The following is a 144,179-nucleotide window of genomic DNA, read 5'->3' on the forward strand; positions in this document are numbered from 1 at the left end:
ACCGGTCAATTCTATGCTCCTTGACCTCTCAGCAGTATTTGACACAATTGGCTTTTTCCTCCTTTTTAAAACCCTTTCTTTGGCTTCTGGGACACCACTCTCGGCAGGTTTCCTTCTGTCTCCATGGCTGCCCCACCTCAGTCTCTTTCATTGGCTCCCTCTCCTCAGCTTATCCCTCACCCACCAGGCCTAGGTTATCTTCCCCGCCTATCTACTCTCCTGGGTGATGCCATTAAATTTCATGATGTCATACCATGTCGTATCTCTTCACCTACTATGCTTCAGCCATCCTGGGGGCCTGTTTCCTGAACACACTAGATGCATTTGTATAGCCTTAGAGACTTTGTATTAGCTGTTCCCCCAGCCTGGGATTCTCTTCCCCAAGATTGTCATATAGCTCCCTCCTTTCTATCATTAACCAGCAGCTTAAAGTTCATTTCCTCAGAGAGACAGTCCCTGGCACCCAACTAAAGTAGCCACCAGATACTCCCTATTACATCATCCAATTAAAAAAAATTTTTTGTTTTGAAATATTTTCAAACTTACAGGACAGTTTCGAAAATAATACAAACCCCATACAGAGAACTCCAATATACCCCTCCCCCTCCCTGATACCCAGATCCACTAATTTGAACATTTTGTCACATTTGCTGTATCATTCTATCTATCTATCTATTGATCTAATTATCAATCCATTTTCTGAACACTTGAGTGTAGGTTGTATACATCATGCTCCTTGAACACTTAAGACTTCTATACACATTTCCTAAGAACAAGGATATTCACTTATGTAACCATAAGTACAGTTAACAAGTTTAAGAAATTTTACATTGATATAAAGCTTTTACAATCTATATTTCAATTTTTTCGTATTTCCCAATAATGTCCTTTTGAGTCCTTTCTTCTCTTTTGCTAGATCACATACAGGATCATGTATTGCATTTAATCGTAGTACCCTCACCAACTTCCATTACTAAAGCTTTCCCATCTCCCCAAACAGAAACTCGACACCCATTATGCATTAACTCCCTATTCCCCCTGCTCCTGCCCAGGCAACCTGTGCTCTAATTTTTGTCTATCAGCTCATATATTCTCTGACATTTTCTTTGTGGCTACTACGGGGCTTAAAGCGATAATAATCTTGTTTGTTTAGATACCAACTTAATTTCAAATTATGTTCCAACTTTATATAGTTTTTGTCACAAATTATGAATTTATAAAAAAAATCACTGATTTCTCATTACATTTTAACATTTGCCTTTTAGATCCTGTAGGAAGTAAAAAGTGGAGTTACAAACCAAAAAAATACAATAGTATGGGCATTTATATTTACCCATGTCATTACTTTTACTGCAGGATCTTTATTTCCCTCATGTGGCTTTGATCTATCATTTATTGTCCTTTCCTTTAACCTACAAAACTTTCTTTAGTATCCCTTATATGGCTGATCTAGTGGTGACAAACTCCCTCATCTTTGAAAGACCATTTGGCCAGATATAGAATTCTCATTTGGCAATTTTTTGCTTTCAGCTCTTTATATATGCCATCTCATTGCCTTCTTGCCTCCATGGTTTCCAGTGGGAAATTGGCACTTAATTTTTTTGAGTCTCCCTTGTATTTGACACATTGCTTCTCTTGCAGCTTTCAGAATTCTCTTTACCTTAGGCATTGAACAGTTTGATTATAATATGCTGTGATGTGAGCCTATTTGTATTTATTCTGTTTTCAGTTACGTGAGGATCTTGGATCTGCATATTCATGTTTTTTGTTAAATTTGAGAAGTTTTCAGGCATTATTGCTTTGAATATTCTCTCTGCCCCTTTCTCACTTTCTTCTCTCTCTGGGACTCCCACAATGTGTATATTGGTGCACTTAATGGTGACCCATGGGTTCCCTAGTCTCTGTTCACTTTTCTTCATTTTTTTCTTTGTTTCTTCTCCGCAGACTGGATTATTTTAATTGTTCTATCTTCAAGTTACTCTTTCTTCTGCCAGCTCCAATCTGAACTCCTCTAGGGAATTTTTGATTTCTGTTACTGTGGGCTTCAGTTCTGTTTGGTTCTTTTCATAATTTCCAACTCTCTTTTGATATTCTCTTTGTGTTCATCTATCATTTTCCTGATTTCCTTTAGTTCTCCAGCCATGTTTTTCTTTAGCTCTTTGAGCATATTTAGGACCATTTTTAAATAGTGTTTGTCTAGTATATCCCAGGTCTGAACTTCTTCATTCATTACTTCTAATGCTTTAATCTTATCCTTTGCATGGACCATCAATTCCTGTTTCTTTGAATGTTTCGTAATCTTTTGTTGAAACCTGGCCATTTTGATATTTGCATGTATCGTCACTGGAATTAGACTCTGAGGCTTGTATCCATTAGTGTTATGACAGAGCTTTCCCTGTGTGCCAGGAGCTAACAAACAAACAAACAAAAAGTACTTTTCCCAGTCCTTGCAGATTAACCTACATGAGTGCTCTCATTCAGGTTTATTCATACAATGATTTTAGAGAACAGCGCCAGGCCAATGCGTAGGGGCCTCCCTGATCCTTTCTGTGCTCCCCTCTGTCTTGGGCATGTATGAGTGTCCCTAGGAATTCCCTTGCTTGTTAGTTATGTCTTCTCTTCCCTAAAAAATGGTTTCCCGCAGCCAGCAATCCCTTGGCCAAGACAGCACTTGGCTATTCTCTTGTGGCATTAAAAAGGAGAGCATGATGAGCTGCCTTCTACATGTAGAGCAAGTTCTGGGACAGCAAGTCCCTCAGGCCACCACCTGACAGATTGGGTCAGGCATACATTCTCCCAGTATGGACATGGGGGTTACTCTGCCCCTCCAGAACTCGGACTGGAGAGCTGCACTGGGAGTGTAGGCCAGCTCCAAACTGAGCTGTTTTGGGGTGAAAGAGGTGCCAGCCAGGGTGCCAAAAAACCCCTCATTTTTAAATGGCTTTTTTTTTTTTTTTTTTTTTTTTTTGATTTGGCACTTGCTCTGTTACTGTAGTCCTTTAACTATTTTCTGAAGCTTTGAGAAAGATATTTTTGCCAGTTCTTGCCGGTTGTTCAAAGCTCCTGTGGGACGACAGAGCCCTGAAGCATCTCACTCCACCATCTTGATCAAGGTGGGGCACATCATACTACTATCTCTAAACAAATCACTATCTGATTTGTGTGTTTGATATCTGTGTCCCCCACTGGAATGCAAGCTCCTCTGAAATAAGAACAGTCAAAACTCCTTGCTCTCTTGGAGCTTACAGTCTGGTGCATAAAGACAAAGTAGAAAGGGGAATTATATAGTATATTAGAATATGATAAGCACTAAGATCAAAATAAAACAAGAAAGAGTGATAGGGAATGTGCATGTGTGTATACATGAGTGTATTTCAGGAAAGTGTTTGCAATTTTAAATTCTGTAGTCTGAAGGGTCTCACTGTGTATTAGTTAGGGTTCTCTAGGGAAAAAGAATCAACAAGAGATATCTATAAATACAAGACTTATAAAAGTGTCTCATGCAACGTGGGTATGCATGAGTCCGAATTCTGTAGGGCAGGCAGCAAATTGGCAACTCCAATGAAGATGTTCAATGAACTCCTCAGGCAACGAACTGGCAACTTCAACAAACTCCTCAGGAAACACTTCGCTGTGTCAGCCGACGAAGAAGTGAAGGTCTTCTGTCTGTCTCACCTAAAAGTCTTCAACTGATTGGATTAAATTCAGCTGACTGCATTCTCTCATTGTGGAAGACAAGCCCTTCATTGACATCATCAGTCACAGTTGCAGCCAATTGACTGATGATTTAACAAACCAGGCTTCTGGTTTATCAACCAGCCACAAATGTCCTTGCAGTAACGTTAGGTCAGTGCTTGCTTGACCAGACACCTGGGTACCATCACCTGGCCGAGTTGACACATGACCCTAACCATCACACACTGAGAATTAACATTTGAGTAAAGAGTAGAAGGAGGAAAAGGAAACATCAGCTGCAAAAGTTCTGAGTGGGAGTTTAACAGTTGTGTTGTAACAATAGCAAGGCCAGTGTGGTTGTAGCAGAATAACTGAGGAGGAAAGTACAAAAAGCAATCCAAGTGCATGGAATAGGGGGAAGAGATAATGAGATAAAGAGATCTTTACTCCAAGGATGAACAAAGAAAAGATTGCAAGCAGGCAAGAGCAAAAGCAAGGAGACAAATTAGGAGGCTATTGCAATAACTCAAGTAAGAAATGTGGGATACCATATATTTAAGTCTCTTCTCTTTATTTAGAAGGACACATTGGGCAAGTACTATAAAACCGTTTGCATACTTGAATTCCTTATCACTGTGTCTTGTCGTGGCAGGCATTCAGCACCTATTTGTTGATTTTAAATGATATAAAAAACACACTGGGCTCACTGAACAACAGTGACCAATGAGGGGATATTTCCAGGAACAAGTTCTGAAGTTTATGGAAATTTTAACTCAGAATTATTTTGCTTAATACAGGATTTCCAGCCCTTTTACTCAATCCCATTTGTACCTAAACACCACTTATCAAAGAAATAGAATATTAATGGGCATATTTGAACTTATTCTCACTTTGTAAAGGAGAGGTGGAAGACCCAGGCAAAATTGTGACAATTACTTCAACTGCTCCTCACTTCATCAATAAATATTCAGTTAAATCATATGAAATTGCAGTTTGTTGAAGACCACAAATGTTGAATATCAGCAATTTTATATGGTTCAACCTAATATTTATAGTGTCTACTTCATGTAAAGTATTACACTAGGCATTGGAGAATGCATAAAATTTCTTTTTCTCAATTTAACATGGAATTGAACAGATAAAACAAGTGCAGAAAGAAACTACAAATCCAAGGCAATGTACGTCAAGGGTTAAAAGACACTACTTAAGTTGGATCTTGAAAAGTGAATCAAATTTGGAAAATGAACAGGAAAAGAAAAGTAATAGTGAATCAGAACATGACTTCATTGGTGTGGGAGTTGTAATGAATTCCGAAATTTAAATAAAAATTAAAATAAAATCCAAGGAGAAGAAAGGCCATAACAGAGTCATCAAAATATATCCTTCAAAACAAATGTAGATTAAGTTCAAACAGCTACAAGTATGATGATGAGACTTTCGTGGTCCCTAATAGCAAACAAATAGAAAGCCACCAGCCAACTCTTGAAATATAAATAAAGCCTTTCAAGGTAGCCTACATAACTATTTGTATTCTCTTTGATGTTTTTACAGCCAAATAAGTCAAACAATCCATCATATGGGCCCTTGACTGAGAGAAAAAAAATTGTCAGGTATTTACTGAGCAACCAATATGCTCGGAATTGTGCTCCATACTTCTTAAATTTTTCGTTAAGGAAGAAAACAACAATACACGCTATAACTGGCGAATAATCCACAGTGGCTCCAAGTCCAAGGAAGATTAACTAGATGCGGTGGGGGGTGGGGCGGCTTTGCACTGGGCAGAATCCAGCTGTACCGCGCCCATTTCTCCACCTTTTTATCGACACTCTAGGGTGAGTACTAGCAAAGAGGGACACCTCCAATTACCTTTTATGGCACTGACCCTGATCCAATGCAGACAGGGAACAAACACCGAGAAATAGCTGGCACTCACTCATCCACCTGGGCGGAGGCCAGAGTTAGCGCCTCTGGACACGTGGATCCCTCGCTGCTGGGTCAAGGCGGAACCGGTGTGGCGTCCTCAACCCGGGCCCTGAGGGATCCTCGACCCTAAGCGCCCACCTTCCTAGACCTGGAGTTCGAGAACAGCGGGGTGAGCAGAAATACGCTTGCTGGGGAATGAAAAAGGCTGCCATTCTCTATCCTATCCATTTTCCTCCCATCCCCAACCATACAGTAGGGCAGAGGCACCAGATTCGTGGAGGAATATTTTAACACACACTCTTTGTCCTCATTCCTTTCGGTTGGTCCCGCAGTAAGCGGCTCACAGTCCAATTCCCCAGAGGCTGTGCAAGAGGCGGGTGCTGGGTGGCGGTCAGCAACAGGGCGGGGCTAGAAGCCCTGAGCTGAGCCGGGTAGAAGGCCCAGGACACAGAGGCGAGGCCGATAGTGAAGTCCCCGGGCGCGCGAACCGGGAATGGAAGCCGACTGACTCCTTTCACTTCCCGTAGCCGCCCACAAACACCCAGTTTCCGAACCAGGACGACATCCTGCGGCTAGACAAACGTCCTTCTGCGTGGAGCACCAGGAACTCCAGTCCCGGGGTAAGTTGGAAGAGGACTGCCCTGTCCGGTGGCAGCAGTCGTCAGAGATGGTTTGGTTGGACGCTCCAGCTGAGGGGGGATTCGAACGTCACTCTCCCTAAATCCAAGTTTGATGGGTGAGACGGTATCTGGTCCGCCCGCCTGGCAAATGCTCACTTGGGCAGAGTCGGGAATGGGTGGCCGGGGAAGCTGCCTCTGCGGACGAGGCGCTCCTGGGAACGAGGGGTTATGGAGAGCCGGCTTCCTTCCTGCACAGTCCTGCCTGGCAGCAGCAGGCTGTTCGCGTTGGTGTAGCATCTCAATGCAAACCCACTTCCGCTCGTGCTTCCTTCTGACATCCCCGCAGGACTCAGTTCCCTACCTAGTCGGAATGCAGAGAGCCACCTCGATTTGAAGGAATCTAGGGAAGTTTCGTTCCCGATATTTTAATGACAGTTCCTTTAACAGTTTAATGACAGACCTCCATTTTTCTCCCTGACTTTAAACACGTACTTTAAGATGCTGCGTCATTTTACTGCCAGTTAAACATTAGAAAACGTAAGTTATCTGAACTCCTTTGATCGTCTATAAAACATAACTGATGGCTTCATTATGAAGTGAGCAAAATGATAATAACGGCAGGACCTGTCCATGTGGATACTTCGGGGAATGATTGGTTTAATGCAAAACTTTGGCTTAAGTTGAGTTGCTCTGTATCCATTCTTTTCCTCTTAGTGCTTTCTGAATTTTACGGAACAAAACAAAAGGTTTGGAGGTCTTGACTAACGTGTATAAAGTAATGGCAGATTGGGGTTACATTTAGATGGTAAACCAATAAGGGCGCAGGTTTTGTTTTTGTTTTTTTCTTAATAGAGACAAACTATAGATTTTGTCAGTTCGTGTTGCTGTACAGTTTAAGGGCAGAATTGCAGAAGTAGAATATAGAAAGCTTCCTTTAGTTCCGTTTCTCTTTTAATAAATTGCTTAGTCATCGAGTTTTCTCTGGAAGTATTAAATGTAGTTATGATGGGTAATTTTATTTTTAAAAATGTGGATGATGTCCCCCCCTCCCCTTTTTAGCAACAGAGAAATTCAAAGGTTTGGAATTTTTTCCCCTTGACTTGTTTAGTTTGGGGGAGGAACAGCTGTCACTTCAATTAACAATAATAGTGAACAGTATATAGCACTTACTATTCCATTGTTTTATTTATTTTTAATTTATCATATTTTTTATTGTAGAATGTAACATATACATACAAGTGATAACCTTTCCAAGTGCAATTTAACAAGTAGAGAGTAAATTTCAAAGAATATTATAGGTTACATTTCCACAGTTTCAGTTATTTCCTTATTATGAAATGTATATACAAAAAAGTAATATCTTTCAAAGTATATTTTAACTAGTAGATGTATAGGAAATTTCCAAAGTTATTATGAGTTATAGTACCATAGTTTCAGTCATTTCCTTATTGTGAAACCTAACATATATACAAAAATGTATTGCTTTCAAATTACTATTTAACAAGTAGCTATAGAACAAATTTCAAAGGATGCTATGAAATGGGTTACAGTTCCACCATTTCTGTTTTTCCCTTCCAACTATTCTAATACCTAGCAACTAAGGAAAAGAAAAGTAATTATATAGAGATTCAGTATTCATAATCCTTTGTTAAATTCCATCTTGCCTGTTGCTAACCCTTCCTGTAGTTTAATCACTTTCTCGATCTTCAGGGAGGTCTAGGCAGTGACCACCCTAATCTGTTCATGTTGAGGGGTGTCAACTTTATGAGCAAAGGGGACGTATCTAGTTGATGTTCTCGAAGAGGCTATTGCCTCTGGGTTTCGGGACTTAGCTGGCCTAGGGGCACTCTGAAGGATTTAAGTTTCTGATGAATACATTGTTTAATTAACTCACTTAATTCTGAGAACAAACCTATGAGGTGAATACAATTATTACTCCCATTTTACAGATGAGAAAAGAGAACTTAAATGAATACCACTGATAATTGTACGTGGCTGTTTGGTTAGTATTTGCTATTATTGTAGTTTAATATTTTTAATAATAAATCCCACGTTAGAAATTTTGCAGTTTTTTTTAAGTCAGTATTTCCTACACTCATAATCCAGATGTAAGAACACTAGTTAAGAAATGGGGTTAAGTCTTTGATTGTAATAGCATCCTGTTACTTGGTTAAGATCAGCAAAGTAATTTATAATTTAAATTAAAAAATAGTTATAAAAAAAGATGCATGGTTATTTTACTTTCTCTCTGTTTGTTATTACACAGGGCAAGTGCTTCAGTTTCAATCTGGGAAGCCTTTAAATGAAATTTACTTAAAGTCATACATCTTACAGGGAAGAGAGACTCCAGTCAACAGTAAGGTGGAAAAGAATGATGTTGGCTTTAAACAACTTACAAAATGTCATCTATAACCCGGTAACTGACTCCCATAAAATCACTTTTTACTTGTGGCAGCATTGAGAGCAGGTCTAACTGAATAGTAATTATCCATGGTTGGGAGGAGGGGGCAAGAATACAATTCAGTAAACATGTGTTAAGTGCCTGCTAGGTGATGGGGGCTATAGAGGGTGCTGACTAAAAAGCAGATTTGGCCCTTGTCCTCCAGGATCCCAGTCTAGTGGAGAAAAAGGACACAGTTAAAGTGAAAGATGATGAGAATAACGTTATGAATAGAGTACATGGGAGTACAATTGAAGGAATGCCAACTTTGGCGGGCTGGCAGGGGAGCGGGGATGGGGAGGAGCAGAAAGGAAGTTCATGTTATCTTCAGATAATCATAGAACATAATTTTTGAAGGAAATGGATTTCTTACTCTGCAGATTTTTCTTTTTCTTTTTTGAAATAGAACTGTTTATGATACATTAATGTTTCAGTTTTTCCCTCTGCCTTTCACTTACTGCTTGGTACCTGAGCAGGGAGAATGTCAAAAGCTAATGGTGGGAAGGAGGATGAGAAGAACTAAGGGTCTTGTTCAGGCTTCAGGTTGGTTCAAGAACCCCTGAATAACTATAATTCCCACAAATTTCAGTATATGCTTTATAGGTGAGAAAGAAATTGTTTTAGTTTTATCTGGTGATGAGAATCTTTAGAAATGTCTAGTTTCCACTTATCAGAAGCTGAATCCTGAATTTAAATCTCAGATTAGGGCAGCTACTTATTTTGTAACCCTCAATAGAGACTCTTGGAAGGGTGAGAGTCTTTGAAATAAGGCTCTAAGCCAGTCTAGATTGTATGGGTAGGTTCATTTTTGTTGATGTTGTTATTTACTTTGTAGCTTTAATCCTTTTTCCCCAAGTTCTAATGCCATTGTACAAGGATGAGGTACATACACCATATGAAGCAAAATCAATTTTAGAAGACATGCCCTTCAATGGTAATAGGTTAAAAAAGGAAGAGTTATTGTCTTTGAAGTCAGTGAGACATTTAAAATGGATTTTGGGCATCTTGGAGTTAAAAACATCTCAAGGTTGTAGACTGATATTCTGAAAAGATTAAAGAAGAAAAAAAATAGGCCTGCCTGCCTAGGGTGACTGATATGTAACCTTGGCTCAAGCCAGGAGGATGGAATGGATAGTCAAGTTACACTGTTCAGCTCTGCCCTGCGTGTACAAAGATGCCGTATTTGAATGCTATTTAGAAAATAATTTGATAGATTAAAATCCTTCTATACTTGATATTAATATACCAATGATTCCCATAATTTCTGGGGTTGGCAACCTCTCCACTCTCCACCCCACTACCTCCATAGAGTTAAAACAAAAATAGACTTTCATTTCCTGGTGAATGGAATCTGGGTAAATATTGCTGCTTTAGAGCAGTAATTATATTTAGGACTCTGAAAGGGACTCATTGCTGTTCTGAGGATACATCATTATAACACATTTCTAAGATTAATATTTTGGGCAAGTAACTTTTTTTTGTTTTTTTTCTTTCAGTTACTGTTTTATAGTCAGTTCTCACAAGCAGAAAAGGTTGGAGGTAGAAAGACTGAGCTGAGTGGCAAAAACAAAGCCACATATTGATCTGGTTTTAACTTTCACTTACTGTTAAATATTTATAGCATTGCACTGAAGTTGTTTGGTTCTCCCATTTGCAGCTGGTTTGCTCTTCCAATGTTCAAAAGACAAAAATCAGGTTGTAAATAACTTAGTTAAGTTAATCAATTAGGACATTTTACAAATAGACCTTGAAAAACTGTTCTCTTGCATCTGGGTTATTTTGTTAGTGATCATTTCATACAATGAGGAGGTATTTATTGAGTTTCTACTATATTCCTTAATAAACATCATGAAGATGCCTGCCACCTTTTAATTTTTATTTCATTTTGGACTACATGTGTGGTAGACAAACTTTGTCTGTAATAACACATTTTGGAAAGGATAAATTGTGTGACTGGCCTGAATATAATTTTTCTTATTTAGTACTTTTTTTTTTTTGACTACTTCAATTGATAGAATTCTGAGCCTTAGAAAAGTCAAGCTCACCTCTCTTTCCATTCAAATTCAGTGAATAATTTGGAAGAGAGTGTCTTAACTTCATACTGGAAATGTCATCGGTGAAATCTGTTGTTTGGCAGCTCAGTATCTACTCATATGTTTTATTATTATTGCTGTTTATGGTGTTCTTAAAATGTGATTAAGTGCTGGCTGGTTAAGAAGTTATTTAGAAATTAAACAGATTGGCAGGTTTTTACTCTAAGGGAATAAACAAATTAACATTAGTTCCACCTGGTACTGAAAATCTCCACATTCCAGTCTCCTTAGGAACCTGCTTCCACCTTTATCCCTTTCTCCTTAGCATCCTGAATACCTCTTTCTTCCTTACAATTTAATCTTAAAACACAAAACAAGAAAACCTTGAGGTCCCTACCAGCTTTTGTTCCATTGTTCATCTTTTTCGAGTGAGAGTTTATTTCTGCTGCCTTAATTTCCTCACTAAAGCTCTGCCTTCTGATTTTACTCTCCCGATTTCTTTCTTAACTTTAATTTCTCTCTTTATTTCTTTCATGTCAGTAATGATAGACCTTTGACTTTTGAAAATGTATACAGTTTCTGGCCTTTCACCTAATGTGAATCTCCAACTCCCATAGATGCCCTTTCAACCCTTCAAGACTATGAGTTCAAAACTAACCATTCCGTCTTTGGTCCCAGACCACCTTCCCTTTTGTGTTTTTCTCATTTCTGTCACTGTTTTGCAGTTCGACTTTTATCTACTTTGATATCTTTACTAATCAACTCTACTCTCACTTTTAAATATGATTTCTGGCCATTCACCTAAGTGGTCCTGAATTTCTGACTCCTTAAAGTGTATTTGCTCTTAGATGTTCAAAATTAAACTCATCTTCCTTTGGAAACCTAGTTTCCTTCCCAGTTATATCATTTTATTTGGTGACCCTATGTAGACAGTTTCCTTGGAAATATCTCTTGTATCTCACCCCTCTTGCCCTCTCATGCACCCAGCCACCAACGTGGATCATGTCCTTATCACCTCACACCAGGCTTCCTGGAAGTAGTCAAGCCCCAGCTGACCCCCTGCCATCCAGTGTATTTTACCTCCACTGGACAATTGTTCCTAAATACTACTTTCATTGTCATTCCAGAATTGACTCTGGCCTTTTCTTTACTCCCTTATTACTTATGCCTCCCAGATATGTCCACCACCCCCAACTCCCACTTTGCTGCCCTTGTAAACTGATGTTTCCACCTGAAATGGCTCCCCCCTCTCCTTTGCCTAACTGTATTTTACTCAACTAAAATCATACCTCTTCATAAACTTTCTTTGCATACCTCAGAATTCTTTATCACATTTTCCTGAAGCATTTGACACTTATTTATGCCCAATTTTGTCAGATAATTAGTCAAAGATCTTAGTTGTAAGCAACAGAAATCAACTCTACTTTAGCAGAAAAGCAGTTTATTAACTGCTAGAGTAGTTCTCAGAATCTCTAGGAGGACTGAAAAAACAGTCTTGGAGTCTCTGCTGCCAGACAAAAATCATATACTGGGACTATTCCTAAAAAGAGGCATCTTATCTGTTTCCACTGCTGGACACAGGTAATACTTTTTGTACTGCTGGTGCCACTAATGCCACTGCTGCCTCTGAGTCCAGATTTAGCTGCTACCAGCTTGCCAGAATGAATACTGCAGCCTGCTGTCATCTTCTTGTCACTAGTTCTCATTTAATGTCTGACTTGGGTTCTGATTGACAGTTATATGCCCTTGCTCTAGCAGCAATTTAGATGAGATCTAATCTTCATAAGGTAGGGGCTTTTCCACATCTGGAAGGGGATTTAGATTTTGGACTGCCAAACAGGACATAACATTTCCATTCTAATTATCTTTTCATAGTATCTGACTTCTCCTCAGTATTATTATAAGCTCCTCAGGGACAGAAGTCTCATACTGATTTCTAGCTACAGTCTATCTAATATAGGGCTGTGCACATAACAGGTGTTTAATAGGTGATCATAAAATAGGAAAAGCATTACAAATCAACTAGGATGTTTTGCCAGCAAGTAACATCAATCCTAATTAAGGTTCAAACTTATGGTATTGTCTCCAATGGGATCATATCTGTATTTCAACTTTTTACATAAATTAATAATCATTTATGAAGCATCAAAGAGTCTAGTTTGGTGTTGCCTAGAAAACTAGCAAAACTGTTTGCTCCTGTATTTGCTTTTATAGGAGCAGATATGGGCTGCAGGGCATTTTGTGTCATTAACATGGTCCCAAAAAAAGTTTGGTATTCCTGATGTAATTTAGGGTATTATCCTAAGTAAAAATCACCAATCCAGTCAACTAAAACAGCAAATGGCCAAAATTCTCTGGAGGGCTGTTTCTTAGACTGGAACAACTTGTTAGTGGTTATGAACAACTTAACTAGCAATGATGGGAATACATTGGTGTCAAAAAGCTCTTTCCAACTCTAAAATTAAATATATACTTTTAAAAATGTTTGTGATTATAAAATATGTTTATTATAGAAATTTATTGTTAACTCAGTTGAAATCGTGCAATATATAGTTTTGTAGGTTACTTTTTCACTGATACTGATATCGCTAACATTTTTATATGTTGTTAAACATTCTACATAAACATAATTTTAATATATATAAATGTTGAAGTTGCAAAAACTATTCTCACTTTATTAAGAGGTTTACACTATGGAAAATGCCACTATATAGTCTCAGAATCAGGTGTGACCCAAAAACCAGCATGTGTCACTCTTTCCACATTCCCTATACACAAAAACCAACCACTGTGGTGGACAGCTGTAGCCACAGTCTATGAAGTCAGTTATGTTTTTTGCTTTCTGGTCTGATTCTGCCTCTCTTCATCGCCACCCTACCCACCCTATATGACATCAAATGGATAGATAATGGACTTCCATAACTTCTCATCTTACTGCTTAAGACCACAGCAAACTGTCACCTCAGCTCTCTGAACAGAGATGCCATTCCTTCATCATGTGTTTATGGATCAGCTGTCCTAAGGATGTAAAGATGATGACCCAGTTCTGCCCCATATAACTCATAGTTTAAGCAGAGATTTATGCAAATGAACAAAAGTGCTACCATGGGTCCTCAGGGAGGGGCTAACGCAGTCTGCCCAGGGAGTTTGAAAAGGCTCCACAGAGGAGATTGTGCTCAAGCTAAGATTTTCAGCTTATGAATCACTAGCTTACAGCTACTTTTCTATGGGTTCTCTTGATTTATCTCTTACTTTTTAACAATCAGAGTTCCTTTGGATATATGTATATGTCAGCATATATGTCATAATTAGGTATAATGATGCTTGGCCTGCATGGGCTGGCCAGGAGTTCCAAAGTGGAGGAGGGAGTTGGTTGTGATGTGAAAGATGCAACCAAATAGCACAGGTCCCCAGCCAGTGGACAGGAGGATGGTGTAGTCATCTCTGTGGAGGTGGGTGACAGCATATCAGGCCCCAGACAAAAGAACTGGGTTCAGGGTGATGAGTGAGCAGGCTGAGATTTGAGTACTGGGTGGGGCAACTTATCAGAGCCCAAGCCTGCAAAATGGACCAGCCCAGGGCAGGTGGAGCCTGTATCTTCAAAGAGCCACAAGCACCCAGAGCTCATCCTTAAGGTCACGCAGTTATCTGATAAGTAATAACACAGACCAAATTCAGTGTCAGAACTCAGCAGATAAGACTGGGCCTCCTACTCCTAGGTGCGGGGGCATGGCTTAATTTGGGGCCCCGTCAGTGGCAGTGAATATGGTTATCTCTTGTCAGCATTGGCTTAGGGACTATGGTGCCCTTGAACCTGCTTTTTTTTTTTTTTTAATTCAGTTTTATTGACACATATTCACATACCCTACAGCCATCTACAGTGTTCAGTCATTTGTTCACAGTAGCATCATATAGTTGTACATTCATCACCAAAATCAATTTTTGAACATTTTCATTACTCCTAAATAAATAAATAAATAAATAAAAGAATAAAAATACAATTAAAGAACACCCAAAACATCCCATCCCCATCCCCTCTATTATTCATTTACTTTTTGTTCCCATTTTTCTACTCATCTGTCCATACACTGGATAAAGGGAGTGTGAGCCACAGTGTTTTCACAATCTCACAGTCACACCGTGTAAGGTACATGCTATACAATTGTCTTCAAAAATTAAGGCTGCTGGGTTGCAGTTCAACAGTTTCAGGTATTTCCTTCTAGCTATTCCAATACACTGAAAACTAAAAAGGGATATCTATATAACACATAAGAATGCCCTCCAGAATGACCTCTCAACTCCATTTGAAATCTCTCAGCCGCTGAAACTTTATTTTGTTTCATTTCTGTTCCCCATTTTGGTCAAGAAGTCTTTCTCAATCTCACGATGCTGGGTCCAGATTGATCCCTGTGAGTCATATCCCACATTGCCAGGGAGATTTACACTCCTGGGGGTCATGTCCCACATATGGGGGAGGGCAGTGAGTTTACCTGCCGAGTTGTATAGAGAGAGACAGGACACATCTGAGTAACAAAAGAGGTTGAACCTGCTTTTTTTTTTTTTTTTTTAATTTTTAAACAGTTTATTCACATACCGTACTTTGCCTCCTAAGTCAACAATCAAAGGTTCCCAGTCTAATCACATAGTTATGCATTCGCCACCATATCTATATGAGGACATTTCCATTTCTTCTACAAAGAAACAGGGGGAGGAGAAAAAAGAAAAAGAGAGAGAGAGAGAGAGAGAGAGAGAGAGAGAGAGAGAGAGAGAGAGAGAGAGAGAGAGAGAGAAATGGCACTTACAAAGCAACAAAAGAAAAAACTAAAAATAAAATACAATAAAAAAGTCAGACAACAACACCAATGCCAAGAATCCCATACCAAGAATTCCATACCTCTCCCTTATATCCCCCTCTTATAGACATTTAGCTTTGGCATATTGTCTTTGTTACAATTAATGGACACCTATTACAATGTTACTCTTAACTTTAGACTCTAGGTTGCATTGATTGTATTTTTTTCCCAATACTGTCCCATTTTCAACACCTCACAAAGTTGACCTGCATCTGTTCTCTCTCATGTAAAAATATTCTTATGTTTGTACTTTTAATCACAATCATTGACCACTCTAGGTTTCACTAAGTTATACTCTTCCAGTATTTATCTTCTATCTTTCCTTCTGGTGTCCTACATGCCCCTAACCTCCCTCTTTCAACAATATTCACAGTCATCTTTGTTGAGTGTACTTAAAATATTGGGCCACGATCACCCAATATTGGGCCATCCATTTCTGGATCTATACAGTCAATCCTGTTGAACATTCTGTACTCCTTCAGCATCAAATGCCTGATCTTTGCCCTCTTTCTATCTCCCAGTATCTTCATTTCTACACTCTTCTCCAAACTTCTCTCTCCTGTCTTTTCCTATCTGTCTGTAGCACTCCTTTTAGTATTTCTTGTAGAGGAGGTCTCCTGTTCACGAACTCTCCCAGTGTCTGTTTATCTATAAATATTTTAAACTTTCCCTCATTTTTGAAGGACAGTTTTGCCAGATGTAGGATTCTCGATTGGCAGTTTTTATCTTTCAGTATCTTGAATATATCATACCACTGCTGTCTTGCCTCCATGGTTTCTATTGAGAAATCCATACTTAGTCTTATTGAGCTTCCTTGTATGTGATGGATTGCTTTCTCTTGCTGCTTTCAGAATTCTCTCTTTGTCTTTGACATTTGACAATCTTATTAGTAAGTATCTTAGAGTAGGTCTATTTGGATCAATTCTGTTTGGGGTATGCTGTACTTCTTAGACCTGCAATTTTATTTCTTTCATAAGAGTTGGGAAATTTTCATTGATTATTTCCTCTATTATTCTTTCTTCCCTCTTTCCCTTCTCTTCTTCTTCTGGACACCTATAACATGTATATTCTTGCGCTTCATGTTGTCCTTCAGTTCCCTGAGCCCCTGCTCATATTTTCCCACTGTTTTCCCTATCTATTCTTTTGTGTGTAGGATTTCAGATGTCCTGTCCTTTCAGATTGCTAATTCAGAAATCCTTTCTTCTGCCTCTCCAAGTCTGCTGTTGTATATCTCCATTGTGTTTTTCATCTCTTCTGTTGTGCTGTTCATTCCCATAAGTTCTGCCATTTGTTTTTTCAGGCTTACAAATTCTTCTTTATGATCACTCAGTGTCTTCTTATATCCTTCATCTCTTTTGTCACATTTTCTTTCAACTGTTTGATTTGACTTAGAAGATTTGTTTGAATATCTTTAGTTAGTTGTTTCACCTCTTGAATCTCAGTTGAGGTGTTAGTTTATTCCTTTGACTGGGCCATATCTTTGTGTTTCCTGATGTGGCTCGTGATTTTTTGCTGTCTAGGCATCTGATTTTCTTGATTAGTTTATTCTGGAGGTTGTTTTTTCTCTTTTGCCTTGGGTTTTCTTGTTGGTTTTCTTTGATCTCTTTATTTCTTTGTTTCCTTTACTGGCCATTTGTCAGATTGGCTCTGCCACTCCAGTCTTCCCCCCAAATCAGGCACCCTCTGTAGGGATGAGAGCTAGGCACTGGGCACCCCAGCAAGTTCACTGTGTGTGGTAATATAGATCTGCTGGCTTCTAGTGGTGCTCTGTTTCCTTTGTACTTTCCAAACTGTCCAGCAGACAGCTGTTCAGTAACTTAATCATCCTCAGAGGCTGCTTTGCCTCTGAGCACAGGGTGCATACAGGTGAGTTGAAAATGCAGGATTCCTATGCCCTCACTTTATTGGCCACAATCTGTGGCAGAGTACTCCTTCAGCTGACCCAGCACTCCATTCATCCCCAAGTCAAGGAAACAGCTGCCAGCTGCTGCTTCCCTCAAGGGTGGGGGAAGGATTTTCAGACCCAAGATTGGAAACGCAGACTCTGTCCACATTTCCTCAGTCTTTGTCCCTCACTGACCTGGGCCTTGAAATGTCCTCCTCTGTCCCCTGGGTCTTTAGATAGTGGGGTATGTCTCACTGCTGTGAGAGATTTTAAAATCAGTGTCCTTGATGGGAGGGTTCCTGTCTGCTGATTCTGTGTCTTTCCCACACTGAGTGTGAGGGGGAAAGGAGAGGACCGAGTGGTCTGGGACGGAAGATTCCTCCCTAATATTTCTTCTTTTTCTTCAGTTCAGCATATGCAGGGCCCTTTTCCAGTCTATCCTCCTCCAGAGTTTCAAACAATTCAGAATTGTCCTTTTTTTCACTGAATCTCTGGATAGGAATTTTCAGTAGCCATGTTGATGACATCACTCCCTGAACCTGCTTTTGAGGATCATCAATGGCATGGGAGTAAAAAGGGATGGGACATATGGTGTTGCAAAAAGTTGTTTTTTTTATTACCAGAATTATCAGATTAGGTGGAAGTTTTATTTCATAAAACTCTCAACCAAATAAAAAGTACTGTGAGTAGTATTTATTTTGTGTCTTTTTCCAAAGAATTCAGAGTGGTTTATAGATACGGTAAATATCCATGTTGTTCTCTTGTAGCTGTTTGAATTGTGTGGACTGCTTAGAAAATGCTGGTCATAAGCAGATTTACATGCAGCCTTAAAAATTTAATCTCTTCTGATTACTAAGTTTTGGTTATAATTGCTTAGTAAGTAATTTTGTTTATATAAACATATACTTAACTTTTTTTTTTCCCTAGGTAATCCCCTATGTTGGCACCATTCCTGAGCAGTTGAAGCCTGGAACTTTGATTGTAATACGTGGGCATGTTCCTGGTGATGTGGACAGGTAACATCATTGTGAAAAAAGAACACAAACTGTCTCTTTTTGTGACCATTTTGATACTTTAAGGCCTGATTTTGCTTTCATTAGCAGTTCTGACCAAGATGCTGAGGAGATTGAAAGGAATGAAATAATGAATTGAGATTTTTTATTTTATTGATTTCAATTTAAAGAATATTATATATAGTTAAAAGAATTGTGGTCAGAGGACAGGGATGGGTATAGTTATAGACTAATGTTACCACAACATCTCTTAAGATCTATTTTGGTTGTTTTTGAATGTTTGTTTTGGGTGTAAACTCTGGACTAGGTTATATCAATTAGAGTTTGTTTCAGCTCCATGTGACTGACACCCAAATAACAGTGTTTATTTTAAATAAGAGAGATGTATTTTTCTCTTGTGAAAAGTAAGTCTAAAAGAGACAGCCCAGACTTAAGGCAATTCCATAAAGTCGTTAGAGAAGTAGGCCTCTTTCTGCTCACCACTCTACTATCCTTAGGGTGAAGTTCTCTTTTTCGTAATCCTTGGAAGCTACAACTCCAGCCCATCACATGCATGTTTTGGATGGCTGGCTTGGTGTGGAGAGGAGGGTATGGGAGGGCGTGAGGTGGACAAAAGGCAGATGCCAGTGACTTTTAAGGTGGTTTCCAGTAGTTTTCCCTGAACACTTCCACTTACATCTCATTGATAGAGCTTTAACCACATGAACATGCCTAGTTGCAAGGGAGGCTGGAAAATATAGTTTCTTGTTCTGGGCAGTTATGGTCCAGTTAAAACTTGGGTTCTGTTACTAAGGAAGAAGGAAAAGAAGATTAGGCAACCAGCTTATGTAGGCTACACAGGTGAATGAACAAGTGATCAGTCCATATGTCACTCAGCCTAGCTTTTTTTTTTTTAATTTTTATGAGTTAATTTTTAAATGCACAAGTAATATATGCATACATTCATTGATTCTTGTGGTAAAAAAATTCTAATGTACAATTAAGTGAAGGTCTCTTTGTCTCATCCACTGCCACCTGGTTTTTGCTTTTACAAAAGATAACATAGTGAATCCTTCTATGTGCTTCCTTGTGTGTGGATGTTAGTCTTTTTCCAGAATAGGTCTAGAAAGCAGTTTGTATATTTGTTTTCTTGTTTATATTTTCAGGCTGTAATTCTTGCAAACATAGGTGCTACCCTAGGAAATGGTTGCTCTCACCCCCACCCCCTCCCACAACTTGTCCAGGAAAGGACCATAGTTATTCCTTCATGGTCTAGCAAACAAGGAAGAGGTAGTAAAATCCAGGCTGTGGATGGGATTTTGGACAGAGCTAAAAATGGGGAACCTATGGTATTGGTTGCCTCTCACATTAATAGCAGAAGAAGTAATATGACATCAAGGACACCAAAGAAGCAGGTACAGCAACCAATTACTGGTTCCCTGTTGGCTGCATTCATCAAAAAAATCCATTTGGCAAAGGGCGATGTCTAAAATTATATTCATAAGGAGCCTGGTGGAGTCTAGAAATACGAAGTTCTTGCTGTTTATCCTTGAAAAGGGCGTCCTGACTCTCTGGCACATCAATAAAATTCTGAAAGTCATTCTGTTCCATGTTTGAGGATGGAAATGACAGGTATTGTCTTGCCCAAATCAGGTAGCAGCCCCTTTGGATGCCCCTGTGGGTGGCCAAGCCACCCATGGGCTCTAGGCCCAGGTTTCTTAAACCCAGTGAGGCTGGGAGACACGGAGGCTCAGGGGCTAATTTGTTTTTGTAGTTCAGCTATCTGGGCAGGCTTGCTGCTACTTTGAATATCCCAGTCAGCCTAGCTTTTAGTGCTTGCTGGGACCTTTACCTGCAGGAGTTCCTCTAGTTACTTCAACTGATTCCTAATTGATGGGAATCTAAAAGCTGCTCTAGATGGCTTCATCAGAAAATATCCAGTTGCCAGTTTTGTGACTTTTGGGAAGTATCAGCCCTTAATTTGCAATTTAGTAGGAGAAAACCTGGGATTTTGTACTTACTGAAGGTTCTCTGTGATTCAATTATAAGCTCAGGAAGACAAAGAGAGGACTTTATAGGGAAGTAGGAGAGCCTAAAGGCAGACTTCTTTTGCATATCAGTTTTGTCTCAGAGTGACCTTGCTGGTTGACAGCCTTGCTATGGCCACACACCCCTTGTTTATCTTGTGCTGCTCCTCATCAAACACAAAATATGCATATCAGCTGACCTGTGATTCATGCTGAATGTTTCATATGCTGAAGTCCTATTCAACTGGATTTGGAAGTTACTTTTTATTTTGTTATTTGCTGCTTAGATCAGTTTTAAGAAGGACAGCTAATTCCATTACTCATAGAAGGGGCATGAACAAGTACAAAATACTCATTAGATGAGCAGTTACTTGGAAAGGCAAGAATATGACCCAACCAACTTTTCCTCCTTTTAAGCAGAGTGTTCTGTTTATTCTCTAGTACTATACATGTTATGGGGCTTGAAGAAGATCTGCAGGTAGCAACTCATTAATATTTGACAAAACATGTTTTATTGGCCTGCATAAAATTATTAGCTAAGTGTTTTCTGTTTGAGGTGGGTACTAAGAAGGTCAGGGTATTGTAGCCAGTTAGGGTTGTTGTGATCCACAGACCCTCACCTTGGTCCATCTACCTCAGAAATGCACACAACAGGCTGTAGAAATAAGTGTGGGTGGACCAGTGCAAATACCCTCCCACACCTAGAGAAGCAAGAGAAGACACTTACCCTGCTGATGACATTTCAGGGCACAAAAGGAAGCTTTGCAAGAGGCATCTGGCAGCATCTGCAGTTCCAGAAGAGCCAAGTCTTGTCTTGCTTACCATGGTGACCCTTGTGTATGGCATATAATAATAGTTCATTTCAGTCTCCTAACAGCCTCTTGAGAGTATTTACATGGGGAAAGATCAGACAAAAGATTTGAAATGACCAAGGTTTCCTTTCTGAGTACTCCTGTGACCCATATTTCTTCCCTCCTACAGATTCCAGGTAGACTTACAGTGTGGCAGCAGCGTGAAACCTCGAGCTGATGTCGCCTTTCATTTCAACCCACGTTTCAAAAGGACCAACTGCATTGTTTGCAATACTCTGAAAAATGAAAAATGGGGAAGGGAAGAGAACACCTATGACATGCCTTTTGAAAAAGAAAAATCTTTTGAAATAGTGACTATGGTGCTGAAGGACAAATTCCAGGTTAGTTTTGGACACTGACAGGTTGGATCCTCCTTAGTGAGAATAAGCTCATGGGCAAGCTCTTCACATTAGTGAACTCACCCTTACACTTATTAAATCCAGATGAATAGTGTGGCTATGTAATTTTCCTCTAAGTTCAGGGTTAGGTACCTAAATGTATGAAGGGGCACAGCTAGTTTCTCCTACCAGTTGTTGCCATGAGTGAATACAGGTCCAGTGTGGCCTGATCTTTTTGTTATATCGTTTTTCTCCTAGCATGGCTGAGTTTGGTTCTGAAATTCCAGGCACTGCGTTATATTAATTATGTGATAGTAGATTATAACCACCACTACCAAAATTGTGTGTGGGGAATCTGGAACTAACAAGAGGATGGGGAATCCCATTGAACAAGTCAGGAGGGTTTAGTAAAGTTAAGTCCTGCCACAAGATAATTCTTTAGAATCCTGAGATTTTAGACTCAGAGAGGATCTTAGAAATCCTTTCTTTGTAAATTCTACTACTGGCTTCATCGAGCATTTTATACCTAGAATGTATGTGTAGGGTAGAAGTGGTTCTAGAGTCTCTTTAACCATTGGCCCTGAAGCCTGTAGAACTTTCCCAGAACTGGAGAGAGTGAAAACTCTACCATGTATGGCTGCAGATCTTTTCTTTCCTTCGGGATACAGCCCCCCACCCCGACCCCCCATACACACAAAATCTCCCCTAAATCCCCTAACCTCCATTGACCTCTCCCTCCTCAGGCCTTTTGAATGCTTTTATGTTCCTGTACTGCTGGTATTGTACTTTGATTTTTTTCCTGGGTTAATTTTACCTCCCCAATAGATTTTAAGTTCCTTGAGGTCAGAGACCATATTTATGTTGCTTCTGTATTCCTCATATTGCCAGTGGGTGCCTGGCTTTTGGGAGGAAGGGAAAAGGAACTACATGCATTGGATGTAGCTACTCTGTCTCAGGCACTGAGCAAGGGGACTCATGTAAGTTATCTTATTGTCTCCTTACAATAGTAGCCCTTAGAGTGAGAGATTTTTTTCTAATTAAAAATAAGAAAATGGAAATGAATTGGGTAACTTACCCACATTCATTCATTCAGCAAACTAAACAAATACTTACTGAGCACCTTCCATGCGCTAGATGGTCTCTTTTTTATTGCTTAGGGTGTGGTCCTCAAGGACAGTATGGCGGCCAGTTTGCAGGGCCTATCTTTAACATGGATTCATAAGCCTCCAGCACATTTGTGCAGGGGTTTCACGGGGACCTTTGAACCCTGGGATGTCTCAGATAAATGTGTTTGTACATACATGCATACTTGCATACATTCATGAATGCATATAACTGTCTGGAGAGGGAATCCATGATGTTTAATCAGATCAAGAACTCAAAAAAAAAGAGACAACTGCTAGTGTTGTGGTTACTTTCAATCACATTTTGATTAGACATGTAATGTAGAGAACTGTGGGGAAAAGGTAAGTAGTTAAACCCAAGGAAGCATTTAAATTTGGATAAGTTAATTTATTAACTGTTTTTTTTTGTTATTTTTCTGGGGGGTGTGTCTTCTGTGTCTGTCTAGGTGGCGGTAAATGGAAAACATATACTGCTCTATGCCCACAGGATTAGCCCAGAGAAAATAGACACTCTGGGTATTTATGGCAAAGTGAACATTCACTCAGTTGGTTTTAGCTTCAGCTTGGTAAGTGCCTTTTCTACAGCTTGAGGTCTTTGATGATGTTTACTGATCAAATGGTGTAGAAAACATTAAAGTAATGTAAGATTAAAGTAATGTAAATTTCATCCTCATTAAATATTAATCTTCTTGGAATTAAGTCTTTCAGATTAGAATAGAATGATACCATTTATCAGTGAGGGCTTTGTTTTATGTAGGAACTCAAATCTAGTATGGGTTTAACCAAACAAACAAACACACAAACAAACAAAAAAACAAACAAAAAACCCCAAAAAACCCACCAAAACCCTTTTTAGCTACATGGAGATACTTACTTTACATAGGAGAAAAATGGAATATTTTTCTAAGATAATTTCCTATAAATGGATTGTCTAAGGGTATTTGCATTATTTGCATTTTAAGTTTTGATAGGCTCTGCTAACTTGTCCTCCAAAAAGATTGAAACAATTTGCACTCTCAACATGAATCATATGTTCATTGTCATTAGATCTTATTCTTCTTAATGTCTGCCAATTTCACAGGGGGAAAAGGACCCAATTGTTAAGCACATTTTTGGATGATATTTTTCAAGTTGATTTTCATGTTTGTATCATTTATAATTCTTTTTTATATGTTCAGTAGGTTATATTTAGAAAAAATGTCCTGATGGATGTTAAAAATTAATTATCTTTTTCTTCAGGATTTACAAGGTACACAAGGATCTTCTCTAGAACCAACAGAGATAAGTAGAGAAAATGTAAATATTAAGTCTTTTTATAAACGGTCAATTAAAAAAATGTTCTTTTAGTTGTCATGTAAGTCAGGTGGTAGGCTGAAGTTTTAAAAATTATGTTTTTAATCTGAGACTAGGCTGGAAGTAATTGTTTGAAAATTGAGGCATTTACTTCTATGGTGCCAGGAACTACATTTTTGCTGATACTCAAACTATCAGTTTATATGACTACTATCAATCATTCTTATGTGGAAAGGGACTCTTGTTCTTAACTGTTGAATAGTACTGTCATGAGGTATTTTATAACTACTGAATACTAATCAGTATTCATTGGCAAATGAACTTTCATTGGCAAATGAACTTTCATCTGTGGTAACAAGTACAATTTAAAAATTGAGTCTTTGCTATTATTAATGGAGAGAGTAAGGTCTTATTGATCTCAGCATATTCATACCTCATAGGTAGAATATAATCTCAGCATTTTAGGGTTATCCTGAAAAGGACAAGTAAGACATTTTTAAAGCCCATGTATAGTGCTATGAAAATTCAATTTAGGATGAGGATAAAGGATTCAGACTAACAGGATTATTGGACTATATTCCCAATCTGAATACCACCCCATCACATAGCACTGGCTGTCTGTACATTTACACCCAGGTCAGGGCGACCAACAAGATCAGACTGCTCATGTTATAAAATTTAATTCTTCCTTCTGGGTTTCATTTTTCTTTCTCTTCCAATAGGTGCAAAGGTCTGGCACCTCACAGCTTGTAAGTATTTTGATTAGATTATAACGTGAAACATTTTGTAAAATTGCCAAGGAAATGAACAGTTTAAACTTTGGAAGACAGGTTCATTCATTCATTCCTTACCTTATTATAGAACTGTTTCCCTACAGCCTAGTAATAGAGGAGACATTTCTAAAATCGTACCCAGAACTGTCTACACCAAGAACAAAGATTCGACTGTCAATCACACTTTGACTTGCACCAAAATACTACCTACCAACTGTCTTTCAAAGGTTTGAAGAACCAAAAAATTTTTTAACTCTGCATAACAAATTAGCTGTTACGTGTAACCTCTACCCCCAGTAGAAGCCCACAGCAGCCATTTCACACTTATATGTTGCCCCTGAACAGATGATACTGTCAACCGGGCATGTTGTTTCTAAGTCTTTAGTGTGTATTTTCTTAAGTTCTCCCAGCTTGGCTGCTTCCACTTTGGGCAGAATACAGAGCACTGCTTTCAGACCCTAAGCACAGGTGGCTTTCTCAGAGAGTTTCATTCAAAGTATGTCAGGTCCCACTCTATGTCCATTCATTTCATTGTCTAAAACATATTCATTGTGGGCTTGCTATGGGCCAGGCACAGTGCTGGCTGCTGGGGATACATCTGGGATCAGGACAGATTGAATCTGTACCCTCATGAAGTTTACAGTGTAATGATCTTTAAACATCCCCCACTGTCCTTGGACAGTTTTCCCATAAGACGCCTTCCTGCAGGCTTCCTAGTACTGAATATGGTTTCTTTTCAGACTCTACCATTTGTTGCAAGGCTGAACTCCTCAATGGGTCCTGGACGAACTGTTGTCATTAAAGGAGAAGTGAATACAAATGCCAAAGGGTCAGTATGGCTAAATTATCGATAATAGCGCTAATACTCTCCATGTGTGTCTAAGACCCCTGCAACAGTCTTGTGAGATATAAGTAGGGCTAGTGTCATTATCCTCACTTGACAGATGAGAATATTAAACCAAAATGTTAGACTATTAACAACTAGTTGTTGGCAGAGCCAGCACTAAATTCTGGTGTTCTGACCTAGGCCTTTGCTGATCAGACAAGGTGGCATCATTTTTATGGCTCTTTTGCTGCTAATAGCCTTCCAGTCCTTCCGCAAGGCCAGCCCTTACTTTAGTGTTGAACTCCAGAGCAGCCCCATAAAATCAGACATCTGTTGTTAGGGCCTCTGTTGCCATGTGACTTACAAAATTTCTGCTTTCAGAGTCTTTCCCAGAAATTTCCCCCTTCTGAAGGCCTGAAATTAGAACTCTTCCCTTTTAAAGTTAGTAGCACACTTTCAAGGAGAAAAGAACATATGTAAATGATTAAAATAGAATACCTGCTTGAAAGGATCCCAGAGTTCTATAGTCTGCATTAATCTGGCTCTAAGCCTCTCTTTCTTCCCAACCAGTTCTCTGGCCTCAACACTGATTTAAAAGTTTTTTAAAAAATATTTTTACTTTGCAAATTTCATAGTTTTATCAATGCAATGCTAACTCAAATGTTAACGTTTCACTTCCCTCTGTGTCCCTTGTGACCATGGGCATACATATGTTTTATGTAGTTATAGTCATGGCTCAGGTATGATTTTTTGAATTGAAGAAACTGCCACTTACCCTCTCCTACTTGGTTAATTAAGGTCTTTTCCTTTTATTCTATCAAAAGGTTTAATGTTGATCTAATAGCAGGAACATCAAAGGATATTGCTCTGCACTTGAACCCACGCCTGAATATTAAAGCATTTGTAAGAAATTCTTTTCTTCAGGATTCCTGGGGAGAAGAAGAGAAAAATATTACCTGTTTCCCATTTAGTCCTGGGATGTACTTTGAGGTGAGATTATATTTTTTTGAAAATGGGATAGGAAAAACAATCCTGGCTGCAGGACATAGGATAAATCAATTTCCAATTTATATTAATATGTGGTAATTGTCTGTGGGTTTTTTTGTATGTTTGTGTGTTTGGAGATTGTATTTTGAATGCTCCCTTTTACAACAGACAACTCATAAGAATGACAAAACCACTGAGTACTACATTATTTGTGTTGGAATCATTCAACATTTGTTGTCCTATTGAAAATTACTGCATAGCCCCATATTGATTAATAGGAATTTTGAGAGGTACCTTGTCTCAGTGCTGGAGTAATATGTTTATTCATGAGTGAGCATGAGAACACAGAAACCATAAAACTGCCTGCACTATCCATTGTCTACCATCTTGGTTACACACAGTTTTAGGTGGCAGTCCTTTCTCCTTAGGAGTTAGTCCTGTTTTTATAATTCAAGAAAAATACACTGCGACCCTTGGAACTGAAAGTCATATATAGTCCTGAGTCCCCAAGTGTGTGACTGTCATGATAACACATATATTTCTGACATTATGTTTCTGGGATGCTGAGTAGAGAGTGAGATATGGATGCTGAGTGGTTGGCTATGTTCAATCACTAGCTTAGGTGACCCACTGCCTCACTTGGTCATTTAGGGTTATTGATTTAAGTCCTTCTTCTATAACGTTTTAAGCTAGCACATTCTTGACCATTTGAGTTCTTGAGGACTCATCAGAACTAATTGTTAGAAGCGTGAATACCAAGGCCAAAGAGAAGTTGTTGAAATGTAGTTTGGTCTTTTTGCTGATTTGACATTGATATTTATTGATAGGTTCCAGTGTAATGACGAATCTAGTGCCCTGGTATGTGGACTAGACAGATGTCGCCTAATCGTGGAAGGTTTCCTGGAAGTTGTGGATTTTTGATTTGGAAACCAGAAGGCTGGGGAGAATGTGGGAGGTTGCAGAAGATAAAGTTGGGTTTTCCAGATTTAGGAGATGATCTGAACAAATCCTTGCAGGTGGGAAGGGATGGTTGATTTGGCCGGAGTAGGGATTTCAAGGGGTGACTTGGGTTCCACTGAAGGGAGACAGAGACAACTGCTCCAGAATGAAGTTGATCCTTGTGGTTGATGAAGAAACCAATGATGTAACTTGTTTTTTGACCTATCTGAGCCTCAAGTTTGGATCTCCTGTAATAAAAACAAGAGGACAACAATAATTCGTATTACTAACACTGAGAATTAACCACTATTAATATCTTAACATATTTTCTTCCTTTCTTTTTTCTAGGTCTCTTAGTTTTAGAAAAAAAAAGTGCTCATTTAAAAAATTCAAATAATGCACAAAAATATCAAGATGAAAATTAAAATTTATCATTAATCCCTTAATTCAGATAATACCATTAAGTTTAGGTGAACCACATTCCAAAAATCTTCATGTGGATATATATATAGTTAAAAGGCTGGCTAACCAGTACATGGACAGATATATCTTGTATATCTTTAAATGTATCTGTTCCTTTCATTAGTTTTTGACTTCAGGAACAGTAATTATCTTCACCTTGGAACATTGCTGTCAGTTTCCCATAGTGATAGTTTCTTTCCAATTGCTTCAAACTCCTCCCTTTTTTTTTTTTTTTTTTTTACTTTAAACTTTTTATTTTGGAATAATTTGAAACTTACAGGACAGTTGCAAACATAATACAAACCCCATGCAGGGAACTCCATAATATACCCCACCCCTCATTCCTCTAGATACCCAGATCCACCAATTTTCTGTGGGGCTTAAATTTAACATCATAAATCTAAAACAATCTCATTTGCTTTGATATCAACTTAACTTCAATGGTATACACAAACTATGTTCTTATACCCCTCTGCACCCCACCTTTATGTAGTTCTTGTCATAAAGTACATATTTATACATTATGAATCCAAAACCAGTGATTTCTCTTTACATTTTATGCATTTGCTATTTAGATCTTGTAGGAAGTAAAAAGTGAAGTTACAAATACAATAGTAAACTGGTATTTATATTTATCCAAGTCATTACCTTTACCAGAGATCTTCATTTCTTCTTCATTCTGTTCTCCAGTGTCCTTTCTTTTCAAACTGCAGGACTTCCTTTAGCAGTTCTTGTAGGGCTAGTCTAGTGGCGACACAGTCTCTCAGCTTTTGTTAATCTGGCAATGTCTTGATTGCTCATTTTTGAAAGACAGTTTTGCCAGGATTAGAATTCTTGGTTGGCAGTTTTTGCTTTTAGTACCTTACATATGTCATCCTACCGCCTTAGTTAGTACTTAGCTTTATTGAGGCTCCCTTGTATATGAAACATTCCTTCTCTCGGAGCTTTCAGAATTCTTTTTATCTTTGACATTTGATTGTTTGATTATAATATGCTGTGGTGTTTCTCTATTTGGGCTTATCCTGTTCGGTGTTCATTGAGCATCTTGGATGTGCATATTCCTATCTTTTGCTAAATTTGAGAAGTTTTCAATCATTATTTTTTTTCAAATATTCTTTCTGCCCCTTTCTCTCTTTCTTCTCCTGGACTCCCACAATGCCTACACTGGTATGCTTGATGGTTTCCCATGGGTTCCTCAGGCTCTGTTCACTTCTCTTCATTCCCCTTTCTGCTCTTTAGACTGAGTAATTTCAATTGTCTTATCTTCAATTCACTAATTCTTTCTTCTGCTAGCTCCAATCAGCTATTGACCCCCCCTAGGGAATTTTTAATTTCTCTGTGGGCTTCAGCTCTGTTTGGTTCCTTTTCATAAATTCTCTTTTTTTAATATTCGTTGTGTACATCTGTCATTTTCTTAAAGTTCTTTAGTTTTTGCTCATGTTTCTCTTTAGCTGTTTGAGCATATTTAGGACCATTTTTTAAAAGTCTTTGTCTCATATGTCCCACATATGGTCCTTTTTGTTGATGGTTTTAATGCTTTAATCTTCTCTTTTGCCTGGTCCATGGCTTCCTATTTTTATGTACATTTTGTAATCTTTTGGTGAAACTTGGACATCTTGATATTTTAATGTATTACCACTGGAATTTACTCTGAAGTGTCTGTTCTTTAAGCTTGTATCCAGTTAATGTTGTGACACAGCTTCCTTGAATGCCAGGAACTAACAAAAATTTTAAAGAGAGATATGGAAAAAATGACATAACGTTCCCAATCTTTGCAGATTGACCTGTGCAAGTGCTGTCCTTCAGAGCTTAGCCATACAATGAGTTTAGAATAGCTTGAGTCAAAAGTGTACGGTCCTTCCCAGTCCTTTTTGCACGTGTATTGTCCTGGACATGTGAATATGGCCCTAGGAATTCTCTCATTTACATGGATTCAAATGTTTCCCTTCCTTGGAAACAGTGTTTACTCAGTCCCGGGCAGTGCAGTGTTATGTCCTACAGCCAGCAAACTATTGCTCCAGGCAGCTGAGATTTGACTGTTGTGGTTTTATGTAGGAGAGCTCTGTGAGCTGCCTCTACATGCAGGACAAGTTCTTGGATGGCGAGCCTGCAACCAATGTCCTGGATCGATCCCTCAGGCAGACTGGTCCGGACATACATGCTCCCGTTATGTGCTGAGGGTTACAATGCTCTCTCCAGAACCAGTACCAGGGACCCATGCTGGGAGCATGGGGATGGGGAGGAAAGCCAGGGCACTATGAGATCCTACAATTTTAAGTTGCTTTTGTCTTGATTTAGTGCTGCCCTGTTACTGTAGTCCTTTGGCTATTTTCTGGAGTTTTGAGAAAGATGTTTCTGGCAGTTCTTGCTGGTTGTTCAAAGCTTTTGCAGGGAGACATATCCCTAGAGTGTATCACTTCGCCATCTTGAGAGGAGCATGGCCTCTTGCCTTTTAAATATGCTTTCATCATTATTATGTCATTTTCCTATTATGCTGTTCTGATAGAATATAGGTAATTAATTGACTCTTTTCCCATTGCGTCCTTATGATGCCAATTTATTTTTCCTTTTGAGCTATAGAATAAAGCTGAGCATTTTGTGTTCTCTTGAGATATTAAATGTACGTTCCTTAAGTTTCCTTCCACCTGGTTGAAAGTGGTATTTCCATCATTCTTGTGGGGTTATGGATATTTTCCCCAACTCTCTGTTTAGTTCTAGAGCCTTCACTTCTGTCAGCTCTATTCACAGAATCCCCCCTCATCCTAATTTCCAGCAGCCATTTGCAGTACTATCAAAAGAATAAAGGTATTCAATTTACTCCTTTCACATTCAGATTTTGTATCTCAGTCTGGCCTCTAGGGATGGGGTCAGGTTAGCAGCTAGGCCATGCTGCCCCTCTCTGCTCTGTTTTATACTCTTGATGGTGGCAAGGAACACAAGGTAGAACACATTGCAGATTTGCCAAACTGGCTTTTTCAGTTCAGAAAACAAGTGGTAGAATCAGTGGTTAGGTTACGGTGTTGGGAATATGGCATCAGAAGAATGAAGTTCAGGCATGCAAGTGACTTAAAAGGATAGTTGGTTTTATTTTTAAATGTTTTGAATTATAGGCAAATAACTCTGAAGAGCTAGCAATGCAGTGACCAATCTGAACCGAATTACTACACAGAGTTACAGCATTCTGAATTTTGAAGAGGTTTTGAGAGACAGACTGAGGCCAAGATGTGCCATTCTGGTATATAATCAGGATCACCAAGCAGCTGTGCAGTCCTTAGCAAGTGCCATAAACTGAGATTTCATACAAATTGTATGCTTGTCAAAGACCCTCAAGTTAAGTTTGAGGAAAACAAAACCAGGATCCAACTCCCTTGGTTCCTTATCTTTTAGTTGGAATAAGATCCTGGGTAAATGAGAAAATGAGGATCAAGATATCAGCAGTTTTTCTACTTCATTGGAGTTCCCAAACAATTGTTGAGGAGGAGCAATTTTTCATTTCCCCGGGAACAAGGGGCAGGAAAAGGCTGTGGGATGAAGGGGGTGTGGGATGGCCAGCAAGGCCTGGGGGATGGTGTAAAGTTCTAAGCATGTTAAGAGTAATTCCCTGAGCAGGACAAGGCAGAAGGTGCCACTAGGTGAATTAGATTAGGGTCTTAAAAATCATGAAATGAAGTTAACAGCAGCAAGCTGGGAGAACTTTATGTAAAGGAAACCAAGTGGTTTTACTTCTTGACACTCTATTAGTGGGCAAGTCAAAAACTTAAACCAAGGGAAACCACTGATGATATGTTTACTTTCCTTTCAGATGATAATTTATTGTGATGTTAAAGAATTCATGGTTGCAGTGAATGGTGTCCACAGCCTGGAGTACAAACATAGATTTAAAAGGCTTAGCAATATCGACACACTGGAAATTGATGGAGATATCAACTTACTGGAAGTGAGGAGCTGGTAGTCAACATAACTGCTACAGAAACTGAAATACAAAACAGCTTCTATAATACTGGCCTTGTTAAAATTCATCTCACTGTCATTGTATTGTTTATATTGTTAAAATGAGCGTGCATGGTATTAAGTCCTGCTGGGTGTTCTCAGTCCTCGCCAAGCAGTGTGGCTGTCTAGCAAAGAATGAGGACATCTGGGGTCACAGCAACATAAAGCCATTAAGGCCACTCTGCTCTTTCCCACCTTGGGCTCCTTTTTTTTAAACCTCCACTTTACATTCAACATTTATTAGGTGCCTACGATAATATAGGAGCTAACACGCATTGAGCACTTATTGTCTGTCTGTCAGCTCTGTGCTAGAAGCTGAGGATCTATATACACACATAATGATGGAGGAGACCAGTATATTCCCTGTTCCCTTGAGCTTAGAATCTTCTGTGTTCTACCAATGTGCAACTTTTTCTACAGGAGTTGTTTAAACTCACCAGGGGTCCTTTAGAGATAAAATATAGTTACTCACCTATTAAATAACCTAGACACTATTTAAAGAAGACATTATACCTTCCCCATTGAGCACTTTCATCATTTATAATCAAAAGAGTTGATGATGACTTACATCTGGCATTTAATTTTCTTTAGTATAGTAAAAATCTAGCCTTCCTGGTCATAAACTTTACCAAATACTTAGCATAATGAAATCTGAACACAGCACAAAGATTAAGGCAAAACACAAACAAAAAAGTGATTTTGAAATTACATTGATGTTTAACTCAAGGCAGCTGATTTCTGTACCAATAAATTCTTATTTCAGAAGATTTGAACTTAGGAGTGAGTCAAAGGTCTGAACACATTCAGACAGAAATTTTAAGGTAGAGGTCGTAAGAATTCAGATTTTAAAATGTTTATAGGTAACAAAAAAGCAATGTCAAGAGTAGACTTAAAGAATGTTTATAAAATAGGCACTCAGAAAGTAAAATATACCACCTGAGAAACCAAATGAAGTAGGTGGAGAAAGGTGATATAAAAGTCTGTTGCCTGCTCGCATGCAAACCAACACTTGCCTCTTTAGCTCTTCTAAAGATCAGGCCATCCATCATCATTAGCAACTGAGATCAAAACACTGTTCTACTCTAAATGATTAAAATGCAACCTGTATCAGCAAGTTAAATTACATTTCTGCAATTTTTTTTATTATTCTTTGAAGTGAGTTGGCAGAAATTCTACATAGAATCCTTACAGGTCAGATCTTGTTACAAGAAATTTCAAAGGTTTGTGAGTGGGGAGCAACAAGAAGCTAGATCAGTCAAATCATTTTATCATTAAATTGCTGGGCTGAATTCTGCCAGGATTTAGGAATATTTTATAACAGATTTGGTTTAGATATTATTTGCATCCATATATTTAAAAGTATTTTAATCAACCTACTTATTTTTAAAAACACTCAAAGTGTTTTTAAAGTAGACTATCATGTTAAAAGACATTTTTTTGGGGTGGGTGGGTGGGTGGGTAGTGGTGCAGGGAAAGCTGTAGATGGCAAGAAGTCTTTAGAATCCACCTGGGTTAAAAGTCTGTTTATATTGAGACATCCCTTAAAGAGAAATAGGCATTCCTAGAAAGCTACACCTCTAAATTGCAAATGAGCCTTTTGCTTTTTGTCACAATTCTGCATTAAAATTTGGTATTACATTAGATCAAAGGCTTTCAAACTGAATGTGAACATTCTATGAGACAGTTTTTAGATTCCTTAAAAAATAAAAGCAGATTTCATTTTGAATCCTTACCTCCCAGCTTCTAGACACTAAGGACTTCAAAGCATTCTAAAGAATTTACTGAAATTTAATAATTTTCTTTCTCATACAAGTAATTCTTGGTTAACCACCTATAGAAATACAATAATTTTTAATCCTCCATGCCACCTAGTATTTCTGGGCTCCTTATTCTTGTGTGATCAGCCAAGTGTGGGTTGTTTTATAAGCATTATATTGCCCTCATTCACCCCCAAAAGGACTGAACTGTATAAGATGTAATCATACTCTAAGTGAAATATGCATTCAAGAACTACTTCCCACTATGGGCACACATAAAAAAATTAAGGCTTAAATATCATCTACCCAAAATGAAATGTAAAAATCCTAATGGCTTTAAAATTAGAAATTATTTTTGTTGTGTGTTGAATAACTTGATCTTTTTTTTTTAAATTAGAGAACTACTTTGAGTGAAATCTAACATGGATACTGTGTACATAATACATTCCTTTACAGAATTAATAAAGCTTTACAGTGTATATGAGGTGCCATTAGCTTTGGGTGCTAAAATTAAACGTCTGTAATAATTTCAATGAAAAAAGACTTTAATAAATATTTAAACAAACACAGCAAGTTGTATAAAAACACCATGTATCATTTACTTTTTGCAACGCTGTACAACTTGCAGGAAGGGCTTATGTGGTAGCACAAACCAAGTAGGAATTTTGTAAAGAAGTGACTGAATATTTATAAGAAGTCCATGTAGGTGTTAAGGCACCAACAGTAACATGGCGCCAAATATCCAAAAGTAAAAACATGAAAAATTATGAACTCTGAACAGAGTATGAAACACCAAAAAACAAGGTTTTAGAAGTAGCTCTGGAGTGGCTCTCCCAATATAACTTCCAGTTGCTGAATAGTCTTCTGACACTGATGTTCTACTTCTTCACATTCATCTAAAAAAAAGAAGAAAAAAAAATCAAAATTAAAATCTGTCATTCTTTTCACCTCAATTATCATTAGCCTGACTTAATGTCTTACATTCCTGCTTTCTCTGGCAATCATTCAATCAAAAGAGTGAAATGAAGCACATTAACAAACATTAAGTATCATGGAATACATCTTCTGTACTCCTCTATTCTGCCTACATTCTGTGCTTAGAAACAAGCTCTATCTGGAAGCTAAGATAGAACCCTGAAAATAGCTGTACACACTAATCAAAATTTAAAATTCCTAGCAAAGCCACTCCTTTCATAGCTCACATGTCCCCTCTCTTCAGGACATAAGAAACCAAGGAAAATGAAATTATTCTTTTAGATAAGCCATGACTCACTAGTATAAAGGTATTTATGCTATGCCTACTTAACAATATTTACTATTTCTTGGGCTGTATAGTAAGTAGAATAGTGCTTAAGACCATATGTTCTAGAACTACAGACATAGGTTTAAACCTCAGCTCTACCATCACATTCAATAGCTTTGTTACATTTATCAAATTAATTTTTTTTAGTATCCAGTTTCATCCTCTGTAAAATAGGGATACTGGTATATACCTTATTGTGAGGATTAAATGATAATCTGTGTAAAGCACCTAAAATAGAGCATCAAATAAATACCGATCATTATCAAATACTGCATCCATTATGGCACTAGACATTCAATAAAATGACCCCAGAACCCGGGGCCACAATATTCAATTTTTTAAATGTATAACATTAATGAAAAACAATACTGTGGTCTGTTTTTACTATCACAACACAAAACTAAAGAGTGAAGCTTATACTGTAAACACAGTCCCAAATGATCATGAAGCCGTTACTTTCTATAACGCCTCCTTTATCCCACTCAAAGTATGGTCTTGAGCCTGTCATATCTGAGAGCAGGAACACGGCAGAGGACTGAGGCCAACTGCCAAACACATTATATCCAAATTTGCATCATGATTGGGCACACTTTCACAGAATTTTATTGTAATTATTTCTTTTTTTTTTTTTTTTTTTTTAAATCATCATTTTATTGAGATATATTCACATACCACGCAGTCATACAAAACAAATTGTACTTTCGATTGTTTACAGTACCATTACATAGTTGTACATTCATCACCTAAATCAATCCCTGACACCTTCATTAGCACACACACAAAAATAACAAGAATAATAATTAGAGTGAAAAAGAGCAATTGAAGTAAAAAAGAACACTGGGTACCTTTGTCTGTCTGTTTCCCTCCCCTACTTTTCTACACATCCATCCATAAACTAGACAAAGTGGTGTTTGGTCCTTATGGCTTTCCCAATCCCATTGTCACCCCTCATAAGCTACATTTTTATACAACTGTCTTCGAGATTCATGGGTTCTGGGTTGTAGTTTGATAGTTTCAGGTATCCACCACCAGCTACCCCAATTCTTTAGAACCTAAAAAGGGTTGTCTAAAGTGTGCATAAGAGTGCCCACCAGAGTGACCTCTCGGCTCCTTTTGGAATCTCTCTACCACTGAAGCTTATTTCATTTCCTTTCACATCCCCCTTTTGGTCAAGAAGATGTTCTCCGTCCCACGGTGCCAGGTCTACATTCCTCCCTGGGAGTCATATTCCACGTTGCCAGGGAGATTCACTTCCCTGGGTGTCTGATCCCACGTAGGGGGGAGGGCAGTGATTTCACCTTTCAAGTTGGCTTAGCCAGAGAGAGAGGGCCACATCTGAGCAACAAAGAGGCATTCAGGAGGAGACTCTTAGGCACAAATACAGGGAGGCCTAGCCTCTCCTTTGCAGCAACCGTCTTCCCAAGGGTAAAACTTATGGTAGAGGGCTCGACCCATCAAACCACCAGTCCCCTATGTCTGTGGTCATGTTAGCAACCATGGAGGTGGGGTAGGCGAATACCCCTGCATTCTCCACAGGCTCCTCAAGGGGGCACTACAACCTTTTTTTTTTTTTTTTTTTTTTAACTTTCCCTTCTTTTTTCAAATCACCTGTATGAAAAAAAAAGTTAAAAAGAAAACAAACATACAATAAAAGAGCATTTCAAAGAGACCATAGCAAGGGAGTAAGAAAAAGACAACTAACCTAAGATAACTGCTTAACTTCCAACATGTTCCTACTTTACTCCAAGAAAGTTACATAATATAGCAACATTTCAGTGAACTTGTTTCTACTACAACCATCAGAAATTAACAGACCATAGTCATTTCTGGGCTTCCCCAGAACGTTAAATAGCTTATCTGTTCTTCCTGGATTATTGTTCCCCCTTCCTTAATTACTCTCTACTGCTAGTTCCCCTACATTCTACATTATAAACCATTTGTTTTACATTTTTCAAAGTTCACATTAGTGGTAGCATATAATATTTCTCTTTTTGTGCCTGGCTTATTTCGCTCAGCATTATGTCTTCAAGGTTCATCCATGTTGTCATATGTTTCACCAGATCGTTCCTTCTTACTGCCGCGTAGTATTCCATCGTGTGTATATACCACATTTTATTTATCCACTCATCTGTTGAAGGACATTTGGGTTGTTTCCATCTCTTGGCAATTGTGAATAATGCTGCTATGAACATTGGCGTGCAGATATCTGTTCGTGTCACTGCTTTCCGATCTTCCGGGTATATACCGAGGAGTGCAATCGCTGGATCGAATGGTAGCTCTATATCTAGTTTTCTAAGGAACTGCCAGACTGACTTCCAGAGTGGCTGAACCATTATACAGTCCCACCAACAATGAATAAGAGTTCCAATTTCTCCACATCCCCTCCAGCATTTGTAGTTTCCTGTTTGTTTAATGGCAGCCATTCTAACCGGTGTTAGATGGTATCTCATTGTGGTCTTAATTTGCATCTCTCTAATAGCTAGTGAAGCTGAACATTTTTTCATGTGTTTCTTGGTCATTTGTATTTCCTCTTCAGAGAACTGTCTTTTCATATCTTTTGCCCATTTTATAATTGGGCTGTCTGTACTATTGTCATTGAGTTGTAGGATTTCTTTGTATATGCAAGATATCAGTCTTTTGTCAGATACATGGTTTCCAAAAATTTTTTCCCATTGAGTTGGCTGCCTCTTTACCTTTTTGAGAAATTCCTTTGAGGTGCAGAAACTTCTAAGCTTGAGGAGTTCCCATTTATCTATTTTCTCTTTTGTTGCTTGTGCTTTGGGTGTAAAGTCTAGGAAGTGGCCTCCTAATACAAGGTCTTGAAGATGTTTTCCTACATTATCTTCTAGGAGTTTTATGGTACTTTCTTTTATATTGAGATCTTTGGTCCATTTTGAGTTAATTTTTGTGTAGGGGGTGAGGTAGGGGTCCTCTTTCATTCTTTTGGATATGGATATCCAACTCTCCCAGCCCCATTTGTTGAAAAGACCATTATGGCTCAGTTCGGTGACTTTGGGGGCCTTATCAAAGATCAGTCGGCCATAGATCTGAGGGTCTATCTCTGAATTCTCAATTCGATTCCATTGATCTATATGTCTATCTTTGTGCCAGTACCATGCTGTCTTGGCAACTGTGGCTTTATAATTGTAATTATTTCTTAATAATTTGGGAATTACCTTCCATCAGTTCTGCTAAGAAAGGAATGGACTCTGGTAGCAAGACAATGTAATTCTCCCTTAGTTTCTCAGCCAGTGCTAACACAGTAATCAAAGCAGCAAATCGAACCTGAAAGGGAAAAAAGGGTAAAGAATGATTTAAAAAAAAAAAAAAAAAGTAGTATTGCAGTACTTACCTTAAAATTTATGCTAACTTGAGAAAAGCTCTGTTTAAACTAAATGTTATTTCATATGAGTTTATTTTACTTTATTATGTCTATTCAACTTTCTTCTTAGAATGCCAGTTTATTTAACAATTCGAGATGTTTGTAATATGTAAAACCTCATAAATCAGTTGTTTCAAACTGTATTCCAGTACTGCAGATGTTGAATGTAAATGTCTTTTTATATTTTCTCTAAAAAAAAAAAATTTAATAAAATGCCACAAGCAAACTCAAAGCCGTGCCATTAGATTTGCAAATAAGCTTGCAAGTGAACCTGGCTACTGAGATGATGCTGACTTTGCTGCAAAGTGTCTCCTGCCATCTCTGGGAGGATTCCCGCATGTCCGTCCCTGCCTACGGTCCCCACTGGAGTGGTGGTGGTTCAGGGCACCCACTCCAGTCATGCTTTCATCTCAACATTGAATAGAAAACACATTCACTGTGGCATGATGTCCTAATCAAGATAGTTTTGGAACTTTAAAAAAATGTTTTAGATATTTCTCACATGACATGTCTATGACAAGGAATGAGAGTAGTTTTTTGGTAATGTTAGCAATTCACTTGGAAACAAAAGTCCTACTAGTCCTCTTTTCAAGTTCTGGGATAATTTAAAGAGTATCTGGACACTGCAAGGTGAGTTGTTTAAAAACCATTTGTTACTACCTATGTTCAGTTAGGATTTTCTTGATATTGTGCAACCAAAATATTAAATTCAATTGATGCTACAACTTGTGTAAGAAACTATGATTTAAAATTTGAGGAGTCATCAAAACAGCCTCATTGTTCTCATTATTTGAAAATAAGTAAATGGTATAAATTTGAACTTATAAATCCTATTAATAAAATTCTGCTCTGGTCTGTTTTGTCCTCTGAGGTTCTAACATGATAATTAGTTTGAAAACTTTGACAGTCAGGTGAGGAATTTCAACTTTCATTCTATCTAACCATTACAGTATTTCTACCACCACCACTTCAGTTTTGTTATTCAACAAAACTGTAAGCCTACATACAATGAAGATATATATTGCCCTAATCAAAGGATTGTTGTCTGGACAAACTGAAAGCATTTCTCTCTGGTAGCACACTGAAACTTGAACTGCACTTAGAAAACATAAGGACTTATACTTCAAGTCTCTGCTATTCAAGACAAAGTATTTTAGCACTTCCAAGTGTCAAACACGCTATCTGGGTGGGAGGATTCTATTATTTATAAATACCCTGGTAAGTAAAAACTAAAAAGTTATCAGGTTCAAATTTTTGCATAACACAGCTAGCTCTCTAGTACTAGATGAAGTAGCAATTTTTCTCCTGCTAGTTTACCACAATTCTATGTCCTTGACCATGTAAACTTTATGCAATACAGTGAAACGCACAGCATCTGTGGTTGTCAACTACAGTTCCTAACCTTGGGTGAGGAGTCTCTTGTCTTGAGCAAAATCTGGTAGTTCAGGGGTTTCCAAAGAGAGTCATCTGCCATGGCCACGGAAAACTGTGCAATACATGGTACCAGGTGCTTCACCACCCTTTCCTGGAACTTCTCTTCTCCTCCAAGCCGGTTTTCCAGCTGTTAAGAGTAAGGTAAGGATTTTGAGCAATAGTATCTCCTTTTTCTCTCTGCTTGAAAAAAATACCCAATATATAAATACTGTTTTATTGGTCTTCATGATATTAGCAAGATTGAAAAAGAGGTACTATTCTAATACTCTCTCTAGAGCAAAGTTGCCACCTTCTGGAACTTCCGTGAGCTTGAAATCTATGGGGAATTCAAATGGAATCTCACAGCATTTAATAGCCTCCCTTTCCTTCTAGCAGAGCATCCTGGATGAATTTTTCAGAGGGAAGACAAGCCCTGAAGCATTCTCAAATAAAACTATTTTAAAAATAATGTAACCAAGAGACCTTATATGTCTGTCTTTTGAAAAATTTAAAATAAAACAAATTCCATGATGGAGTTACATTGAAGAAACATGTGAAATCAAATTTGAAACACAAATTTCATTAATACTTAAAAACACACATACATACGCACAAAATAATGCCTAATAAGCTGTCATCTGGTATCAGTAAAGATTTAACAGGGATGGCTCTCTCAGATGATTCTTAGTTACCTGATCCACCAGTGGCATCATCAAGGCTTCTGCTCTCTCTTTACTTACAAAATGCTGGGTATCAAAAAGGAAGATTTTAAATAAACAGTTCAAAATAAACTGCAACAGCAAGCAGCACTTTTCAGGGTCATTTTCAGAGTCAAAAAATGCTTCATCTGTAGATAGGGGAGAGTAAAAATGAAAAACAAAAACAAACAAACTGAAGATTTCACAATTTAAACTCCAAGGTTTAAATCTGAATCACTATTAAAGTACTTACAATAAGAGGAATATTCCTAAAATGATCCAGAAATTATAACTATCAAAGTTAGAATGCACATAAGATTGATGGTCTCTAGTGATTCCTTCTTTTGGAACTGTTAAAGATTCTAATGCCTAGTTTGGAAATTTAAATTACCTTAACTGTCAAGCAGGCTGGTTCTTAGCATTAGAGAATAAACCAATCTAATTCTAATGTTTTCAAGTTACTTCCAATAACTTCCTTTATTAATGCTCATTTACTTCTCCCAAATGAGTCAATTTATTAATCATGTGTTCATTATGCTAAAACAAATGCTCCAAATGGCTGACAACCGACAAAGTAAAAATTCACACTTCTTAACCTTAGAATTCAAAAAACTTCTAAAATCTTGTCTTTAATTATTAGGTCATGTCTTACACGTACCGTACCTTGTGTAAGGTGCATAGAGCAAGGTATGTAAACTGAATTGAAAGGGAGCTACCAACCTGTTTTGGAGATGTTCACTTGGTTCAAGGTGTCAGCAAAAGGCTTCACCAAATGGCCAGCAAACAGAGTAAAAAGCCCTTTCAGTTTTTCAGCAATGCAATCTGCTAAGTTGAAAAATGTCAGCAACCTGTCCTTTGAGGCATCTTCTGTTTTAGCCCAATCAAACAGCTAAAGAGATAAATAATATTAGTTTCCTCTACATACCTTGTAACTTATACAGTAGAAAGGAAATATGGGAGGAAATACTTACCTTGAAGAACAGGGGCCTGAATGTGATTTCAGAAAGTTTTACAACCATTGCTACTAAACAGTCAATGATAAAATTTTCAGTTTTTCCAATTTCCTCCAGATCATTCTGAGAACAGAAACACAGATTTATTAGCTAGAGTACTGAGATCTAGCTTTAAATTATTTTGGCTTGTATAGCAGTTACACAGCAGGATTTTTTTCCTGGCTCTTAAACAGGTAAATAACAACTTTAGGATTTGGGGGAGTGGAAATAAGCTCACCTCGGAGTGCTGTGCTCTGAAATCCAGGGCCTCAAGGAAGAATGTAGTGAGCTGAGATTGATGGGAAATGAGCTCTTCCTTCTTCATTACCCCAATATGCTCTTGCAGGATGTTCATAAATGGACCCATATGATTCTACCAATAACACAATAAAGAGTAAAGAGATGACATTTTTTATTATTCTCAGATTCAGGAATGCATTTATATAAAGGAATTAACCATATTCTTCAAGTGAAAATTTTAAAATTCAAGTACCACCTCTCCCTTCTCCATACTGATCTCACCTTCCACTTCTTCTCAATTTGCTTGTAAGTTTTATTGATGGCTGGAAGTAAGACCCGGGGTGAAAGCGTGGTAGCCAGTGTCTTTTTAAGAGATGTGAGGCGGATATTGGCCTGTGAGGCAGCACCCATTTCACTAGTGATTTTCTCTAAATGAATCACCTATAGGAATACAAAAATAGTTATAAAGGCCATTACGGGTACTCACCGAGAATCTACACACACAAAAAACTTGGTGATGATGCAAGAAATCAATTCAAATGCCAGTACCTGCAAAAAGCTCAGCTGGCTTTTTAGCTATGTAAAGAATTGCTTTTAAAGCTGAACTTGAACCTGTGTAAATTAAGCTGGGTAGATGCCTGTTTCCCAACTGGGAGTCAGGGATATAGGTAAAATGGTGGAAAGCAGGAGTAAACCACCACAGATCACAGAGCACTCAGACTGATGATGTTCTTAAAGGACAGGAATCCAGGGACCATGAGAAGAATCAAGCTTTCTAACTATCAAATCTAGAGTGCCTCCCCTCCCCAGCAGTATATGCCCCTTTCTAAAGAAATCTACTTTCAAGTCCTAGCTGGAGAGTATGAGAGTCAGTTAAATTGTTTGTATCATCGTAGTTAAGGCTCTGACCTCAAAAATGGCAAATGAGCAATACAATGGAACAGTAATTTGAGGCATGGGGGGTGGAATATGTGTTAACATTCTTGGGCACATTCCATTAGAAATGCCACTTGTTAATTTTTCGGTTCACAGGCAACCTCTATACTGCAATATAATAATTTGCTTTGAAAGACACTTTAAGACTAAGAAGCCTTTCATGTTAGAGAACCATGGCTCATCAGTTTCCACAAAAAAGCAATAAAAGGCAGCTCTTACCAGACTAACTTCCAAGATTTCTCAGGGAAAAAAAAAAAACACAATAAAATACATTCTTCAAAATAAAAGAAGATAAGCTCCACAGTACAAAGTGATCCCCATCAACCTCAAGATTTAGTAGAGACAATGGAAGAGAGAGAGGCACACATTTAATAAAAAACAAACATATCTTCTCAGAAATAAGAATATTTCCTGTCAAACAAAATACAAAAACTTAAAGAACAAATTGAATCATTAAATTTGTAGTTTTTCCCTTTCCTATTCCATCCCAAATAGCATGTTGTGGTCACCATGACTCACCTGTAACAGCACACCTTCTAGGTAAGGGCTGATAAAGTGTGGGAGTGTTTCAACAACTTTCTGCAGGGCTGCCAAGGCACTGAGGAAATAGACCTCGCTAGAGACCAACTCACTGGTGTTTTTCATTGTTGTTAACAATGATGGCATCAGGCTGAAAATAAAGAACAAGAGGTTAGAGTAAACACTGTATGGCTTATAGCCTACAAAACACTGTCCACACATTTTACATGCCAAAGAGCAAGAATGGTAATTTTTAAAAGTAACATCGGTGTTCAATTATTGAATACCTGCTACATGCCAGGCACTATGCTAAAAGCCTTATATGCACAGCCCCCAAGAATCCCACAAATAAATACTTTCTCCTTTTATAGATGGTAAAGTTTTAATCCATTAGGTAACCTGCCCAAGGTAGCACAGCTAGTACACGTAAGAGCCAAAGACAGAGCAGGACCATCCAACTTCCAGATGTTGCCTTGCCTAACTGGATGGGCTTCTCTATCAACCTTCACCTACTGCTTCTTAATTACAGCTAGTCAGAGGAGAGAAAAAAGCAGGGGTCAACAAATGTAAAAGAGTGTTTCTGAAAATAAATGGAATGTTATATTTTTCAGTTTGAAGAAAAGATCAACTCTTAACAAACCTACTGCTATGTAACTTCGGAGGTTTTAAAAAAAAAACAAAACACAACTGCTCCTGTTCCAAATCTCAAGGAGAATACCTGGGAAGCTGAGGTATGGCCAGTGCTTCCAGAGTGGAGGTCACTTCTGCTATGCACAGCAGTGCGCTTCCCAATACATTCCTTTCTTCCTTTGTTTCTGGAGCAATCAGTTTCACTGCAGTGGTCAGCACAGGGACAAAACGCTCTGGATTTTCTGCACCAAAATTCTTACATAAAAGCTTTAGGGTATATAAAGCTGTCTGTCTGTTTATTGCTTGTTCTTCTTCCACTTCTTTTTTATTACGCTGCACGATGGCCACAAGGTCTGGAACCAGTTTTAGGAATTGCTGAACCTGAAAAGGACAGACAAAATCCCCAAATAATTAAAGCTGAACAAAAATGCTAGTCCATTTCCCCATTTTTTACTGCTTGAGATTGTCTAAATAGAAATTGGACCGATGGGTCCCTAAATCACATGACATACAGGACAAACAATACAATTGTTTCTTCAATGCTAAGAGAACACATGTGCTTGCTGACCGCATTTTATTTACATAAAACAATCCTTATGGTTTGGAGTAAAAGAGGATTAGAACTAGCAAGAAGAAAGGAAATAATTAAATTAGTGCAGCGATAAATAGAATAAAGAATAGAAAAACTACTGAGAGAATAAACAAAATGAAAAGTTGGTTCTTTGGAAAACAATTAATAAAAATGACAAGGCTTGAGCCAGACTGACAAAGAAAAAAAGAGAAAAGATGCAAATAACTAAGTATCAGAAAGGCAAATGGTGATATCACTACTGCCCTTACAGAAATAAAAAGGGTAAGAGGATATTATGAACAATTTTACACCAACACATTAGGTAATCTAGAAGAAATGGAAAAATTCCTAGAAATACATTAACCAACCGTACTCAAGGAGAAATAGAAAAATATCAACAAATTTGTAACAAGTACAGAGACTGAATCAATAATCAAAAACCTTCCAGCAAACAAAAGTCCAGGACCAGGTTTCATTAGTGAATGCTACCAAACATTTAAAGAAACAACACCAATCCCTCTCAAAGTCTTTCAAAGAATTAAAAAGGAGGGAACACTTCCTAACTCATCCTATGCGGCCAGCATTATTCTGACACTAAAGCCTGGTAAACACATCACAAGAAAAGAAAATTACAGAACAATTTCCCTTATGAATATAGATGCAAAAATCCTTACAAAATACCCACAAACTGAATCCAATGGCATATTAAAAAGATTACACAACATGATCGAATGGGTTTAATCCCGGAATTGCAAGGGTGGTGCAACATACGAAAATCAATGTAATGCACTGCATTAATAGAATGAAGAAAAAAAACCCACATAATTATGTCAACAGATGCTGAAAAGGCATTCAATACAATCCAGCATCGTTGCTTGATAAAATCACTCAGAGAAATAGGAACAGTACGGAACGTTCTCAACATGATAGAGGCCATTTATGAAAAACTCACAGCTAATATCATAATCAGTGATGAAAGACTTCAAAGCTTTCCCCCTAAGATCAGGAACAAAACACTTTCACCACTGCTATTCAGTATTGTACTAGAAGTTCTTGCTAGAGCAATTAGGTAGGAAAAATAAAAGTATACAAACTGTAAAGGCAGAAGTAAAACGACTTCTGTTTGCAGATACAGAAGACTTTTATACTGAAATCTACAAAATGCTACGGAATGAAAGAGACCTAAATAATTGGCAAGACATCCCATGTTCATAGATTAGAAGAGTTAACATTGTTAATATGTCAGTATTACCCAAGCAATATACAAATTTAATGTGATCCCTATTAAAATTTCAGCAGCCTGTTTTGCTGAAATGGAAAAACTGATACTAAAATTTAAATGGAAATGCAAGGAAGGGGTCCCCGATAGCCAAGACAATATTGAAAAAGAAAAACAGGGTTGGAGGACTTACATGTCTCGATTTTAAATTATATTACAAAGCAGCAGTAATCAAAACAGTGTGGTACTGGCACAAAGACAGACAAATAGATCAGTGGAACAGAAATGAAAGTCAGAAATAGATCCCTAAATCTTTGGCCAATAGATTTTGACAAGGGTGCTAAATACACCCAGTGTGGAAAGAATAGTCTCTGTGAAAAATGGTGTTGGGAAAACTGGATATCCAAGTGCAGAAGAATGTAGTTAAAACACTATCTCACACCATATGCAAAAAAATCAACTCAAAATAGATCAAGGAACTAAAAATAAGAGTTAAAACTATAAAGTTGTCTTAGAAGACAACATAGGAGTAAACCTTCATGACTTGGGATTTGTCAGTGATTCTTAGATACGACATCCAAAGCACAAGCAACTAAAGAAACAAAAGATAAATTTGATCTTATGGAAATTTAAAACTTTCATGCATCAAAGCAAACTTTCAAGAAAATAAAGACAACCTGTAGAACAGGAAAAAAAGTTAAAAACCAAATATCGGGGGAGGCGGGGCAAGATGGCAGACTGGTGAGCCGTATGTTTTAGTTACTCCTCCAGGAAAGTAGGTAAAAAGCCAGGAACTGCGTGGACTGGACACCACAGAGCAATCTGTCTTTGGGCATACTTCATACAACACTCATGAAAACGTGGAACTGCTGAGATCAGCGAAATCTGTAAGTTTTTGCGGCCAGGGGACCCGCGCCCCTCCCTGCCAGGCTCAGTCCCGGGGGAGGAGGGGCTGTCAGCTCCGGGAAGGAGAAGGGAGAACTGCAGTGGCTGCTCTTATCGGAAACTCATTCTACTGATTCAAACTCCAACCATAGATAGACTGAGACCAGACACCAGAGACTCTGAGAGCAGCCAGCCCAGCAGAGAGGAGACAGGCATAGAAAAAAAACAACACGAAAAACTCCAAAATAAAAGCAGAGGATTTTTGGAGTTCTGGTGAACACAGAAAGGGGAAGGGCGGAGATCAGGCCTTGAGGCACATATGCAAATCCCGAAGCAAAGCTGATCTCTCTGCCCTGTGCACCTTTCCTTAATGGCCCTGGTTGCTTTGTCTATTAGCATTTCAATAACCCATTAGATCTCTGAGGAGGGCCGTTTTTTTTTTTTTTTAAATCCTTTTTGCTTTTTCTAAAACAATTACTCTAAGAAGCTCAATACAGAAAGCTTCAAAGAATTGAAATTTGGGCACGTCAAGTCAAGAGCAGAACTAAGAGAGCTCTAAGACAAAAGGCAATAATCCAGTGGCTGAGAAAATTCACTAAACAACACAACTTCCCAAGAAAAGGGGGGTGTCCGCTCACAGCCATCATCCTGGTGGACAGGAAACACTCCTGCCCATCGCCAGCCCCATAGGCCAGAGCTGCCCCAGACAACCCAGTGTGACGGAAGTGCTTCAAATAACAGGCACACACCACAAAACTGGGCGTGGACATTAGCCTTCCCTGCAACCTCAGCTGAATGTCCCAGAGCTGGGAAGGGGGAGCAGTGTGAATTAACAGAGCCCCATTCAGCCATCATTTGAGCAGACTGGGAGCCTCCCAACACAGCCCAGCAGCCCAGAACTGCCCTGGGGGGACGGCACTCACCTGTGACATAGCACAGTCATCCCTCAACAGAGGACCCAGGGTGCACAGCCTGGAAGAGGGGCCCACTTGCAAGTCTCAGGAGCCATACGCCAATACCAAAGACTTGTGGGTCAGTGGCAGAGACAAACTGTGGCAGGACTGAACTGAAGGATTAGACTATTGCAGCAGCTTTAAAACTCTAGGATCACCAGGGAGATTTGATTGTTAGGGCCACCCCCCCTCCCCGACTGCCCACAAACACGCCCCACATACAGGGCAGGCAACACCAACTACACACGCAAGCTTGGTACACCAATTGGGCCCCACAAGACTCACTCCCCCACTCACCAAAAAGGCTAAGCAGGGGAGATCTGGCTTGTGGAGAACAGGTGGCTCGTGGACGCCACCTGCTGGTTAGTTAGAGAAAGTGTACTCCACGAAGCTGTAGATCTGATAAATTAGAGATAAGGACTTCAACTGGTCTACAAACCCTAAAAGAACCCTATCAAGTTCAGCAAATGCCACGAGGCCAAAAACAACAGAAAATTATAAAGCATATGAAAAAACCAGATGATATGGATAACCCAAGCCCAAGCACCCAAATCAAAATACCAGAAGAGACACAGCACCTAGAGCAGCTACTCAAAGAACTAAAGATGAACAATGAGACCATAGTACGGGATATGAAGGAAATCAAGAAGACCCTAGAAGAGCATAAAGAAGACATTGCAAGACTAAATAAAAAAATGGATGATCTTATGGAAATTAAAGAAACTGTTGACCAAATTAAAAAGATTCTGGACACTCATAGTACAAGACTAGAGGAAGTTGAACAACGAATCAGTGACCTGGAAGATGACAGAATGGAAAATGAAAGCATAAAAGAAAGAATGGGGAAAAAAATTGAAAAACTCGAAATGGACCTCAGGGATATGATAGATAATATGAAACGTCCGAATATAAGACTCATTGGTGTCCCAGAAGGGGAAGAAAAGGGTAAAGGTCTAGGAAGAGTATTCAAAGAAATTGTTGGGGAAAACTTCCCAAATCTTCTAAACAACATAAATACACAAATCATAAATGCTCAGCGAACTCCAAATAGAATAAATCCAAAAAAACCCACTCCGAGACATATACTGATCACACTGTCAAACATAGAAGAGAAGGAGCAAGTTCTGAAAGCAGCAAGAGAAAAGCAATTCACCACATACAAAGGAAACAACATAAGACTAAGTAGTGACTACTCAGCAGCCACCCTGGAGGAGAGAAGGCAGTGGCACGATATATTTAAAATTCTGAGTGAGAGGAATTTCCAGCCAAGAATACTTTATCCAGCAAAGCTCTCCTTCAAATTTGAGGGAGAGCTTAAATTTTTCACAGACAAAGAAATGCTGAGAGAATTTGCTAACAAGAGACCTGCCCTACTGGAGATACTAAAGGGAGCCCTACAGACAGAGAAACAAAGACAGGACAGAGAGACTTGGAGAAAGGTTCAGTACTAAAGAGATTCGGTATGGGTACAATAAAGGATATTAATAGAGAGAGGGAAAAATATGGCAAACATAATCCAAAGGATAAGATGGCCGATTCAAGAAATGCCTTCACGGTTTTAACGTTGAATGTAAATGGATTAAACTCCCCAATTAAAAGATATAGATTCGCAGAATGGATCAAAAAAAATGAACCATCAATATGTTGCATACAAGAGACTCATCTTAGACACAGGGACACAAAGAAACTGAAAGTGAAAGGATGGAAAAAACTATTTCATGCAAGCTACAGCCAAAAGAAAGCAGGTGTAGCAATATTAATCTCAGATAAATTAGACTTCAAATGCAGGGATGTTTTGAGAGACAAAGAAGGCCACTACATACTAATAAAAGGGGCAATTCAGCAAGAAGAAATAACAATCGTAAATGTCTATGCACCCAATCAAGGTGCCACAAAATACATGAGAGAAACATTGGCAAAACTAAAGGAAGCAATTGATGTTTCCACAATAATTGTGGGAGACTTCAACACATCACTCTCTCCTATAGATAGATCAACCAGACAGAAGACCAATAAGGAAACTGAAAACCTAAACAATCTGATAAATGAATTAGATTTAACAGACATCTACAGGACATTACATCCCAAATCACCAGGATACACATACTTTTCTAGTGCTCACGGAACTTTCTCCAGAATAGATCATATGCTGGGACATAAAACAAGCCTCAATAAATTTAAAAAGATTGAAATTATTCAAAGCACATTCTCTGACCACAATGGAATACAATTAGAAGTCAATAACCATCAGAGACTTAGAAAATTCACAAATACCTGGAGGTTAAACAACACACTCCTAAACAATCAGTGGGTTAAAGAAGAAATAGCAAGAGAAATTGCTAAATATATAGAGACGAATGAAAATGAGAACACAACATACCAAAACCTATGGGATGCAGCAAAAGCAGTGCTAAGGGGGAAATTTATAGCACTAAACGCATATATTAAAAAGGAAGAAAGAGCCAAAATCAAAGAACTAATGGATCAACTGAAGAAGCTAGAAAATGAACAGCAAACCAATCCTAAACCAAGTACAAGAAAAGAAATAACAAGGATTAAAGCAGAAATAAATGACATAGAGAACAAAAAAACAATAGAAAGGATAAATATCACCAAAAGTTGGTTCTTTGAGAAGATCAACAAGATTGACAAGCCCCTAGCTAGACTGACAAAATCAAAAAGAGAGAAGACCCATATAAACAAAATAATGAATGAAAAAGGTGACATAACTGCAGATCCTGAAGAAATTAAAAAAATTATAAGAGGATATTATGAACAACTGTATGGCAACAAACTGGATAATGTAGAAGAAATGGACAATTTCCTGGAAACATATGAACAACCTAGACTGACCAGAGAAGAAACAGAAGACCTCAACCAACCCATCACAAGCAAAGAGATCCAATCAGTCATCAAAAATCTTCCCACAAATAAATGCCCAGGGCCAGATGGCTTCACAGGGGAATTCTACCAAACTTTCCAGAAAGAACTGACACCAATCTTACTCAAACTCTTTCAAAACATTGAAAAAAATGGAACACTACCTAACTCATTTTATGAAGCTAACATCAATCTAATACCAAAACCAGGCAAAGATGCTACAAAAAAGGAAAACTACCGGCCAATCTCCCTAATGAATATAGATGCAAAAATCCTCAACAAAATACTTGCAAATCGAATCCAAAGACACATTAAAAAAATCATACACCATGACCAAGTGGGGTTCATTCCAGGCATGCAAGGATGGTTCAACATCAGAAAAACAATCAATGTATTACAACACATTAAAAACTCGAAAGGGAAAAATCAATTGATCATCTCAATAGATGCTGAAAAAGCATTTGACAAAATCCAACATCCCTTTTTGATAAAAACACTTCAAAAGGTAGGAATTGAAGGAAACTTCCTCAACATGATAAAGAGCATATATGAAAAACCCACAGCCAGCATAGTACTCAATGGTGAGAGACTGAAAGCCTTCCCTCTAAGATCAGGAACAAGACAAGGATGCCCGCTGTCACCACTGTTATTCAACATTGTGCTGGAAGTGCTAGCCAGGGCAATCCGGCAAGACAAAGAAATAAAAGGCATCCAAATTGGAAAAGAAGAAGTAAAACTGTCATTGTTTGCAGATGATATGATCTTATATCTAGAAAACCCTGAGAAATCAACGATACACCTACTAGAGCTAATAAACAAATTTAGCAAAGTAGCGGGATACAAGATTAATGCACATAAGTCAGTAATGTTTCTATATGCTAGAAATGAACAAACTGAAGAGACACTCAAGAAAAAGATACCATTTTCAATAGCAACTAAAAAAATCAAGTACCTAGGAATCAACTTAACCAAAGATGTAAAAGACCTATACAAAGAAAACTACATAACTCTACTAAAAGAAATAGAAGGGGACCTTAAAAGATGGAAAAATATTCCATGTTCATGGATAGGAAGGCTAAATGTCATTAAGATGTCAATTCTACCCAAACTCATCTACAGATTCAATGCAATCCCAATCAAAATTCCAACAACCTACTTTGCAGACTTGGAAAAGCTAGTTATCAAACTTATTTGGAAAGGGAAGATGCCTCGAATTGCTAAAGACACTCTAAAAAAGAAAAACGAAGTGGGAGGACTTACACTCCCTGACTTTGAAGCTTATTATAAAGCCACAGTTGCCAAAACAGCATGGTACTGGCACAAAGATAGACATATAGATCAATGGAATCGAATTGAGAATTCAGAGATAGACCCTCCGATCTATGGCCGACTGATCTTTGATAAGGCCCCCAAAGTCACCGAACTGAGCCATAATGGTCTTTTCAACAAATGGGGCTGGGAGAGTTGGATATCCATATCCAAAAGAATGAAAGAGGACCCCTACCTCACACCCTACACAAAAATTAACTCAAAATGGACCAAAGATCTCAATATAAAAGAAAGTACCATAAAACTCCTAGAAGATAATGTAGGAAAACATCTTCAAGACCTTGTATTAGGAGGCCACTTCCTAGACTTTACACCCAAAGCACAAGCAACAAAAGAGAAAATAGATAAATGGGAACTCCTCAAGCTTCGAAGTTTCTGCACCTCAAAGGAATTTCTCAAAAAGGTAAAGAGGCAGCCAACTCAATGGGAAAAAATTTTTGGAAACCATGTATCTGACAAAAGACTGATATCTTGCATATACAAAGAAATCCTACAACTCAATGACAATAGTACAGACAGCCCAATTATAAAATGGGCAAAAGATATGAAAAGACAGTTCTCTGAAGAGGAAATACAAATGGCCAAGAAACACATGAAAAAATGTTCAGCTTCACTAGCTATTCGAGAGATGCAAATTAAGACCACAATGAGATACCATCTAACACCGGTTAGAATGGCTGCCATTAAACAAACAGGAAACTACAAATGCTGGAGGGGATGTGGAGAAATTGGAACTCTTATTCATTGTTGGTGGGACTGTATAATGGTTCAGCCACTCTGGAAGTCAGTCTGGCAGTTCCTTAGAAAACTAGATATAGAGCTACCATTCGATCCAGCGATTGCACTTCTCGGTATATACCCGGAAGATCGGAAAGCAGTGACACGAACAGATATCTGCACGCCAATGTTCATAGCAGCATTATTCACAATTGCCAAGAGATGGAAACAACCCAAATGTCCTTCAACAGATGAGTGGATAAATAAAATGTGGTATATACACACGATGGAATACTACGTGGCAGTAAGAAGGAACGATCTGGTGAAACATATGACAACATGGATGAACCTTGAAGACATAATGCTGAGCGAAATAAGCCAGGCACAAAAAGAGAAATATTATATGCTACCACTAATGTGAACTTTGAAAAATGTAAAACAAATGGTTTATAATGTAGAATGTAGGGGAACTAGCAGTAGAGAGCAATTAAGGAAGGGGGAACAATAATCCAAGAAGAACAGATAAGCTATTTAACGTTCTGGGGATGCCCAGAAATGACTATGGTCTGTTAATTTCTGATGGATGTAGTAGGAACAAGTTCACTGAAATGTTGCTATATTATGTAACTTTCTTGGGGTAAAGTAGGAACATGCTGGAAGTTAAGCAGTTATCTTAGGTTAGTTGTCTTTTTCTTACTCCCTTGTTATGGTCTCTTTGAAATGTTCTTTTATTGTATGTTTGTTTTCTTTTTAACTTTTTTTTTCATACAGTTGATTTAAAAAAGAAGGGAAAGTTAAAAAAAAGAAAAAAAAGGAAAAAGACAAACAAGGAAAAAAAAAAAAAAAAAAAGATGTAGTGCCCCCTTGAGGAGCCTGTGGAGAATGCAGGGGTATTCGCCTACCCCACCTCCATGGTTGCTAACATGACCACAGACATAGGGGACTGGTGGTTTGATGGGTTGAGCCCTCTACCATAAGTTTTACCCTTGGGAAGACGGTTGCGGCAAAGGAGAGGCTAGGCCTCCCTGTATTTGTGCCTAAGAGTCTCCTCCTGAATGCCTCTTTGTTGCTCAGATGTGGCCCTCTCTCTCTGGCTAAGCCAACTTGAAAGGTGAAATCACTGCCCTCCCCCCTACGTGGGATCAGACACCCAGGGGAGTGAATCTCCCTGGCAACGTGGAATATGACTCCCGGGGAGGAATGTAGACCCGGCATCGTGGGATGGAGAACATCTTCTTGACCAAAAGGGGGATGTGAAAGGAAATGAAATAAGCTTCAGTGGCAGAGAGATTCCAAAACGAGCCGAGAGATCACTCTGGTGGGCACTCTTACGCACACTTTAGACAACCCTTTTTAGGTTCTAAAGAATTGGGGTAGCTGGTGGTGGATACCTGAAACTATTAAACTACAACCCAGAACCCATGAATCTCGAAGACAGTTGTATAAAAATGTAGCTTATGAGGGGTGACAGTGGGATTGGGAATGCCATAAAGACCAAACTCCACTTTGTCTAGTTTATGGATGGATGTGTAGAAAAGTAGGGGAAGCAAACAAACAGACAAAGGTACCCAGTGTTCTTTTTTACTTCAATTGCTCTTTTTCACTCTAATTATTATTCTTGTTATTTTTGTGTGTGTGCTAATGAAGGTGTCAGGGATTGATTTAGGTGATGAATGTACAACTATGTAATGGTACTGTAAACAATCGAAAGTACAATTTGTTTTGTATGACTGCGTGGTATGTGAATATATCTCAATAAAATGATGATTAAAAAAAAAAAAAAAAAAAACCAAATATCAAGGGTTTCATATCTAGAATATATAAAGAACTTTTAAAATGGTGCAGCCACTGGGAAAAGCAATATGGCAGTTCCCCAAAAGTTTAAAATACAGAATTACCATTTGACCCAGCAATTCCACTTCTAGGAATATACCCAAAAAGAGTGAAAACAGGGTTGCAAACAGATACTTTATACCAGTGTTGATAGCAGCATTACTTGTGACAGCCAAAAGCTGGAAACAACCCAAGTGTCCATCAACAAATGAACAGATAAACAAAATAAGGTACACATACACAATGTAACATTATTTGAGCATAAGAGGAAAATGAGGTTATGAGATATGGTACAATGTGGAAGGATCTTGAAATCACTATGCACAATGAAACAGCAAGACACATAAGGACAAAAATTGCATGATATCAATTATAAGAGATAATGAGAAATGGTAAATTTGCAGAGATAGAAAGGAGATTGGAGGTTGTGGGGCAGATGGAGATAAATGAAAGGGGCATGTTTGTAAAAATTTTTAAAAAAATAAAATAAAACTATGCTCAAGTTGAGGCTGTATTAAGTAATTATAATATTCAGTAATTAAGAATTATACTAAGCTGTAATTCCATTCTAAGGACTTTTACAACATACATACATACACACACACTCATTAGAATTAACTTTTTAGAAAGTACACACATCACAGCATTATATTCAGATAATATTATTCTTCAATTTTAAACTGTACCACTGGAGAAATTTAAGGGTGTTAAATGCAGTTCTTTGATAAAGCAAAGAACAGTAAATGGGTCTTTACTTACTATTTTCTTCTTCCAGGAAGTATTCTGCTGTAGCTTGTTATTCAAAAGATCCAAAGCTTTACGGCGAACTGATGGCAGTGGATTATCCACTAGCCCTCTAATCACAGGAATGAATGTTTCTGTAGGCAACAAGGCGTTGACCTATAGGGTGATTTTCATTTAAAAAAAAGGAAGAAGTTTAACTCTGCCTAAGGTAGACTTCTATTTATTGCACACCTAGGTGCCTGGCTTTTTCATACACATACACGTTAACAACTTTTCAGGTAGGCATTAGTAACAATTTATTTAAAAAAAGAAGAAAAAAGAAACTGATGCTAAAAGTAAGTGAATTGCTCAATGCCATGCAGCTAAATAATTTAGCTAATAGCTATCTTAATTTCAAGACAAGTGACATTTCTAATATACCATATACTCTATCTAAGAAATACTTTTACTTTATTCCATTGAATAAAGTGGAACACTATCTAGGATTAGGTAACAATATTTAAAACATCATGCTCATTGAGGCCACTGAGGCATACATTCTTGTAATTTTTAGGGAAACAATTTTTTTAAGACAAGTTTATTTCTAGTTATCAAGAAGCTCAGAAAAATCTAAGCTTCATTATATCAAGAAGTTATTCCTAAGTTTATCTTTAAATAAAAATTTCCATAAAAAATCTCACAATGACGAGAAACCAGTAACATAATGGTAAGTATGTAGAGAAACAAAAAACCTACCTTATCTAACATGTCATAAGCCTTACTAAGGAGTGCACGCCAAAACTTCACAGTTGGTTTATCTGTGTTTTTCTCCACCGACTGTGCTACAGCATTAATATAGCCAAGAACTGTTTCTAGTAATCTAAAACAAAGCAGATTCATTTAGCAAACAGTAGTTAAAGGCATTTAAAGAACTCACTTATCTGTATTTCATGCAGAATGTTTCAAATAGAAAAAGCAATTAAATAATTTTCTACTAAATTATTTCAAAGCAATGTGCAAAGAAAGGAAAGGAGGAATTATCATCACAGAAAAATGTCCATTAGAAGTAAAGGAGAAGAAATGTCAGGCTTTGTGAGTCACTACATCAGCAACAAGAAGAGTCTGACTGTGCTGTCCAAGTGTGTGTGTTCTGGGAGTTACAGCTGTAGGTTAACGGCAGCTATCGGAATCAAAATTTCATATACATACACACATGCCTGTACCCCATACACCATTCAGGTCAAAACCAAGTGCAAATAAACACACATAACCCATGCTTTACTAGGATTAAGAGAAGACTAAAAACTTCAAATACTCTGTAATTAGAGAAGTATACACCAAATTACAACACACCCATAACTGGAACTCCCAACACTGCCAGCCTGCAAGCCTACAATGTGAGTGTGTGTTGGGGTGGGGGGGTGGGGGGTATAATGGGGAGGAAAGAGAGAGAACTTGAGATTGTAAAGAAGAGGGGAGCAAAGGGCACAACATAATCACCCCCAGAAATGGCATATCCTACATTAAGTGCTGCAATCCTCAACGCAGGACTGGAACTTGGTAGTTCACAATACTGGCTGCAGGGAAGGCAAAGAGAAGTCTATGGAACCCAGTGGTAGCTTTGGGAAGGTAATGCTTCTGGGAAGGAGGTATATAGAAAAGGTCAGAGGGCACTCTTTGAGGAAGTGATAGTGAAGATTAAGAATTTCTGCATCAAAATACATAGTGACAGAGGAGAACCTAAGATGGCGACTAGGTGAGACAGAGCAAAAGAACACCTCCGTGAAAAACACTGGATAGAAACCAGAGGTTGACCCAGAACACCACTTCCAGAGTAGCACCAGCCAGACAAGGTCTGCTAAAGCCACAGGGAACGTGCGTTTGGTGAAACCAGGAGTCTGCATTCCGAAACGAGTGAGTGAGTCGGCTGAGTTCCTCGGCCATGCTGTGGTGTGGGGAAATGGTGGGTTGGTGTTTGGAGACAGAATAGTTCTTTAAAAAAAAAAAAAAAGAAGCCTGGGAGCAGCTGCAGATAAAACAGGAGCAGTCTGGACTAACACCCTGGTGTCTGGTGTGGAGGATACCCCTTCCCACACCCACTGCTGATTGTCTCGGGTCCAGGGGAGCAAAGGGGAGCCAAAAGGAGAGAGAAAAAAAAATGCACGACTTGCAGCCATCTCCCCAGCGGGCAGGGCTACTCATGCCCAGGGCCAAACACACAGCACAGAGCCGAGCCAAGAAACCCAGCCTGACAAGGAGTCTTTCCCACAGCACCACTCACATAACACAATATCGGCCGTGGACAGTGGCCTTGAATACACCCACGGCTGATCATCCCGGAGCTGGGAAGGTGGAGCTATGCAGAAAGGGGGAAGTTAACGTGTCCCATTTAACCATCTTTGAAGCGGGCTGGGAACGCCACTGCACAGCCTGGCGGCCCAGGGCTTCCCTGGAGGTCGGCACTCACTTGTGACGTGGTATGGCCCTCCCCCCCCTCAGCAGAGGTCCTGGAAAAGCACAGCAGGGAGGGGGGAACCGCTCAGATGTCCCAGGGAACCTACACCAATACCAAGGACTTTTGGGTAAGTGGCAGAGAACAGCCTTGGATCTCCGGGAACACCTGGGAGGTTTGATTCTTGAGCTGCCCTTCCTCCCTAACTGCTCAGGCACACGCCCCTCATTCAGGGCACTGATAACACACCCAAATTAAGTGCACCGATTGGACCCCACAAGAATCAGATCCCCACACACCACAAAGTTGGGAAGAACTGACTTGAGGGGAATAAGTGACTCACGGCTGCCATCTGCTGGTTAATTAGAGAAAGTGTATGTCACCAAGCTGCAATTCTGACAAATTAAAGACCAAGTAAAGCAAATGCCAAGAGGCCAAAAACAACAGAAAATCTTAAAGCATATGATAAAACCAGACGACATGGAGAACCCGAACCCAAACACTCAAATCAAAAGATCAGAAGACATACAGTACTTGGCGGAATTAATCAAAGAACTACAGACAGGCAATGAGAGCATGGCATGGGATATAAAGGACTTGAAGAAGAGCATGGCACAGAAAATAAAAGACATAAAAAAGACCCTAGAAGAGCATAAAGAAGATATTGCAAGAGTAAATAAAAAAACAGAAGATCTTATGGAAATAAAAGAAACTGTAGGCCAAATTAAAAAGACTCTGGATACCAATAATACAAGATTAGAGGAAGCTGAACAACAACTCAGCCTACTCGAGGAGCACAGAACAGAAAATGAAAGAACAAAAGAAAGAATGGAGAAAAAAATTGAAAAAATCGAAATGGAATCAGGGATATGATAGATAAAATAAAACGTCCAAATTTAAGACTCATTGGTGTCCCAGAAGGGGAAGAGAAGGGTAAAGGTCTAGAAAGAGTATTCAGAGAAATTGTTGGGGAAAAATTCCCAAACCTTCTACACGATATAAATACACAAAGCATAAACGCCCAGCGAACTCCAAATAGAATAAATCCAAATAAACCCACTCCAAGACATATTCTGATCAGACTGTCAAATACTGAAGAGAAGGAGCAAGTTCTGAAAGCAGCAAGAGAAAAGCAATTCACCACATACAAAGGAAACAACATAAGACTACTCAGCGGCCACCATGGAGGTGAGAAGGAAGTGGCATGACATATTTAAAATTCTGAGAGAGAAAAATTTCCAACCAAGAATACTTCATACAGCAAAACTCTCCTTCAAATTTGAGGGAGAACTTAAATTTTTCACAGACAAACACATGCTGAGAGTGTCTGCAGATAAAAGACCTGCCCTACTTCAGATACTAAAGGGAGCCCTACCGACACAGAAACAAAGAAATGAGAGAGCGATATAGAGAATTTTAACAGACATATACAGAATATTACATCCCAGGTCACTGGGACACATGTTTTTCACTAGTGATCACGGATCTTTCTCCAGAATGGACTGTATGCGGGGACATAAAAACAAGCCTCAATAAAATTAAAAGTAAAAAAATGAAATTGTTCAAAGCACATTCTCTGACCACAATGGAATACAAACAGAAGTCAATAACCATCAGAGACTTGGATAATTCACAAATACCTGAAGGATAAAAATGAGGGGGAGATGAAAACATTCCTGGATAATCAAAAGCTGAGGGACTTCATCACCAGTAGATCAGTCCTAAGCAGGCTGAAAGGAAGGGACACTAAACAATTGACTGAAACCACGAAGAAATAAAGATTTCCAGTAAAGATCACGTGGTAAATATAAATACCAATACTACTGTATTGTTGATTTATAACTCCACTATTTACTTCCTATAGGATCTAAAATACATAAACTGTAAGGATAAATCAGTGGTTTTGGACTCAATGTAAAATACGTAATTTTTGACAAGAACTACATAAAGGTGGGGGGATGGAGGAGTATAGGAACACAGTTTACATGTCCTATTGAAGTTAAGTTGGTATCAAAGAAAAACAGGATTGTTATAGATTTAAGATGTTAAATTTAAGCCCCAAGGTAAACACAAAGAAAGTATCAGAGAATATGACCAAAGAGATGAAAAGTAGAGTAGGAGTTCCAAGAAGTGGGGGAAGGGGCAATGGGGAGTTAAGAAATGAGTGTAGGGCTTTTGTTTGGGGTGAAGGGAAACTTCTAGAAATGGATGGTCGGAAAGTGATAGCATTGCAACATTCTAAATGTGATTAATCCCACTAATGGAATGCTAGAGAGGGGTGGAATAGGAACATTTAGGCTATATATATCTTTCCACAATTGAAAAAAAAAAAAAATAAGACAGTCTAAATAGATGACAATTAAATGCCAAGGATGATCCTGGATGGGATCTGAGGTTGGAGGAGAGGAGGCTCAAAGGGACACAGATGGGACACAAGAAAAAAAAAAAAGGAAATATAGAATGTAAGCTTTATATCAATGTTGAATTTCTTGAACTTCTTAGCTGCGCTTGATGAGATTGCATAAAATAATGTTCTTGTCCATGGGAAAGGTATACGTGAATTATATTGTTTGTTCAAAGATATGTGCAGCTTGCTCTCATATGTTCAGAGGACAGAGCAATAGATGATGGATGTTAGGGAGGGAGAGAGGGAGGGAAAGAAAGAGACGGTGGTGTGACAGGATCTTAAAGGTGATGGATTGGGGTATTGGGGGAGGGGGTCAGGGTATGATGGAGTTCTATGTATGGGGTTTGTACTGTTTTTGCAACTGTTCCTGTAAGAGTGAACTTATTTCAAAATAAAATTTATTATTAAAAAAACATACATAGTGACAGCCTATGGATTATAATCCACTGAAAGAAACAAGAATTCAAGAGTCCACACAAAACTGTTCAAATTAAACCATACTAAAGAGGTATAATTATATTCAATATATAACATATCCTGGAATGGTTCCTGACCAAAAAAAAAAAAAAAAAAGTGATATAAAGGACATTGTTGGGATAATATAGATTAGGTTAAGAGTATCAGTGCTACATTTTCTAAATTTAATAAGTATGCTATGGTTTTATAATAAAAGAGTCTTATTCTTAGAAACTATACACTAAAATATTTAGGGGTGAAAGGGCATAACGTATGCAACTTGCTTTCAAATGATGTAGGGAAAAATATGTGTAGGGAGAATAATAAAGCAAATGTGGCATAAAATGTTAAACACCTGGTGAACCTGGGTAAGGAGTATATAAGAATTTTGTCTACTATTCTTTTAGCTATTCCAAGTTTGAAATTTTTCCCAAATTAAAATTAAAAACAAAATAAAACATACCTCTGTTCAAGGCCTTTTAAAACTTGAGGACCACCGCTTTCAACTACCTAATTTTTAAAAGAGGTACCATGAGAACAGAATAGGCATTTCAAGGAGGTAAAAGGAAACAAAGACTGTTCACTTAAATTTCCATGGTAACTGTTTTCTGACATTACCTATTTAATCAGGTTCAGATCATCCTCATTATACTTTAATAAACTATTTCTATTAATTTATTTTAATTATTCTATTTTAAATAAAGTACAACAAAGATTCAGAAAAATATAGAATATAATAAATATTCATTTACCCATTACTTAATTTTATGAAATGCTAATCTTCTGACAACTCAGGTAAAATTTTAGAATTTAAACATTACAAATACGACTACAATCCCCTATATATCACTCCTGATTCCATTCTCCCACTACACTTCAGGTCCCACAAAGACAACCACCATCCTGAATCTGCTGTTTAATGTTATTAAAGAGTACATATCATTCAGCAACATGTTTTTTTCTGGTAATATTAGGTTTTTGAGACTATCCACGATGACTCACGTTGCTCTAGTTCATTCATTTTAAATTCATACAGTATTCCTTTGCATACAACACAAGTTATTTATTTACCTCTGCTGCTAGACATTTAGCTTGTGCCCACTGTTTTCTTAACAGTGCTAGAAGAGGATAGTATTTGTCTCCTTCACCATCTAGGAAAGTGTCTGTCAGGTACATACTTAAGGGAATTGCTCAACTACAGGGTATGAGCATTTTCAATTTGACTAGATACTACCAAGTGCTTTCTGAAGTGGCTGTACCAATTTATACTACCCATAACCATGTAAAAAAAATTACCAAATCTCTACATCTTAGGTATTAACCCTTAAATTCTTGACAATTTGATGGGCATCATAATGGCATCTCTTTTAATCTGCATTTTCCTGCTTATTAGGTAGGCTGAGATTTCTATTAACTGGCCTTTTGTGATTCTTCTTCAGTGAATTAATATTCTTTGCCAGTTGTACTACTGGAAAAGGATACTTTTTTAATTATGTGCACAGCAATAATCTTCTCAGTCTGTAGTCTTTCCTTTGTTTATGTGGAAGTTTTTGCTGTTGTTGCTATTGAATCAGTTTTTAAGAAATTCTTTTCTATACTCTGATTACAATGATGGTCTCCTTGATTTCTTCTAAAAATTCTAAGTGTTGCTTTTCCATTTGAAGTTTCTAATCTATCCAAAATTGTTTTTTGTATATGGTATGAGATCAGAGACTTTTTTTCCCCAAGTGGAAAACAAATTATACCAGCTGTAAAGTTTCTTTTTCTCTAGTGCTTTATATTGCCACCTGTATAGTTGTCTTTCATATGCATAACTGTGTTTCTGGGCTTACTCTTCAGTCACATTGACCTATCTGAATACTCTTTCATCCATGAACACAGGGTGTTTTTCCATTTCTTCAAGTTTTCTTTTGGGTCCTTTAAGATCTTAGAAATTCCTCCATAATATTCTTAAGTATTTTCGGGGGGTGTATTCCCAGTACTTTATATGCTTTCATTTTTATTGTATATAAGATCTTTTTTCTATTATATTTTCAATTATACTGGGTATTAATTGCATATAAGACTAATGGTACCATTATACAATGGTGTGCAAGGCTAATGAGTTCAGCAAGCTTGCTTGGTAAAGATCCGTATCTATACTGATCTCTAGACAGTGTCTACACTAACCTCTATCAAGTAAGCTTGCTGAACTAATTATCAGTCCTAAGATTTTGTGGATTCTCTTTTTTTCTGATTGTTAAAGCTCATTTCTTTTCCTCAACAGAAATGATGACAGAAGGAATCCTTGTTCCTGACTTTAACAGGCACATCAATGTTTCTTCATTAAGTATGATACAAACTGTAAGTTTCTGATAGACAGCTTTTATCAGGTCAATGAAGTTCTCATCAATCCCACACTGTTAAGAGGATATTTTTTTCCTTAAATCATGAATGAGTGTTGAATTTTGTTGAATTTTTTCTCTGTAAATATTATATGTTTTGCCCTCTTGATCTGTTAATGTATTAGAGTATTTTACCAGATATTTTAATGTTAAACAATTATTGCCTACCTTGGTCATACTATATCTTTCTTCCTTCTTTCTCTAATTGTTTAAATTAAGAATATGTACACCAGTGTTCATAGCAGCATTACTTGCATTAGGCAAAGGGTAGATGTAAGCCAAGTGTTCATTAATGGATGAATGGATAGACAAAATGGGGGATATACATAAATGATATTAGCTGTAAAAAATAATGAAGTTCTGATACATGCAATAACATGGGTGATCCTTGAAGATATTATGTTGAGTAAGTCAAACACAAAAGGACATATATTGCATGACTCCATTTATATGAAAAGAAAACTAGAATATGCAAATTCACAGAAAGAAAATAGAGTACAGGCTACCAAGGGCACGGGGAAGGCAAATGGGGGAATTAATGTATAATGGGGACAGGGTTTCTATTTAGGGTGACGGAAAAGTCTTAAATTTTATGCTTGAGAGGGCTGAGATGGGAAATTTCATACTGTTTATGTTACCACAGTTAAAAGAAAGAGAGATTGAAGAGACAATGACAAATGCAAACGTGATGATTCTGGAAAAATCCAATAATGGGGAGAAAAATGTCCCATTACTGGGACAACAGGGAAAAAAAGGAAAACACAATCTATGCTTTATATCACTGTTAAATTTTTTTGAGATTGGTAATTATATTCAATGAGATTTATAAGTGAATATCCTGATCTTGGAAAATATACATGGAAGAGTAAATGTTCAAGGAACATGATGTATCCAACCTACCTTAAATGTTTAGTAAACAGAAAAACAGAAAGAATGATATAACAAATGAGGCAAAATGTTAAATATTGGTAAATCTGGAAATCTGGGTACGGAGCATGTTGGAGTTCTCTGTATTATTTTTGCAACTTTGCCTAAGTATGAAATTAGTTAAAAATAAAAAGTTAAAAAAAAAGAGTACATCACACAAACAGAAAAGTGCACAAGGCTACATGGAGAGCTCACTAATTTTCATAAAGTGGTGTAACCATTATCCAGGTAAAGGCAAAGAGTATTATCAGCACCCTGGAAGCCCTCCCCCACCTCTGCCCCTTCATTACCCTTTCCCACTTCCCCAAAGATAAACATTAAACTGATTTCTAAAACCACAGGTTTGTTTTGCTGGTTTCTGACTTTACATAACTGGAATTACAGCACATATTCATTTTTATCTGGCTTCTTTCTTTCAATATTATGTTTGTGAGATTCATTAGGCTGTTGTGTCAGTAAGGTTCATCCATTTTCACTTATAACTACAAGACAATTTATTCATCCATTCTATTGTTGATAGGCACTTCGGTTATTACCAGTCTGGGGTCACTATTAATAACACTCATATAAACATTCTTGCAGATGTTTTTCAGGGCCTATGTCCATGTTTTTCTGATCGGTATATACCATTTAAGAATAGAATTACTGAGTCATAGGGATTATATATGTTCAATCTTAGTAGATAATCCCAAATAATGTCATACTATTTTGTCCTATTATTTTTACAGGCATGTCTTGGCTAAACATTTTCATGAGACATTTGTTAAGCTATTTTCACTAGTTTAACACAGTTCCTTTAGAAAGCAGAAAAGCATCTTATCACAAATATATTTAAAAAAACACATCACCTTCCTGATAAAATTATTGGAGGCCAGGAGCTGAGACATGAAAGACACTGACAAAAATTTAAAATGCCGCAATTGCTTGCTAGAATGAGTGTCTATATTAAATATCTGTAGCATTTCTTCTTCTGACTCATTCTTATTAGATCCTGCTTTGGGAGTGGTTTCTGAAAAAGAGCAACAAAACAAGTGAACTCACTCACTTTCAACCTAAATCCTTAAAACAGATATAATAAGCTTTAACTCAGAAAGGTAATGGGATAAAATTTTCAGAGAGAAATATGTTTATACATATGATTGTACCCACAGTTTTTCCTCCTCTAAATCAGAGGAAAATAATCTGATTGTTTTTAGTGTATTTACCAAGTACCCAATAACTCCAAGAAGAGGTGTGTAAAACAACAGCAACCAAAACAAACAAACAAACAAAAAAACCCAGAAACAAAACAAAACCAACAAACCAGGACAACTAAGACAAGCAAATAGAAAGCAAAGATACTTACAGAAGAACTCATCATATGTTGGCTCCTTAACTAATTTCTGAAACTTCAGAGGCATTTACTTGGTGGGCTACAACAGCCTGAAGGGGGGACATTTTCTAACCTGCAAAGTTCAGTTCTAAAAGTTTGAAGATGACATTTCCTAGAGCTTCAAACTTTAAGATGTAGAATCTCTTATTTGAATGTATCTAATATAAAAGGTGTTTGGAGTCCAGTGGTTAGAAGCCCGTGGTGGGCCATTTGAAAAACAGTCTTAGACAATGACTTGATACGAAGACTTCTTCCTTAAATGTGTGACCATGTACAGCTTTCTAGGCACTTTCTTGGGTATATACCTACCAAACTGTTAAAGTGCAGGATGAGATAAGTTACTGCCTAGCCAAGCAGGGATGATGGGACAATGACTGGCCACAATGGAAAACAGCTCCTGTGTAGTCCAACACTCTTATTACCTTCTTTCTAATACACTTTGCTGTTCTGCTTCACAGGGTAGGAAATGGACTAAGAACATTCAACGTAGCAATCCTTTCTTAATCCATTCTCATTGGTGCTGCAATTAGTGGAATTTCCTTTAAGACTATGCTATATGGTAAATTTTTATTTAGTTACCACTGCTGCATGCATTTTTTTTTTCCTTTTCTTATAAATGTCTTCATAGATATTTTTATGGGAAACTAAAAGGTAGTTAATAAGCTTCTGCTAATTTACTGCCATTTTAACATAATTCATCCTGGATACTTCTAATATTCCACAGCCAAGACATCAGCATAGGCACAAAAGTATAAAAGAGAATGTGTGAGGAATGGCAAGAAGAAATCCAACTTAGTATTTTCCATAGGGATTTGAAAAGGTACATGATCATATACGCAAATGAAAAATTAATTTAAAAAATATCCATTTAAGTATGTACCATAAGTTTTAACAATTACTTGCATTGCTTCTCTTGAGGTTTCATGTTAAATGATAAATAAAACCTGATTTCTGTTTACCTTCTTTTTCCTCTGGCAGCTTTGTTAAGTACTGGAGAATATTCATCAAGCTTTGAATCTGATGTTCAATACTAAATTCACAACTGACTAATATCCAAAATTCAGTGTCTGCCTCTAAAATAGCATCCTATATGGAGAGAAGAAAAAAAGTGATGAAGTATATCTATCAAATTCATATTAATTAATAAGTACGTATCAGGGAAAATGGTTAAAAAATACTCCTTTGCATGACAAGTCACTACATTATTCCTTATGGTAATATGTGTCAATTAATGAACAACAGTTCATAAGCTCCTTACATAAAATAAAGCCAGTTAATGAGAATTATGAGGGCATCATTTAGTATAATTTGCATTATGATTTCTAGGAGAATTGAATATACTACTTTACTTTGAGTAGATCTAGATCTACTATCAGATCTCAGGTCAAAGAAGTAATATAAAAACAGTTATTGGCCTATAATATACCCAAATAGGGCTCTTCAAAATAATCACTTTATGTCTTACTGATTTCAATGGTGCCAAAAATGTTGAAAACACATTTATACCTCCTCCCTCCCTTTTTCTACAAAGTGCCTTCAAAACGACTTTTAAGGGACAAGGTTTAATTACTTTACAATTTCCTGTGGGTTTAAAAATAGAATCACCCAACATGGCACCAGACCTGTTTCTTAGAAAAACCAAATTTCCTTCAGAGGATATTTTGCTGCTATCAAGGATATTCAGAGTGCCACAGACTCTGAAAGCAATTTTAAAGAATGCAAACAAAACATAAATAAGGTTCTAAGCAAAAACTGCTAAATAATGCACACTAAGCATAACCAGCTCCACGTTTAAACTGGAAAATATCACAAAATCTGTGTGAAAACAACATTTTCCTTTTTATCCACCCCACCCTTTAAACTGACCTTTTCTCCACAGGCAGCCACCAGCACTGTTTTAGTGACGTACTGTTCAAAAAGCAATATGAGGAGAACCCAGAGAAATTTTTCTGCACCTAGAGTAACAATAAGTTGAACAAGAATAGGCAGGCGCCTGTGTTCTGGAACATGTGGTAGTGCATCCACAAATACATTAATGATTTTTACCACAATTTCTTCAATGTTTCTTGTGACTTCTGCAGAGTTTCCACCATCAGACTGCAAAAGAGCAAGCAGGGACAATGAAGGACCCTCCACAAAAGAAGCTTTAAGCAGACAAGAAAAGGCCAAAAAAGTTATCAAAAGAATTTTAATAAAGACTTATCAATAAGTATTCAATGAGCACCTATTATGTCACAGGCACTGTATGGCCCTGAGGGGAATATGAAGTGAAAATGTGATCCCAAAAGGGATTTATAGTCTTTACGAAACAAGACATACATGTGAAAAGATATCAACAGGAGGCAGTAAATGGTAGATGCCAAATATGTAGCACTGATAGAAATTCTACTCTTAGGCAGTGTGGGAGCTACATAATCAAGCAGAACTCAGGTTACGCAATGAGAAGAAAGGGTTTAATCTCAAACAGAGAACAGAAAATTTCAGTAACTCCATGCTGCTTAGAGAATAAAGTGCAAATCCTTTTACTCTGGTACTGGTGTTCAAAATACAATGCTGAATAAATACCTCAATGTATCAATGAATGAGTACCCTCTACTTCTCCCTTTGCTCTCCACCAAACTGATCCACATTACATTCTTCACACAAACTGCACATATATCATCTGCAAGCAGGGAAAGTTTTACTTCTTCCCTTCCAATTTGGATGTCTTTTGTTTTTCTTTTGTGACAGTGGGCAACCTTGTAATCTTCCTAATCTTAGAGGGAAAGCTTTCAGTCTTTTACAACTTAGTATGATGTTAGTTCTGGGTTTTTCATACATACCCTTTATCATGTTGAGGAAGTTTCCTTCTATTCCTTGTTTTCTAAGTGTTTTTATCAAGAGGTACAGGACTTTGTCAAATGCCTCTTCTATACTGAGATGACCATGTGTGTTTTTTTCTTTTGTTCTACTAATGTGGCATATTACATTCGTTGATTTTATGTATTCGTTGACTTGCATGTATGGGGTAAATCCCAATTGATCATGGTAATTCTTTTAATGTGCTGTTGGATTTAGTTTGCCAGTATTTTGTTAAGGATTCCTGCTTCTATATTCATAAGGGGTATTAGTCTGTAATTTTCTTTTCTTGCAGTATCTTTATCCAGGATTGTACTACAGTGATGTTAGACTTACAGAATAAGCTAGGAACTGTTCACCCCATTCAGTTTTTGGAAAAGTAAGAGCAGGATTGGTGTTAATTCTTCTTGGAATGTTTGGTAAAATTCACCAGGGAAGCCATCTGACCCTGGACTTTTCTTCTGCTGGGAGGTTTCTGATTAATGATCAATCTCTTTACTATTATTGGTCTGTTCAGATCTTTTTCTTCTTGAATCAGTGTAGTTAGTTTCTAGGAATTTGTCCTTTCATCTAATTTGTTGGCATACATTCGTTCACAGTGTTCTCTTATAATCCTAATTTCTGAGGAGGGGGTAGAAAGGTCCCCCCTTTGATTTCTGGTTTTAGTTATCTGCATCCTCTTTTTTTCTGTCAGTCTAGCTAAAGGCTTGTGGATTTTATGGATCTTTTTAATAAACCAAATTTTGGCTTTTGTTCTTTTATTTTCTTTTTCATTTATCTCTTCTTATCTTTGTTCTTTCCTTTATTCTACTTGCTTTGGGTTTAGTTTGTGCTTCTTTTTCTAGACCATCCAGTGTGGTCAGAGAAGATACATTGTATTATTACAACATTTTTAAATTTATTGATACTTGGTTGTGACCTAACATATATTCCATCCTGGATAATGTATTCTGTTGCTCTTGGGTGAAGTGTTCCATATCTGTCAGTTAGGTCTAGTTGGTTTATAGCACTGTTCAAGTCTTTTATTTCCTCATTGATTTTCTATCTAGATATCTGATCCATTATTGAGAGAGATATATTAAAGTCTCCTACTTTCAATGTAGAACCATCTATTTTTCCCTTCAAATCTGTCAATATTTGCTTCACATATTTTGGGGCTCTTCTGTTAGGTGCATATATATTCATAAATGTTATGTCTCCTTGTTGACTTAACTCCTTTATCAGTATATAGAAACCTTCTGTGTACCCTGTAACAGTTTTTAAAGTCTGTTTTATGTAATATTAATATTGCTACCCCACTTCTCTTTTGGTTACTAATTGTATAGTATTTTTTCCCTTCTTTCACCTTCTACCCACTTGTGTCTTTTAATTCACGGTGAGTCTCTTGTAGACAGCATACAGTTGGGTCACCCTTTTTTATCCATTCTGCCAGGCTCTGTCTTTTACCAAAGAGTTTAATCCATTTATGTTTAATAGACATAAAATTATTGGTTGGCAAGTGGTTTCCTTTCATCACTTTAAATATTCTTTCCCACTGCCTTCTTGTCTCCATGGTTTCTGATGAAAAATCAGCATTCAATCTTATTGGAACTCACTTGTACATAAGATGCTGCTTTTCTCCTGCAGCTTTCAGAATTCTCTCCTTATTCCTGGCATTCAACTGTGTGACTACTTTGTATCTAAACATGGTCCTCTTCGGTGTATCCATTTGGGGCTCTTTGGGCTTCTTGAAAGAGCATATTCATATCTTTAAATTTGAGAAGTTCTCTGCCATTATTTCTTTGAATATACTTTCTGCCTCTTTCTCTCTTTCTACTCCTTCGGAGATCCCATAATGTGTATGTTGATGTACCAGCTGGTGTCCAACGAGTCTCAAAGGCTCTGTTCATGCCCTTCATTCTTTTTCTTTCTGCTTCTTGGCCTGAATCATTTCAATTGTCTTCTCTTTCGAGTTCCCTGACTCTTCTGCCAGCTCCAGTCTGCTGTTAAAACCCTCAAGCCTCAGGGGAATTTTTTATTTCAGTCATTGCAGTCTTCAAGTACTTCTCTGTGGTATCTTTTTTAAAAATTTCTGTCTCTTTCTGGAGATTCTTATATTGTCCATTATTGTTTTCCTGATATCCTTTAGTTCTTTCTCTGTGTTTCCCTTTATCTCTTTGAGTATACTAAGGATCATTTTTTAAACGTCTTCATCTGGTTTGTCCAAAATCTGGTCTTCATTGATGGTTTCGGTTGTCTTGTTCCTCTGGATGGGCCATCATTTCCTGTTTCTTTGTTTGTCATGTAATCTTTTGATGCACATTGTACATTTTAATATTTTAAAATGTTAACTCTGGGATTTAGTCCCTGACCTGTCTGTTCCTCAAGGTGGTATCCAGCTACTGATATGACAGTGATTTCCCTGGGTACCAGGAACTAACAAAAACAAACCAATACAAAAGGCACCTTTTTCAGTCTTTGCAAACTGGCTCTGTGTTGGCTGGTGCTCTCCTTCAGGCTGTAGCCCTCCTGTCAAGAACAGCCTGTGGCAAACGTGAAGTGGAGGGTCCTCTCTATCTTTTTTGAGCCTGTGTCTAGTCCTGGGCTTGCACCTGCTTGTGGCCTTAAGAATTCTGCCATTACATGAATTCAAATGCCTTCTCTACTACCCATGAAATAAACTTTATTCTCCTCCTAAAGGCTGCAGTGTATGACTTAAAGCAGTTAATCTTTTATCCTAGGCTGCTTTTACTAAATTTTTTCATTCACTGCTTTAGTTCAGTCAGCTAGGTGCTTCTGCCTGCAGGACAAGTTCTACGAGAACAAACCAGAGACAAGTTTCCTGATTCAGTACTTCAGGCTACTAGTTGATTGACTGGCATCAATATACAGACACCCCAGTATGTGCATGGGGTTACTCTGCTCTTGACTGAACAGGGTCCTGGATCCACAATGGCAGTGGAGGCTGGCTCCACATCTCATCAGGGAGGGGGTGGGAGTAGGGTCTGCAAGGGTGCCATGAGCTTCTCCTACTGTTTTTTAAATCTGCATTTTCTTGATTGAGTCCTGGCCCAGTTATTGCAATACTTTAACTGTTTTCTGGGGTTCTGAGGAAGACGGCTCTGCCAGTTTTTGCTAGTTATTCAAAGATTCTGATGGGGAAGAGTACCCTGAATCATCTTATGCCACCATCTTGGTCGACCAGAAGCTTCCCTATCCTTCTTTCATACCAGTTCAAATTCTATTTCTTATGGAAATTTCTGGAGACCCTAGCCCATATGGGTTTTTCCCTGCTCAACTCTTCAGCATTTATTTATGCTATTTGAACATACAAATGGGTATAGTTATTTTTCCTTTTATGTATGGCCTGAACTTGCCAGGTTGTTAGACAAAGAGAATCCTAATAGCAACATTAAAAGGAAAAGGTTCTCAATTAGATTACTTGCTAAATAATGTCATGCCAAGAATGGTCAATGCCAAGAGGAAAAATTTCAACAACATAAGTAGATGTAAACAGAAAACTCAAACTGACAACCAAGACCTTTCATCTTGGAGGCAACTTTTTAGTTTCAAACTGATTATTCCTTACTAGCCAAGACTATACCTCACTTATCTATTGACATACTTAGCTCGTATGGAATGCTTTTTAAATGTATGTTGAACTAATATTAACAAATATACCATTTTAGCTCTAAAACTTCCTATCTTCAATGGCCTATAAAAAAGATATTACTACTCAATTGATGCAATGTTCTGATATACACAGTAAATGTAAATTCACTTTGTCAGACTGTAAAGACTTTTATATTTACACCCTTGCAGGACAGTAGAATCAGCTTATGTATTTTTATTTATATTATCAGAGAAGACATTGTTTCCAAGATGGTTTCTTAGCTTCACCATTCTAAAATTTAAGAAGCCTTTCAGAAATGCTTTTTAAGTCATTTATTTACCATTACCTGAATTTCATACTACATAAAATTTTTTTAATTAGAAAAATGTGAAAAATTGTATGAAGACAGCCTACCTGAATAAGTGCTGGAATAACCATTTTCACTGTCTTGTTAATAACTTGAAAACTGTAAGTATCATCTAGGCGCATGACATTGGCTCCCATAAATGTAAAAATAGACATGATATTGTGTAGAACTTTATCCTAAAATAAAACATGAACATTTTCTATTTTAAACACTTCAAATATCAATGATTCATTACATCTCAACAACAAATAGACAAATAAGCCAAATAAATGAGCAAAGGATTTGAAAAGACTTTCCTTCAAAAAAGATACAAAAATGGCTAATAAGCACATGAAAAGATGTTCAACATCATTAGGCATTAAGGAAATGCAAATCAAAGTTGTAAGATACCACTTCATACTCATTAGATGGCTATAATCAAAATGATAGACAATAACAAGTGTTGGGGAAGATATGGAGAAATTGGAACCTTCATACAGTGTTACTGGGAAATTTAAATGGTACAGCCACTTTGGAAAACAGTCTGGCAGTTCCTCAAAATATTAAACAGAGTTACAATCGACCTAGCAATTCCTCTAACGATATATCCAATAGAATGGAAAACATGTCCACACAAAAACTTGTATATGGATAAACAAACTATGGTATAATATGGTAAATATCCATACAATGGAATATTTGTCACAAAAAGGAATGAAGTATTGATAAATGATACAACATGGATGAACTTAGAAAACTTTATGCATACAAAAGAAGCCATCCACAAAGAACCACATCTTGAAACATCCATGATAGGCAAATCCAGAAAAGGAAAGTAGAATGGTCGTTGCCTAGGGCTGGGGGATTTGGGGAGAAATGGGGAGTGACTGCTTTTGCAGGTGCTGAAAATATACTAAAATTAGATAGTGGTGATGGTTGCATGACTTTGTGAATATACTAAAACCAGTAAATTGTACACTTTGAAAGAGTGAACTTTATGGTATATGAAGCATATTACAATTTTTACAAAAAAAGATAGCTTATCAATGATTCTTAATCATCTCTGGATTATCAACTCCTTTGAGAGCTGTGAACTTTCTTGGAAGAAAAAAACTCCCATCACATAAATCTTACACATAATTTCAGTAGATTAAAAAGATCCCTAAAAAACTATGAACTGTTTGAAAGCAGTTTATAATGATCAGCTACAAATAGCCTATAATCTGTCTTATTTTTTTTATCTGAGGATTAAGGGATATTAATTTTTTCCAAATACCACATCATACTACTAAATAGTATTAGAAAGTTAAGCAAGCCAGGTATTGTGCCAAGTGCCAAATTATCTATTATCTAATCAAATCTTCATAACAAACCTAAGAAGAAGGTTTCCATTATTCCCACTTTACCAAAAGGGGAGCTGGAACTTAGCAAGAACAATCTGCTCATATGGGCCTAGCTATGAAGAGGCAGGACTGAGATTTGCACTTAGGGCTGTATGATTCCAAAGCAGAATGAATTAAAACCAGTAAGTTTAAACTTAGTGGCTTAAACCTGTGCATTTCCATGGAAGAAAGAAAGTATATCTGAACTATTTGCCAAAGGCTTCAATTATTAATACTTACAGGAAATATTCCAGCAACTGTACCCAAAAGTAAAAGAGCATGGTGATGGGTTTGAGGCATCTCTGAAACACGGATGCACTGAACTATCAATTCCACATTGAACTTTTCCTCATCTAGAACATCTACAGTGGTGAGAAATAAAATTCCTTAAGTGGCAGGTACATTCATATGCAAAGCAGACAAATTTCTGCACTCTCCTTCCAAAAAATCACATACCTTTTGGTATTTTACCTCCATCTGGAGAGAGTTTTTGGCAGATATTGAGCAGACAACTCAGAATTAACTGTTTGGTGTATTCCATATTTCCCTGCTCCGATGACAAAGGTTCCAAACACCTTCAGGACCCCCAGTAAAGAGATGATGGGAAACGAAAAAGTTGTACAATTTCAGTGGCACATTAAAAGCCATTGTCCAAGGGGAAATTTTAGGTTGCATATATAGTACTAAAATAAAAAATTAAAAGATAAAACATAGGACTGTATAACACAGTGAACCCTATTGTAAATGATTAACTATAGTTAATGGTACAATTATAAAAATGTTCTTTCATGAGTTATAACAAATGTACCACACTGATGCAAGGGGTTAATAATAGGCTGGTTTAAGGGAAAAAAAAATACACCCTAATGTAAACTATGGACTATAGGTGATAGGGAACGCTGTATTTTCTACATGACTTTTCTGTAAACCTACAACTTCTCTAATTAAAAAAATTAAGGAAAAAAAAAAAGCCATTGTCCAGAACTCATATCAAATAAAGAATCACTAAAATACTAACATTAAACATGCTATACAGAGTCTTCAAAAATAGAGCCCCATATTTTCTCACATAGGCAAGTGCTTATGTTAAATTACCTCTCTGTTGTACTTTCTATCAACCTCTATAAAATCTTAGATGAAAACCTTGAGAGTTGTTTTTCAGATGAAAACATCCACAATACAATGGCATACCCTATAGATATCTAGTTAAGATTTTATACCTAAAAAATACAGCAAGTGTCATTTTACATCGTTAAATATAAGTAAAGATGTCCCAAAAGATTACACCACATTCTTTCTCAGGGACATAGTATTGAAATTTAAGAGGAAAGCAAGATGGAAATTGAGTGGTTATTTACTACGTAACATAGGATGAAGGTCAATTTGGGGCAATGACAACAGGTACCTAAAACCATTCTTTTAATCTTTCTTCTATAGTGTTTAACTTGCTTTATTTTACAGACTAGTAGTATGAGAAAAAGAGAATGTCCAAGAAAATAAGATGGACAAGTATAAGAATCCTATTTTCTCACAGACTGAAGTCCAGTGTCATTACCTTGAAAGCAGGTTAAAAAGAGTTGGTATCAATATCTGAGGACTTTTGAGTTTCTTTTTGTGCTGCAGTAATTCTAGGATGAGGGTTACTCTTTGCCAGTAAGAACCTCCAACTTCCTGAACAGCTTCTAGATCTTGTGATTTTCTGAGAAACAGATAAGACAAAAAGTTGGAAAAGCGAATGCTATCAATGCTAAATCAAATCTAATTAAGCCAAACTAACAGGTATAAAAAAGTTATAACAGTGTCATAACATTCGAGGCACCATGTCCCTATTGCATTCATAGCGCTTACTTCTGTTGCATTTTTTGCCTTCTTGTTTGCTGAATTGTACCCAAGGATTTAGCTTTATCTGGTGGCTCCAGTTCTATTCTGACTTGTTCAGCATTAACAGAAATCTGAAATATTAAAGAATGGTTGATGATATAATTCCTGGGATAAGGTTAGAGCAATGAACACTGATTAAGAGATACAATGAAAAATTTTATGTTCACTTTTATATCTTGCTATTCCTCTAGAGTCCAGCCCATTCCCCAATGGCAAATTTCTAATGCATCCTTTGAAATTCTCCATATACCAATAGCCAGAGAGAGATTTTTTTAACACAAAGAGGAGCCTATTACACACATTGTTCTAACTTAATTTGTTTTACTTTATGTATCCTTGAAATCAGCACATACTTATTTCACCACACGGTATATGTTTATTATCATAAAACACAAGAAATAATTTCATATAGAAGAGTATATTTTCATAATCAAAATAAGCTTTATAGCAAACAGTACAACTGCTTTACATTTAAGGTTTACCTTACCTTTGGTAATGTCTAACAATTATCTCTTATACTCTATAGTCTGCTATGTTATTTTTGTGATCCTAATTTTTTTTCCATACTCCCTTAAAAATATGAAGATAAAATCAGACATTATTCCATAATAAGGGTTTACTCAATTAGGGGGAAGAATAAAACTTTCTGGTTGTGCATCTGCCTCACTTTCTACTATTTGATTCTACTAGCTGTTATAAGTCTCTTTAAAAATTAAAATGAGATAAATACAGAATTATCCACAACAATTTCCCAAGTGCCAAACCAGATACATCCTAATCAATGGGGAAGGAATTAAAAAAAAAAATAATACAGATTCATTCACCTCCAGAGATTCTTTAGATATGGGGTGGGATAGAGAAATCTCTTTCTTTAAAAAGGTTCTGACATCACAACTAAATGTATGGATTGTGATTCAAAGAAAATAACCCTAAAAAGGTATTTTTGGGACAACTAGGAAATATGATTATGGTCTGGGTATTTTTGTTTATTATTATTGTTAATCATTGTTAATGCTTTTTCAGTGTGATAATGGCATTGTTGTCATGTAAGAAAATGTCCACTTTCTAAAATATGCATACTGAAGAATATAGGAAAGAACATGATGTTTTGAGATTTACTTTAAATTACGTTGGTAAAGAAAAGGGGATAGATTAAACAAGTTAAAATTCTGAAAATAGAGAGTCTTGATAATAGGGCTTCACCATTCTACTCTTGTTTTGTGAACGTATTGTCCTAAAAACAAAACAAAACAAAACACATTCCTAGGTAGTTATTCTGATGTATAACTAGGTTTCAATGGATTCTTAAAGCCAACATATCATAAATTAAAGTACAATAATCTGTTACCCAGTTAAACATCAAGCCACTCATTCCTAATCCTTGCATAAAGCAGGTAGATCCCTGACTCCAGGGGTGTAAATCTCCCTGGCCACACGGGATATGACTCCAGGGGATGAATTTGGACCTGACATCATGGGATTGAGAAGATCTTCTTGACCAAAAGGGAGATGTGAAATGAAACAAAATAAACTTTCAGCAGCTGAGAGATTCCAAATGGAGTTGAGAGGTCACTCCAGTGGGCATTCTTATGCACTATACAGATAACCCTTTTTAGATTTTAATGCATTGGAATAGCTAGAAGTAAATACCTGAAACTATCAAACTGCGACCCAGTAGCCCTGACAATTGTTTAACAATGCAGCTTAAGAGGGGTGACAGTATGATTGTGAAAGCCTTATGAATCATACTCCCTTTATCCAGTGTATGGATGGATGAGTAGAAAAACAGGGACACAAACTAAACAAGAAATAGGGTGGGATGGGGGGGATGATTTGGGTGTTCTTTTTTACTTTTCCTTTTTATTCTTATTCTAATTCTTTTTGGGTAAGGAAAATGTTAAAAATAGACTGGGTGATAAATGCACAACTATATGATGGTACTATGAACAGCTGATTGTACGCTTTGGATGACTGTATGGTATGTGAATATATCTCAATGAAATTGAAAAACAAAACAAAACAAAACAGGTAGATCCCACCTAATACAAGTAAGATCAAACACACACATGTACACTGCCCTACCTGGTTAACTTTAAATATTCCATTCAATAAAATAACAGTGAAGACTTCCAATTTTGATTTTGTACTTCTCTATGACCTACTTTGCCATGATTCTTGTTAATGGCAACATTTGGCTTTTTAAAAAGGACTGTAAAATGGAGGATACTTAAAACATGTGATGTTACTTGGACGAGTCAACTTATTAATGAACAAATTACAGAAAGCTTGCAACTTACCCCTTTAAAAACACTGCTAGCAGTCTGAGCACACTGTGAATTTTTACAGTTTATCAACAAATCAAACAACATTCCCAAAAGCTTCTGCTGAACTTTTTCATCTGATATAGCTGCAAAAAATGGCTTTGTAATCTAGAGAAGGTAGGACAAAGTGCAAAATAAGTTTAATTAACAAACTTTGAACCCCAAAAATGATCTCTAGAAAGCACCCTTATCAAATTCTCTCACAACATAAAATTGTTCCCCATTTTGTTAGTCAAAATCCAATTCTTTTTAATGGCCCATATACAACATTCACTTTTGCAAAATGAGTCAAATATAACACGTTCCTTTAAAACATGTTCAGCCCACCAATAATTTTACCTTCTCCAAATAAAATACTACAAACTTTAAAATGTTTTAGTTTCTGAAAGAAATTACTGACCTTTTCAAGGGCTGTGATTTGAATGGGTGGCATTCCTGTGTAAATTTCCTTTGTTGTATGCATGGCTTTTATAAATATATCCAGACTCTTTGGGTCCTTATGTAAAAGGGAAACTGAATATTCGTTATATTTTCCCAGAGCAAGGTGCAAACCAATGGCCTCATCTTTCAGGACAGCAGTGGGCTCCTTCTGGATCTTTTCGAGTAGTTGTTCCATAATAGGCAATAGCTGAGAAAGCACCATCTAAAGTTTGGAAAACTTAGTAAATACCTATATGGATAAATGTTTTTGCTCACTTTATAAAGACATCCAAAAATACCATGTTGGAGGAATGACAGGTTAGCCTGGAGGGAATAAAAACAACACTACTACATCTTAGACATGCAGATGGCTATTAATCCATATTAAGATAGTTGGGTCTTCTCTGATAGTTCACTCTGTAATATTCACAAGCTCTCAATCCTTTAGAGATAAGCAGAGAAATAATTCCCTGAGTGTCCCTCAAGACTTTTTATGAATAGGAAATAGAAACTAAACTTTTAGTCTGTAGGCCACATCTAACCTGTCACTTGTTTTTGTAAATAAAATTTTATTGAAACACAACCATGGTTATTTGTTTACATACTGTCCACGGCTATAACAGCAGAACTGAGTAGTTACAACAGAGACCATATGGCCTACAGAACCTAAAATATTTACTATCTGGCCCTTTATAGAGAACGTTTGTTGACTCCTAGTCTAAACTATACTGGGGCGACAAAGATTAGGTAAATTGTTTTTGTTCTCCAAATTTGCAATCAGTCCAATATTGGTGAAGATTATTTTTGGATCAGTAGGATGATGAAATTAACCTGTTTTTTTGTTTGTTTGTTTGTTTTAATATCATAGGCTTCCTTGAGAATGTAATGAAACCTACGATTTTCCTGCCAGAAAAATGTACAACTATATACATTTAAAAAAACAGCAAACTATTTTGGAATGTCCACAGACTTGAAGTTCATCCACAGGCCCTTAGGTCTAAATATATATTACCCTGTGGAGAATTTTCACTTAAAAAAGTCACAAACCAACAGTTCTTTCAGCAGTACATCCTCAGTATTTTTCCCTATGTGATTTCTAAATCCGTTTAAAATTGAGCTAATGATTAGATAGGAAAAACAATTTTAAAAATGAAACTCACCAATATGTGCTTTTTCCTTTTTATACTTTTTCCCTACCTCTTCTATCTCCCAAATTAACAAGAAAATTATCACTTCTGAGAGCATGTACTATATAACTCTTGCAAATATCTTCCTCATGAATGAGCAGTTATAATTCTTTAGTAATATCACATGGAACGTACAATTCATTTAAATTACACATACCTCACTATTGACTTCTTGAAGTACTTTCATCAAATCTTTTGCAACATAAGATGGGCAACTATATACACAATAAAGTAGGTGCTTCAAGGTTTCAGACAACTTCTGATGAGATTTCAGTTTCTTCTCTCTATGTAGTTCCTCAAATAAAGCAGCCAAATCCTAGGATACAAACAAACAAAAAAACTGGATAAAAAGGGTTAAGGAACTACAAAGGCTAATGTACTAATTACGGAAGTCTTTCCCAAATGTTGTTATATTGCTTGTAATTTTTTATTTCCTCTTAAAAACCTTAATAGGAAAGGGTATCAATGCCCCACAAGTTAGCTTAATATCAAAAGCCAAACACTGGTCTAACATCCAATGAAAGGACAGCAGAATTGAAACGTATAGGCAATATTTTTACTTTCTTATTATTTCTTCTTAGGACATCTTTTGTCTTTTAAAACACGTCATTGTTCTTTCTAACTTCAGTCCCAATGGTATTACTGCCTTTTAAAAATGAGAAGAAAAAAGATGTACAGATATTTACACCTCGGTTTCACTCAGTCACTCAAAATCTCAACTTAATAAAAATGTCAAAGAGGAGCAAATTGTTCATATGTACACATAGGCATGCACAAACTCAATCTCCTTTGCTAATCAGGTTTACCTGAACAACATAGGCGGCATCTGAGGTGATCTCCTCTGCTTTAGGAACCAAATGATCTATTACCAGATGAAACTGGGACTCCACTCTGCTGAGGGCCTGGAGACACTGAATGGCAGACCTACGTACTTCTTTTATGGGGCTTCTCAGATTAACGAGTAGAGATGTCACCACTAAAACCAAAGGAAAATAATTCAAGTAAAATTTTAAAAAATTAAGCAGTATAAAATGTAAATTGCTCCAAAGGGTACATAACGAAAAGCTTTTCTCCCAACCTGAACTCCCTGAAGGACATTCATTGTTTAAATATTTGTTTACTCAGAAAACTGTTAGGCGCATGCTAGAGCTGGGTATATTCTTTATGCAAAGGAAATAAGCCATTTGTTCATAATGTTTGGCATATTTTTTGCAGCCTGACATTTGTTTTGACTTTATTTTTCTGTGCAGAAATATTATAGTAAAACTTTCCTTCTGGTTTTGTATGTTCTTAGAAAGGCTCTCCCCAGTTGAAGTGCACTTAAAGAAAATCTCCTATAATTTAAAGAGAGATCATATGTACTCCCATGTTTTCTCCTAATATTAGAGGTAAGTGTAAGTTAAATCTTTAATTCATATGGAATTTCTGTATAAGGAATGAGGTTGGGGTCAAACATTTTAATGTTTCCAAATGCAATGTCCTATATAATAATCCACATAATAATCCCACAGATCTGGGATATCAGCTTTATCACATTCTTACATTCCATAAGTTTTTGAAATCTATTTCTAAGAGCCAGTATTTTCTAGAACTATATTCAATAATAGTGATAACAATCTTATTTCTGAATTTAATGAAAATGCTTTTGTTTCCCCAATTGAGCAGTAAAAATGCTAGTTTTTTTATTTGAAAAATATTTTTATCACATTCCTCATTTGCTGTCATTTAATTAACATTTTAATCTAATGCCTTTTCAGACCTCTGGATGTAAGCATGTAGTTTTCTCTCTTATCACTGAACCAACTTTGTTCTCTTGGAATGAGCTATATCTGGGCAAATGTTTTTTTTTTTTTTAAAGTATGCTGCTGGATTCTATGCGCAAATATTTTACAGGATGGCTTAAAACCTTGCTTTTGTCTGCAGTGTTTGCGTCAATTCTGATGTCAACGTTACGCTGGTTTTAAACAAAGAATTCTGAACCCTTCTTGCCTCTCTTTATGTCCTGCCCAATTATAAACAGCATTGGAATAACCTGCTTCAAAGACTGGGCACAATGCATCTGTGAGATGAACTGAACTGGGGTTTTTTTGAGGAGGTTATCTCTGGGACAAAGAGATATCTAAATTCGTTTCATGGTAATTACTTAGGTTTTATTTCATTTTATCTACTGGAAAAAATTTGGTAATTTATATTTTGCTCAAAATGATCCATTTCACAAAACTTAGAGTATTCAGGAAGTAAGATACTTCTTGAATCCTAAGAAGCAACCCAATAAACTTTCAAACCTGCCTGAGAGGTTCATTTCAACCTATAAAAGCTGGAAATCCTTTTTGGCCTCTATAAGGTTGATTTATAAAACAAAGTAAAAAATGGACATCTAGAAAGTTGAAGTCACACAGCAGGCAGCTTCAGGCCAAGATATCTATTCACTAATATTCCCTTTATAGTGGATCAGAGCTTCCAAACAAATACAAATTCAAAGTACTATTTACTATGACTATCATGTTCAAGTAAGGTAGTGGAACCCCATATAAGTCAGTTACATTATTTAAACAACCAGCTTTTAGAAACTTTCTTCAATCAAATAATCTATGTGAGAAAATAACTCCCAGGAATGTAAGGCTCTCTGACAATGTAGGACATGACTCCCAGGAGCATAAATCTCCCTGACAATGTGGGACATGACTCCCAGGGATGAGCCTGGACCTGGCTTCATGGGATTGAGAATACATTCTTGACCAAAAGGGGAGAAAGAAATGAAACAAAACAAAGTTTCAGTGGCTAAGAAATTTCAAATAGAGTCAAGAAGTCTCTCTAGAGGTTATTCTTATGTATTATATAGATATTCCTTTTTAGCTTCTAGTGTATTAGAATAGCTAGAAGGAAATACCTGAATTTGTTGAACTGTAATCCAGTAGACTTGATTCTTAATGATGATTATGTAACTATATAGCTTTTATCTGTGACCATGTGATTGAGAAAACCTAAGGACTCACACTCCCTTCATCCACTGTATGGGGAGATGAGTAATAAAGATAAAATAAATAAATAAGTAATGGGGGGATAAGGGGTATAGAATGTTTTGGGTGATTTTTTTTTTTGGAGTAATGGAAATGTTCTAAAATTGATTGTGGTGATGAAAAGACAACTATATCATGATACTGTGAGCTACTGATTGTATATTTTGGATGGATTATATGGTATATGACTATACTTCAGTAAATTTGCATTTAAAAAAATCTATGTGAGAAAAGAGTTACTAAGTGCAAGACTCGGAGCTAGAATACTTATCTGCACAGAGATTTGTAAATGGTGGTTACATTTCTGAGCAATCGACAAAAACTTGATCCATTTAATACCATACACTTGCCATTGATTGAAAAGAAAGAAACGTCAGTACATTTTGACACCATAACATTTTTGTAAATATATCAAAATAGACAACTATCAACATCTGCTTATACTCCTCACAGACAAGGTCTGGTTAGAAGCTCATTATGGACTCGAAGTAGAGTGTTGAAGGCAGGGGCAAAGACTAAACGGCCTTCAGCTTGAGGCTCTCTAGAACTCGTGTCCTTCAGCTTCCAAGTAGAACAAGGTGCAGCTCAACTGTTTTCAAAGAAGTACCGTAGCATGTCTACACAGCATAAATGTAAAATTACTTAGGAAGTTAGGGAGGGGGAGACAAATGACAAGGCAGCAGGGGTAGGTAGGGAATCTGTCTTGCAACAATACCAGTGGAAAAGTTAAATCCTTTGGTTCTGCTATTAATAGGCAGACATGCAGAAATCTTAGCAGCCACTGCCTTTGATGTCAAATCACAGTGGCTAATTCATACCTAATTAGAAAATTGGAATAGTTACTATTTTAAATAATATACATACACCTTTTAGAAAACTCACAAGTTTAATAGTAGATAACTATTTTAATAAATTATGTTTTATTTAGTGAATTTCTGCAATTACCATTTAAAACTTTAACGTAACCAGAAAAAACTTGACATGAGCTATTTCAAAGAAAGTAATGATTCTCCGAACTATAAACCACATAAAGAAAATATTAACAGTTGGTCATAACAGACCATAACAAATGCAACTTTCAGTACCTGGAGAAGATATGGATGCCAGTTGTTTTTTAATCTGTGCATTCTGAGAAGAGAGCATCGCACAACCAATATAAAGAGCTTGTGTCTGCAGCATTGTTTTCACATTGCAGTTGAGTGGATTTGAAAGGCTAGAACCATAGGTCCATAAAACAGAAAAGAATCTGAATAACTGAAAAATATCTTCTAGATGTACCTAGTTAAAGAAAAAAAAAACAGTGAAATTTTGTCCTTATTCAAATCCTCTCTTCATTATTGTACAATTATAGAAAATTTATTGCAAAGTTTTGCTTTGCCTAATCAAACACTTAAAATCATTCCATATACTTGGTTTTCCTAACCAATTAAGAAGGATAAAAATGAACAGTAGTGATACTTGGAAGCCTCACTGTAATTTTGCACTTGAACACATTTAACAAAAAAGATGAGGACACAAAGTAGAAAACCAAGGCAAGGGTACTGTCTGGGAGCCTCATTAAGAAAATGCTTCAAAGACGGAATGATCAACTTCAACTGTGCCAAATGCTGCTGACAGAGCACTTGTACATCTGGCAACATGGAGGTCACTGGTACCTGTGACACAATTTCTTAATTAAGTGACTTTGCATATGTTAAATAATCTTTCTGAACATCAGTTTTCTCATTTGTAAAATGGCAATGAATCAATCACATTTTCTGGGCTATTGTGATTATGAAATAAAACAATGGGACTAATATTAGTAGGCATGCAGCAATGTTAAGTCTCTGTCCAACCTACTGATTGGTGTGAAGATTACAGTACTACTTTACAGGGTCTGTTTGTTATCACATACTCTTCACTGTTGCAAAGTCTACTTTCATTTTCCAAGGTATAAACTGTCATATCTAAAATAATCCATAGTATCTTCTTAACACATCAGGCTGCCTGAAAGGGATGAGCCTAGTACCTTTATGAAAAGTTTCATTAGAACCCGGAAATGAATGGCATCAGCACCACTGAGTAAAATCTCAAAGAGCCCAATGAGCAAGCACAGATAGTCTCTGCTGTCTTCTTTCAGTTGTTCAGGATTCCACCAAATATCACCTACATGGACATGAAGAGAAAGAAAGATAAACGCTGCATAAACCTATGTGAACATGCTGCTGGCAACTTTTCAAGCAAGACAAAGAATAGTCATGGTGTCACTACATTCAGTTACCTAGAGTTTTAGATCCAAAAGATTAACAGCTGTGTCTTACCCTTAGGAAAAGATTTAGGAGCCTTCAATACATGAATAAAATTTTTCAACGAAAGTACAAGTAAAACCGAGTCCTCTACAGCAATCATACGGGCAGTGTTAAGCTGTTCTATGTAATGTGCCCATAATTCCACTGGTATCCCTCTGTCTGACATTAGTTCAAAATGCCATTCTGCAGGGATTTCCTGAAATGTTAAAGGAAACAAAAACCAGTACAAACTTTAACATGGGATATAGGACTGGACTGCAAAGTATGTTTGAGCACCCCTCTGGGTAATGTGTATAATTTTGTCTATATATGCATTTTGGTGGCAAAAGGATTAACAACTTACAGAGTTTTTAAAGAGACCTAACCAACACTATTCACAAGAAAGACAACACCGATAAATCAATTTTGGCTCATCTTGTCCATTTGGTCTTAAAACACCATACCTAAAAACAAAGTTTATTCATATAAATTTTATTTATCAAATAAAGCATAGGAACCAATAGGCATTTTTATTAAGAGATAGACTAGAAGGTAGATATCCAAAAGATCCTTAAAGGGATTACTTTCATTTCACATTTTTACTGCTATTCTGAGTAAGGTACACGGTAAAATCTCCAAACTTGCAGATGATTCTAAATGAGTAGGAAATATTAAGGTGTCTGGAGATTACACTGCAAATGCCAAAAGGGGACATAAGTAAAGATGCAGGAAAGTGACAAATCAGACTCTATATAGGCAAGTGCAGAATAGTAAATTAGAAGAAAATGATCCAATATCAGACTCATAACGTCTTTAATGAGGGATTTGATTGGCTTAATTTGCTAATACCAAAAAGATGCTTTCAGATAAGGTATTTAAAAATAAAACAAAATGAGACATCCTGTTATCTACTTATAAATGAAACTTTCGTGAACACTTGAAACACTGGAAAGAAGTGCAATGCAGGTTATCATATATCACAAAATATATGAAGTTAGAGGTTAAGAAGGTCCCATATGGACTACTTTTAAAATGATTCACTCTTTTAAAGCTTACATAACTTTAGCTAAAAATGGCAATAACTAGATCTTATAAAATCCTGAGGGTAAATATAAATGTGAAGAAGATACTATTCATTTAGCAAATCCTATGAGGAGCCCTCTGAAGTTTGGAGGACAAATAAAAACAAATTATTATCATATAAGGCAGTTATTAAAACTAACAATCTTGTTAACTCAAGAGGTAGTAATAGGTAAAAATATAAACAGCTAAAACATGTTCCTCAGTAATTCTGTCAAAGGAAATAAACAGCAGCTACGGAGATCCAAGTCTAATACAGTGTTAAAAGTAATATTTTTATTAATACCAATTAACTTAATATTAATACTTAATAAAAGGTTTATTTTTAGTGTACAATAACAATAGTAATGTTTGTTCAATCACTAATATACGAAGTGGATTCTTCAATACTTTAATTATTTAAGCATAGCTTAAACATCCAGAAAAGAAAATAAAGGGGAGATTCAAATATCAGATACAAAATTTTCAACCTTAAATTAATAAAAGTCAAGTAAAGTTCTGCAAAATCAAGATAGCCACCTAAAGCACTATTCTAGCTAGCATCAATAGACTCAACATCTCAGCCTCCAATTTTCATGGGTTTGCTGTTTTTAACAGGCCAGGTTGTCACTTTACTCAACATTCAACTTTCCAGAAACTTTGTACTCCTTACCACTGTAGTAATGACACTTTCAAGCTTTTTAATTTTATTCTGCAACAAACTGAAGACTCTCATCGCAAATGGAAAGTGAGTTTCTTTCAAAGATGAACAGCAAGAGACAAGCACAGATACGATCACATGAAAAGTAACTTTCTGCTTCAGGGTAAGAGACTCCTTTTCGCCAACACTTATTAAATCCTCCACCTTAAAAAAATAAACATGTTCCATTACTGCAGCTCTTGGTTTTCATAAAACAATTTTTCCTATCTCAGGCCTAAATAGGTATCATGTATTTTAAGTTTAAAATAAGATGACAAACATAAAGTCTTTAAAAAGTTGCAATTACTGACTTCCTTTAATTATACAAATACATAATTTCAGAAATTGTAATGAACATAATTGAATGTAACTACTAAATAAATGTTTTAAAATCACAAATCTATCTAATTCTTTAACAAAGGTTTATCTATTATTCAGGCAAAAGTAATTTTCTCCTCCTTTGCTATTTAAAAAAAATAAAAAAATATATAATTAAGATTTAACATGAGGAGATAAAAAAAGAAGAGGAAAAGGACACATTGAAAAACAAAGATTTGAAATGTTAAGGAGTTCAAGCATTTCACACAATATACTAAACAAAACTGTGTATGTTTAAAGTAAAACAAGCAAAGCAAAGAAAAAGAAGAAGCAGGCAGGAGGAAGAGGGGAGAAGTAGAAATGAGGTGGCAGGAGGATGGAGGAGGAGGAGGAAGGAGAAGGAGGAGAAGAATCTAGTAAAGCAACAGCTGAGAATCTAATAAAGGCATGAGAAGGAAATCAGGGGATGGACTTTGGCAGCATACCTACCATTTTTAACATTGAAGAAGGATCCCCTGAATTTATATTGTCAGCCAACAACTGAATCATCTTCTGGTTTGCTATACCAATTACTTTTCCTGACTTTGTGCTTTTAATCACATTTGCAAGAGCTGTTAGAAAAAAAAATTATATACAGAAAGTTCTCATGTTGCACTACCTAAAATATCTTACAAAGTAAGAAATTTAGGCAAAAATGTTACTATTTTTCTATGAAGGTTGGCTTTTAATTTTTTCCTTTTATCCAATTCTGAAGTTGTCTTCCTGTCTACTTCTTTTTCACTGTGTATTTTTTATCTTAGCAAAAATGTTTTTAAAATCTTGCTATGGTATAACATAAACATGACTTCAAAGTAACAACTATGGCCAATTTTAAATAGTAGTTATCTTCTTTAAAAGCGTATTTGTTTACTTTTTCCAAACAACTGAATTTCTTACCTTCTTTCCAGCCTCTTAACAAAGGATGTAGAGAACAAATTCCTGATTTTGATAAGTATACAGCAATTTTCATCTCAGCAGATTCCCTATCATCACTGCTGATGACCATAAATGGCAGCAATTGTATCACCACCTGATTTGACAACTGATCATTTTCATTCATTATTTCTTCTTTAATTAGTAAGTCTGTTGCTATCTCAAGCACCTTGTACCTAAAAGATAGATGCATATTTGGTTAAGAGGCACATTAAAGACTTTCATTCAGTAAAAATTCAATATATTGTTCTAGCTCAACTGACAATATCTAACCTTCTTATCAAAAAATATTCAAATCAGCAGTGGCCCCACCCTATTCAAGATGGCAAGATGCTTTACAGCCTACCTAACCACAGAAGCTTTGAACAACTACCAAGAACTGGAAGAAACATTTTTCTCAAGGCTCCAGAAAACCAAGGATGTCTCTACTGTAGCAGAGTGAGCGCCAAATCAAGAAAAAAGCTACTTAAAAAGGGGTAGGATCTTATGGCACCTGGCTGGGATGGAGCCTGCCCTCACTCCCAGTGTGGATCCCTGGTCCTGGTCCCAGAGGGAACAAAATAACCCTCATGCACAAAACAGGAGCTTGTATGTCCGGCCAAAATCTGTCCGGTGGTGGCCTGAGGGACCTGCTGTGCTAGAACTTGTCCTGCATGTAGAAGGCGGTTCACAGAACTCTCACTGAACACTGTAGTGTGAAAGCAGTCAAGTGGCTGCCCGGGGTAAGGAACTGCTGGCTGTTAAGATATACAGTGAGTGCAGTGCCTTAACCATGAAGAAACATATTTCCTAGGGAAGAGGGGACATTCAGAACCCTACAAACAGGGAAATTCCTAGGGCCACACAAGCATGCCTAAGACAAGAGCATGTACAGAAAGGATCATAGTGGTCTCTACACTTTGTATGGATAAGCCCTAAAGGAAAAACTTGCACAAGTCAATTTGCAAAGGCCATGAGAGATGTTTTCCTTTTATCCTACTTTTTTTTTCCTAGCTTTTTCATTCATGAAAAGCTATGTCATAACATTAGCTGGATACAAGCTTAAGGAACAAATGCCTCAGAGTCTAAATTCCAGTGATAACATGTTAAAATATCGAAGTGTCCAGATTTCAAAAAGGATATCAGAACAAACAAATAAACAAAGTGATGGCCCAGGCAAAGGAGAAAATTAAAGCATTAGAAACCATGAATGAGGAGGATCAGACCTGGGAAAATCAAAAGACTTAAAAAAAAAACGGTCCTAATTATGCTCAAATAGTTAAAGGAAAACATGAAGAAGGAACTCAAGGAAATCAGGAAAAAATGATAGATGAACACAAACAGAATATCAAAAGAGAGATGGAAATTATGGAAAGGAACCAAACAGAACTGAAGACTGGACAACAGCAGACTGAATTCAATAGCAGACTGGAGCTGGCAGAATAAACAACCAGTGACTTGAAGACAAGACAACTGAAATCATCCAGTTTGAGAAGAAAGAAAGAATGAAGAAAAGTGAACAGAGCCCGAGGAACCTGTGGAACAGCATCAAGCACACCAATTATGCATTGTGGGAGTCACAGAAAGAGAAGAGAGAAAGAAGCAAAAAGAATATTCAAAGAAACAATAGCAGACAGCTTCCCAAATTTAACAAAAGGTATGAATATACACATCCAAGATGCTCAACGAACTCCAAACAGGATAAATCGAAATACACCCATACTGAGGCACACATAGTATTATCAAACTGTCAAACGCAAAATATGAAGAGAGAATTCTGGAAGATGCAAGAGAGGAGCAATGTTTTATGTACAAGGGAGACGCAATAAGATTAAGTCCCAATTTCTTACTGGAAACCATGAAGACAAGAAGGCAGTGGGATGATATATTTGAAGTGCTGAAAGCAAAAAAAAAAAAAAAAAAAAAACAACAACAACAAGATTCCATATCTGTCAAAACTGTTTTTCAAAAATGAGGGAGAGATTAAGACATTCCCAGATAAACAAATGCTGAGGGAGTACATCACCTCCAGCACAGCCTTATAGGATATGCTAAAGAGAGTTCTGCAGGTTGAAAGTTAAGGACAGTAGATCAAAGCTGCTTGAAGAAATAAACATCTCTGATAAGGGTAACAACATGGGTAAATATAAATACCATTACTGTTACATTTTTGGCTTGTAACTCCACTTTTTACTTCCTAAATGTTATGAGAAATCAGTGGTTTTGGACTCACATTGTATAAACACATAATTTGTGGGGGACAGAGGAGTATAGGAATATAGTTTGTATATGCTATTGATGTTAAGTTAGTATCAAAGCCAACAAGATTGTTAAATTTAGGATGTTAAATTTAAGCACTATGGTAACCACACACAAAAAATTAGAGAATATGAATGCTCAAAGAAACAGAAATTAGAGTACATGTTGCCAGGGTGGGTGGCAGGGAGAATGGAGAGTTAACACATAATGAGTGTAGGGTATCTGTTGGGGAATAAGAGAAAGTTTTAGTACTGGAAGGTGGTGAGGGTACACAACATAATCAATGTGATTCATGCCACTGAATGGTATGTGAGTGTTTGAGACTGGCAAGTTCATGTTGTATATATGTTCTTACAATTTAAAAAAAAAAAAAAGAATGAGCAATTAAAGACACAATGATAATGAAAGGCAATACATTATCTTGGACTGGATCTAACAGAACATTATTAGGATGTATGAAAAAACTGGAATATAGGCTATATGCTTTATATCCATGTTAAATTTCTTGAACTTGATAAGTGCACTTAAGGTGGTTACATAAGAAGTACCGTTGTTCTTATAAGAAATGTACATGTAAGTATTAAGGGTTCAAAGAGCATGACATATACAACCTATACTCATATATTTAGAAAATGGACTGATGGACAGACAGATGGATAGATATACAAATAGAGAGTCAGATACCTAGAATGATACAGCAAATGTGGCAAAATGTTAAAATTGGTGGATCTAGGTATCTGAGGAGTAAGGGTCAAGTTAGAGTTCTCTATATGGGGTTTGTATGATTTCTCTAGCTGTCCTACAAATATGAAACTATTTCAAAGTGAAAAGTCTAAATTAAATATTTATATAAATAATTATTCAGAGACACCAAGACTTAATTAACATCCTAATAAATGAGTGTCTGGGACAATAATTTTAACCTTGTCCAATCATTTATTTTGAGAAATCATTATATTAACTATAACAAAACATATAAACATACTAGATGTCCCAACTCTAATAGAAATGAGAGCTTCACTCATGCATTCAAAGAACATTAACTGAGGATATCCTATGTTCTAAGTACTAGATATGACAGGTACAAAAATATGTAAGACCTGCTCTCATATTCTAGGGAGTTTAGTCATGTTTCCATGCAAAAAGCTGAGATGCCAAAAATGAAATAATAGAGCTTATCAAATATGTACCACAGAAGATATGAGTGCCTCTGAACTTGTGTTAAAAATAGGTGTTTTTAACTACACAGTAATTATCCTTGCAAGAAAAATCAAATAGGTAGAATTAGATTAAGTAGAAATTAATCTTATTCTTCAGAGTTCAATACTATATTATATATACTTCTTTAAGCATTTTACTATGAAAAATTTCAAGAATAGAATAATATAATGAACCCCTACAAACTTAATTCTTTTTATAATGCAAGAGAGTATTACAATAAAATCCATTCTACTACCATGACCAAAGAATTACTTAACTAAATTATAAGTTGTTAAAAAAAATTTATAAATAAGAAAACCAATGTGAACTTGATACAAAAACTGTGTCAATTCAAAACAGTATAAAAAATGAATACAATACCATTTCTTATTCTTGGAAAGTTCTGCTCTTCGAAAGAGATTGAGGAGATTTGAAACAGTCACTTCAGAACTAAAATGTTGCTTGAAAATCTAGAGGGAAAAAAATATATCAATGAATAAATTTTCACGTGCATCAAATACATGTAGGTGCTTTGCAAATGAACTTTATCTCCCAAGAATCCTAGCATAACTAAATTTTGAGAGCAATTTCTCAAAAGTGGTATTTATTAACCAATTTTCCATAGTTCCAAGGCATTTATTATTGACAAAAATATATTAAAGCAACAAAAATATATTAAAATTTACAAAGCAGTTTTCAAATTGTGTAATCTAATTATCCCCATAAGCTTTCTATAGCCAGGCTTAGCTTGCGCTCTCAAGAGTACAAATTTTCAATGCAGAATAATTTCCAAATATATTCCTGCCTAGAGCACAGAATCATGTGACAAGGACAGGAAAATATTCACAAACAAAAATTACCTTTCAACAAACAGTAAATTCACTCACCTCAAAAGCACTTATAGCCGACAGAACAACATCTATATTATCATCACCTAGTCGGGCTAAAATAGCTTCTTTTATGAAAGACTCATCAATACTTTCCTGAGAAACAGAAAAACTAAATTAATTTTTCTGTTGCAAAAAACCTTGAAGGCTTTACACTAGAAAGAAAGGATGGTTTCATGAAAAGCACTCCAAAACACTAAACAAGGGACATAGGCTCTGTCCTGGATGACACATTCAAACACTCTAAACACAGCTTACATTGAACTAAATCATCTTTAAAGTTGCTTTGTGGGTCAATAATTATTTGGTACAAACTTTTTCCAGTTTCCACTAAAAATACAATAAAATATGTATAAACAAATAATTTTTGCTTTAAGGAATTCATCTGGATAAAATATAAAGTCCAGATTTTGATATTCTATAGACAAAGGAATCAAAATTCCTAGGTTTAAATGTGAGCTCTCCCACTTACTATCCATGGGTGACCTTGTACAGTCACTTAACATTTTTGAGCCTCACTATTCTCATCTGAGAAACAAGGCTAATAGCACCTACTTCAAAGGATTGTTAGAAGATTAAATAATACACGTCAGTGCTTATAACAAAGTGTATCTTACACATAGTTGTACTGTTAAGCAGCAATTATTAAGTATTTTATAAAGACATTGCAAAGCTAGTCTGCAAAATAGGATCCTATTTTTTTAAAGTAACAAAAGAAAATTAAAATATACTCATTCACAGTAACAGAAAACAAGACTGACAACCTGAATACATCCGTACCTGTAGGTTGTGGGGGAAGAAAAAACAAACTAGAGAATCCTATGAAAAATACAAGCAACTCTGTTGAAAGATAAACAAAAATCTCTAGAATTCACAAAACTTAAGTCAAGGTTTCATGTCTCAAACTCTACGAGTTACCTGAAGAGCTAACAAGCAGTCAAAATTCCAATCTGGAATTCCAAAACCTATGGCCTGTCATTGATGGAGAATGGAAAATAAAATTTTAATGCAAAGAAAGACATTGACAGCAATTATGATATTCAAGCCTGTAACTTGAAAGTATTAAGTGCTCATTATGCATGAACTAACCAAATCCAGAGGAGAACAGGGGAGAAAGGAATTAAAAGAAGGAAAGAAGAGAACAGCTTCAAAACATCAAGAGGTTTCAGGAATCCCTAAATATATCATACAACAAAGATCAGTATTCAATGAGCTCAATCATTCAACAAACCAATAAGCCAAAATTGTCAACAAAATTTGTGAAATAAACATAATTCGTGCCAGACCAGGAATTTTCCAAACTTGACTGCTTTAACACCTTTAAAAGAAACATGGTCACAGATTCTTATTTTGCTTTATATTACTTTACTATTAATTTAAAGCTAACTATAAACACCTAAAAAAAAAAAAAAGCTGTATGTCAAATATTTAAATACTACAAAACCAGTAAAATCCAAATGAGATTAATTTAATGCGCTATGTTCAGCTGAAAATAAATTCTACTTCTGATACATACTTGGTTCTAACTGCTATGACTCAAGTTCTTAAGCTCAACATGTAAACTAATATGGCAAAAGTGTGAAAGTACTGCCTTGAATGACTAAAGTTTAGGAAATACTATTCTACATGAATCACTGCAAAGTCTTTGTGAAATATTACTTTTATGATAATGTGTGGAATATCGGTTACTTGCAAATTAAGTCTGCCTTTGTACTTTTTATTTGGAGCCACCATTTTAATCATGAATGCAACTGCAGGCACTGAAACCATGGAAGTGTTCAGTTAACAAAGTTATCATTCAGATAAACCAAAATATGCTTATGTTAAACTTCAGACTTGGAAAATCAAATTTCAAAATTAAAAGATTCTAAGAGAATTTGCAAACCTCTGTGAATCAATGTGTAAATTCCAGTTTGAAAAACACTTGAACTAAAGCTAAATTATTTGCAATGTGGAAACATATGAAAATGATTGCTACTAGGACATGTACAGGTTAAAATGTTGGCCACTGGCACGTACAGCCCTAAATCTTTGTCCAAAATATGCACTTCTGCTTTTTATTCAGCTCATCTGTGAGTATCAGTTACACAATATCAATTATACAATACCACACAATCACATATTATCAATTTTAGGTCATAACTTCAATTTCTCATTCTAGAATTACACTGCTTACCACAGGAGAAAAACAATCATACATGAATGCTATTTTACACAAACCTTTGATGTTTTCATGATATTTTTCAGATGATTAACAGCCAGTAGTCTCACAGGACCAAGTGGATGATTCAGACTGAGCATCAAGGAGGTATCAGAATCAGCTAAAAACTATAGGATTCAGGACAATTACCAAAATGATTTCACTGTAAAATCTGAGCAGCATATGATCAAGAATAAAAACCAGAGAAAAACCACTCCAAACTGCTCAGCATATTCTAAAGCAATCATCTAACTTCAAAAGCCAACAAGCAAAGCAAAACCTTTGTTTCCAGAATATGATATGAGTTACAAGAGATCAAAGATGAACATTAAGGGTATGATTTCACCTATACTTTTGTTTATGTGTAGGTTTAATTTAGTGAAGTAATTCTAAGAAATAATTATATATTCTTTATGTATTTCTGATTCCAAAGCAACAAGCCCAATAAATAAATACCATCTGAGCACCTAAATAGAAATATAAATAAAAAAGTAGATCACTGAAGACAGAATGCAACTCACCTAAATGATACAACAGTAATAATCAAATTAACGACTACAGTTCACTTACATATTTAGACTGAAGAAGAAGTCTATCAATCTGAGATTTGGAAATAAAACATCACTAAAGATAAAAGTCTAATTATGGAAGAGGAAACTAACAAATATTTCCCTTCATAGCTTCTACTTTCGAGCCTAAATACAATAACTCTCCCTAAAAAATTTATAGTTGAACCACTAAAAAATTTCTGAAATTCTAACAAGGTCAAAAAAGACAAACCCACCCCCCTTTTACTAACCAATAATTTAAAGAGCCATCTGTGGCAGTGGATAATGTACTGGACAGTCCAGATCTAAAAAAAGATAAGGAACACTAGAAACTTATGTGAAGCCATCTTTAGCAGCTGCTAAATGGACATATTTAAAATTCCCACACAATATTTTTCCTGAAATAAGTATGATGTTCAGTTACTTAAAAATCACTATACCTTTCTCCAATTACTCAATTCCTGCCTTACAGCCTTACTTCAGGTAACCACGCAAATTGTATAAAATCTAATTTCTCCATGAAACTTTTCCAAGAGTAGAGGAAAGTCACAAAGTTCCTTTTCTGCTCTCCATACAATCCCAAAAATGTACTCCTGACTGAAATAATTCCTCTGGAGAAAAAAAGCTTACCTGATATTTTCCTCCACTTGTAGAAAGAGAAATAAATTGATGAAAAATCTCTTGTTTTTTTAGATCTGTAATTTCCTTTAGGCGTTCCTCTAATACAACATCTAATGTTCGGGGGTATCTGGGAAGAATTAAAGTGTTAATTTATTAATAATGTTATTAACCACACATATCATGTATAAAGGGAAGACACAAAATCAAATTTCAAAAAATTACTGATATTGTCTTATTTACAATGTCTAAATTTTAATGAAACTGTGTCTTTAAACCAAACAGTAATGATCAAGTTTGTTTCTCTGACTATTCCAATGACAAAAATACTTTCTATTTAAAAAATTATATTCTACACAGTCCATCCCTAGCCCTTATTTCCTCTTAAATTTCAAAAATATGTAATTCCATACTCATCCTTTGCTGAAGAGTTTAAAAAAAAAGGACAGTGTCATATAATTCACTATTAAGAAATGACTTGTGAATCTTATCTATATATAATAGAAAGCACAAATTAAACAGGAAATACACACACAACTTACTTGCTTTCTAAAAGCCTGATAAGTGGAAGAAACTGTTCATTAAGCAAAGATACTTTATTGGGATCAATTTCTTCCTGTGAGCTGTATGAAATATATTCTTCAAAAAGAATGCTGCAAAACAAAACAAAAATATTAACAGACAAATTAAGTTACTATTTACTAAGTACCTACTATGATTTAGGTGCTTTTAGAAATATTATCTGTTATTGCCATACCTCTACAAGGTAGAAAGTCTAACACTTATTTTACAAATAGGGCACTAGGGCTAAGACAGAATTTGCTTGAAGTCACATGGCAAAAGCAACAACAGCCAATACTCAGTAAGCCCTTATGTGACATAAAACAATACAGCAGGGATCTAAAACATAGCCTGATTCCAGAGCCCAAGTTCTCAACAGTACTTCACCTGATAATATGCTCATTTAATTCACAAATCAACCCTCTGACCAAGGGGCACAAATGATACAGACCAGAGTTAGATACCTGACCAACGATACACAATGGCAGAACCAAATTTAGGCAGTTCTGCTCCAGAATTTAACTATCTGTAGTGAAGATCTACTCTACTGCAAATCACAGAGCCAGTATTCATATCTAAGTATGATTTCAATGACTACATTCCTTTCACTGTATTGAGCTGTCTTTTAATGAAGAAAATGAAAAAGGGAGGTTGAACCATCTTTATAGGGAAGGAAGAAATAATCTTTACACAATGTCTACCTTCAATATTAAGTTTCTAATTGGTATTTACTGAATACCAAATGCTATTTTGTTTTAGGCATTTTGGTCCGTTTATTAATAGAAAGCTTTAAAAAGCCACAAACTTGCACTTAGATATAACCAAAATTTAGCTTATAACTATTAACCTTCTCTTATCACATATAAGCACCAAAATCGAGAAAGAAAAATTATTTTGCTTTTATTGCCTCCACAATTAAAGGATTAAGTACCTATAATGAATGAAATGATCTGGACAAAGCAAGAAATGCATTAAAAAGAGATACTGGAAAAATGCTAACTATTCCTGAAAACAGTGTATTGAGCTACAGGTCTGAACAAAAACGTAAATCAAAAGCATGTCAAAAGTAATAGCTTACCTAGCCAACAAATGGTCTAAGTTGTTCTTCAGTGATATATTTGTAATTATACCTTCTAAATGTCTCCTGTAGATTTCACCACCATCCATTCCTTCCGTTTCTTCTCCTTGGTAGGCAATAATTTAGAATTGAGTTGTGGGAAAACTTTCTGCATGTTTACAGTATTAAATTTATTAACAGCCAAAAGTCTTTCTATAAGAATAATTTTAAGTGACATCCACCTTTTAAAGTATATTCAAAAGCATATTCCAGGTCTAACAAGAAAGGAGTGTTAGGACGCTCCAAAGTGCTATTCCTCATAGAATCTTTAAAAAACTAGCAAAAACTGGGAGAGCCATCTTCCTCAAAATTCCAGAAAAGTTATAGTGTACAGTAACTGGGCAAGTGCTGAATCAAGATAACACAGCTTAAAAACAGTAGGAGATGCTCATGGTGGCCTTCCTGGCCCCTACCATGCACCCTCCCCAGCATGCTGTGGAGCCAGCCTGTGAGCCCATGTGCGTCCCTGGCCCTGTTCCAGAAGGAGCAGAATAACTACCATGCATATAATGGGGTGCCTGTATGCCAGTACCAATCTATCAGGGCAGCCTAAAAGACTGAACCAAGGTCTTGGGCTCATGCTCCCAAAATCTGCCCTTCAGGTGGAAAAGTTTGCTGACTGCACAAAAGCAATACAAGAAACAATTAAGTCAAAGTAGCCGGAGGCAAAGGACTACCTGCTTTAAGTCATAAAATAAAGCACTGTGAGGGGGAGAATGTCTATTCCATAAGGAATAGAGGGGACATTCAAATTCCTATAATAGGCATTCCTAAGACCACAAGCAGACACAAGCCCAGGAGAGGTTACAGGCTCCAAAAAGATGGAGAGCATCCTGAACTTAATGTTCATTTTGGCCAGATCTTGATAGGAAGACTAAATCTGAAGGAATGTATCAGTCAAGTCAGAGACAATTTTCAAAGACTGTGAAAGGTGTTTCTGCATTTGTTTTTGTCAGCTCCTGGCACTCAAGGAAATCTCTATTATATCACTAAGTAGATACAAACATAAGGAACAGATAACAAAGGGACTAAAGTTAACACTTGAATATACTAAAATATACAGTATGCCAATAAAAAATTACAAGATAAACAAACAGGAAATGATGGCCCATCCAAAGGAACAAGATAAAAATTCAGAAACCATCAATGAAGAAAACCAGACAATAGACATACGGGACAAACATTTGCAAAAATGATCTGCACACCAAGATATGCAGTATGGGAGTCCAAGAAAGAGAAGAAAGGGCCAGAAGGAATATTCAAAGAAATAATGACAGAAAACTTCTCAGATTTAACTAAAGACATAAATATGTACATTAAAGAAATCCACAAACCCCAAATAGGATAAATTCAAAGAGAATCACACCCAGGCACAAAGCAGTCAAATTGTCAAATGCCAAGGACAAGGAGAGAGTTCTGAAAGCTGCTTAGAAAAGGAACGTGTCATTTACAAGGGAGTCGCAATAAAACTAAGTGGTGATTTCTCATAAAAACCATGAAGGTAGGCAGAAACTGAAGGATGGGAAAAAATATACCATGCAATTAATAACCAAAAGAAAGCTGGGATACCTATACTAACATCAGATAAAATGGACTAACATCAGATAAAAGTCAAAAAACTTTATGAGGGACAAATAAAGTCACTATAAACTGATAAAGGGGTCAATTCAACAAGAAGTTGGAGGCCTCACACTTCCTTATTTTAAAACTTATTTCAAACTTATAAAATCAAAACAGCATGGTACTGGCACAAGAACAGATATATGGATCAATGGAATCAAATTCAAATTCCACTGGTCTGATTAATTTTTGCCAAGTTCATTTAAATGGGAAAGAATAGTCTCTTCAACAAATGGTGATGGGAAAACCAGATATCCATATGCAAAAGAATGAAGATGCATCCCTACCTCACTCCATTTCAAAAGTTAATTCAAAAATAGATCAAAGACCTAGATACAAGAACTCAAACTATAAAACTCCTATAAGAAAACATGGGGAAGTATCTTCAGGACCATGTGTTAGGCAATGATTCCTTAGACTGTAAACCAAAAGCACAAACAATAAAAGAAAAATTGATAAAGGGGATTTCATCAAAATTAAAAACTTGTGCGCAAAGGACTTCATCTTGAAAATAAGAGAACCTACAGAATGGGAGAAAATATTCGGAAGACACATGTGATAAGAATCTAATATCCAGAATATACAAAGAAATCCTACAACACAATAACAAAAAGAAAAAGTCAATTAAAAAACGGTCAAAAGACTTGAATAGATATTTCTCTAAAGATATACAAATGACCAAAAAGCACATGAAAAGATGCTCAACATCATTAGCCACCAGGGAGATAAAATGAAAATCACAGTGAGCTATCATGTCACAGCCATTAGAATGGCTATTTTCAAAAAAATGCAAAACAACAAGTATTAGAGAGGTTATGGAAAAATTGGTACACTTGTTCATTGTTGGAGGGAATGTAAAATGGTGCAGTTGTTGTGGAACACAGTTTGGTGGTTCCTCAGAATGTTAAGTATATAATTACCATATGACTGTTCACCCCACTTCCAGGTATATACCCAAAGAATTGAGATCAGGTACTTGAACAGGTATTTGCACGCTGATGTTCCTAGCAGCATTATTCACACTTACCAAAAGATGGAAGCAACCCCAAGTGTCCATCAACAGATGAATGGATAAACTAAATATGGTATATACATATAATGGGATATTATTCAGCCATGAGAAGGAATGAAGTTTTGATACATGGGACAATATACATGAACCTTGAAAACATCGTGTGAAATAAGCCAGATACAAATGTACTAACACATATGGTTTCACTGATATGAAATAATTAGAATAAACAAACTCATAGTCAGAAACATACAGGTTACCAGGGACTGAAGCAGGAGTAGGGAATGGGAAGTTAATGCTTACTTGGTACAAAATTTCTGTTTTGGGTGAAGGAAAAGTTTTGGTAATGGATAGTGATGATGGAAGCACAACATTGTGAATGTAATTAATAACACAAAATTAAATATTTGCATATGATATTAAAGGGGAAACCTTAGGTTGTTTATAAGTTAGTAGAATGAAATTTAAAAAAACAAAAAACAAAAAGCCATAGGACTATACAACACAAATACTGAACACTATTGTAAATGATGGACTATAATTAATAGTATAATTATAATAATATTCTTTCTTCAATTACAACAAAGGTACCACACTAATACAAAGTGTTAATAATGGGCAGGAGAGCTAATGGGAATGCTATTTTCTGCATGACTTTTCTGTAAACCTGTAACTTTTCTAATTAAAAAAAAAAAAGTGTATTCCACCTGTTTAATGGTTACTATTTTTCAAGGCATTTTTGTATGTAATACCCTCATTTATTCGTTATCTGAAACTCTCCAGATTTGTAAAACCAAGTAGTATCATAGCTATTTCACTAATAAAACAGATATCCAAAGAATATACAGATTTACCCAAGTAACATTACAAGGTAATGGTCAAGTTAGAAAATAAACCTAGATCTCAATAAAGTTTCCCTGAAAACAGGCTAACCTTCCATCTTAATACCAAGTGTGTGGATCTAATATTAGTGCCTGCCTTCACATTACTCGTCACCATTAGAACAGGAACACACTTTTATTTACGTGGTCATGTTTCTGAAACACATGTTTAAACCAAGATTTGGTTAAGCAAATCTATTTTCCAACAGACATATATATATTTTAGAGATGCCTTTCTTAGTGTTCCCCATTTAGTAGGACCAAGTGTTTCTTCCTTAAGTCCCTATTAAAGACTTTATTATTCATTTATTATTTATTATTTATTAAAGGGTAAAACAAGTAATGTAAATAATCACTTCCTAATTAATACTGTGGCTTTTTCTTTTAATTTGGGTTTTTTTTTTTTTTTCCCATGAGATTTTCTTGGTCTTATATTTTTAATGGCTCTAGGTAGAAAAACTTTTTTGGCAAATGGATGAGACAGTTACTGTAAATGAACCAGTAAAGTTCATTAAATAGCTAAATGGGAGAAAAGGCTTACTCAGTAATATATTTTAATTTTTTAAAGATAATTCTCTAGTCTTTTTTATGTAGAAACTGTTTAAAAACAGAGTTTTAAAGAATGGAAATGCAGTCTATCACTCAATTAACAAGAATATTCCTTCAATCAACATGCTCCTCACCCAAATTCTGCACTTAAGAAAAATGGACAAGTTTTACAAAAATAATTGGATAGCATAAATTTAAAGTACCTTCAAGATATTGTAAAAGGCATGGTTCCCATGTTAAGAGAATCATATCACAGAAACTAGGTTTCTAGACATAAAATGTAAAACCACATACCTGTGACATGATTAATGACGGAGACAACCAGATGGGGAAGCATGTAACGCAAAAGAGGACTGATGTCATATATTTCAGAAATTCCATGAAGTATTGTAATAAGATCAGGAACATTACATAAGTGAGGAAATGGCCTTCAAAGAAGCAAATACATATGATGTTAACTTTACAAGTTATACAATGAATGGCAATTTAAAAAAAAGCTTATCCCACCTGCCAAGAAAATTATTCAAAATAATTTCTTCTCTAATTATCATTATTCCTCAATTATACATACTTTTTCCCAAGGCTCTCTGGCTTCTGTCTCTGCAGGAGCACTATCAAGCAACCTAATCCATCCTTGATCAAAGAGGGAATTTTGGCCAATGTTTTGATGACCTGTGATGCCAATGAATTAACAACCGTATCTTCCATCACTACTTTCACAGAAAGCTGACATATAATCATGTAGGTTGCAGCTCTGTAATCTGGTAAAGATGATTTTAATCCCTAAATATTTTGTAAAACATAAGGAAAAATGATAAAATATATTATTTTATCCTACTTAAAAATGTTACTTTATTGTGACAAATTAAAAATGTCGTAAGCTACAGGTTAATACAATATAATGTACACTCTTCATAAATGAAATATCAAGATATTGACCCATGTTCCTGAATGCACATGGAGATGCAACGAGTCTCCTGGATTAGAGATGATCTCAGGTCTCCCAACTCAAAACATCTCCCATACACATCCTAACAGGAGTCAGCAAGCTCTTCTTTTATATGTAAATCCCTATTCTTGTAAGTAAGGATTCAGTCAGATCACTCACAGATCTAAAAAAGTGTCCAATCAAAGAAGACAATAATTTTGGGACACTTGGGATGCAAAAAGCAGTACCTCAATGGGAACTCTGGGAAGGAAACAGACAAAAAGGCACTTGGCAAGAAGAAATATTAAGAAGCAGAAGCCAATGCAAAAATAATGGTAAAAAGATTGCCAATGCCTTGAATAAATTTTCTAATCCTTTCTCTTAACAGTCAGGTAACATGACTGTTAAGATAGATCTGGGAAGACAGCGCAAGAGCATAGGCAATATTTATTCTTGAGGAGTTCTAATTAAGGTCCTATTCTGGTGATTTTTTTTTTTTTTAATTAGAGAAACTGTAGATTTACAGAATAATCATGCATAAAATACAGGATTCCCATATACCACCCCACCACCAACAGCTTGGTGTGAAACATTTATTACAATTGATGATAGAACATTTTTATATTTGTACTATTAAGTAAAGTCCATGATTTAACTTACGGTTCAATGTTTGTGTAGTGTAGTTCCACGGATTATCTTTTAAATTTCTGTGTTACCATGCATATATATATAACCTAACAGTTTCCCTTTAAATCACATTCAGATATATATTTCAGTACTTTTATAATTGCATTCACAATGTTGTGCTACCATCATCACCACTGATTGGTGACTTTTTTAAGACAAAAAAAGGAATTTTTTTACCTAAAAATTAAATCCCACCAACCATCTGAAATAAATTGTCAATTTTAGAACACTTATGTCTAATTGAAAATTTCAAAAGCAAGAAACTTCCTTTAAATACAAAATAATCTACTTTATAGATTAGCAGGACACACCTTTTGGATATATGGAAATAGCTTGGCAACTATATTGTCTGATATGTCCTCAGCAGTCACTAGAGCAGACACTATGGTAGAAGCATAAAAAGTCAATAGCACTCTCAACTGAGCTGAGCTCCCAGGATACTCAGCAAAAACCTGGAATAAGAAACACAAACAAAAGACATTTATGAGTGAAAGACCAACTAAATAAAAATACAAAAACATTTACAGCTCTCCTGAACTACGTCAGGTTTTGACATTTAATTTTACCATATGCAACACTGAATAAATACAGCAATTCAATGGTTCAATTAAATATGACAAGGATGAACTGCCTAAGAATCTTCCTGGCATTTTTAAGATTGTCCCTTAATTTGAACAGTTACTGTAAGCAGAATTCAGCAAAGAGAAAATAACTTATTTTTGTAGAAAACCATTTTTGAATATGAAAGACCGATGCTTATGCTCCAAAATCCCAGATCATTTAATAAAAGGTACTTCTTCAAAGCACCACTATTATTTGGGGGGGCCTTAATATATTTTCTTCCTTCAGGGCAGGCAATATTTTAAGGAATTAAATATTCATGAAACAATATTATATTACTCACCTTCACAGATTTTGTCACCAGACTACAAATGAAATCCATGAATCCAAGATCTTTATAGCAGTGGGTAATCAAAGTTCCTTTAGCTAATGGCACTCCAGATTTCTGTTATTGACATGAAGAACAATTAGGGATATTCATCAACTGATCATTAGTTTTAAAATATCTACCTTAGTAACAGCTTCATATAGTTACAGTTCACAAAGAAATACAAAATATACCCTCCATATAGTTGGCGTTGATGAGATTATCAAATAGAATTGTGCAAACTTTAAAAATTCAAAAGAAGGTCAGCAGTTAGGGCAGAGGTATACAATGGAAAATACCTAATGACTTATGTGTTGCATTCTAAAATATATTTATATAAATTTGGATTCTCAAGACCCTTAATAATTCTACTAGTTGGATATGGATTTTGAAGTCAGTGTGATATGATTTTGTCACTGCTTTACAATAATGCTAATACTGATGTGATTAGACTAGACACTCTGCCAATTTATACCTCTATTCCACCACCTAGCACTATAAGTGGCATGTATCAGGCACTCAATCAACAATGAACAAATTAAAAGAGAATCTGAGTTAATGTTAACAGGTGAGTGGAATTTGGACACCTGGAACCAACACACAACAAAGTCTATATGTAGACCAGGGAAGAAAACAACTTAACACTATCAGTAGCATCATAGGTAGGTCTTGTTGAACATTCTTAAAAGTGTTTTATATCCAAAGCCTTAAATTCTAAAGTTCTCCTAGTTAAAACTTTCCCAATTCTTCCACTGACCTTAACACCATCACCAAAAAGGTTAACTCTTTACAGTCTCACAGCCTATCAGCCTTCTACTGTCCCCATTTGCCCTCCTACCTAGCCTGGATCACTATGCTCAACATTTAGTAAAGTTCCTGCTAACAGTGTACATACATTTCCTCTACTATATGTTGCAGAATATAGTGATAATAGCAAATCAGCTGGTTTTACTATAAAATCGTGCTATCTGATCTTACCCAGGCCCTTGCTATTATGCAACCATCTTTTTATTGATCTGTACATTACTTTATAGTATCTTCTTCAATTTCCTCAAATCCTCCAACTTATCCTTATCCTTCTATTTTTGCAGGTGTTTTCTGCTGTTTTCACCTCCAGTTTTTTTTTAAGCTCTTCACTTCCAAAATACTAAACAACATGGTGTAGTGGAGAGAATAGGGTTTTGAATCAGATCTGGATTCAAATCTCAACTCTGCCACTTTATAGTTATGTGAAATCTGGCAAGTAACAATTCTCTGAGCTTGTCCTCATCTGTAAAAATGGAGGAATTTTGTGATAATGCAAGATAATATAATGTTAATTGCCTAAATCAGGTACTAAATAAAAGCTAGCCATTAATAATAATAGTTTCAACTGGAAGAAATGAAAGTGATGGAAGTAAACCCCCAGTAGCACTAGCAACTTTATTTTTTCCAAATTTTTCACATTCCTTAATCAAAATGTGTAAAGATTATAGATATGTGTCATTCAGCAATCATACCTTAACTGGCAATAACCAGAACCATTTATGCTTTGGATTATTAATTTTTAGAAGCTGTATAACGCGTACAAATATCCTTGTCTCATGGTATGGCAGAACACAAGCAATGAGGCTATCTTGATTATAAAGATGGATGTGGAACCTGGGAAAAAGCAAACAATTGTAATTAACACAAAACTTACAAGTTTTCTTACATGCCCAAATCTTAGGTCAATCACCTCCAACAACTCAGACATAAAAACAACTACTACATAACATTAGGCAAGATAAGCCTTCTATTTTGCATTAGAGTACAGTTCAACACGGTTCTACCGATTCTCATGCAGTAGTATTTTTCAATATTTAATGCCAAAATTTCCATCTCATTAACTTTCTCTCAACTTTTCTCACTTACTATCACATTAGCATAGGATCTTTGTGGTCAAACTAACAGAAAAGCAACTGCTCAAATAGCAGCAACATCCAGCTTCTCTCCATGCTCTGAAGTTCACCTTTCACAACTTCCTCAGTTTTTCTAACTACTGTACTTCCAAAATCAAAAGACTAATTTAAAAAAAACTCACAATAATTTTGGATGAAAACAATATATAAAAATATTTATCTAATTACTACCATAATTTGTCCATGAACTTCACAAAACTTTCTATCAGTGCCTCAATCCTAATAATGTAAGACAGGTTTATTACTTCTATCAGATATATTAAATCCTTCCAGCCTTCAACCTGGCAAATGTCTCCTTTTTCAAGATGCTTTTCCTAATTCTCTCAGCCAAGTGATCCCTACTATGTCTGTCTGAACTTTCCTATCCTTTATCTGTACCTTTCTTGTAATACTATACTGTTTTGCCTTTCATTCGTTTTATGTATGGCTTCTCTCTCCTAGATTATAATCATATGTCACACTTCCATAGCAACTCAGGACACACAGTAACTCATCAATGCATTGAGTGAATGAATACCAAAGAATATATAAAGCCAAATGGAAATACAAATTAGTGGGGACTTCATGTTTCTATGCCTACCTCCCTATCTACAGCTAGTAAGCAACTTAAGCACTGATGCTTTGTGCTGCCTTATATCCTGCTCAAATGTTTAGCACAGTGCACTGCACATAGTTTGTGCTTATTTAATAATTGTTGATACACATTTGATAAATAAGAGTCAGATACTGAGACTACAATGGAACCACTGAATCTATCCAACTAATGTCTTCCATTTGAATACTATCATTTTCTTATACTGTCACTCACCAAACACACAGAACTTCTTATTCCTCAAATTCATCATGTCTTTCACACTACAATGACATTACACATGCTGATTCTGCATGTAAAATGACTTTCATTAGCAATCCTTTAAGTTTTAGCTCAAATGTTCCTTTCTCCACAAAGCTGTCCTTAACTACTCCAGAGTTGGCAATCCCCAAATTTCACATAAACTTTATTACGGCATTTATTTCAAAAGGCAGCCTACTCTTTCTTGTATTTTCAGTGCCTAACATAAAATGTTACATGAATAAATAAATGAAAAATCAAATGCAAAAGGTACTCCTTACATTAATGATGTATTTGGGGGAAATTAAATGCTAGAAGACTTTTGGACATTCTTTTTTGTCTGCTGTGTCCAATGTTCTATAATTAGAAGGCCCAAGTTAAAATTATGTTTTCTCATTGATTTACTTGCTTCCTGAAGGGAAGTCACTTTACCCCCATGTCTCCAATTAACGATATAGAAATTGTGCTACTTTTAGAACAAATGCATTGGGAGAATAAATAAAAATGTGTATATCAGATGTCAATAAGTGAGAAAGTAAACTGAATAAAACTTACCAAAACAACTGTCAAAGTGGATGAAAGGTCAGACCTTGGAAACAAATTTTAATTGTATCCCAGCTCTGACACTTTTGAGTTGTATGACTTAAGCAAAATGGGGATAATACAAGTATCTCCCTATAGGAATTTTGGGAGGTTTGATGAGATAATGTATGCAAAGTGCTTACCACAGGGCCTTGTATATAAATGCTCAACACATGTTAGTTATTAATGTTTTTTCTTAAGTTACGGTTTTTAGAGGATACCATTATCTCCTTCCCAAACCACTGTTGTTACTTTGGGAAGAAAGAAGTATAATACTCATTGCCCCAAGTGTGCAGGAACAATCCATAATGGCAAAGGGACATGAAAGCCTTAGACTACTTACTCAAGCTCCTCAGTAATTCAAGATCTTAGTAATTCCAATTTCTACTATTAACAAAAATGAGTTTTAATAGTAGAAAAGCATGTTTACCTCACCCATTAAGCACTGTATTAATTGCTTCATATATATAATTTTTCAACTTTGAATTGATAAATGATCTCAACTACTTTTTTAAAAAAGTCAGAACAGTTCATAATTATTTTGGTAATCCCATTAGATACCTGTGTATTAACCATTCCAGACACTTCTGTGCTGGCTTAAGCAGGAAGTAAGGAGACAAGTGAATAAGGAATAATGAAATGTTTTCATCCAACTGTTTGTTCACTGCTTTGGTCTGAACACTGCGCTCCAAGGTTTTTGCCAGCTGGCTGAACAATGATGCTTCAAACTGTTCAAAAGACGGATCGATTCCAAGCAGTTCTTCCAGGCCAGTGCATCCTAGGAAAAGGCTATTTTATTTCATAATTCTTTGCAAGAAAACTATCCCATTCCTCTTAGTTTTACTTACCCTAAAAGTCTCTGAATTTTTTTTAGCATATATAATCTGTAATTGAGCTCCTATCTAACATAGATTTCTAGTTTTCAACTTATAGAACATGTCTTATCTCACCAACTATGAGAACGGAAAGCACTTCATGGCAGGGGTCGTTCTTTTTTTTCTTTTTAAAATTTATATTCCCTATAATAGCTACGTCAGTCCTCTGGGAAGACTCCTCCACTCCAGCCACTGTCTCCCACCCCTTAAGATGTAGAATCCTCTCTACAAATTAGGTGACCTGCCCCCCCAACATTGTATCTTCACCCATATACATTTATATATAGATAGATATCCATAGATAGATAGATAGATACCCATATACATTTCAAGCAGCACAGGGTTATTTGCTCAGTTAACACTAATTCTCTTTCCATTAACAACATGTCAACAAGTTAGAGAAGAGGGTGGGACAGGAGAGAAAAAATACAGCAACAACCAGAAAACAAACGCTTCAAAGAGTTTTTCTAAAAGAGTAGCTTACCAATGGCAAAGGCGGTGTCTCTGTCGATGGTGGCCGCTTCCTTGGGGTCAAACAATAAAGAGGCAACTTCATCTCTAGATAAGAGACTGGGGTCACTTTGAGGGAGGGCGAGACGTTGGAGCTGCTGGGCTAAGGACGTCATCATTCACCGCGGCAGGAGAAGCGGATTTCTAAAAACACAGCCTAAGAAACATAACCACTATCAGAAGGCGCCACGAACCTATAAGGTGACTTAACTGGAAAGCACCAAATGTCTCTCATATAAACATTTTTCTGCACTCTGCGCCGTCGCGGACACATAACTGGTTGTCCCAGAACTCTTGACCCCGAGATACAAACAAGACTGCCAACTGCGTTAACGACTCTACAGCCACTGGGGGCTGCACCCAGGCTTTCTTCAGCCCGGACCCGGTACGTACCCAGAAAACCCACAGACGCTTCAACCTCCATCTATATACCACCCCTATCCACAGCCTCACCAAACGACCCTGTGCTCCTCCTCTCCCAAAGCTCGGACTTCAAGTAGGTCTCGGAAACTAACAACTTTTCACAGCAGCTCCCACATGGCATCAAGGTACCCACCTCTTGCCCGGAAATCTAAAGCATGTTTTAAGGGAGCTTCCGGTTTCAAGCACTACGGCAAGAGAAGAGGTACAAACTTGTGGGAAACACGACAAGACGACTCCGCCTGTCTGAGGCGAATTCTCGTCGCTCTACCCCGCCCTCGAGTTCACCGTGCCCTTCTCCGCTCAGGTTCATCTGTCTGTGCCTGGTCTTGCGGTCTTCTAGGTGGGTCTTGTGTGAACTTGAAGGAGCTGTAGTCGGAAGCATTCGTTCAACATATATTCATCTTTTATTATGCATCGCGTAGTGGTTAAAAGTATGGGCTGTTTTAACTGGGTTCAAAACCCGACGCTAGCGCTTCTGGTCGTGTCAACTCCACTGACTTTTTTGGTTTCTGAACTTTTCACCTTTTCTGTAAAGTGGAAATAGGCTGAGCATTTACTCAGATGAGCTGCTCATCCTCAGTGCCAGACGAGGATAAATATTGGACATCACCACCCTGGTACTTGGGGGTTTCTTGTCGCTTCGCTTTGTTTGCATCCTGGAGGGCGTTTTTTTTCCTTTTAAACTAACTTTATTGAGAAATACTTTAAAAGCAATAAATTCACCCATTTTAGTTAAGCAGTTTGATAATATTAATAAATGAATATATAGGTGAGCTGTAACTCTCTCTAATCAAGACAGAGTTTCCATCACCCCATAAAGTTCCTTCAAGAGCCCCTTCTTGGTGAATACCCTACCTGACTCCTGGCCCCAGTCAACCACTGGCATTCTTCACATCACTATAGATAAGTATTGCTGAATAATATTCCAACGCATGGCAGTACTACAGTCTGTTTCCAAAGCAGTGTGATGTCTGCTACAATAGAGGTAAACTGTCCTTTCTCAGAAATTCTGTACAGAAAGAAGCAATGAGAGTGGATGTCCTACCTATCTTTTCTGTATGCATTCATTTCTCTCAAGAGATACAGTTCTCCAGTGCCAGAGTGTCAGTCTTTCTGTAATCCTCTTCCCTCCAGCGTGTTGGAAATGTAGTTACAAATTTGGGGGCTCCCTTTTTCTATAGTCCATGTAGACTCTTTCTTTTATAGAACAGTTTTTGTTGTTGTTTTGTTTTAATATTAAAACAAAAACAGAGATCTCTAATTTCTACAGATAGTTAATACTTTTCATTTTCATGTGGTGTTGATGGCCTTACACAGAATAAGATGATTTTTAAGTTCTGGGTTGTCTGTTTCACCCTTAAATTCACCTCTCTTAAAGGAATTTCTTTGTCCTTCCAGAGCATCACAGGGATTTTACCTTTACAAAAGCAATCATTGTTAGGTATTTAGTAAGAAATGAGAACCAAGTTTACTCACAAGGATTATTTGCTCTTTTGATTAAAAAAAAAAATCCTCAATATATAATTTTAAAAGTGTAGTCAAAATGAAACGAAAAAGAAAAATATTACAGTTACTTGGTTCAACCCTTTCTCTATCAACTCCAATGTTACACGGTGCCATGCCGAATTTTGCTTTGGATGTAGGCTATGAGAGTGTATTGGTCTTTTTCCAGAGAAACAGAACCAACATTTAAATAATAAGAGATTTATTATAGGAGTTGGCTCACATGTCTGTGGAGATTGGCAAGTCCGAATTCCATAGGGCATGCCGCAAGTTGGGAACTCCACGGTGATGTTGAATTCCCCTGGAGAAGCTGCAAGTTGGGAACTTTGATGAAGGCGATGATGCATTCCCCAGGAGAAGCTGGCTTGCTGAAGTGAGAGAGAAATGTTTTTGGTACTGGAAAGTGGGATGCTGCTATCACAAATACCTAAAAATGTGGAAGTGGCTTTGGAATTGGGTGTTGGATAGAGGTTAGGAGAATTGTGAGACTCTTGATAGAAAAAAATCTGGATTGCTTTGAAGAGACTGTTGGTAGAAATATGGACATTAAAGGTACCTCTGATGAGGCCTTAGAAGAAATGATGAATGTGTTTTAGGAAACTTCTGGAAAGGCAATCCTTGTTATTAAGTGGCAGAGAACTTGGAAAATTTGTGTTCTGAGGTTAGATGGAAAGCAGAACTTGAAAGCAATGATCTTGGATATTTAGCTGAGGAGATTTCCAAGCTTAATATAGGAGGTACAGCCTGCTGTTTCCTTGCAACTTACAGTAAAATGCAAGAGGAAAGGGGTAGACGCTTAAGTACAAAGGGACCAGAAATTGATAATTTTGAAAATTCCCAGTCTTTCCTAATAGTGTGCTCTGAGACCAGATGTGGCTTTATCAGGGACTTCAAAGCTTTTGGGAAGTGAGTCCCCAGAGAACAGGGCTCTACATGAGGTTTTAACTGAACAACCCTTTGCTAACGAGGATGTGACTGAATGTCGATCCAATCAACCATTTCAGCAAAAGTCAAGATTGTAATTATAAATGAGTTATCTAGAAAGAATATATGGAAAGTCCTTCTGTCTGATGGTTTGGACTTTTTTTCCCCCACATTATTCATCACTATTATTCTTTTTTTTTCTCCGGTTTTAATTCAGTTTTTTTAATTAAATTCAGTTTTATTGAGATATATTCACATACCATACAATCATCCACAGTGTACAATCAGTTGTCCACAGTATCATTGTATTGTTGTTCTTCATACCACAATTAATTTTTGAACATTTTGATTACTCCAAAAAAAAAAAAGAATAAAAGTAAAAAGGAACACCTAAAACATCCCATCCCCCCATCCCACCCTATTTTTAAATTAATTTTTATTCCCCATTTTTTCTACTCATCTGTCATACCCTGGATAAAGAGAATGTGAGCTACTAGGTTTTCGCAATCTCGCAGTTATACCATGTAAGATATTACACAATCGTCTGGTTTGGACATTTTGAAGATATTATTTTAGTTAAGGTGTGGCCCACCTGAATGAGGTTGGGTCTTAATCCATTTACTGGAAACTTTATGAAGAGAAAGCCACATGGAAAAGAAGCTAGCTGGGAGTCAATGGAACCCAGAAGAGAAAGGAGAAGATGCTGCCATGTGCATTGACATGTGATGGAAAAGCCAAGGATCCAAGGATGGTTGGCAGCCAGCCCCAGAATGCAGTCTTCAGAAAGAAAGCATTGCCTTGATGATGCCTTAATTTTGGACTTTTCCTAGCCTCAAAACCATGGGCCAATAAATTCCCATTGTTTAAGCCACATCCGTTGTATGGTATTTGTCTTAGCAGCTGGGAAACTAAGAGAGTAAATAGTAAAACAGGTCGGAGGTTTATAAATGTTTTTTAAGCTTTGGTTTAAAAAAATATACAACAATCTCTATTTATGTATTTTCCTCAGGTTTAAAAGATTTCTTTGAATTTATTCCTGATTATTTTCAGATTATTGCCGTATCAGTTTTTGTGATTACATGCTCATCTCACAGTTTGATTATTCAATTTAGGACCAGAGCAAACTTACTTTTTCAGTTGTTATTTTAATATAAAATACAAGTTATAGATAAAATGCTGCTTTACTATTAATTGTCCTATCTAATAATCCCTTTCATGGCTTTTGCTATTTTTCAATCATTAAATCCATAATTTTGGCTATAATTGATTCATATTTGTTGATACAAATATAAACATTGTTTTCAGAGAAGATATTTTAACCATACATTCTTTCATTCTGATGGAGGGTAGGGGAGTGTTCATATTTCAATCAATTTCATGGCCAGAGCTCTACCACCCCTCCCCAAAAAAGCAAAAATTTAAGCGGACCCTATCTCCTCTTGTCCCCGCTGCACCTCCCAAAAAACCCATAAAATTTTAAAAGAGATTTGAATGAATGTGATTTTTTTTTTCTTTAGTAATATTCTACCTCCCTCATCCCATCTTTTTTAATCCAGAGTAAAAACACTTTGCTTCATTCCATGTGTACTTTATGCCAGGCTGGGGATATGGTGGTGAATAAGACAGGTGAAATTTCTACTTTTGTGGAATTTTCATTCTACCTGGAAGAAACAGGCAATATGCAAATAAATAAACCATCAGTAAACCATCAGATAGTGTGATAAGCACTCCAATGACAATAAATACAAAGCCATAAGATAGGGACAATTGGAGGGCTTCATCAGTTTGAGTGCTTGGAGGACTGAAGAAGGGACATTTAAGCTGAGATCTGAAAAACAAGAAGTTGTGAAAAAATGGAGGGAAGATCATCCCAGGCAGAATTGATTTTGCCATTTACTCCAATCACAACAGGGATCGATTCTGTCTCTCAAACATACCAAGCTTAGTTTGTTTTCTTAGCACTTATTTCTACCTGAAATAATTAATTTGTTTGTTTTCCTGTTTGTTTCTTATATCTTCTCACTGGAATAGTGGTTTCATGCAGGCTGGTAGGCCCACTGCTGAGATCTGTCGAGTCTGGGCAAGAGTGCAGATGGAGACTCAACTACTGTAAGTCTAAATATTTAATAGTTATAGATCAACCTAATACACTGTTAGTTAGAATATCTTATAAACTCCAACTTTGACAAACATTTATAATGACAAATTAAAAATGTTTTTCTATGACTGAAAGCAAAATATAAAAGATGATTAAAATTAATTATTTAATTAAGTTATTATCTGGATGTTCTGTTGATTGATGATTTTGGATAAGTAATAAAGACAAAGATAGTACATTTCCTATATATTTAGCCCATAAAACTTTGCCTTCATTTCGGCAAAATCACCGATTATGCTGGTTTATCAAGATTTTCACATAATTATGTTTTATTGACAATAATCAAAAGGATTAAAAATAAAAGTTGATTTATTCAAACTATATACAATTTGAATATATTTTCACAAAATATAAGTAAAAAATCAATACATTTAATATGTTTTTTATTTGTTTTCAATATTTCCAAAAAAGTTATCTTTCTTCTAAAAGGCAAAATATAAATGATTATAAAATTTTGCATAAAATCACTTATGTAAAGCTAAAGTTTTGTTTATTTTTTAGTAAATATTATTACCTTCTTAATTATTTTTATAAAAAATAAATGATGTGCAATTTTACCATTCCATGTCCATCTCATTGCCAGTGTAAATAATTGGCATCATCCTTCTTTCATGTTACTTCTATATCTACTTATTTCAAATTTAAGAGTAATATGAATTATTGTTTATATTGCTTAATGTTCCTCAGTTGCCACATCCAGTTGTTGAGACTACTTTACTAATTCTTTAATATTTCCAGAACCACAAATTGGAAAACAAAAGGAAACAAGATATTTGGTACTACTTGGAAATAATGTTCCTTTATGCAAAAATCTAACATTACGTTCATGCTGTTTGAGAGGAATGGTTTGACAAATTAATTTCTCTCTTCTCTATGTAAGCACTCTGCATTCAAATTCTCCCTGCCCTCTGAAACAGTGTCCAGAAACAGTAAAATCCACAAACCTTCAGAGTATTTGGACATGGTTGTCTTTTATTTAGGGAACACAGCAGGGAAAGAGACAGGTTTCCCTGATTGTAAACAGCATACATTATGAGCTCAGATGTGTAGGTTTATTGGATTATGCTATGGCAGTGCTAAACGACAGATTTTGAGGGACAGAATGTCCTGCATTTTTTAACAAATTTGTTTTTTGTTTGTTTGTCATATGCAGGATGCAGGGTCTTACCAGGAGCAAGGGTGGTATTGAAGACAAGAACTTTCTCATGATTATACAAAGTTGAATCCCTGCTACCAAGTAAAGTACGTTTTGCATTGTTGACATTACTATGAATTTGAATACATGGTCTTATCAAAAATTGCAATTATTTTTCTCATTATTTTGAAATGCACTGGTAGGGAGCTGGAAGTTAAAAAAAAAATGATTTGGAAATCAACAGAACAAGTACTGCTGTATCTCTAGAAACCACCAGATGGTGGCAAAGCGTTTTCCTGATCCTCAGCGATCATTCAGCAAAGTTTCTCTGGGTGGCTTATTAGGAGCAGCAGTTTTCAAACTTTTTAAAGGCAATCTGTGTTCAAACTAAAATTGAAACATATATAGTTATTTAAAGGTTGTTTCATTAAAGCTTCACCATGTTATAAAATGAAAAAAAAATGCTTTTAAACGCTGTATAGAGAAACCACAGGATTTTAAAAATCTTTAGATTTTCTTAACTAATGGACATCATTTAGAGTCGTCTGTTTAATAAATACTTTTAATTGTAGATATGTGTAGTCTGATTCCCTTTCTCCCCACAACTCATTCTAAATTAGTTTCCATTGCGTATTTGCCACTGGAGATATTGTTTTGCTGATGAGGGTAGTGGGTAAAGTAGAGAACTGGGAAAACCAGCAAGGTGAAATTCATGTAAATATAATGGCGAAGACTTATCAGAAGGTTCAGGAAGGTGGGATGGCCGGAAGGGTGAAAATGACTTGTGGAGCCAACTGAAGGAGAATTTGGGGTAGAGAGATGGTTTGGGGGGAGAAATTGGGGATATTAGAAATTGGGGATATGTGAGATATTAAATATTAAGTAGATTGGAAGTAGATGGAGAGGGAGAAAATTAGATTTTTTTTTTTTTTTTTTTTTTTTTTTTTGCTTTGTGCTGTGCTTTGGTTCTCCCTTTAGTATTCTTAAAAAATTTCTATAAATATGTGTTTTTACAGCTCTGATATTTCTTCTAATGTAACTCTATGCTGTGACTGGTTTCAAGACTCAGTAAGCAAGTCTAGTTTTATGTCAATTATTTAAATATTGCAAAGAAAGAGACAAAAATATATTTATTTACTATTAACATGATTATGTACCCTGAAAAGTCAAAGACTTAAAATTCTACAAACAGCTGGATATATTATGGAAGATAGGAAACTAGATAGGTACAAATATACACATGTACATATGGTGTGGACAACATTTTATCTTTAACTGTAGAAAATAAATTGAAAAAAATAATCCCATTACCTGAAGCAAAAACAATAACAAAAAACTCACAAAATACTTGGGAGAAAGTACAACTTAAACATATAAGAAGATCTATATGAAGAAAACTATAAAACCTTATGGGGAACTCAAACAAAAGATTTGAATGAATGGAGAAGATAGCTATCTATATTATATTCCTGAATAGAAAGACAGATATTATATAAAAAGTCTGTTTATCATTACTCAATTTAATTTACATATTTAATTCAGTCTTAAGAAAAATCCCAGAATGACTTTTTTTAATTTGACAAAATGCTTCCAAAGTTTATGTAAAAGAATAAGTACACTAGAATAAATTTGTTTTATCCTTTCATCAGCCGATGGACAGTTGGATTGCTTCCATCTTTTGTTCAAGTCACTGCTTTGTTTTCTGGGTAATGTCTAGTAGTGCAATTTCTAGGTCATATGGTACTTCTATACTTAGCTCCCTGAGGAACTGCCAAACTGTGTTACACAGTGACTGCACCATTTTACATTCCCATTGGCAATGAACGAGTGTTCCTATTTCTCCATATCCTCTCCAACACTTGTAGTTTACTGTTTTCTTAATAGTAGCCATTCTTGTGGGTATGAAATGATAACTCATTGCGATTTTGATTTGCATTTCCCTAATAGCTACTGATGTTGAGCATCTTTTCATTTGTCTTTTAGCCATTTGTGTATCCTGTTTGGAGAAATGTCTATTCAACTCTTTTGCCCATTTTTAATTGGTTTGTTTGTCTTTTTATTGTTGAGTTATAGGATTTCTTTATATATTCTGGATATTAAACCCTTAACTGGTATGGGATATCCAAATATTTTCTCCCATTGAGTAGGTTGTCTGTTCACTTTCTTGACAAAGTCCTTTGAAGCACTAAATTTTTTTTAATTTTTAGGAGGTTCCATTTATCTGTTTTTTCTTTCATGGCTTATGCTTTGGGTGTAAAATCTAAGACACCATTGCCTAACACAAGATCCTAAAGATGCTTCCCTATATTTTTCTCTAGGAGTTTTATAGTCCTGGTGCTTATATATAGATCTTTGATCCATTTCAAGTTAGTATTTGTATATGGTGTGAGATAGGGATTCTCCTTCATTCTTTTGCATATAGGTATCCAGTTCTTCCAGCATCATTTATTGAAGAGACAGTTCTTTCCCAGTTGAGTGGACTTGGAAGCCTTGTCAAAAATCAATTGGCCAGAGGAGGAGGGGCAAGATGGCGGCATAGAGAGGAGTGGAAGCTAAGTAGTCCCCCTGGAACAACTACAAAAAACCAGAAACAACTAGTAAATAATCCAGAATAACTGTGGGGGGACAAACGAGACCATCCATTCATCATACACCAACCTGAATTGGGAGGAATGCCCGAGAACACAGCATAAAATCTGTAAGTAAAACCTGCGGATCCAAATCGGGAGACCCCCTCCCCCATAGTGCGAGCTGCAAAGCCTCGTGGTGCCAGAGAGAAGCTCTCTCCCAGCAAGCGAATATAGCTCAGCTGAGCTCCAACTGGGGTTTTAAGTAGCGAGTGTAAACTGCTCACTACAGGTACGCATCCCCAAAAAACAGACAGAGGCTTTGGGTGACGACTGACCTGGGAGAGCCTGAGGGTCGCCTTGGACTGGGTCTGAAGGGGACTATCTGTTTCTTTTTTGGCTCAGTGGAGAAAGCCCCAGTCATTTTCAGTTTCCAGCGCTGTGAAGTGGAGAAGGATGGAGACAGCACAAGCAGAGAGAGAGACCATTGAAATGCTAATGACCTCCACCTGGGGGCTCTGTCTTCTCTAGGAGGAAAGGGGTGGGGCCCTTTCCATTCAGAACCAGACCTCAGAGCCTGGGGGAACACGGCCATACCTCCTCACACTAGTCAAGAGTTAGAGGCTGACAGGCATCACCTGCTGGGCAGAAAAGCACAGTGACCTGAGGCATCACAGGGTGGAGAAATTTTCTAAGACACACCCTCAGGGAAACCAGATACTGAATATTTCTTCCCTCTGGGACCTGAGCCTGTTCTGGTCTGGGAAAACCTGATTTGGATAACCAAGGAAACCATGCCTAGACAACAGATAATTACAACCTACACTAAGCAAAACAAAGTTATGGCCCAGTCAAAGGAACAAACGTACACTTCAACTGAGATACAGGAATTTAAACAACTAATGCTAAATCAATTCAAAAAGTTTAGAGAAGATATTGCAAAAGAGATAGAGGCTGTAAAGGAAGCCCTGGACATGTATACAGCAGAAATCAAAAGTTCAAAAAACCTACTAGTAGAATCTATGGAAATGAAAGGCACAACACAAGAGATGAAAGACACAATGGAAACATACAACAGCAGATCTCAAGAGGCAGAAGAAAACACTCAGGAACTGGAGAACAAAATACCTGAAAGCCTACATGCAAAGGAGCAGATGGAGAAAAGAATGAAAAAATATGAGCAACATCTCCGGAAACTCAAGGATGAAACAAAGTACAATAATGTATGTATCGTTGGTGTCCCAGAAGGAGAAGAGAAGGGAAAGGGGGCAGAAGCAATAATAGAGGAAATAATTAATGAAAATTTCCCATCTCTTATGAAAGACATAAAATTACAGATCCAAGAAGCGCAGCGTACTCCAAACAGAAGAGATATGAATAGGCCTACACCAAGACACTTAATAATCAGATTATCAAATGTCAAAGATGAAGAGAGAATCCTGAAAGCAGCAAGAAAAAAGCGATCCATTACATACAAAGGAAACTTAATAAGACTATGTGCGGATCTCTCAGCAGAAACCATGGAGGCAAGAAGGAAGTGGTGTGATATATTTAAGATACTGAAAGAGAAAAACCGCCAACCAAGAATCCTGTATCCAGCAAAGCTGTCCTTCAGATATGAGGGAGAGCTCAAAATATTTTCTGACAAACAGACAATGAGAGACTTTGTGAACAAGACACCTGTCCTACAGGAAATACTAAAGGGAGCACTACAGGGTGATAGTAGACAGGAGTGCGTGGTTTGGAACACAATTTGGGGAGACGGTAGCACAACAATGTAAGTACACTGAGGAAAGGTAACTATGAATACAGTTGAGAGAGGAAGGTGGGGAGCATGTGAGACACCACAAGAAAGGAGGAAAGATAAAGGCTGGGACTGTGTAACTTCGTGAAATCAAGAGTATTCAACAATTGTGATAAAATGTACAAATATGTTCTTTTATGAGGGAGAACAAGCAAATGTCAACCTTGCAAGGTGTTAAAAATGGGGAGGCATTGGGGGAGGGATGCAATCAGCCTAAACTAGAGACTGTAACTAATAGAATCATTGTATTATGCTTCCTTTAATGTAACAAAGGTGATATACCAAAGGTGAATGCAGATAAGAGGGGGAGATAGGGGAGGCATGTTAGACACTTGACATTGGTGGTATTGTCTGATTCTTTATTTTCCTTGGATTTAAGGTTATTTTTCCTTTTGCTGCTTCCTAGCTGTCTTTTTTTTTCCTCCTTCTTTTTCCTCTCTACCTTCTTTGACTCTCCCTCCTGCCTTGTGGAAGAAATGTAGATGCTCTTATATAGATAATGGTGAAGGTGGTGAACACATAAATGTATGACCATGCAGAGAACCATCGATTATTTACTTGGGATGGAATGTATGGTGAGTGAACAAAACCATATTAAAAAAAATGGGTTGATGACAAAACCTCGAGGGCAATATACTGAGTGAAATAAGCCAGACACATTAGGACAATTATTGCAGGGTCTCACTGATAGGAACTAATTATAATATGTAAACTCATAGACATGAAATATAAGGTACCAAGATATAGGACGAGGCTTAAGAATGGGGAGTGGTTGCTTAGTATGAGCAGAATGTTCAATTAGGATGAACTTAAATGTTTGGAAATGAACAGGGGTGTTGGTAGAAAGATGTGAGAATAACTAACAGCGCCAAATGGTGTGTGAATGAGGTGGAAAGGAGAAGCTCAGAGTCATATATGTCACCAGAAGGAAAGTTGGAGGTCAAAAGATGGGAATGTATAAAACTGAATCCTATGGTGGGCAATGTCCATGATCAACTGTACAAATACTAGAAATCACTTCCATGAACCAGAACAAATGTATGACAATACAATTAGCAGTTAATAATAGAGGGACATATAGGGAAGAACTATATACCTATTACAAACTATATACTACAGTTAGTAGTATTTCAACATTTTTTCATAAACAGTAACAAATGTACTATATCAATACTATGAGTCAACAATTGAGGGGGGTTGGTTAGGGATAGGGGAGGATTAGAGTTTCATTTTCTTTTTTTTTTTTTTTTTTTTTCATCTTTCACTTTATTTCTTGTCTGGAGTAATGAAAAGTTTCTAAAAATTGAACAAAAATTAAGTGTGATGGATGCACAGCTGTATGAGGGTACCCAGGGGCAAGTGATTGTACACTTTTGATCTTTGGATAATTGTATGGTATCTGAACAATCTCAATAAAAATGAAAAAAAAAATCAGTTGGCCATAGGTGTGAGGGTCTTTTTCTGAACTCTGAATTCTATTCCATTGATTGATATATCTGTCTTTGTGCCAGTACCATGCTTTTTTGATAACTGTAGCTTTGTAATATGCTTTAAAGTTAGGAAGTGTGAGTCCTCCAACTTCATTCTTCTTTTTCAAGATGTTTTTGGCTATTTGGGGCCCCTTACCCTTCCAAATAAATTTGATAATTGGCTTTTCCATTTCTGCAAAATAGGCTGTTGGATTTTTTATTGGAATTGTTTTGAATCTGTAATTCAATTCATTATGCAACCTACATTCACAACCTACTAATTTGAAGAGATACCAACTTAGCTTCAGTAGCATCCAGGTTCTCTGCTCCGATATCCTTGTTTCCCCCTCTTATGTCGTTTTTGTCCCACTTAACCAATTTATATTTTGCATGTCCGTTATCAGGAAATATGCTCTTTCTTCGTTCAATTGTATTCTGATTCTTGTATGAATTAATCAATAGCATTGTATATTGAGGATACAGTACTACTGATTTTGCATTTACCCTTTTAGTTACCCTTACTGATGATCTTCTTTTCTTCACACTACTCCAAACCACTCTTGCCTGTCTTTCCTTTCAACCTGCAGAAAACTCCCTTTAATATTTCTTATAGGGCAGGTCCCTTGTTGACCAACTCTCTTAGTTTCTGTTTATCTGTGAATATCTTAAATGCTACCTTATTTTTTGAAGGACAGTTTTCCAGATAAAGAATTTGGGGCTGGCAGTTTTTCTCTTTCATTACCTTAAATATGTCATACCACTGGTTTCTCACCTCCATGGTTTCTGATGACAAATCGGCACAGAGTCTTATTGAGGATCCCTTGTATATGACAAATTGTTTTTCTCTTGCTACTTTCAGGAGTCTCTCTTTAAATCTTTGGCAATTGACATTCTGATTAGTATGTGTCTTGGAGTAGGTCTCTTAGGATTTATTCTGTTTGAGTAAGTTGTACTTCATGGGCATGTATATTTATATCTTTCATAAGAATTGGGAATTTTCAGCCATTGTTTCCTCAAAAAGTCTTTCTGCCCCTTTTCCCTTCTCTTCTCCTTCTGGGACACCAATGATGTGCACTTCCTGCTGTCCCTCAAATCTCTGAGACACTGCTCAATGTTTTCTATTCTTTATCTCTTCTTCTGTCTATATGATTTTGATTGTCCTGTCGTCTAGTTCTCTGATTCTTCCTTCTGCCTGTTCAAATGTACTGTTGTATGCCTCTAGTGTATTTTTTTTATTTTTAATTCACATTTATTGAGATACATTCACATGCCATGGAGTCATACAAAACAAAGCATACGTACATTCAATTATTTACAGTACCATTATATAGTTGTGCATTCAACAAAATTAATTTTTGACATTTTCATTACCACACACACAAAAGTAAGAATAAAAATTAAAGTGAAAAAGAGCAATTAAAGTAAGAAAGAACACTGGGTGCCTTTTTTTTTTTTCTTCCCCCATTTTTCTGCTCATCCATCCATAAATGAGACAGTGGGGAGTGTGGTCCATATAGCTTTCCCAATCACATTGTCACCCCTCATAAGCTACATTTTTATACAATCGTCTTCAAGATTCATGGGTTCTGGGTTGTAGTTTGATAGTTTCAGGTATTTACTGCTAGCTATTCCAATTCATTGGAACCTAGAAAGGGCTGTGTATATTGTGCATAAAAGGGACCACCAGAGTGAGCCCTCGGCTGCTTTTGGTATCTCTCTGCCACTGAAGCTTATTTCATTTCCTTTCACATCCCCCTTTTGGTCAAGAGGATGTTCTCCATCCCACGATGCCTGATCTAGATTCCTCCCCAGGAGTCATATTCCACATTGCCAGGGGGATTCACTCCCCTGGGTGTCAGATCCTATGTAGAGGGGAGGGCAGTGATTTCACCTGCCAAGTAAGCTTAGCTAGAGAGAGAGAGCCACATCTGAGCAACAAAGAGGCATTCGGGAGGAGGCTCTTAGGCACAATTATAGGGAGGCCTAGCCTCTACTTTGCAGCAACAGTCTTCCCAAGGGCAAGTCCTGTGGTAGAGGGCTCAGCCCATTAAACCACCAGTCCCCTATGTCTGTGAGCACATCAGCAACCATCGAGGTGGGGAAGCCCAATACCCCTGTATTCTCCACCAGCAACTCAAGGGGGCTCTGCATGTTTTTTCATTGTTGTTTTTTTTTTTAATTAACTCTTTTTTTTAATCAACTATATGAAAAAAAAAACTTAAAAACAAAACGTACAATTAAAAAAACATTTCAGACAATCCATAACAAGGGAGTCTGACATGTTCCTACTCAACCCAAGAAAATAACCTAATACAGCAACATTTCTGTAAACTTATTCCTACCATACCCATCAGAAATTAACAAACCATAGTCATTCCTGGGCATTCCCAGAACGTTAAATTTACCCATGATTGCTTATCTGTTCTTGTTGGGTTATTGTTCCTCCTTGATTAATTGCTCTCTATCATTAGTGCCCCTACATTCTACATTATAAACCATTTATTTTAGGAGTGTGTTGTTTAACCTCCAGGTGTTTGTGAACTTTCTAAGTCTCTGATGGTTATTGACTTCTAATTGTATTCCATTGTGGTCAGAGAATGTGCTTTGAATAATTTCAATTTTTTTAAATTTATTGAGGCTTGTTTTATGTCCCAGCATATGGTCTATTCTGGAGAAAGTTCCGTGATCACTAGAAGAATGTGTATCCTGGTGATTTGGGATATAATGTTCTATATATGTCTGTTAAATCCATTTTTCTGATTGTTTAGGTTTTCAGTTTCCTTATTGGTCTTCTGTCTGGTTGATCTATCTCTAGGAGAGAGTGATGTGTTGAAGTCTCCCACAATTATTGTGGAAACATCCATTGCTTCCTTTAGTTTTGCCAGTGTTTGTCTCATTTATTTGGTGGCACCATGACTGGGTGCATAAACATTTATGATTATTATTTCTTCTTGTTGAATTGCTCCTTTTATTAGTATGCAGTGGTCTTCTTTGTCTCTCGTAACACCCTTGCATTTAAAGTCTATTTGAGATTAGTATTGCTACTCCTGCTTTCTTTTGGCTGTAGCTTGCATGAAATATTTTTTCCATCCTTTCACTTTCAGTTTCTTTTGTCCCTGTGTCTAAGATGAGTCTCTTGTGTGCAACATATTGTTGGTTCATATTTTTTTATCTATTCTGCCAATCTGTACATTTAATAGGGGAGTTTAATCCATTTACATTCAGTGTTATTACTGTGAAGGCATTTCTTGAATTAGCCATCCTATCCTTTCGTTTATGTTTGTCAGCTATATTTTTTCCCTCTCTCTCTTATTGCCCTTCAGTGAACCAATATTGAATCTCTTTTGTACTGAACCTTTCTCCATAACTCTCTCTCCTTTTTTTGTTTCTCTGTCCGTGGGGCTCCCTTTAGTATCTGAAGTAGAGCAGGTCTTTTATTAGCAAAATCTCTCACCATTTGTCTGTCTGTGAAAAATTTAAGCTCTCCCTCAAATATGAAGGAGAGCTATGCTGGATAAAGTATTCTTGTTTGGAAATTTTTCTCTCTCAGGATTTTAAATATGTCATGCCACTGCTTTCTCACCTTCATGGTGGCTGCTGAGTAATCACTACTTAGTCTTATGTTGTTTCCTTTGTATGTTTTTGTATGTAAGCTTTTCTCTTGCTGCTTTCAGAACTTGCTCCTTCTCTTCAGTAGTTGACAGTCTGATCAGAATATGTCTTGGAGTGGGTTTATTTGGATTTATTCTATTTGGAGTTCTCTGGGCATTTATTCTTTCTGTATTCATATTGTGTAGAAGGTTTGGGAAGTTTTCCCCAACAATTTCTTTGAATACTCTTTCTAGACCTTTACCCTTTTCTTCCATTTCTGGGACACCAATGAGTCTTATATTTGGACGTTTTATTTTATCTATCATATCCCTGAGATCCATTTCTATTTTTTCAATTTTTTTCTCCATTCTTTCCTTTGTTCTTTCATTTTCTGTTCTGTGGCCCTAGAGGTTGCTGATTCATTGTTCAGCTTCAGCTTCCTCTAGTCTTGTGCTATGAGTATCCAGAATCTTTAATTTGGTGAACAGTTTCATTTATTTCTGTAACATCATCTATTTTTTTATTTACTCTTGCAAGTTCTTCTTTATGCTCTTCTAGGGTCTTCTTCATGTCCTTTATGTCCTGTGCCATGCTCTTCTTCATGTCCTTTATATCCTGTATCATGCTCTCGTTGTTTGTCTTTAGTTCTTTGATTAATTACTCCAAGTACTGTGTCTCCTCTGATCTTTTGATTTGGGTGTTTGGGTTTGGGTTATCCATATCATCTGGTTTTTTCATATGCTTTAAAATTTTCTGTTGTTTTTGGGCTCTTGGCATTTGCTTTACTTGATAGGGTTCTTTTAGGATATGTAGGATTATTCAAAGACTAATCTCTAATTTGTCAGATCTACAGCTTGGTAGCGTGCACTTTCTAACTAACCAGCAGACGGTGTCTGCGAATCACCTGTTCCCCTCAAGTCAGTTCTCCCCAACTTTGTCTTTGTGGTGTGTGGGTGTCTGCTTCTTGTGGGGTCCAATTGGTGCCACGTTTGGGTGTGTTTTTGGTGCTGTCTACCCTGAATGTGGGGTTTGTGTCTGAGCGGTTAGGGAGGGAGGGTGGCTTTAATAATCAAACCTCCCAGGTGTTCCTGGAGACTTAAGGCTGTTGCAAGAGTCTAAACCTTCATTTCAGTCTCGTCACAGATTGTCTCTGCCGCTGACCCACAAGTCTTTGGTATTGGCATATGGTCCCTGGGATTTCTAGTGGGTCCCTCTTCCAAGCCATGCCCTTCTAGGGCCTCTGCTGAGGGAAGGTTGTGCTGAGTCACAAATGCACGCCGTCCCTCAAGGGAAGTTTTGGGCCTCCGGGCTGTGGAGGTGTGTTCCCAGCCTGCTGTAAGGATGGCTGTATGGGGTGTGTTAATTTCCCCCTTTTTGCACAGCTCTGGGACAATTAGCTGTGGGCGCACGAAAGGCTGTTGTCCATGCCCGATATTGTGGCGTGTGCGCATTTTGCTGGAAACACTTCCCATTGCACTGGGTTTTTTGGCGTGGCTCTGGGCTGTGGCACTGGCACTGGGCAGCAGCGTTCCCAGCCTGCTGGGATGATGGCTGCAAGGGGCGTGGTTATTTTCCCCTTTTGGCTAATCTCTGCCTGCCTCGCTCTGAGACAATTAGCAGCGGGTGCGTGAAAGGCTATTTTCCACGCCAGATATTGAGGCGTTTGCACAACCTGTTATTGCTGCACTTCACTGTGCAGTTCTCACTGCTGTATCTTCTGCCACTTTTGGGGTTTTAAAAAAGAACTAGTCCATCTCCAAATGCCAACCCATGGTTTCCCCACACTGCAACATGGCAACCAGTTATTCAGCAGGCTTACTCACTCATTTCAGAACGCAGACTCCTGGTTTCACCAAGTTTACGGTCCCTGTGGATTTAGCAGACCTTGTCCAGCTGTTGCATTCTGGGTCACTTTCTGGCTTTTATCTAGTATTTCTCATTGAGGTGTTTTTTTGCCCTGTCTCTCCTAGCTGCCCATCTTAGGTTCTTGCTGTAGTGTCTTCTTAGTGAAATGAATCTCCAGTGTATTTTTAATCTCTACTATTGTGCCTTTCATCCCCCATAATTTCTGTTATGTTTCTTTTTATCCTTTCAAATTCTTCTTTATGCTCACACATTGTCTTTTTAATGTCCTTTATCTCTACGCATATTTTCCTTCATCTCTTTGAATTGATTTAGGAATTTTGTGTGAGCATCTTCGATTAGTTATTCCAAGTTCTGAGTCTTCTCTGAAGTTTTAGTTTGTTCCTTTGACTAAGCCTTATCTTCCTGTTTCTTTGTATGCCTTGTGATTTTCTTTTGCTGATGTCTAGGCATCTGATTATCTTTATGAGTTAACTCTGAAGGTCCATTTCTCCCTCTTATCTGTGGTTTTATTGTTGATTGGCTTTGTGTTAAGGCCTTCTGTGATGCTTGGTCTTACTTATTCTGGACCTTTAGAATAGCGCATGTTTAACTGTTCAGATATTTTCAGCTCTTTTTCATCTGATTCCTGCCCTGGGTATGCAGTACAATTTTTAAGATTGCACTATTTGTACAATTGTTTCACCTCAAAAACAGAGTTTCCTCTGGGAATCTTGATCTGTTCTGTTTGGTTTTGTGCAGACTTTTCTCTCCACTCCTATGATTTGTTTAAATTCTCTACCTCATTCAGTGCCGTTTTCCTTACACTTTTCAGTTCTGATACCTGACCTATCTTAAGGCAGTTCAGTTTTAAACTGCCCACCACCACCCCTGCCTTCTTTTTTCTGTGAGGCTTTTTTGCCTCCAGTTTCTTCCTTGTTAAGGTATCCCACCCGGGGAGCCAGATGGGGTCAATCCAGAAAGGTAGGTCACTTCAGAAAAGTCTGTTTTGCCTTTCAGTGATCTACCAACTGAAACTGGAGCCAGAATTTCTATCGCAGTCTCTCCCCAACCCCAACCCCCCCACTTCCACCCTACCCCCGGAGGCCCTTTTGTATGTAGCACTCCTCAGTGTCTTGTGTTCTGTCCTGGGTCTCTGTGGACCTAGGTCCCTGGGCTTGGATATGCATGGAGTTCTAACTCACCCCTGTGAGTCACTCTACAGTCTCTGACTGTGTCTGTGTGATTCCCAAGCTACATGAGACCAAGAGAGGGGGAGGGGAATGGGAACCGACCAGTGCTACAGAATGGAATTTTCGTACCTGATATTTTTCTGTTTCTTTGATTCAGCATTTGTGGAGTCCATCTCCAGCCTCTACCACCCTCATGTTGATGACGTCACCCCTTGTATATCTTCTTTGGAGAAATGTCTATTCAAGTCCTTTACCCACTTTTAAATTGGATTGTTTGTCTTTTTGTTGTTGAGCTGTAGGAGTTCTTTATATTTCTGGATATTAAGCTCTTATCCTTAATGTGATAGTTAATGGAAAATTACAATAGGCAGATTGGCACTATCAAATATTTAAAATATAGCACAAAGAAATGCAGTTATAGTTTGGGGAAAAAACAGACAAATAGATCCTTTGGTGCCACATAGCTAATCAAGAAATATATCTTAACATACGTAAATATTTAATATAGTACAAGGGAACTATCAAAAACAATCAGGAAAGAAAATATGCACTAGTTGATGTAAGTCATTTTGGTGGAGTAAAAAATAAAAATAGATATTTATCTCAATCCATACATGCACAAAAATAGAATCTAATGTACCTAAGATATTAAGATTCTGAACAAGGTGGAGTAACAGGTACCATATTTACTCCCCTACTGGGAATCACCAAAAAATGGACAAAATATATGAAACAATGGTTGACCACACAATATACATGAGACAAGTAAGAACAGTGATCCCAGAGTAATGTGGAATAAATGATATGAGCCTTATGATTTCCTCAGCTTACTTCCTTAGGAGAGTTTCCCAGCAGTGGCCCGAGGAGGAAGAACTCAGGCAGAGGACAGTGAACTCGTAAGTTGAAAAAATGAGGTTGAGTCCAGGGAGAACAAGGCAGCTAAAATATTCAGGACACAGTACTGAAGAGGAGAGCGCCCCAAAGAGAGAGAACTCAAGAGAGCAGCAGAGGGCTCCCTTTGATTCTTCAACAGAGTACTGGTCATGCATGCTTCTGAGGAAACTACCTAAGACTGGGGAAAGAACCATTTGAAAGGATTGGAGGGAACAATACCTGAATTCACAAAGGGTCAGGAATAGAGCCTGTTCTTCCCAGCCAGATTGGAAAAATTCATGATTCATGCAGCATTGGGTAGAATACATGGAGGAGTCTTACCTCAGAAGTGGGGAATAGTTAGCCCTAGACTGAGCACTGTTCCAGTCCTACCAACAAATCTTAGAAGCACCACCTGAAAGATAAATCTGTTCCTAAGTAACTGCATTCTGGAACAAAGCTTAAGAATATCTGTAAGAATACAAAAATATCCGCACCCATAAGATAATCCTGGCATCTAATAAAAAAATTATGAGACATGCAAAGAAAAAAAAAATACAACTCTTAATGAGGGAAAAAAATCATTGAAACTGACCCAAAACTGAATCAGATGTTAGAATTATCAGACAAGGATAATAAACAATTTTTATAAATGTTTTCCATATTTTCAAAATGTTAAATAGAGACATGGAAGTTTAGTGTTTTTTTTTATTATTATTATTTAAAAAGGCCTAAATTCCACGACTGAAGGGGAAAAATACAGGGTGTGAGATGAAAAATATACTAGATGGGATTAATGACAAAGTAGTTATTTCCTAAGAAGAGATTAGTGAACTTAAAGGCACAGTATAGAAACAGAATTTTAAAAAATGAAAAAAGCATCAGTACACTATGTGACAACTTCAAGGAAACTATTATATATGTAACTAGATTCCCCAAAGAAGAAATTTGAAGAAATAATGACTGAACATTTTACAAATTTGATGAAAATCATGAATCCATAGATTCAGGAAGCACAGTGAACGCCACCCAAGAAATATGAAGGCAACTATACCAGGTCATATTATAATCAAAATTCTAAAGAAATTGTATAAAAATTTAAATAGTAGAAAAAACAGAAGTTAATGGAATTACATATTTATTAATTTGGGGGGTGATATGAGAGAGGACTTTCTAGAAGTTTCAGAAAAATCATTGAGGGAAAGGTCAGCAGATATAAATACATGTGAACTACAAATTCAAGTATAATATGCTTTTTAAAATAATGCATAAACAAATTAAACAAATTTAAAAGACAAGCAACAAAGTGAAAAAAAACAGCAAATATATACCATAAAAGGGTAATATATATGTGTATATGTGTGTGTGTGTATCCCATACTAATCATAACAGAAACAGTAAAATTTCAATAGGTAAACAGCCACATGATTCACAAAAAAGAAATCCAACTATTAAATTTATGGGAAAATGTTCAACTCTGTTAGTAAACAAATGTAGATTAGAATAATGCATCTTTTACCTACTAAATTAGCAAATGTTTTAAAAATAATATTGTTTATACCTGGCAAAATCATATTTTCATTCATAGTCTCATGCATTACCAAGGATACTATAAAAGTAGTGTCACCCTTTCGGAGCACAATTCAGAAATATGCATCAGGAACTCAAAGAATGTTCATACTCATTAACTTACCAGTTCCATTTCTGGAAGTCTATAATAATGCAACATTCCACAGCCATAAACAGACTATTATCACGTTAGTGTGTAGGAGGGTAGATTTCTTAAATATATTTATGTGGATATCAAATACAGTTAATGTAAGCATATATAAATATAAACTATTTTTTAAAGCTATAGTTTGATACTTTTAAGCAAAGTTGTTATGGTTCTTTTTTCTAACTTATCAATGCATACCAACAATTTTTACATTATGTCCTTTCTTTTTAAATCAGCCCCTAATATTTAAACCTTTGTTAAAATTGTTAACATTTCTTCCCGTTAAAAACTCAGTATAGCTCCCCAGAGACTATATATTAACGACTGTATAAATAGCAGTGTACATTTTGGGTTATGCTCCTTTAAAGACTTTTCTTTACACTGAGAACAAAGAATATTCTTTGAAGGAGACATTCAATTATGGCAATCAGTTTTCTATAACAGAAGGAATAATGGAGTGAATTTACTCCATTTAATATACCAATGGACATTGGGAAATTTTCCATTATGTATTGAAGAGTTCCTTTCTGTAAAAGTCATTCTTTTTATAAAAATTTCAAGCTACACTTGTGTAATTGAAGTCATTAACGAATATACTTAGGCCTTAGATTAAGGGGTGATATATTTATTTCTAAATTTTAGACTGTCAGAAAGTAAATGGGAAATTCATCACATTAAAACCTCCAAAATAGTACAAATCAAAATTGTTTGAACATTTTGAAGTTTGGAAGGACAATACTATGTCTTTAAAAAGTGAATCTGTGAACATTAGCAATGTAAGTCTTGTTATACATCACATACATTGCTATTCTTGTGTTTTAATCAAATGTGCTTTCAAACAATAACATTTCCGAAGATCTCATAATCCTAGGAAGCCAGGGCTATTGTGCAAGAAGCAAATCAAGAAGACTATAAAAATAATAGAATGAAATCTTTTACATGCCTCCTTTTCCAATAAGGAATTCAGGATCACTGGGCCAATTGACATTTTCTCAGAGAAGTGATTCATTTGATTGGTAATTTGTAAATGTAGCTTGTTTGACAAAACAATACTTTGGTGGAACTTATGCTAGAAATCACTAGTAAAATGAGTTTTTACGTAATATCAGATTGGCCACTGTGTTTTCCAGTTCAAGTCAAGTCAATTCCATTAATATTTACTCTACAATATGCCTGACACTGTCATAAATGATGGAAAAATGACTAAGACACTGAGCCCCCCACCCCCCCCCTCTGTCTTCCTCTCTCTCTCTCTCTGCCTTTGATAGTAAACTTACATTGGGAATTAGCTGGATTCAGTTTAAATGATAACAATTTTGTTGGCAGTATTCAAAGCATCATGTCAGGAGCCAGTTGAATGTATGCCTTCTTCTCTCCATCAGGCCTGATCAGAGTGTTAACCTTTGCCATGTCAATGCCATAGAGCTTCTTCACAGCCTGTTTGATCTGGTGCTTGTTGGCCTTGACATCCACAGTGAACACAAGTATATTGTTGTCTTCAGTCTTCTTCATAGCTCTCTCAGTGGTCAGGGGGAACTTGATGATGGCATAGTGGTCAAGCTGGTTTCTCCTGGGAACACTCTTCCAAGGATATTTGGACTGTCTTCTGAGACGCAGCATCTTGGGCCACTGGAATGTGGGTGAAGTGCAGATTTTTTTTTTTTTTTTTTTTTTTTTTGGTGGCTATGGACACCTTTCAGTACTGCTTTGGCTTTGGCTTTGGTTTTGGAAAGGGCAGGAGCCTCCTTCTTTGCTTTCAGTGAAAGCGAAGGAAAGGCTAGGCCTTTTCTTTAGCTTGCAGGGAGCGTTAGCAGAGTCTAGCACAGAAGGCAGACCTTTAAAATAATCCATGCCCTTCAGTTTCATGGGCACAATAATAGCGATAACAGAGCACAAAGGGGTCAACTTTCCCTGGGGAGTTCTTTCCAGAGAAAGTGACATTTGAGCTATGTCTTGAAAGTTTGAATAGAAACCAACATGGGGATGAAATGCTGGGGGACAAGTCTTTCTGGGTAGTAGGTGAAGAGGTAAAAAGGCATAGAGACAGGCAGAGTGTTTGGGAAATTTACAGTTTGGTATGACCGGAATGTGGGATGTGCTAGAAGGAAAAAGGTGAGGAGGCAAGTTGGAGAGTGGGAGGTCGAAGTCAGGTGGTAGAAAATGTTCTAAGCCATATCTTCTCCTGTAGGCAGGGAAGTGGCATGACAGGATTTTCTTTGTAGATGATTGACTGGCAGTGAGCAGAGTTGAAATTGGTTGTGGGGTTAGGTTGGTGGCAAAGAGTACAGTGCTAGGGTTATACTAACATTTTAATAAATTTCCCTACAAATGCCATTTAAACATTATTTCTTCTGTTGTTACAGCATAATTTATTGAAAATTTAAAAGTTAAAGTTTTTAAAACTGCAAAAGTTTTCTATGAAATGAAAAGATCTATCAGAAAGAAAAGCACTAAACAAAAACTAAACGTAACTAAGAAGTTAGCCTTTCCAAGCTTGGGGATTGCTTACTAGTACCTTAAATCTGGGAGATGGCCTCCAAACTGCTCCTGAAAAGAAACTATAACCCTTAATGGAAGAACTGAGTGCTGCAGCCAGAAGGGCACATCAATCAAACTAACCTTTCCCTGGTAGATTTTCCGTTACTCTGTCATAACCTTTTATTTCCCCTAGGGCTAAATGAAAGTTTTATTAACATTAGCATAATATCTATGTATCCAGAATTTAGCCAGAAAGAAGACATCATCTGAGATAGTTCCATCAGTAAAATTGTTATCATTAGCTACTTAGTCACTGTCAAATGCTGTATCTTGCAAAGCCAGATCTTTTTGATGGAGTACTGAACTTTTGTCCTTGCTTTATAATATTCAGTATTGGAGGAAAGATGAAATATTTTGAAACCTTTGCCCTTTTTTTGGTACAATACTTTCTCCCTTTTAGTTAAAATTACTGAGAATGGCAGCATTTGTCTTCCTTCACTTTGGATGAGATTGCCATGACCCATTGTTTACAGATTCCTCTAACCGGATGTCCTGTCGCCTCTAAACCTCGCATAAGAAACAATATAGGGCCTGTATATTATAGTTTTGCAGACAATCAGGAAGGACCCAGAAAAGTCCACTATGATGCCAGATATTTCTTTAGGTAAAGCAATTATGTTTTCTACAAATCTTCAGAGTTGCAGAATTTTAGAATACAAAATGTCCTTAGAGAGCAAGCAACACAGCCTCTTCATTTTATAGATTAAGAAAGTTGCAATAAGAGACCATTTTTCACTGATCAAATTGGCAGAATATGAAAAGATTTATGATATTCAATGTTGGTGTGGATGGAGAAGGGGCACTATTGAACGCTGTTGGGGAAACATCAAGTGGTACGTTTTTGGAAGGCAGTTTGGTACTACCTATAGAAATTTAAAATATATGTACCCTTTCACTCAGCAATTAAATCTTAAGAAGTCTGTTTTAAAGGAATCTAGTACATATGCTTTGAGGGTGTATGTACAAATGTGCTTATTGCATGACTTTTAGATAGTGAGTCTAAATGTCCATCAGTAATGGGAACTGTTAAATAAATTAGGGTATTTTTTACCGTGAAATATTGAAGTCTACAGTAGGAAAGAAGGTCCTTGATATACTGATAAGTTAAAAAAACAAATTGTGGGAAAATATGTAGAGTTTGATCCCATTTTTATAAAATATATCTTTATATGCTCATAGAGTATAGAGTGATACACAGCAAATTTTTAACAGTAGTTACATTATGGAAATAGAATCAGAGAATAAGGCAAAGTATCTTTTCATTTTTACTTTGTATGCTTAGATTTTGCTTGTATTTTTTATAGTGAACATGTATTACTTTCATCTTTTTTTTTTTTAAAGAAAAAAAATATGAGCCTCAGATATGTTAAGTAACTTGTTCAAATCACTCAAATAGTTAGTGAAAACATAGGACCAGAATCTGGGTCTTCTGATCCCAGTCCAGTGCTTTTTTCTACTAAAGCAAGGCCTCAAAAGACCTTTACATGAACTTCCAACACTGCAGGTCTAGTCATCTCTCTTCTGTTTCTTAAGAAAATAAATTAAATTAATGATTTCCTGCCTTTATTAAAGCAAAACAATTTCTGACACTTCTTGGTCAACAATATATACTTCTCAAAATTTTTTGATTATATATGCTACTGTAATCACCAAAGAAGCATTCATTTATAGTTAGTGTATTTTACATATATGACCAACTCTGACTTCTTCCCTAGCCACTCACTAATCCACAAAGAAAGGATTGAAACTAAGCCTTGGATGTTATTCTGTAGTTGAACAGAAGACCCAAATTTTTCCAATAGAGCATTATGAGTCTATTTGCAAATGACAGAGGAATTTGCTATCATGTTTCCTCTTCTGTTCTTATAATATCTTCTGCAGTCTTACTCAACTATATTGTTATTTTTAGCTGCATTTTGGTATTCATGATGATGAGCACCATTGCACTCCATTAAGTGAAATAAAGTAAATCAATAGTTGGTTTACCTCAAAATCTATAGTAATGTTAGCTTTGCCATATATCTATTTTTAACTTTTAGTGATCCCAAAATTCAAAGTTTGGAGTTACAATTTTCAGTCCTTAGGTATAACCATAAATTACCGAATTAATTTTTTCTCCAAGTAATAAAAATAAGGGGAAAGATCTGGAAGCAGTTAAAGGATAGATTAAAAATAATGTGGTTAAAAGAATATTTAATTAGGTTGGAAAATAACACCATGCTAAATAAAAAGAGATTAAAAAATGTATCCCAAATTATCCCTATCCAATAAACATATATATTTTATATATAATCATATATATATAAAATATGGTCTTAAAAGAAATGTCGGCAAATATGAACAAAAAGTTTATATGATGAGAGTCAGTTTGACTTGTTTTCTTCTCTATATTTCTATATTTGTTTTCTTCTCTATACTTCTCATGTACTTCTCTATACTTATTTTTGTCAAAAGAATGTTTAGTTGAGACATTAGAAAAAATGTTTTAAAAAGATCTGAAAGCCAATGGGGAACTATATAATCTAAGGCAACACTTCTTAACTATGTTGTTTGGGGAATAACAATCAATTTGACACACCATAAAAGAGAATGACATAACCTGATATTAATTTGTATTTACCTATGCTAGTGAGGAAGGGAACCTTTTTGAAGAAGTTTAACCTTTTTAAAGAAAATTTTAACTTCAGTAATAGAAAGAAGAGGGAGAACAAAGGGCAAGAAATAAGAGAAAAGAGGTAAGTAGGCTGATTACTTATTTGCCTGGGTGGAACTTAGAGTACAGATGCAGATTGTACAAAGCCAGAACAACTTCCAAGCAGGGATTTGATGGAAGAAGGTAGAGAAAGGCATGTTTGTCATAGAGTGAAAGGGAAATGAAAAAATTATTTTGAGTACTGTTACTGGCCTGTCTCTACTCATCTTTGCCTTCTTCATCCCCATCCTTCAGCCAGGATTTAGCACAGTGTCCAGCACATGGCAGGCTCTCAATTTTTGTGCATAATAAATGGATAAAAATGTGGTAACTGTTTGAACCTGGAAGGGGTTGAGGCTGAAGCCACAATTATAGGGGAAACATAACAAGATTAAGTACACCAGTGATGTCTTACTAGCATCATGACGTGACTCATTAGTGGATGGCTTTCATGTATTCTCACTAGATGAGTCTGGGAATGGAAAGCCTGTCTATGTGCCTCAAAGGGACTGTTAACCTGCCTGCTTCTTCACTGCCAGTCTATAGTGGTAGACCAAACTGTAATGTGTAAAGGCATCTCCATCAGTTTTTCTACTTATTAGTACCCATGTCAAAATTTATATTAGGGAAGTTAAATCTATGGATTAAAACAAAAAATATTGAATCATCCATGAATTTAACTTGTTTAGACCATCCTTAACTACCATCCATGCTATCTGCTTCTCTTACCACCTAGACTTGTGGTATGATAGTTGACTGCATTTTTGTTTGTTTGTTGGGTTCCTTAGAAAAAATAAACTCTAGGTCTGGGGAATTTTGTTTTTAATAATGTATATAAGTAGTATTGTTCATGTATTCTCACAGAATATGTTGAATACTTCTGGAATTCATGTGTTTGATCAAAGTCATTTAAGAGCCTAATGTGTCCACGGGTGTTTTGCTAGGGCCTAAGAATACAGCAGTAAATAGTACACGGTCCCAACCCCCAAATAGTTCACATTCAAAGTAAAAATAAAGAAAAAACTTCTAGAGATTTTTCCTTTAATGTACAAGTGATATGTTTCATTATATTTCTTGATGTGGCTAAATCAAAGGAAGAAATATAAAATCATGCATTATCCTTGCCACCCACAGACAGCCATTTTTACCATTAATATATTCTTATACATACATATTTAAAATGAATCATATTTGAAATAGCTATCTAAATATCTAACAAAATATATCTGTTTTGTAAAGTGCTTTTTTTCAAGAAACATTTTTCCATGCCCAAATCTCTGTTAATATTGAAACAATTTGATGGTGTCATAATTTATTTAAATTATTTCCAAACATTTAGGGTTCTGGGGAATGTTCAATGTTTTAAAAAAAAATACAGAGATTACTCTGGGAATGTGGCACCTAAGTGAGGCTCAGTGAACCAAGTAGCTGCAGCAGCAGCTAGGTAGAATTAGAGCCTTTGCTCTGTGTGACACTGGCTGCCTCTGTGGGCCAGGGAAGAACATGGAAACTAACACCAGGTATCTCTTGTATTAGGAACATAAAGCAGAAGATCCTTGGTAGAACATGCACTGATAGGATCTGTGGATCCTTCTGTTGTATGGTTGATTTTGAATGCATGACTGTGTAGTCTCCCAGGCTCCAAGAAGATAAGAGACTTGTGGCAGGCACTCTATGGTAGCCCCCATGATCTTTGGCTTGTATTCACACCTTTTTCAATCCCCTTCTTCTTGGGTGTGGGAGGGACCAATGATATGCTTCTAACCAATAGAATATGGCACAGTTGACAGGGTGTATATGATTATGATTACATAATCCATGATTATGTTACATAAGAATGTAATGCCCACTTTGCAAGGGGCGGCCACATTGGGAAGACCCATGTATAAAGGAACTGAGGACAGCTTCCAGCCAACAGGAAATTGAACCCTCAGTCTGACAGTCCACAAAGAACTGAATTCTGACAACAAATACATGAACTTGAAAGTAGTTCTTTTCCCTCTTGAGCCTTACATGAGCCCACAGCCCCACTTCATGCCTTGATTGCAGCTTTGTGAGACCCTGAAGATGACCCCTGTTAAGCTGTGCCTGGACTCCTGACCCACAGAAACTATGAAGTAATAAAATTGTTTGTTGTTTTAAGCCACTAAAGTTTGTGGTAATATAGTTTTGCCATAATAGATAATTAATACAAAGATCAACAATGCCTCACATCTTAACTGTCTCTGTGGCTAGGAAAGTAAGAAGAAACTGGGAATGGAAAGACTGCCTATGTGCCTCAAAGGGACTGTTAACCTGCCTGCTTCTTCACTGCCAATCTTTAGGAGTAGAGAGCATTTTACCTTTCATTCCAGGATATTCAAACTTGGATATTCCAATATTAGACCACCAGAGCCCCAATGAACCAAAGAAGAAAAATACTTCTCATTTGAGGAAAACTACTAGACACAAAGAGAAGTTAGAACTAACAGAATACTGTACATTTCTAGCAAGATAGAGTTGCTGAAGATATCTTTTTTTTACACTTTCCACATTTTATTTACATTTTAAGACTAACTTTAGTCTCAGAATCACATATCCATACACCTATTTCCTTTTTGTTGTTTTCACTTAAATTTAAATGCATGGTATATTAAACAAAGAATGTAAACAAATATTTACCATGTCTGTTACATGTAGCATGCAGGAACGGCTTTTAACAGAAATTCATTGACACCCCCCCAACTTTTTTTTTTTTTTATAAATACAGGTATCAAAACAATCCTGAACATATTTTTGATACTAGTAGTCAGCACCCACAATGCTTCAAAAATTAATGCAATTTGCAACAATATTCATTGTACTTGCTATTTTAAACTATTTAAATTGCAGATCTTTCACTAAGCAAGTGGATAAAACAGGCCATTTTTGTTTTTCCTTCTTGAAATTAGTTTTCAGACACACATATCCTTCCACACCAATCTGACACTTCTTGCCATGCTTTCATCTTGTAAACCTGAATTCTACTTTGAATACTCCAGGTTTCTGCTTAAATGACATGCCTTGATAAGAGAAAAAAGAATTGTACTGCATTTTTCCTCCTGTTACCTGAAAACATAAAGGGTGTACATATATTTAGTATATTCTTACAAATGTCTGGGTCATGTTTACCAGCTGGAATTTTTTTTCTTAATGTGTGGGCATTCTACATTGTGATACTTAACCAAGACATTAACATGAATAGAAGGTTGTTTATTTAAGACCAGTTTGAGATCCACTAAAATTATTTATTGTATTTTTGTCCTTCTGGTGGCTGTGGAAGCTTCATGTTTTCTTTGGACATCATTAAACATTTTAGCCCTTGAAGTACAGCTTTAATGCTGAATGAATTTTGCCATTTTGCTAACACTGGTATGCTATGTGCATCCACCATTCCACTGGAATTATTTATTCCATTCATATTAATTTTTGTTGCAAATCTAACTGATGGAGGAGCTTCTAGGTATTTAGGTCCACATTCTACTTTCAGGCTATATATTCTTTTTTTTTCGTAATTTATCCTTGATGGCCCAATAATCATGCCTGTCCATCTTGTAAGTGTCATATCTTCATCATCTTCAAGGCCCCAGCTGACAGTACCATTGCCTACTCCTTTTTGTCCTTCTTCAAGTTCTTCCAACAAGCAAAAATTACAAGGAACTTTAACTCCTTTAGAGATTGCCATCTTGTCCTGCAGCCCAACACAGCTGCCAGACAACATCCTGAATCTTAAAAAATAATAGAAATCTCACTTTCAGTAGTGTTATATAGCTTGTTTGGACTAATTGTCCTGGATATAAAAATCTAAAAATCTACACAAAATATTTTTTAAAATTCTTTAGGCACTAGAGAATGGCCAAAAGCAGTCATCGCTAGAGAGAAGTTTGCTCTTGATTAATGAGCTATGCACCAGATCAGCTTTCTTAATGTGATCTCAGCCTTTCTTCTCATTTATTCTCTGCAAGAAGCTAGATAGCTCTGCTGAAAACAGCCTGGAGTTTGTTAATACCTTCCCACGTCCTGGCCTTTCCCTGAATATTCTTCTTTCTGTGAACCCAAGATCTTAGCTCCTGTCCTATCAGCCAGACCCCTGGCCCAGTAGTGTGGCTCCCAGACCTTCCCTCCCCATGATTATTCTTTCCTTTTTTCCTAAGGGCTGCATCATGCTATGCTTAACAACTCCCAAGTTATGATCACCTTTCTTGTCTGGACATAAGGTGAACTTGACTTCTGAGCATCACTATTCCAAAGTTAGTACAACCCTAATTCATATTATAGGTCAGGGACCTATAAGACCTCACCAACCTTATACCGCTCTCACCTCATATTCTATTTCTGTCTGCCTTTCTCCCTGAACTCCAGCCACACTTACCTCTTTGCTGTTCACTGTTTTTTCAAACACACCCAGCACACTTCAAATCTTAGGGCTTTTGCACTTTATATTCCCTCTGCCTTAAATGTACTTCCTCCAGATGTCTTCATAGCTATCTCCCTCTTTCAGTTCTTTGCCCAAAAATCACTGTTTTGGTGAGCCTTCACTTGGAAATCCTATCTAAAACTGCAGACAGCTCACCACCACCATTGTGACACTTTTCATCTCCCTTCCCTTAGCACTTATTATTTAATATGCCATATGTTTTATGTATTTTGCTTATTTACTCTCTGTCTCCTATCTAAAATATAGATGGGATTGGTGTCTATCTATATTAGATTGGATTGGTGTCTGTTTATTTTTACTTTTGTTACCTCTCCAGTGTTTGGAACAATGACTGGCATATATTAGGCACTCAATAATTATTGATTGAATTTAAGTGTTTCTCAATGCAGCGTTAGAGTTTTGTTTTCCCATAGCCTGATTTCTTCCATTGATGGTGGGCTGGTACTAAATTGCAGAGGTGTGTTGATGATTAAAAATCGTGGTTCCAATTCACTTTGGCTACTAGGAGCTAGAAGAGGTACTTGATGCTAGGTGACTAAGACAGAAGGAAATAGAACATATGGGATTCCTCAATGTACAAAGCCATGTATTCCAAAAGTTCATTTATAAGTCAATTGTTTGGACATCCTAAGCTTATTTTAGGAACACGATTGGGCACACCTAGTCAACTGTAGGTAGCTGAGCAAACCAGAAGGTGCCAGAACCTGGAGGGACAGGAACAGGTGCCCCGAACTCAAAGGGAGCTCAGCGTAGCTGGCAGAACATGCTATCCTGAGGGCAAGGACACAGACAGCAATCAGCATTAGAGAGGTCCCAGAGGAAATGGAATGTCCTCATTGGGAGGTAGAGTTCAGTAACTCAGTCAAGGAAGAATGATCCTTAGAAGACAGGTTTATCGAATATGCTAATAAAGACAGTGCAAAGGTAAGCCACAGAGTACAGAAGATATTTGCAATAAATATATCTGACAAAACACACATATCCAGAGTATATAAGGAACTCTTTCAAATCAAAAAGAAAAGATGCAGAAAACCCAATAGAAAAAAGAAAATTCACTTTAAAAAGGACAGTATCCAAATGCCTAATCCTCACTTGAGTATGTTCTCAGCAGTATTTGTAATCAGTAAAATTAAAGCCCCAATGAGATTTCACAAACACCCATCAGAGTGGCTAACACCAAAAACACTGACAATACCACGTGTTGATAAGGAGGTGTAGCAATTGAAGTTCTCATACACTGCTGGGTGGAAGTGAAAATTGGTCAAAAATACTTTGGAAATGTGTTGTTTAAAAATTGCTAAAACTCCCACTCAACAGAAATGTGTGCACCAAAAGGCATGTCCAAGAATGTTCATAGCAACTTTGTTTGTAATAACCTAACCTGGAAACCATCCAGATGTTTATTAATAGAAGAATAGATTCAGAAATTGTGGAATAGCCAAACATGGAATCCTACATGGCAATGAGAATAAACAAACCATTGTTATACACAATAATATGACTAGATCCAAAAGCATAATGTTAAACAATAGAAACCAGATACAAAAGAAAATATACAACATGATTCTATCTACATAATGTTCAAAAACAGTAAAATTTAACCTATAATAATAGAAGAATGGTAGTAGTGCCTTTGTGGAGCAAGGATGTGTTGTAGTAACTGGGAGGGGACATGAAGGTTTCTGGGGTGATGATATTCTATTTATTGAGCATGTGGTAAGTACACAAGTGTGTTCATCAAGTTATTCACTATACTTTTCTGTATGTACAGTAAATTTCAGTATAATGCTTATTTAAAATTTAAAATAAAAAAAAAGAAAAACAGAAGACAAGTGGCCAGTGTTAAGGAAGCATATTATCATGTAGCAGGGCTCAAAATTTCAGGCAGAGGGTCAGGAATTAGAATCTAATTCAAGTAAGGGGAGCTGACAAGAGTTATGCAGTACCATAACCAATGACAAGGGAAGTAGAACCTGGGAGTTAAGTAGATAGCTTTTAACCCAGGTAACCTGCTATTTGCTACCTTGGGACACCTAACAAATCTCTCTGGGTCTCTGTTTCCTCATTGAAAAACAGAGATAATACAAAATTCTTGTTCCGGTTTGCTAATGCTGCCATTATGCAAAATACCAGAAATGGATTGGCTTTCATAAAGGGGGTTTATTTGGTTACACAGTTACAGTCTTAAGGCCATGAAGTATCCAAGGTAAGGCATCAACAGTCGGGTACCTTCACTGGAGAATGGCCAATGGCCTTCTGTTAGCTGGGAAGGCACGTGGCCGGCGTCTGCTCTGGAGTTCTGGTTTCAAAATGGCTTTCTCCCAGGATGTTCCTCTCTAGGCTGTAGCTCCTCTTCAAAATGTCACTCTCAGTTGCTCTGAGGTCCTTCTGTCTGTGAACTCCTTTATACGAATCTGGTGATCCAATTGACACCCACCCTGAATGGGCGGGTAACACCTCCATGGAAATTATCCAATCAAACTTTTCACTCACAGTTGATTGAGTCACATCTCCATGGAAACACTCAATCAAAGGATTCCAAACTAATTAGCACTAATACATCTGCCCCCATAAGATTGTGTCAAAGAACATGGTGTTTTGGGGGACGTAATACATCCAAACTGGCACAACTCTCAAAACGTACTTGGTACAGAGAAGGGGTTTAATAAATATTAGTCAATAATAATAATAATAGTCATTTTTACCTCAACAGCAGTGAGAAAGTGATTTAGTTACCAGACTATGGATATTGTTCAAACTTGGTCTTAGGAACACTGTAGAAACCCACTAATGAGAACCAGGTTCAAAATCAGAGCTGAACAAGCATCAAAAGGACTCAAGTAAGTTCCTTAGTCCTGTAGCCTGAGTCTGCAAGGTCCCAGGTAAGGAAAGAAGAGATTTGCAGAGGGTGAGCTAGACCTGACATGTACCTAGTCTATAAATATGGCTTCTAACAATTTCTACCATCTTCATATACTCCTCCCATCAGGAAGTGGAGTCTCTTTATACTTTCCTTAAATCAGTGTTGGCCCTGGGGCTTGCTTTGACCAACAGAGTCAAAATATCAGTGATGCTGGGCCAGTTCTGGACCTAGTCCTTAAAAGATCTGACAGTTTCACTTTGCTTTCTTAGACCCTAGCCACCACACTGTAAGAAAGTCCAGGCTATCCTGGTGGAAAGAGCGACCACATGCAGAGGCCCTGGAAGATGAAATACCACATTAGAGAGAATGGCCATGTGAAGGAGAACCAAAGTGCTCCAGCTGATCAGCACCAAGGCCCCAGACATTTGAGGCCCCCCTTACAACCCTGCTCAGCTACCAGTCGTACACCCATATGAGTGACCGTTAGTCAACATTTGTAGAGCAGAACAACCGTCAAATGAACCTACAGAAGTGGGAGAATAATAAATAATTGTTGTTTTAAGCCATTAGGTTTTGGGCTGGTTTGTTTTTCAGTAATAGATATCTGATGAAGAAATGGCTGCCTGAAAGTGGGGTAATGCTGTAACAAAACCCCATAACGTTTGCATTGGGTATGAATGTAGTAGTAGAGGCTGGAAGAGCAATGAGGAGACCACTCTTGGAAGCTGCACAAAGGGTGATCTGTGCTATGGAGTGGTAGAATTTTGGCAATGCTTTGACTTTGGTAACAAGGAAGCTAAACAATGTACCTAAGGTACTTGTGGACCGGGCCAAGGAGATTTTTCAAGCAGAAAGCAGAAAGTTCCAACTGGCTTAATTGCCTGTGATAAATTAAGAGAAGAGAGAGAGGAATTTTCAGGCAAAAGTTACAAGGTATATGTCCAACCCATTTCTTACATTTCTTATTCTCAGCATCTCTCACTGAAAAAAAAAATATTCTTCAAGTAAGAAATAATCTCAGGGAAAAAAGACAATTCTGAGTACTGCTACTAAAATATGGCCTTAGAGTAAAGATCAAACCAAAAGTAGCTATAAGACCCTGTGTTAAGATCTCATAAATACTTAAGGTGGTGTCTCATTGATCTTTTCTCCTAGATAAATGGGCTTCAGAGAACCTTAAGAATGTTATTCCACACACCCTGACTTGCATCCTAGTGTAGATTTGTGAATGTGGCTTTTGTGAAGTGAATTATAATCTGATAAACAAAAATCCACAAAGATTTTAAAGGAGTTATACCAGTTTGAACAGAGACAGTTCAAAATGAAAAGAAACTTCTGGCCCCCAACTTTCTTTGGACAAAAAAGATGGCTGAGAAAGCAGAACCAGCTGTAAGCATTGTTCAGTTACTTTAGAAAAGGGAACTTGACTCAGAGGGAGAGTCAAGAGCTCACGGTGTGGCGTTATGAGCAATGGTAATAAAGGATTAGGAAACCATACCCTGAGAGCAGAACTCGGCCCTACTCGAGGAACATTCTGTGTCCTCCTGCCCTTGTCACCAGAGAATTTCCATGGACCAGTGATTGCTATGGACCAGATATAGCAGCTATCCCTGTTTCACCACTGGATGTTGGATATGTGAGGTAGTCTAATTCACAGGTATCCAGAGCAAGAGAAGTCACACCTGAAAGTGTCAGACCTTGATGAATATCACAAGATACTAGACTTTAAGCCTTGTGCCATAACTGGGGGGTAGTGAGAGGCTAGTTAACTCTTGCTGCCAGAGGGTGAACTGTAAATAATTTCTAAAGATGGCCACCAACAATTTCTCCCATCCCTATATGCTGCTCCTCCCATGAAAAAGTTGAATCTATTTCCCCTCCATTTGAATATAGGCAGGCTTTTTGACTTGCTTTGATAATACGTATGACAGAAGTAACATTCTAGGTCTTCTAGTTTCAGGACTTAAAAGGCATTGTAGCTTTTGCTCTTTTGGGATCCAGCTGCCATGAAAAGGAGTTCAGGATAGACTACTAAATCATGAGCAACTAGAAACTAGAAAATGAAAGGTCCAGCCAGCCCTCAGTCATTCCAGCCACCTTGGAGGTGCCAGGCATGTTAGGTAAGCCATCTTTGTTCCAGCACCAGCTGAGCTCCCAGCTGATTGCAGCTGCACGCGTGACTTCAGCCAACACCACACGGAGCAGAGTTGAATTGTCCCCACAAAGTCCAGCCAAATTAAAAAACTATACAAAGAAATGACAGTTTTTATCTTAAGCCATGTAATTTTACAGCACAAGATAACTGAAATGCCTGACACTAGCCAGCACAGAAAATGTGTGGAAGTTTTCATATTCCCTACCACAATCTACAAAGCCCTAAGAGATCTGTTCCCCTACCTACTGTTC

The 144,179-nt window shown here is 36.7% G+C and overlaps 3 protein-coding genes across 7 annotated transcripts; 1 reads left to right on the top strand and 2 right to left on the bottom strand.

Moving 5' to 3' along the window:
* The first annotated feature begins 5,625 nt into the window (after positions 1-5,625).
* LGALS8 (galectin 8) lies at positions 5,626-33,468 on the top strand. Of its 5 annotated transcripts, none has more exons than XM_037821707.1 (11): positions 5,626-5,767; positions 6,126-6,218; positions 8,485-8,634; positions 18,357-18,445; positions 21,430-21,640; positions 23,208-23,327; positions 24,001-24,057; positions 24,777-24,803; positions 25,568-25,656; positions 26,478-26,643; positions 31,844-33,468. In XM_037821707.1, the coding sequence occupies exons 3-11, from the start codon at positions 8,590-8,592 to the stop codon at positions 31,991-31,993; spliced, it is 954 nt and encodes a 317-aa protein (XP_037677635.1). In that variant the 5' UTR covers positions 5,626-5,767; positions 6,126-6,218; positions 8,485-8,589; the 3' UTR covers positions 31,994-33,468. The 5 variants fall into 5 exon arrangements, with proteins under 5 accessions (XP_037677635.1, XP_037677657.1, XP_037677628.1 ...); XM_037821729.1 differs by lacking the exon at positions 5,626-5,767 and adding an exon at positions 24,932-25,054 and having other exon boundaries at positions 5,933-6,218; XM_037821700.1 differs by lacking the exon at positions 5,626-5,767 and having other exon boundaries at positions 5,943-6,218.
* An 847-nt stretch (positions 33,469-34,315) lies between these two features.
* Positions 34,316-108,582, bottom strand: HEATR1 (HEAT repeat containing 1). The gene is made up of 45 exons (XM_037821755.1): positions 108,479-108,582; positions 108,000-108,182; positions 107,202-107,418; positions 104,786-104,927; positions 103,263-103,364; positions 102,670-102,810; positions 101,315-101,526; positions 101,038-101,171; positions 96,643-96,748; positions 95,546-95,656; positions 95,016-95,133; positions 93,858-93,965; positions 91,638-91,733; positions 91,132-91,220; positions 87,277-87,488; positions 86,830-86,951; positions 85,996-86,187; positions 84,297-84,480; positions 84,005-84,141; positions 83,082-83,274; positions 79,783-79,952; positions 79,134-79,292; positions 77,770-78,012; positions 77,346-77,477; positions 75,016-75,119; positions 74,723-74,866; positions 73,624-73,742; positions 73,408-73,529; positions 71,854-71,982; positions 66,876-67,106; positions 65,969-66,095; positions 64,486-64,646; positions 60,790-60,836; positions 55,768-55,891; positions 55,048-55,188; positions 43,990-44,282; positions 43,272-43,422; positions 42,099-42,257; positions 41,815-41,949; positions 41,556-41,660; positions 41,305-41,473; positions 40,579-40,733; positions 39,876-40,034; positions 38,268-38,376; positions 34,316-34,684 (listed from the first exon to the last, which is right to left on the bottom strand). The coding sequence occupies exons 2-45, from the start codon at positions 108,142-108,144 to the stop codon at positions 34,596-34,598; spliced, it is 6,438 nt and encodes a 2,145-aa protein (XP_037677683.1). The 5' UTR covers positions 108,145-108,182; positions 108,479-108,582; the 3' UTR covers positions 34,316-34,595.
* A 29,134-nt stretch (positions 108,583-137,716) lies between these two features.
* LOC119511156 (ubiquitin-conjugating enzyme E2 variant 2-like) lies at positions 137,717-138,157 on the bottom strand. The gene has a single exon (XM_037805609.1). The coding sequence runs from the start codon at positions 138,155-138,157 to the stop codon at positions 137,717-137,719; it is 441 nt and encodes a 146-aa protein (XP_037661537.1).
* Between the last annotated feature and the right edge of the window lie 6,022 nt (positions 138,158-144,179).

The sequence above is a fragment of the Choloepus didactylus genome, chromosome 2 (genome assembly GCF_015220235.1).
Source record: "Choloepus didactylus isolate mChoDid1 chromosome 2, mChoDid1.pri, whole genome shotgun sequence".
In the NCBI taxonomy this organism is placed as follows: Eukaryota; Metazoa; Chordata; class Mammalia; order Pilosa; family Megalonychidae; genus Choloepus; species Choloepus didactylus.

Coding starts and splice junctions, on each gene's coding strand:
- HEATR1 (XM_037821755.1), bottom strand. CDS start 108,144: ATGATGACGTCCTTAGCCCAGCAGCTCCAACGTCTCGCCCTCCCTCAA. Junction 67,107..71,853: donor TTATTCCAGCACTTATTCAG/GTAGGCTGTCTT, acceptor GCTCTTTTGCAG/TCTGATGGTGGAAACTCTGC. Junction 41,474..41,555: donor TCAGGCCCCTGTTCTTCAAG/GTAAGTATTTCC, acceptor TTATCTCTTTAG/CTGTTTGATTGGGCTAAAAC.
- LOC119511156 (XM_037805609.1), bottom strand. CDS start 138,157: ATGGCAATCTCTAAAGGAGTTAAAGTTCCTTGTAATTTTTGCTTGTTG.
- LGALS8 (XM_037821729.1), top strand. CDS start 8,590: ATGATGTTGGCTTTAAACAACTTACAAAATGTCATCTATAACCCG. Junction 23,328..24,000: donor TTGGTTTTAGCTTCAGCTTG/GTAAGTGCCTTT, acceptor CTTTTTCTTCAG/GATTTACAAGGTACACAAGG. Junction 26,644..31,843: donor GTCCTGGGATGTACTTTGAG/GTGAGATTATAT, acceptor CTTTCCTTTCAG/ATGATAATTTATTGTGATGT.